The following is a 133987-nucleotide window of genomic DNA, read 5'->3' as shown; positions in this document are numbered from 1 at the left end:
CCCAAAATCCCCTATGTAGAACCAGGTAGCTTAAAACTCACAGAGATCCTTCTGGCTCAGCCTCCTGAGTACTGAGATTAAAGACATGCACCAGAGACAAGGTTTCTCTGTGTAGCCCTTGGCCATCCTGGAACTTACTCGGTAGACCAGGCTGGCCCGGAACTCAGAGATCTGCCTGCCACTGCCCTCCAAATGCTGAGATTAAAGGTGTGTGTCACCACCAACCTGCCTTGCTTTTGCTTTTTGAGACAGGGTTTCTCTACGTAGGCCTGGCTGTCTTGTGGACCAAGCTGGCCTTGAACTCACCAAGATCTACCTGCCTCTGCCTCCTGAGTCCTGGGACTAAAGGTAATGCCACACCATGCCTGGCTTATGTACAGTTTCAGTTTTTGTTTTTTGTATACATATATGCGTGCTGTGGCATACAAGTGGAGGTCAAAGGAAACCTTCAGAAGTTGATTCTCTTCCTACCATGTGGGCTCCAGGGCTCAAACTCAGGTTGTCAAGCTTGGCAGCAAGCACCTTGACCTGCTGAGCCATCTCACCCGCCCTTGAATTTATTTGGAACGTAAAAAAGTTTGTTACAAAGCCAGGCTAGGTGGTGCACCTCTGTAATTCTGCCTAGCAGAAGCAGGAGGATCAATGTGAGTTTGAGGCCAGCCATGTCTACAAAGTGAGTCCAGGACAGCCAAGGCTACACAGAGAAACCCTGTCTCGAAAAACACAAAAAAGCCAAATTGCTTCACAGTATAAACCTCACTTTCACTAACCTGATAACTTTTGGGATGCTGGGATTGAATCCAGAGCCCTGGAAATGGGAGGCATGCGTTCTACCGCTGAGCTCTATTTCCAGCATGGCCATGAACTTAGTCTCTGTGTGGACACTGCTCCAGGACAGTAGCAGTGCTGAGCTGAATTTTTGTTTGTTTGTTTGTTTGTTGTTGAGGCACTGAGGCAGAGGCAGGAGGATCTGAGTTTCTGACCAACATGGGCTGCATAGAGAGTTCCAGGGCTACCTAGTGAGGCCCTGTCACAAGAATAAGTTACTTGCTCATTTTTTGTTTTTGTTTTTAATAATTCTTGCTAGGCATGGTGGTGCACACCTTTAATCCCAGCACTTGGGAGGCAGAGGCAGGCAGATCACTATGAGTTCGAGGCCAGCCTGGTCTACAAAGTGAGTCCAGGACAGTCAAGGCTATACAGAGAGAACCTGTCTCGAAAAACAACAACAACAACAACAACAACAATAATAATTTTCATTGCTAGGTGGTGGTGGCAGCACTCAGGAGGTAGAGGCAGGTGGATCTCTGAGTTTGGGACCAGACTGGTTTATAGAGTGAGTTCCAAGACAGCCAGAGCTACACAGAGAAGCTAGCTCAAAAAAAGAAAGAAAGAAAGAAAGAAAGAAAGAAAGAAAGAAAAAAGTATCACTGTTCATCTTTTAAATTTAATATTTTTATAAATTTTATTTTAATAAGTTTTATTATGTATACAATGTCTGCCTGCATGTGTGTCTACCTGCCAGAAGAGAGCACCAGATCTCCTTACAGATGGTTGTGAGCCTCCAAGTGGTCGCTGGGAATTGAACTCAGAACCTCTTGGAGGAGCAAACAGCGCTCTTAACTGCTGAGCCACCTCTCTAGCTTGTATGTTATGTGTTAAATTTAAAAACCGAGGGGGCTGGAGAGATGGCTCAGCAGTTAACACTGGGTGCTCTTCTAGAGATCCTGAGTTCAATTCCCAGCAACCACATGGTGGCTCACAACCATCTAATGCCCTTTTCTGGTGTGCAGATACATGTAGAACACTGTATAAATGAATAAATAAATAAATAAATAAATAAATAGATCTTTTAAAAAACAAAACAAAACCCCTAAATTAATTAATTTATTAATTTATTATTATTATTATTTTTTTTTTTTTGGTTTTTTGAGACAGGGGTTCTCTGGGTAGCCTTGGCTGTCCTGGACTCGCTTTGTAGACCAGGCTGGCCTCGAACTCACAGCGATCTGCCTGCCTCTGCCTCCTGAGTGCTGGGATTAAAGGCGTGCGCCACCAACGCCCGGCTAAACCCCTAAATTTAACACACAGTAAGACCGAGTACTGCACATGAGCAGGTCTTTACAAACTTCAGCAGGGTACTTATCAAGTGCTCTCAAACCATGCTTGCGGGTGACAGGGTGGGACTCATCTAAAATGCCACCAAGCAGCCCATGCTGATCCCAGTGCACATGCTTCTGCAAGCCAGATTCCCAGGGTTTAGTTTAGTCCTGCTTTCCTTCATAGGCTTTGCCTCAACTACTTTGTAAGGGTTTTAGAAGAATAAGAACATAACTCTGTCATCTTTAATTAGAAAGAGCATGCATTCCCAGCTGAGTATGCTGGAGTCACAGTTAATTAAGGAAAACTTTCACTGTTATGAGTTATATATGGAAGAAAGGCTGGGGGGTGTAGTGATTAAACTACAATACCCTCTAACAACGACTTCTGATGTAGTAGTGAAACATGGCAGTCAAGTAATGGAAGACTGGCCAGGCAGTGGTCGTCCACACCTTTAGTCCCAGCACTTGGGAGACAGAGGCAGATGGATCTCTGAATTCAAATTGGAGGCCAGCCTGGTCTACAAAGCAAGTTCCAGGACATCCAGGACTACACAGAGAAACTCTGTGTGTGTGGGGGGGGCCCGGTTGTTGTTGTGTGGTGGTGGTTATTTTTATTTTTTAAATTACTAATTTAATATGTATGGATATTTTGCCTGCCTCTGTGTGCTATGTGGGTGCTTGGTTCCAGAGGAGGCCAGAAGGGGGCATTGGATACCCTGGACTAGAGTTACACATAGTCCTGAGCTGCCATGTGGGTGCTAGAAATTGAACCCTGGTCCTCTGGAAGAACAGTCGTATCTCCAGCCCTTTGGAAAAAATAGGGCCGGGCATGGTGGCACACACCTTTAATCCCAGCACTGGGGAGGCAGAGGTTGGTGGATCACTGTGAGTTCAAGGCCAGCCTGGTCTACAAAGTGAGTCCAGGGCAGCCAAGGCTACACAGATTAACCCTATCTCAAAAATATATATAGATAGATATTTTACATATTTTGTAATTTCTAATTTTCTTAGTCAGCAAAACCAAATATTTCAAGAGCACTCTTCTGCAGAGGGAGCCAAGTGGTCCTATAAGGCTCATGCTGGGTTGAACAGCACATGGTTATTTTCCTAGCTTTTTTTAGCTTGGCGTGGTGGTGCACACCTTTAATCCCAGCACGTGGGAGGCAGAGGCAGATGGATCACTGTGAGTTTTAGGCCAGCCTGGTCTACAAAGCAAGTTTAGGATAGCCAAGGCTACACAGAAAAACCCTGTCTTGAAAAAAAAATTTTTTTTTTAAAATTAAAAATAAAAATCCTGTTTTTTGCTGGGCGGTGGTGGCACAGCCTTGTTGGGGAGTGGTCTGATGTATTTTGATGCTAATTATTAAAAAGACATCCCACCTGGGCAGGGTAGATGAGCTAGGTGTGGCTAAGTTTCCTTGGCTAGAGACAGGAATCCGGGAAGAAGACGAGAGGAGACTAGAGGAAAGAGAAGAGAGGAAGGCCGCCATGGGTGAGGTGGAGGAGAAGCACGTGGCCAGCATGGATGGAGGATTTGGCCCAGATGTAGAACATTAGCAAGTACTGGGCATTATGGAGGGGAGGTAGCTTGATAGAAATTATTAGAAGCAGATGGCTATTTTTTTTTTTTTTTTTTTTTTTTTTTTGGTTTTTTGAGACAGGGTTTCTCCTGGACTCGCTTTGTAGACCAGGCTGGCCTAGAACTCACAGCGGTCCACCTGCCTCTGCCTCCCGAGTGCTGGGATTAAAGGCGTGCGCCACCACGCCCTGCTCAGATGGCGATTTTAAAATATAACAAGTATCTGTGTCTTGATTGATTGCTAGTCAGGCATACTGAAATAATAACAATTACTAGACCCATACAGATAATTAAAAAAACAACACAGACTTTAATCCCAGCACTCAGGAGGTGGAGGCAGAGGCAGGTGGATCGCTGTGAGTTCGAGGCCAGCCTGGTCTACAAAGTGAGCCCAGCACAGCCATAGCTATGCAGGGAAAGCCTTCCTTGCCAGACTCCCTTGCCAGACTTTGCATACTTTGTAATCTTTATATACTTTTCAGGAAAGTGTCCGGGCCCTTGCTGAGGAACTCCAGCAGCCAGGCCCAGCCACTCCAAGTTTTGCCTCTGGGCTTCCCTTACATCTTTCCCTAGGTACCCCTTTTTAGCTCTTCAGCTTCCCTAGTGCCCCCCGCTGTGGTCCCTGAAAGGGGTGCTCAGGCGGTGCTGCTGCCCTCTCTACACCTCCCCCATCACGGACACTTCAGGACAGCCCTGGGACCTGAGATCAGACACCTGGAGAAACTGAGACGCCTCGGGGAAGTGTTCAACTGGAGCTAGTCTGTGAGCTCCTGCAGTGCCATCTTTGTGGCAACAATGAATAAACTAGCCATTCTCTGAGGCAGGGAGCTTTACATGGTCTGTCCCTGCTAGCCAGGGACCAGAACTAGAAATCGGACCCCATACCGTAAGTTCATAGTTCAGGTTTTTGTTTGTTTGTTTGTTTTTGTTTTTTGAGACAGGGTTTCTCTGTATAATAGGCCTTAGCTGTCCTGGACTCTCTTTGTAGACCAGGCTGGCCTTGAACTCACAGTGATCTGCCTGCCTCCGCTTCTGCCTCCCAAGTGCTGGGATTAAAGGAGTGGGCCAGCCGGGCGGTGGTGGCGCGCGCCTTTAATCCCAGCACTCCGGAGGCAGAGGCAGGCGGATCGCTGTGAGTTCGAGGCCAGCCTGGTCTACAAAGTGACTCCAGGACAGCCAAAGCTATCACAGAGAAACCCTGTCTCGAAAAACCAAAAAAAAAAAAAAAAAAAAAAAAAAAAAAAGGAGTGGGCCACTTTGCCCGGTTAGTTCATAGTTTAGTTATGGAAAGTTGTTCTGTTTATTTTAGTTCAAGTCTGCATAAACCCCTTTAGGGCACGAGTTAATAAGCGCCTCCTCCCTACTTCTGTCAAACTAGCAGTGCCAGCCTCTTAACTCTCACAACCTCCACCCCGTCCCTCAGTGGGACCCCTCCTGATCTATGCTAATTTCTTATGAAAAGGCTGACCAAAACCTCATCAGTCCCTAAATTCCCCCCAAGCTCAGGATTTGAAATCCAACAATCCTCACTCGGGAAATCACTGCCTTAGAAAGCTTTCCCTAAAAACAAAAAACAAAACAAAAACTACATAAAGGCTGTGTTTGCCCAGCTCTCTGCTGTCTTCTCCTGGGAGCAGAGACAGCCACTCCTAGGTTTGTCCCTCCAATAAATCTCTTTTAAAGAGATGTACATGCCTTTAATCCAGGCACTTGGGCGGCAGAGGCAGGCAGATCTCTGTGGGTTCGAGGCCAGCCTGGTCTACAAAGTGAGTCCAGGACAGTCAAGGCTAACACAGAGAGACCCTGTCTCGAAAAACCAAAAAAAAAAAAAAAAGAAAAAGAAAAAGAGATTTACTGCCTGGCGTGACTCTCAGTAGAAGCAATGAAGAAGAGAAGAAAGGAGAGCTAAAGGAATGGAGAGTACGATCCTAAGCTCCTCAGCTCCTCAGCTCCTCAGGGGCGGGGGGGGTGACCTCCCCTGTGCTGAGAAGGCCTCCCCCAGAGCTGTGTGGTTCCCGGGCTCGCCTGTCTTGGGAGATCCTCCCCTTTCCTGGACACCTCCTCACCCACCCTATCAGGAAGGCCAACAACTGGGGAGCAAAGCGTACACAACACTGGTACATGTGAGATAGCACTCATCTGGACTGTAGCCAGATCTTGGGGGCCTAGAAATTAGCATCAGAATACACAGAGCACCAGACCAACCCCCCAATACAGCAAAGCTGACCCTGGTGGTGGGGTCACAAGTGAGCTGGTCCCATTCATTCCTCTGCTGTGAGGTGGCACGGCTGTGGGATAATGCCCTCTGCCCTCCCTCTTTACCACCTTTGCTAGTCAGGAGAGCTGACCCCCCCAGGGCATGAGAGCAGGAGAGCTAGCCCTGCCCTCTCACTGGCTGTAGCATCCTGGAGAGTAGAGTAGGCCCTGCATCTCAACTGGGAGGCACAGTGGAGTTGGCTTTGGAGGAACGGGGGCCAGTGAGCCAGCCTGGAGGGTAGAAAGTGAGAGAGCTGGCCTGTTATTGCCAATGGGGACACTGGGTGGTCTAGTCAGAGCAATGCTGGAGATGGTGGTGTGGATAAGGTGATGCTGACCATCCAGGCCCAGATCCATAGCATCTGCAAATGGTTGGATGTGTGAAAGACCCAGCCCTCCTGATCCAAAGCTCCAGGATCTCCAGGACACAGGGCAACAACAGGAGAAATCCCAGTGAGGATCCAATATTGATGGTGTCGGTGTTGAAGAAGCCAGAGACCTTGAATCAGCCCAATGACTCGTTGCAATGAACATTTGCAAGTAAAGACGTGCAGACACTCTGACACACTACAGCTTCCATGATGAGACAGTTTCTGTGCTTTGGATTTGTTTGTTTGTTTCATTTATGTTTATTTATTTCAGTTTTTCAAGACAGGATGTCTCTGTATAGCCTTTGTAAAGGTAGCTTTTATTCTGTTTCAGTTGTTGTCTGGGAGGCTCACTGCCTCATCTGCCAACCTAGTCCTGGAAGCTCCTAGCCTCCGTACAATCAACGTAGGGCTAGAATGTTTTCAGCCTCTGAGACTTACTGCTTAACAAACACACTCTTTCAGGACTGGTGAGATGGCTCAAAGATTAAGAGCATTGATTGCTCTTCTAGAGGTCCTGAGTTCAATTCCCAGCAGCCACATGGTGGCTCATAACCATCTATAATGTGAGCTAATGCCCTCCTCTGGCAGGCAGGCAGGCAGGCATACATGCAGGCAGAGCACTGTATGTATAATAAATAAGTCTTTAAAAACAAAACGAAACCTCTCACCCTTTCTTGTTCTTACTGAGCTGTCTGGTTCAACTCAGCTGTTCTGGCTCAAACTCCTCTCCCAGCTGACTTGTTCAATCTGGCTTTTCTCTTGGCCTCTGAATTGCTCTGTTTGGGTAGATCACTTGAAGAGCACTGGCACTGGGCCAGCTCAGGCTCTCACAGGCAGGGAGCAGAGGACCCACAGTTCCCTGGGGCTCTCTCTAGCAACTGTGCCATAAGGGTTGGAGAACTCGCTGGATGGAGCTAATGGGGGCTGACGGAGACTCAGGAACCAGTACGGCCAGCCGCAGCTCCCACTAAGATTAGCACGCAAAATGCAGTGGCTCTATATGTTTCTTGGCCGGTAGTCGGCCTGGACTGAGCAGGGCAGCCTCGGCTCACGCTCTGAGGGCCAGGCTTGGCCTTTTAAAGAAAGAGTCTGTGCCCAGAGCCTGTCTGCTTCTCTAAGAAGACAGCGTGCTACCCACTTGGGCAAGAACTTTCTGAGGGGACAACCGCTAGTCTGCCAAGGGGCGGCGGTTGGGGGTTGGGTGTCCACTGAGATACAGGTCTTGTTTAAAGTCCTGGGACGCTGGGCTGAGCCAATGCCAGCATCAAATTTGAGGTCAGAGAAGCCTCTTCCCTGCGAGCTGTTAAGACCGGATGGAACCAATGGCTGCAATATCCTAAGATGAACAGCAGAGGGAGACAGAGGCACACAGAAGAAATCCGAAGCAAACTAAAACTTCTGAACAGGCAAAAAGGGGTTGAAATTATGTTTTAATGTTCAAGAGGGGGAAAAACTGAATATAAAAAATTCATAGATAGACCTAAATACTTTGAAATTGATAATTTTAAATAAGACCCGAGGTATGGGGGGGCATGATTTTAGGACTAGGAGGAGAGGAGGGAGGAGGCTGAGATGAGGCTGTAAAGTGATTAAATAAAAAAAATGAAAAACATTTCCGACCATGCGGTGGTGGTGCCCGCCTTTAATCCCAGTACTCGGGAGGTAGGCGGATCGCCATGAGTTTGAGGCCAGCCTGTTCTACAAAGAGTCCAGGACAGCCAACGCTACACACGAGAGACCCTGTCTCGAACAACAAAAACAAAAAATTTTTACAAATCAGAATGAACAGTAGAAAGAGAAAAATGGAACATGGAGGAAAATAGAAACTAGCCTTAATAGAAATGTTACAAAATTGTGTAAATCAGAATGAACAAAATGTTAGGATGGCAAAGATACAAACACAAGGGAGGTATGAAAAATGGACATAGAAACCCTCTCTCGAAAATCCAAAAAAAGAAAAGAAAAATGGACATAGGCCTTAAAAGAAGAATGTAAAATAAATAAAAAGAAAATACTAGGAGCTGAGTGTAGTGGTGCACGCCTTTAATCCCAGCATTTGAGAGGCAGAGGCAGGCAGATCACTGTGAGTTCAAGGCCAGCCTGGTCTACAAAATGAGTCCAGGACAGCCAAGGCTACACAGAGAGAGCCTGTCTTGGGAGAAAAAAAACAATAAATAAATAGATAAATAAATAAATAAAAATATTATGGTAGAGACAAAGGATGAAAATGAAGAAAGCCAACCAAAGTTTGTTTTAAAAAAACAAAACTTGAGCCGGGTAGTGGTGGCGCACGCCTTTAATCCCAGCACTCAGGAGGCAGAGGCAGGCAGATCGCTGTGAGTTCGAGGCCAGCCTGGTCTACAAAGAGAGTCCAGGACAGTCAAGGCTACATAGAGAGACTCTGTCTTGAAAAAACAATAAATAGATAAATAAATAAATAAATAAATAAATAAATAAATATTTTAAAAGAAAGAAAGAGACCAGAGGCATAGTCTGGCTACTGAGCTAGAGTATATCCCTGACCAGTCACTTTTAATTCCTGATGTACTGACAGGAGTTGGCATTGGTGATTTCACTGGTCTCATTGGGGTCCAACCAGACCTCCCCCTTCCCCAGCAGAGGACACTAGAGGCAAGCCTTTTCTGTATTCTGAACATGCTCCTGGCTGGGGACACAGCAGTGCAAGGAAAATATCCTGGATTTTTAATTTTTCCATATGAAGTTGAGAACTGTTCTTTCAATGTCTGTAAAAAAATATTTTGGAATTTTGATGGGAATTGCATTGAATATGCAGATTGCTTTTGGTAAGATGGACATTTTTACTATGTTAATCCTACTGATCCAGGATATCGGTGGTCTTTCCATCTCCTGGTGGCTAATATCAAAAACTCAAGTGACAGGACACACTGGCAAGGAAACACTCCTCCATTGCTGGTGGGAGTGCAAACTTACACAACTACTTTATAAATCATTCTGGTTGTTTCTCAGAAAATTGAGAATAGCTCTACCTCCAGACCCAGCTATACAACTCCCGGGCATGTACCCAAAGGATGCTCCACCACACCACACCTGCTCAACTATGTTAATGGCAGCCTTATTCGTAATAGCCAGAATCTGGAAACAACCTAGATGCCCCTCAGCTGAAGAATGGATAGAGAAACTGCGGTATATTTACACTATGGAATACTACTCAGCTATTAAAACCAAGGACATCATGAAATTTGCAGGCGAATGGACGGAACTAGAAAATATTATCCTGAGTGAGGTAACCCAGACCCGGAAAGACACGCATGGTGTGCACTCACTTCTGAGTGGATCTTAGACATAAACTACAGGATAAACACACTACAATCCATAGGCCCAAAGAAGTGAGGTAACAAGGAGGACCCAAGGGTGGGTGCCTGAACCTCATTCAGAAGGGGGAGATAAACACTGGAAGTGGAGGGAGGGAGGGAACTAGGTAGAAGGGGGTGGGATCAGGTGTGGGGAGAGCAGCAGAGGGGTGGGAGTAGAAAGGGTTGGGAGAAAGAACAGAAATTGGTGGAAGGGCATCCCTGGGACAAGCCAGAGACCTGGGGTGGGGGAGGGGAGGCTCCCAGGAGTCTATGGGAGTGACCCTAACTGAGAGGTCTTGCCGCTGAGACATGGAGCCTGAAGTGGCCACTTCCCATAGCCAGGTGGGACTCCCATGGAAGGAAGGGGGTCACCAATCCACCCACAAAACCTTTGACCCGAAATTTGTCCTGTCTACCAGAAGTGTAAGAATAAAGATGGAGCAGAGATTGAGAAAATGGCCAACCCTTGACACTACTAACAGTACTCTGCAATGCTTGCAGACGGGAGCCTAGCTGACTGTCTTCTGAGAGGCTTCATCCAGCAGCTGATGGAAACTGATGCAGAGACCCACAGCCAAACAACAGGCCAAGCTCAGGGAGGTCTGTGGAAGAGTGGGAGGAAGACTTGAGGGAGCTGGAGGGGTCAAGGACCCCACAACAAGGCCGGCACAGTAAACTAACTTGGGATCATGAGGGCTCACGGAGACCTAACCACCAACCAAAGAGCATCAGCTGCACCCAGACCCCTCCCTCTGCCCATAGGTGGTACATGTGCAGCTTGGTCACCATATGGGTCTCCTAACAGTGGGAGTAGGGGCTGCTTCTGACCCTGTTGCCTGACTGCATTGCCTGGCCTCAGCGGAGAAGATGTGCTTAGTCCTGCTGTAATTTAGTGTGCCAGGGTGGGGGGATGTGTGTGTGGTGGGGAGAGTTTGAGGGTAGAGGGGGCCTATGGTCAGGATGTAAAGTGAATAAATAAATAAACAAACGGGGGGGGGGCGGATAGGGGAGGGAAACAGGACATCCAGGCATGGTGGCACATGCCTTTAATCCCAGCAGATCACTGTGAGTTCAAGGTCAGCCTGGTCTACAAAGGGAGTCCAGGACAGCCAAGGCTATACTGAGAAACTCTGTCTCGAAAAAACAAAAAAGGAACAGGACAGGGTCTCTGACATTAGTGTTTTCCCTAGAATAAGTAAAAATGAAATCAACCAAACCTAAACAGCGTCTTTCTTTTTTTTTTTCTTCTTCTTCTTTTTTTTAGACATGTCTCTTGTGCTCCATCAGTAGCCAGAACTTCCATCGGCTTTAAAACAAAACAAAACAAAACAAAACAAAACAAAAAGGCAACATTCCTGGGCAGTAGTAAAAGCAACATTCCTGGGCAGTAGTGGCACTTGCCCATTATCCCAGCAATTGGAAGACAGAGTCAGGCAGATCTTTGAGTTCGAGGCCAGCCTGGTCTAGAGTGAGTTCCAGGACATCCAGGGCAACACAGAGAGACCCTGTCTAGAAAACTTCCTGGAAATCACAGATTTACCTGCCTCTGCAGTGCTGGAATAAAGCTGTGGACCAGCCGGGCGTGGTGGCGCATTCCTTTAATCCCAGCACTCTGGAGGCAGAGGCAGGCGGATCGCTGTGAGTTCAAGGCCAGCCTGGTCTACAAAGTGAGTCCAGGACAGTCAAGGCTACACAGAGAAACCCTGTCTTGAAAAACCAAAAAAAGAAAAAAAAAAAGCTGTGGACCATCACTGCCCAACAAAATATATATTTTGTTTGTTTGGATTTTTTCTTTTGGTTTGTTTGTTTGTTTTAAGATTAATTGATTTATTATGTATACAGTGCTCTGCCTGCCTGTATACCTGCACAACAGAAGAGGGCATTAGGTCATATTATAGATAGTTGTTAGCCACCATGTGGTTGCTGGGAATTGAAATCAGGTCTTTTGCCTGGGCGGTGGTGGCACAGGCCTTTAATTCCAGCACTTGGGAGGCAGAGACAGGTAGATCTCAGTGAGTTGGAGGCCAACTTGGTTTACAAAGTGAGTCCAGGACACCCAGAGCTGTTACACAGAGAAACCCTGTCTAGAAAAACAAACAAACAAACAAACAAAACAAAACAAAACAAGAAATCCTGTCTTTTGGAAAAACAGCCAGTGCTCTTTTTTGTTTGTTTGTTTGTTTTGTTTTTGAGACAGGGTTTCTCTGTGTAGACTTGGCTGGCCTGGATTCGCTTTGTAGACCAGGCTAGCCTCGAACTCACAGCAATCCACCTGCCTCTGCCTCTAGAGTGCTCTTAAGCTCTGAGCCATCTCTCCAGCCCTAGGTTTTTGGTTTGAGTTTTTTTCCTTTCTTTCTCTTTTGGTTTTTTGAGACAGGGTTTCTCTTTGTAGCCTTGACTGCCCTCAACTTGCTTTGTAGACCAGGCTGGCCTCGAACTCAGAGATCTACGTGCCTCCAGAGTGCTGGGATTATAGGAGTGTACCACCTTGCCCAGCCCTGGTTTTTGGTTTCTTGAGACAGGGTTTCTCTGTGTAGCCTTGGCTGTCCTGGACTTGCTATGTAGATCAGGCTGGCCTCAAACTCACAGCAATCCACCTGCCTCTGCTTCTTTGAGTGCTGAATTACAGGCCTATGCCACCACCACGTCTAGCACTGGACCTTATTTTTTATTTTGTGTGTGTGTCTGTCTGTCTGCGTAAATGTGGGTTCTTCTATGCCTGCCCTTGCTCTGAATAATGACATGAAAACCTTTCTATTTATTCAGAGTTTCAAGCTCTAAGTTGGGCAGATTTTCAGCTATTCTAACCCGACAATTCTGGCCTGGCCTACTTTCCTGCCCTGTGGCCTGTTACCTGCCACCTTAGTCTCGCCCTGGCTGCTCCTTCTCATTCCGTGTCCCAATGGCAACTCTCCCTGGTCCCCCACCACCAACCAGACACTCTCACTGCTTTATCCGCGCCTGCCCAGCTATTGGCTGTTCTGCTCTTTATTTAACCAATCAGAAGGTGATGGAGAACAATGTTTACAACACACCAAGACAGGGGATGCTTCATAAGGACAAAGCTAGTCTGGACTGCAATCAGATGTCTGGGTACAGAAATCAGCATTTGTGGCTGGAGAGATAGCTCAGAGGTTGAGAGCACTTACTGCTCTTCCAGAGGTCCTGAGTTCGGTTCCCAGCAACCACATGGTGGCTCACAGCCATCTATAATGTGATCTGATGCCCTCTCCTGGCAGGCAGAGCATTGTATACATAGTAAATGAATAAATCTTTTTTTTTTTTTTCCAGAGCTGAGGACCGAACCCAGGGCCTTGCGCTTGCTAGGCAAGCGCTCTACCACTGAGCTAAATCCCCAACCCCAGTAAATGAATAAATCTTAAAAACAAAAAACAACAAAAAAAGAAATCAGCATTTGAACGCACAGCACACAAAAAACATACTCCAACCTCTGTGTGTGTGTGTGTGTGTGTGTGTGTGTGTGTGTGTTCGCGCGCGCACATGCTTGTGAGAGTAGAGGTTTAGACAAACTAAGGGACTTGGTTCTAGTCTTTTACCATGTGAATTCCAGGGATTTAACTCAGGTTTTTAGCCTTGGCAGCAAGTGCCTTTATCTTCTGAGCCATCTTTTTCATTGTTGTTTTGTTTTTTGAGACAAAAACAGAAGATGAAGACTATAGGTAGGTCACGTTATACCTCAATAGTCCAGACCTGGAGGCAATCTTTTTTTTTTTTTAGATTTTATTTATTTTATGTATATGAGTGCTCTATCTGCATGTACACCTGCACACCAGAAGAGGGCGTTAGAAGATGTAGGTGGTTGTGAGCCACCATGTGGTTGCTGGGAATTGAACTTAGGACCTCTGGAAGAGCAGACAGTGCTCTTAACCTCTGAGCCATCTCTCCAGCCCCCCTGGAGGCAATTTTATTATCCAAAAGGAACCTGTGCCAAAGGTCATCCAGCCCATTGGTCCATCAGGGTACACTTTAAATATAAGCCTCCTAGGGTAGAAAGTCACCCAAACTCCAACTTCCCCAGGAATTCCCTTGGAAACCAGCCCCTTAGTGTTCAGGATGCTAAAAAGAGGGCATTGATTCCTTAGACATTCTCTCTCTATCTCTCTTTTATTTTATTTAATTTTTTTGATTTTTTGAGACAGGGTTTCTCTGTGTAGCCTTCGCTGTCCTGGACTGGCTCTGTCGACCAGTCCAATTGTCTCTGCCTCCTGAGTGCTGGGATCACAGGCAATGCAAGTAGAGTAGAGGCTTTCTTGTCCCTGAGAGCCTGCTTGCTGCCCTGCTGAGCCCGCCCAAGAATGGAAATAAAGCCCTTTAGGTTTGTTTGTTTGTTTGTCTAAAAAAGGGTGTGGCCCTTTAATCCCAGCACTTGGGAGGCAGAGGCAGGTGGATCACTGTGAGTTCCAGGCCAGCCAACGCTAACACAGAGAAACCCTGTCTCCAAAAACCAACCAACAAACAAAAAAGCCCAGGAAAGAAAGAAAGAAACAGACCAGGGGGCTGGACAGGCGGCTCAGAGTTTAAGAGCACTTACTGACTTACTGCTCTTTCAGAAGTCCTGAGTTGAATTCCCAGTAACCACATGGTGGCTCACAAACATCTATAATGTGATCTGATGCCCTCTTCTGGCCTGCACTGTATACATAATAATAAATAAATACATCTTTTAAAAGAAAGAAAAAAGGAAAGAGACCAGAAGCATAGTCTGGCTTCCAAGCCCAGATTATATCCCTGACCGGTCAGTTTTAGTTTAGCATTCCATAAACTTTTATTAATCTGAGTTTGGTGTGCGAGTGGTCAGTGTGCAGCTTTTCCTAAATCCTAACAATACCATGTACAGGTTACTCTACAATAGTAGTTCAACAAGAAGCTTCAGAGTAACACTAGTATTTACAAACTATTAAGTGTGAACAAGGCTCTTGTAGCCTTGGCTGTCCTGGACTCAGTAGACCAGGCTGGCCTTGAACTCACACAATCCGCCTGCCTCTGTCTCCCGAGCGCTAGGATTAAAGGTGTGTGCCACCACGCCTGGCCAAGATCCCTTTATGTGTCAAGATCTCTTTGGCAATAGGATGGAAGGTGGCTCCTAATCAACAACGCTAGACAAAATTACGACTGAGCTACATGCCCAGATTTCAAAAGTTGTTTTAGGAGAGAAGATGGATGAGAGACAGGTTCTTAGTGTGTATCTGACTGTCCTGCAACTCCCACTGTCCACCAGACTGGTTTCTGCAGGGTAGGGAGAGCACCCCTTTGAAGAGTACCCTTCCCTCCCTCCTCTGCAGGGGAGGGGAGAGCACCCCTCCCCCTCCCTCTCTAGAGGAAGGAGGGGGTCACCCCAAACCTCCCTCTGAAGAGACTGGCTCCCAAATATGACACACACACACCTGTTACATGTATAACAAGGGTCAAGCACCATAACTGGCGAGAGAGCTCACCTGTTCTAACTGGACTATGCTAGCCTGGCCCACTTCCCAGCCATGTGCTCGCTCCTCCTCCCTCCTCCTCCTCTGCCTCCCTCTCCCTCCTCCCTCCTCTCTCCCTCCCTGGATCCAAAGACTAGGAATGAAAATCCTGCCTCTGGGGGCTGGAGAGATGGCTCAGCAATTAAGAGCACTGGCTGCTCTTCCAGAGGTCCTGAGTTCAATTCCCAGCAACCACATGGTGGCTCACAACCATCTATAATGTGATCTGATGCCCTCCTCTGGCCTGCAGATGTACCTGCAGGCAGAGCACTGTACATGTAATAAGTAAATATATATATATATATAAAAAAATCCTGCCTCTGTCTCTGCCCAGTCACAGACTCTTCAGCTTCTTTAGTAAACAATCAGAGATAACCATGGAGTAATTTTTACACAACATTGAGACTGGAGATTCCTCAATAGCAATGACAATCCCAGAATTTGTTAGCCTTTAGCTCACTGCCCATTCAGCAATTAACAATCGAATATACAGAGACACCTTAATACAATGTAAATGAAGGTCACCTCTACACTGGCCTTGAACTCACAGAGATTCCTCTGCCTTTGTCTCCCAAGTGCTGGGATTAAAGGTGTGTGCCACCACATCCAGCCCTTTCTTTCCTTTTAGCTATGATCATATTTATTGAAGTATTATGGAAGCGGAGCCTGCATGCCATTCTCGCCTGTGATGGTCAGGAAATACAAGGACTACTGGGAAGAACAGATTCTCTCCTACCATACGGCCGTGTCAGGAGGCACACTGTCTTCCCAACTGGCCTTGTCACACAGGCCTAAGGTTTCGTTTTTTGAGGTCTCACAGAACCCAGGCTATGTAGGAATCAAGATTTTATTTAGGAAAGCTGAGCAAGATGTTCAGCTCTCTGGACACAGCCAGACTGAGGTCTGTGTTTGAGATCAGACTCAAAGCTTGTTGTATTTAGAAAGTTCCAGGACAGAGCAGGGCATGGTGGCTCATGCCTTTAATCCCCAGCACTCAGGAGGCAGAGACAGACAGATCAATGAGTTCGAGGCCAGTCTGGTCTACAAAGGGAGTCTAGGACAGCCAAGACTGTTACATGGAGAAACCCTGTCTCCAACACCGGATTCCACCCCACCCTAAAAAAGGAAGAAAATTCCAGGACAGCCAAGGCTACATAGATACTATATCAGAAAACAAAGACAAAGATAATAATGAACTTTGTCTCAAGCATGCTAAGCCAGAATACCACTGACCTACTCCCTAGCCTCTGAGAAATAACTTCCTAATCGCATACATAGGAGACATACTCCATCCAATTTCTTTTAAAGATTACATACATTTCTGCAGGGTGTGGTGGTCCCACGCCTTTAATCCTGGCACTTTATAAGCAGAGGCTGGCAGATTTCTGTGGGTTTCATGCCAGTCTGATCTACAGAGAGAGTTCCAGGGCGGCCAGGGAAATGCAGACAAACCCTGTCTTGAAAACCAAAACCAAAACCAAAAACCCCAGAAAAAAATTATTTTATTTTATTTTTTGATTCAGGGTTTTTCTGTGTTAGTCTTGGCTGCCCTGGACTAGCTTTGTAGACCAGGCTAGCCTCGAACTCACAGAGATACACCTGCCTTTGCCTCCCGAGTCCTGTGATTAAAGGCGTGCGCCACCACGCCCAGCCAGAAAATTTTAATTACATACATACATTAATTTATTTATTGTTCATCATGAAGGCCATGACTCGCATGTTTAAGTTAGAGGACAACTAAAAGGGATCCTTTTCCCTCTTTCCTCTACCACAGGGTCTTGGGATTCGAGCTCAGACACTCCGTCTTGGCCGGCAGGTCCTTTTTTTAGTTTCTGAAACCCTGCTGGCCAGCTCAAGCAGCTGTCCGGTTTTCCTCGCGGTGGGTGGGTCTCGGCTTCGAACCGCAGCTGTCCCCGCCCACCAGGAGGAACTTTTCTGGCTCTCCCCGGTACCCGTCTACCGCGGCCCCACGTGACACAAACAGCCGGGGCACTTCCGCTTCCCCTCCGCTCTCCTCCCTCAGTGTCCCACCCCCACCCCACCCCCGTCCCCGGGTCCGCAGCCCGGTGAGTTAGCGCCGGGAGGGCGGCGTGGCGGGCGGACTCGCCCTGGGCTGACCCTTTGCCGCCTTCCTTCTCGTCACCCTCAGGTCCCCGCGGAAGCGGAGGCGGGCGCCATGGCGGAGCTGACGGCTCTGGAGAGTCTCATCGAGATGGGCTTTCCCAGGGGACGCGCGTAAGGGAGCCTCCCCCCCCCCCTAGCCCGTGGTGGGGGGCCGCGGGGCCTGCGCGACCTGACTGTCACCATGGCTGGCGGTCGCTACTCACCGTCTTTCTGCCCCCCCCAGGGAGAAGGCTCTGGCCCTCACAGGGAACCAGGGCATCGAGGCTGCGATGGACTGGTGAGCGGCCGGCGCGGGGGTCGGAGGTTTGGGGGAGGGGGGGCGCCTGGGAAGGGTGACCTCCCCCAGGCTGATCCGCCCCCCCCCCTCGCCCGCCTTCCCCGCCCAGGCTTATGGAGCACGAAGACGACCCCGATGTGGACGAACCTCTAGAGACTCCCCTCGGCCACATCCTGGGACGGGAACCCACGTCCTCGGAGCAAGTTGGCCCTGAAGGTCCTGACTGGGAGACATCTTGGGATTCTAGACATCTTGTGTGGGCCTGAGAAAACCAAAATGGGTTTTTATTCTAAGTAATACTGCGGGTTGTTGGTTTGTAGGATCTGGGTCTGCTGCTGGCGAAAGCAAACCCATTCTGACTGAAGAGGAAAGACAAGAGCAGACGAAGAGGTAACTGGCAGTTTCACTGCGTGTGTGTGTGTGTGTGTGTGTGTGGTGTGTGTGTGTGTGTGTGTGTGTGTGTGTGTGTGTGTTGTCTTTGAAGGCGGTGGCTGCACTCTTGCCCAAGCTGAAGCCCCAATCCTCCTGCCTCTGCCTCCAGGGTGCTGGGAATACAGGCCTTCACCACTCTGCCCTGCGTTGCTTTTTGAGACAGGGTCTAGCTGTGTGCCTCAGGCTGGCCTGGAACCCACTGTGTCTCCTAGGCTAAGTTCAAAGCCGCATTCATCGGAGTGCTGGCGTCACGGGCACAGGCCACCATAGCTGGCCATAGGCTCCCCCCCTAAGGGTCATGGGTCATCGTCCTCCCTCTCCAATACAAACACAAGTCATAGACCACACCAGGAAGCGTGCTCTCGTGTAGTTTAGGCTGGTCTCAAACTGCCCGTGTGGCGGCAGATTAGCCTGAATTCCAACTCTTTTTGCCTCTACCTTGCAAGTGCTGGGATTGTAGGTATCTGCACCACTATGTCTGGCCCTCATTTATTTTTATTTTTATTTTTTACTGTAAGGCCCCATGCATGCTGTATATGCTCTCCCATTGAGCATACCTGGGCCCCCTCTTCTATTTTTTATTTTTGCTGTTGTTTTTTAGTTCTTTGAGACAGGGTTTCTCTGTATCCCTGAGATCCCCGGTCACTGCCTCCTGAGTTGCTGGGATCAAAGGTATGCACCACCATGCCTGGCTCCTCTTTGTTTTTTCTCTATCTTGGTTTTGTTTTCTCCCACCTGTCTTGGCATCACACGTTCCCTTAGTTTGTTCAGACTTCTCTGTCTAAACTCACCTTCCCACTCCATGGCCAGCTTCATCTCTTCCTTTGCCAAACAGGATGTTGGAACTTGTGGCACAGAAGCAGAGGGAACGTGAAGAAAGAGAGGAGCGAGAGGCTTTGGAACGAGAGAAGCAGCGGAGGAGACAAGGACAAGAGCTGTCCGCGGCGCGGCAGAAACTCCAGGAGGATGAGATGCGCCGGGCTGCTGAGGAGCGCAGGAGGGAAAAGGCTGAAGAACTGGCTGCCAGGTCTGGGCGCTGTGCTGGTTGGTAATTGAGAACGAAGTCAAGATTGGTCCCTGTGTGACCTGTTTGCTTCCTGTCTCCATTCCAGACAAAGGGTTCGAGAAAAAATTGAAAGGGACAAAGCAGAGAGAGCTAAGAAGGTAGGTGATTGGGTAGCCTGTGGGTATAATGGAGTAAGTGGGCTTATTTTATTTTTCCAGTTTTTTGTTTTGTTTTGGCTTTTTAAAAAAATATTTTATGTATATGACTGCTCTACCGGCATGTATACCCTCATGACAGCAGAGGGCATTATAGGTGGTTGTGAGCCACCATGTGGTTGTGGGAACTGAACTCAGGACCTCTGGAAGAGCAGACAGTGCTCTTAACCGCTGAGCCATCTCTCCAGCTCCCTTTGTTTTGGTTTTTTGAGACTGGGTTTCTCTGTGTAGCCTTGGGTGTCCTGGACTTGCTTTGTAGACCAGGCTGGCCTCGAACTCCCAGCAACCCACCTGCCTCTGCCTCCTGAGTGCTGGGGTTAAAGGAGTACGACATCACTCCCGGCTCTATTTTCTTTTTCATTCTCAAGAGAAAACGTGTGCTTATGTGGTTTGTTTGTTTGAGACAAACTGTAGCTTAAGCTGGTCTCAGACTCACGGCATCCTCCTGCCTCAGCCTTCCAAGTGCTAGAAGTAAATGTTGTGAGCCACCAAACAGTGGGCATGGCTTTTGTTTTATTTCATGCTTCTTTGCCTTTGGAGCTTGAGCCTTTATACATACTAGACAAGTGTGCTACCCTGAGCTAATGTTCATTTTGTCTTCCAGTATGGTGGTAGTGTGGGTTCCCGGTCATCCCCACCAACAACAGACTCGGGTCCTGTTCCTCCTTCTCCCAGCCAGGAGCCCCCTACCAAGCGGGAGTATGACCAGTGTCGCATACAGGTAGCTTTCTGGTGGCTGTGTTGCTCCTGGAACTCGGTGTTGGCTTATAAGGTGCCCAGAGCCCTTGGCACTCAGGGCCCCTTTGCCAGATCTCTCCCTTGTTTGTACGTGATGGGAAATCCTACCTCTCTGCTCCTCGCCGGAGAGATCAGATTTCACCTGCTCGTCTTATTTAAGTCCATACTCCATTCTTACTCAGCAGTTTTGCCTTTACTTATTCATAATGTTCTCATAGATTCATTACACAGCTGTTTCATAATATGGTGCTTATCCTGAGTTAAAAAAATAATTCTGCCTTGTCTTTTCCCGGTTGTGAGGTTCTTGGGAGTCCTTTTTCATCCCCTCCTGCAGCAGAGCATAGGTGGGTGTTCCTCGGGTCCTTTAACTGTTGTGCTAGCTCACACTCTCCGAGCAGAGCTGAGCTAGCTCTGAGACAGGGTTTCACTAGGTAGCCTAGGTCGGTCTTGAACTGTGAGATACCCTGCCTCTGCCTGAGTGCTAGGACTAAAGGCATGTGCCACCACTCTGGACTTTGTTTTCTTCTTGGGACAAGGTCTTGCTATACAGCCCTACTGGCCTGGAGTTCACTATGAACATCAAGCTGACCTCTTCTGGTGATCCTTGTCCTTTTTTTTTTTTTTTTTAAATAAAATTTTTTATTTTATTTATTTATTTATTTATTTTTTGAGACATGATTTCTCTGTGTAGTCTTGGCTGTCCTACACTCACTTTGTAGACCAGGCTGGCCTCGAACTCAGTGATCCGCCTGCCTCTGCCTCCAGAGTGCTGGGGTTAAAGGCGTGTGCCACCACACCCTGCTCGACCTTGATGTTGTTCTTCCTGCTTCCAGCCCTTTAACTTTATGTGAATCAGGCTGGTCTTGAACTTTGAGAAATCTACCTGTGCCCCAAGTGCTGGGGCTGTAGGCATGAGCCAGTCCACATGTGGCCCTCGCTCAGTTTCAGTGCTCACAGTACTGCCTCTCTCTTGCTTCTAGGTTAGGCTGCCTGATGGGACTTCACTGACCCAAACGTTCCGGGCCCGGGAACAGCTGGCAGCTGTGAGGCTCTATGTAGAGCTTCACCGTGGGGAGGAGCCTGGACAGGACCAGGACCCTGTGCAGTTGCTCAGTGGCTTCCCCAGACGGGCTTTCTCAGAGGCTGACATGGAGCGGCCTCTGCAGGAACTGGGTATGTTATGTGAGACCAGGAGTCAGGACTTAACGGGATGAGGGACGGTTGGGCTAGGCAGGTAGCAGATGGGATGGAAGGGGCTTTAGTGGGCATGGCATGTGTCCAGGGATTTGAAGGCCCAAATCTAGTATCCTTACAATTCAAAATCATTCTTCCATTTTTAGGACTCGTGCCTTCTGCTGTCCTCATTGTGGCCAAGAAGTGTCCCAGCTGAGGGTCCTCCATCCCACCATCTCTGATCTCCTCATCTTTGATAAAGCACTGACATTTCCTTCCTAATAAATAGACCCTTTGAGTTCTGTATACGCCTGGCTCCTTCCTCAATTCCTGGGAAGGGCAATGTGAAGAGATGATAAAAGGCATTTGAAGTTAGAACTCTTCATCATTAGGACTGAGTCCTGCTGGGGGGAGGGCACATTACATGGCACCTTTTGTTCATGAGCATGAGGGCTTTTGTTTGTTTTGACATAGACTATGTAGACCAAGCTGACCCTCACTTCCACCTGCCTCTGCTTCCCAGAAGCTGGGATTAAAGGTGTGTACCACCATGCTGGGCCTGAGTTTAAATCCTTACTGCTAAATGCAGCTCATAGTTCAGGGGATCTGATGCCCTCTTCTGTCTTCTGGGTCACACATACTGGAGAGATTGGCTCAGTGGTTAAGAGCACTATTATTCTTGCAGAGGACCTGATGTCAATTGTCTTTATCCACATGATGGCTTATAGCCCCCCCCCCTTTTTTTTTTTGAGACAAGGTTTCCTTGTGTGACCTTGGCTGTCCTGGACTCAGTTTGCAGACCTGGCTGGCCTCAAACTCAGTGATCTGTCTGCCTCTGCCTCCCAAGTGCTGGGATTACAGGTGCACCACCACACTCAGCTGACTCATAGCCATTTATAATTCAAATTCCATATGCCAACATCTGACTTCCATGGGCACATGGTACACACAGATACATACAGGCAAAACATACAAAATAAATACATCCTTTTTAAAGAAAGCTGTATTTTAAACTGGGTGGTGGTTGCACATGCATTTAATCCCAGCACTCAGGAGACAGAGGCAGGTGGATCTCAGAGTTTCATGACAGCCAAGGAAACAGAGGGACCCCGTCCTCAAAAACAAATGTTCTGGCCTGGTGTGGTGATGTACACCTTTAATCCCAGCACTTGGGAGACAGAGGCAGGTGGATCTCTGTGAGTTGAGGCCAGCCTGGTCTACAAAGCGAGTCCAGGACAGCCAAGACTACACAGAGAAACCCTGTCTTGAAAAACAAATGTTTTGGGTACCACATACATCTTTTCCCACAACACTGGTGACTGAACACAGGGTTTAGCTGCATCCCTAGGCAACTTTTTCCTCTAGGATCTTGCTGTGTTTCTCATGCTGGCCTTGAGCTTGTGATATTTCTGCCTGCTCTGAATGTTCTTTTTGTTGTTGTTTTGACCAAGCCTTGACTTTTATTACTCAAAAGACTGCATTTTTTTTTTTTTTTTTTGCTTTCTGACTCTGCCTTCAACACTTTTTTTTTTTTTCCGAGACAAGGTCTCTCTGTGTTAGCCTTGGCTGTCCTGGACTCACTTTGTAGACCAGGCTGGCCCCGAACTCACAGTGGTCCACCTGCCTCTGCCTCCCGGCCTTCAACACTTTCACAACAATTTTCTGCTCCTCAGTAAGGAAAGCACGCTTGATCCTATCATGGGCACACAGGCACACTGTAGGTCCTGCTGGCGTGTTCCTTTGTCTTAGATAATCTCATAAGCTCTTACAGCACCGTCCCCTCGCAGTCTGCCTGGGCACACACTGCCTGCAGATTTAGGTGCTTTCCCAACCTTTTTTGTTCTGGTAAACAATCCTGTTGGAGGTTGTATTGTAGGAGAGCTTACAATGCATGGTATGTCAAATGCTAGACCATTCTGAGTGCCTCTAAACACAGTCCCTGGAAGAGTTTGGTTTGGTTTGGTTTTTTGAGACAGGGTTTCTTCTGTGTAGTCTTGGCTGTCCTGGACTTGCTATGTAGACCAGGCTGGCCTCAAACTACAGAGATCCACCTGCCTCTACTTCCCAAGTGCTGTGATTACTGGTGTGTGCCACACCAGCCTGCTGTGAATGTTCTTTTTCTTTTTGGTTTTTTGAGACAAGGTTTCTCTGGGTAGCCTTGGCTATCCTGGACTTACTTTGTAGACCAAGCTGGCCTTGAACTCACAGCGATCCTCCTGCCTCTGCCTCCCAAGTGCTGGGATTAAAGGTGTATGCCACCACGCCCGGCAGTGGTAAATGTTCTTAATGGCTGCATTGTGACCTATTCTCTGCACCCAAAAATAAGGACAAGGTCAGCAGAAATTTAACAAGATAGTTAAGGCAAAGAGAAAGACGCTCCAGAAGTCTGGCTAATAGGATCTTGAGCTAGCAGGGCACGGAGACACACAATTTTAACCCCAACTCTCAGGAAGAGGCAGGTAGAGCTCTGAGTTCTAGAACAGGTGGGGCTACAGAGAGGCTCTTTCTCAACAAAACAAAAATACCTTTAACTAGGCTTCCCAAGTGGGTACTCTGGTTCTTATACTTGCTATCAATGTCAGTTTGGACAAAGGCCTGTAATTTGCTGGTCTGATCTAAAATAACTACACCTGATCAGAACAGCCTTCTTATCTCAGTACACATAAAGCGATTTTTGACTATGGGACCTGTGACCCCAGCAGGATGCCAGCGCAGAAATATCTGTGTGCCAAGAAGATTAGGAAAGCACCTAAATCTGCCTGCGGTGTGTGCGGAGATTGTGTAAGGCGAACACACCAGCAGGGCCAAGTGTGGCTGACAGGTTCAAGTGGGCTTTCCTTATTGAGGAGCAGAAAACTGTTGTGAAAGTGTTGAAGGCACAAGCAGAGTCAGAAAGCAAAATAAATATGCAGCTTTTTAAGTAATACAAGTCAAGGTTTGGGTCCGGGCAGTGGTGGCACACACCTTTAATCCCAGCAGATCAGTGTGAGTTAGAGGCTGGCCTGGTCTACAAAGCTAGTCCAGGACAGCCAAGGCTACACAGGGAAACCCTGTCTCGAAAAACCTAAAAGTCAAGGTTTAGTCAAAACAACAAAAAAAGAATATTCAAGAGTGGGTGGGCGCAGTGGCAAATGCCTTCAATTGCAGCACTCTTGTGTAGCCCTGGCTCAGTCTGTAGACCAGACTAGCCTTGAACTCAGAAATCCACCTGCTTCTGCCTTCCGAGTGCTGGGATTAAAGGTGAACACTGCCATGCCCGGTAAAACAGTGTGTTTTATAGACACACATACATGTATGTGAGCTAGACCTGCAGCTCAGTGACAGGTGACATTTATTAGCATGCCCAAGGTGCTAGGGCTTAATCCTCAGCCAAAAGCCAAAGAAGAATTTGTGGTCTGCTTGGTCTGTTGTAGTTCAAGTCCACAGCCTTTCGTCTGCCACCAGGCCTGCTTCCATAGGTCACGCTTTCACTGACCTTTCCAAGAAATACTGTAACTGGACTCAGACTGAAAGCATAGTACTACAGTGAAAAGCTTGGGGTGAGGACCCACTGTTTTTCTCTATGCCTGTGGAGGTCAGAAGAAACAGAAGCTAGTTCTGCCCTCTCACCATGTGGGTTCCAAGGACTGGATTTAGGTCCTCCAGCTTAGCTCAAAGGGCCATTACCCAAGGCCAAGTCAACATTCCATGTCACTATATTTGGCGAGAGACTGAACTTTGCAGGGATGGTGGGAATCCTATGGCAGGATCTCAACTCTAGTCTAGGACAGCCTGACATACTTTACAGACAGGGCTGACTTTGAACATGTTTAAATTTGACTCACACTCCCTGCTGCTTTTTTTTTTTTTAAGCTGTCTTTTTACCTATTTTGAAATAGTTATAGCTATTTCTTTTGGTTTTTCAAGACAGCATCTCTCTGTGTAGCCTTGACTGTCCTGGACTTACTTTGTAGACCAGGCTGGCCCCAAACTCACAGTGATCCACTTGCCTCTGCCTCCTGAGTGCTGGGATTAAAGGCGTGCACTACCACACCTGGTCCTGTTTTGTTTTTTTGAGACAGGGTCTCTGTGTTAGCCTTGGCTAACTTAGACTCACTTTGTAGACCAGGCTGGGCTGGCCTTGATCTCAGAGATCCACCTGCCTTTGCCTTCTCAAGTGCTGGGATTAAAGGCATGTGCAACCACTGTCTGGCTGAAGGAATACATATGAACTTCCAGACTAGCCTGGGATATGAGACCCTGTCTCAGAAGTTTGGTAGTTGGGCTGGAGAGATGGCTTAGCAGTAAAGGGCACTGACTGATCTTCCAGAGGACCTGTGTTCAAACACCAGCACCGACATGGCAGCTCACACACCTGTCTGTATTCAAAGATCTGACACCCTCACATAGACATAGGCACAGGCAAAACACCAATGCACATAAAATAAATGTAAATAAAAATAAAAATAAAGGAAGGAAAAAGAAAAGCAAGCTGTGGTGGCGCACGCCTTTAATCCCAGCACTCAGGAGGCAGAGGCAGGCAGGTCTACAAAGTGAGTCCAGGACAGCCAAGACTACACAGAGAAACCCTGTCTCAAAAAACCAAAAGAAAGAAAATAGCTTGGGTAGGTGAGAAGGCTCAGTGGGTGAAAGTGCTTGGTCTGCAAGCCAGACACAAAATGGAAGTAGACAACGGTCTTCCCAAAGCTGTTATGGGGCTTCCATATACGCGGCGCGCCCACACTTGCGTTTTTCATTTACACAACACACATACTGACACACAAAAAACAGACTTTAGTAAAGTATTTTACCAGCCAGGCGGTGGTGGCCCACGCCTTTAATCCTAGCACATGGGAGGCAGAGGCAGGTGGATCTCTGTGAGTTCGAGTCCAGCCTGGTCTACACAGCGAGTTCCATGACAGCCAGAGCTGTTACACAGAGAAATCCTGTCTCGAGAAACCAAAAAAGAAAAGTGTTTCATAGCCAGCTGCAGAAGCAAACAGATCACGTGACCTGTTTTGCTTGTCGGAAAGCATACTGGATTTAGAACTCTCCAGGGGGCTTACAGCTGCCTCAGTATTCCGGCCCTACCACACCGACCCTGTCTTTCTAGCTTTAGACGCCCCGCTGCGGAATCCACTTAACAGGTGAACTGGATTTATTATTTCCTTTTGGTTCCACAATCAAGCCCCCGTGTCCGCAGCTCCCTGTGCCTCATAGAGTCGTGGTGTGTCTCCTGAATCCGGACTCCACGCCCGGCGCACGAAGAAATGCGCCTCAAAGGTCCCCGCGCCCATCCACGAGCTCCTGGTGTCACGCTGACCTGCCGCCGCCGCTAACCCTCCAGTTCTTCCTCCAGGCTACGTTCTCCTGCGTGGCTGCGGCCTCCCTCAGCGTAGCCATCATTAGTTCCTTGGTCCTGACCGATTCCTCCCTGCGCTGCGGGTCCTGTTCCAGCATCTCCTGCGGGCAAAAAGAATGTTTGCAGTCCGGGCCGGAAGACAGGGCTTCTCCCCACGCACACCCACCTCTGGGAGCCCGGTTGTTTCTACCTTCAGCATCGACTGCCTCTGTAGTTCTCCTGGGGTCACAAGAGCAAACAGAATGGAGCCTACGCCAGCCCCTATGCCCAGCACCGCAACTACTGCCAATGCTTTACGAACAGCCTCCATGGAGGACTACATTACCAACGAGACACCGTCCGCATCCTCCCGCAGCCTAGAAGGGAACCGGGAATCTCACCGCTCCCTGTGCAGGCTAGAGCGACCTGAGGGCGGGGAGGGGCCAGACCTAAAATCATAGAGAAACAGTCCGGCTAGAGAGGGCTAGTCCCTGGAAACATTTACACTCAATGGGCGTGCTGGTAAAACACTCATACACATAAAATAATGAAACTTTAAAAAAAAAATTGTTGGCACTTAGAAGTTAAGAGCATTGGCTGCTCTACCAAAGGGCCCTGGTTCAATTCCCAGCACCCACAAGACAGTTCATAACTGTCTAATTCCAGTTCCAAATAAGACCATTGTCATCAAAGAGTGCATGGCTGATAATGTATTTCACAATAACCAGTTTTTTTCCAGGAGGTGGTAGGCCACGCCTTTAGTCCCAGCACTTGAGAGGCAAAGCCAGCCCTGTCTTTGACATGAAGGCCAGCCTGGTGTACATAATGAATTCCAGGACAGCTAGGGCTAGGCAAAGAAACTCTGTCCCGGAAAAGAAATTAAAAAAAAAAAAAAGAAAAGAAAAGAAAAAGAAAAAAAAAAAAAGCATTGCCACTTTTCAGCCCTTGGAAGTTTCAGATCAATACAGGACTGTTCAACCTAGTTGTGTTGTTGTTTGTTTTTGTTTTTTTTGGTTTTTAGAGACAATCTTTCTCTGTGTAGCCTTGGCTGGGCTGGACTCACTTTGTAGACCAGGCTGGCCTTGAACTCACAGTGATCCACCTGCCTCTGCCTCCCAAGTGCTGGGATTAAAGGCGTGTGCCACCACCGCCCGGGCTTGTATTTGTTTTTGAGACAGTGTTCCTCTGTGTAGCCTTGGCTGTCCTGGACTTGCTTTATAGACCACAAAGGCCTTGAACTCACAGAGACCCAACGGCCTCTGCCTCCCAGAGTGTCAACCTAGTATTTTAAGTCACAATGTAATGTAATGGCTAACACCTGAAATCTCAATATTTTAAGGAAGGTCCATCTGAAACATTCTGAATTGGAGGCCAATCAAGGCTTCTTTGGAAGACCATGTTTTAAAACTAACAAAGCTGCATCCCAAGGAGGGGACAGAGTGCAGAGAACACCGCTTGTCACATCTTCACTCTAGAAAACAAAACAAAACGAACTAACAACACAAACTGGGTGTAGTGGTACACGCCTTTAATCCCAGAATTTGGGAGGCAGAGGCAGGCAGATCTCTGTAAACTCGAGGACACCGTGGTCTACAAAATGAATCCAGAACAGCCAAGGCTACACAGAGAAACCCTGTCTTGAAAAAACAAACAAACACCTAACAAAGCACATAGGGGTTAGGACAAACAACAGTTCAATGGATAGAGAACAGACTTTGTTTTTTTCTCTCCAGTACTGAGTATTGAAACCAGAATGTCAGGCGGGCAAGCTTGGTACAACCACATATACGCCTACTTAATCTCGTTCTTTTTTGTTTTTAGTTTGGTTGGTTTATAGGGTTTCACTTTGTAGCCCTGACTGGCCTGGATCTTGCTTTGTAGACCAGGCTAGCCTTGAAGTCTCAGAATTTTGCCTACCTGTGCTTTTTTTTTTTTAAAGATATATTTATTAAGTATACAGATGCAAAGCCAGGTGGTGGTTGCACACACCTTTAATCCCAGCACTTGGGAGGCAGAGGCAGGTGAATCTCTGTGAGTTTGAGGCCAGCCTGGTCTACAAAGTGAGTCCAGGACAGCCAGGACTATAAGAGAAACCCTGTCTCAAAAAAAAAAAAACATATAACAGCAACACACACACACACACACACACACACACAACTTTTATTCATTTAATGAGTGCTCTATCTTCAATGTACACATCAGTTCCTAGTGTAGATGGTTGTTAGCCACTATGTGGCTGCTGGGAATTGAACTCAGGACCTCTGGAAGAACAGACAGAGCCATCTCTCCAGTGCCCCCCTGCCTGTACCTCTTGAGTGCTGGATTAAAGGCATATGTTAGCATACCTGGCATCACCATCATCATAATCATTTTATTATTATTATTATTATTTTCAGCATCTTAATGTCTACACTGGCTTTGATCATGCTCTGTAGTCTAAGCAATTCTTGGTTTGCAGTCCTCCAGCCTTTAGCTCTACAGTCCCACAGACGGGTGCCAGAACCTGTGTCACTCTAGCACTGAATGACAGCTGCAGCCCAGTGGGCTTTATATTGTTATTATTATTATTATTATTTTATTTAGGGTTTTTTTTGTTTGTTTTTTGTTTTTGTTTTTTCTGAGACAGGGTTTCTCTAGCTGTCCTGGAACTCTCTCTGTAGACCAGGCTGGCCTCGACTCACAGAGATTCAACTGCCTCTGCTTCCCAAGTGCTGGGATTAAAGGCGTGCACCAGCACTGCCCTGCCAGTTTTTTGTTTTTCTTTTTGTTTTTTTGTTTTTTTTTTTTTTTGGTTTTTCGAGACAGGGTTTCTCTGTGTAGCCTTGGCCATCCTGGACTGACTTTGTAGACCAGGCTGGCCTTGAACTCACAGCAATCCGCCTGCCTCTGCCTCCCGAGTGCTGGGATTAAAGGCGTGCACCACCACGCCCGGCTCCAGTTTTTTTTTTTTTTAAGATTTATTTTTTATTATGTATACAGTGTTCCTGCATATGTACTTGCAGGACAGAAGAGGGCACCATACGGTTGCTGGAAATTGAGCTCAGGACACCATGTGATTATTGAAGTCAGGACACCATGTGATTATTGAAGTCAGGACTTCTGGAAGAACTGAGATTACAAGTGTGGGCCTAGCTTGCTTTTTGTTTTTGTTTTTTTCCTGAGACAGGGCTTCTCTGTGTAGCCCTGGCCCTCCTGGACTTGCTTTGTAGACCAGGACAGCCAAGGCTACACAGAGAAAGTATGTCTCAAAAAAAAAGGGCTGGAGGATGGCTCAGAGGTTAAGAGCACTGTCTGCTCTTCCTAGAGGTCCTGAGTTCAATTCCCAGCAGCCACATGGTGGCTCACAACCATTTATAATGAGATCGGTGCCCTCTTCTGCCTTGCAGGCAGAATACTATATACATAATAAGTAAGTAAGTAAGTAAGTAAGTAAGTAAATAAATAGCCGGGCGTGGTGGTGCATGCCTTTAATCCCAGCACTTGGGAGGCAGAGGCAGGTGGATCTCTGTGAGTTCGAGGCCAGCCTGGTTTACAAAGCCAGTCCAGGACAGCCAGGGATACACACAGAGAAACCCTGTCTCGAAAAACCAAAAAAACAAAAACAAAAAAAAACCAACCAACCAACCAAATAAATAAATAGTTAAAAAAAAAAAAAAAAAAGAGTCCAGGTGGTATACAGGTGGTGGTACACACTTTTAATCCCTGCACCACACTGGGGAGCCAGTCAGGCAGATCTCTGAGTTCAAGGCCAGCCTGGATTACAGAGTGAGTTACCAGACAGCCAGTGATACACAGTGAAACCCTGTCTTGCTGGGAGAGATGGCTCTGTGGGTAAGAGCACTGGCTGTTTACCAAGAGGCCCTGCTTTGAGTCTAATCACCCACATAGTTTCTCACAACTATCTGTAACTCCTGTCCGAAGAGACCCAGTGTCCTCTTCTGGCCCCCTTGGAAGAAGGCAAAAAGCCTATATCCATTAAAATAAATACGTTTAAAGTAACAAAAAAGATTAATGGCAAACAGCAAAAAAAAACCCCACATTAATTATTAATTAAATAACACACAAATAAACAAGCCCAGGATTGGAGAGATGGGTCAGTAGTTGAGAGAACTAGCTGCTTTTCCAGAGGACCTGGGCTCAATTCCCAGCACCCACAGGGCAGTTCTGTAACTCCACTTCTAGGACATCTGGCTCCCTCACACAGACAGACATATAGGGAAAACATCAGTGAACATTACACAAGCTTTTGGTTTTTCGAGACAGGGTTTCTTTATGTTATCATAGCCATCCTGGACTTGCTTTGTAGACCAGGCTGGCCTCGAACTCACAGCGATCTGCCTGCCTCTGACTCCCAAGTGCTGGGATTAAAGGAGAGTGCCACCACGCCCGGCAGTATGTTTTTAAAGACCCCCAAAAACCCAAACCTACTTGAGAAAACCAGTAAACAAGGAGTTAGGACATCCATCATCCCAGCTCTTTATTTATAGGGCTTTAATCCAGCTGCCCTTGTCTCTTACCTTGATTGCCATCCAGTGCCTCAGGGAGTAAACAGAATAAAGCTCCTGTCTCTCCTCTTTGGCTTCTCCCCACCCGCAGAAGGCCCATAATCTCCCAGCATGCCATCTTCCTTTCCTCAGCAGTGATTAAGGGGCCCACTCCAAAGAAGATTAAGGCACAGTCTGCGTGGGCACTGGGTAGGGATACTTGGCCTGGAATCCAAATACTCTGCACGCTTAAGAGTCACTATCATGGCCCTTGTGCCAGGGAGTAGCAAGGAGGGGCCTTGGTCTGGAGATAGCCCGGTCTCTTCATGGCATCCGGAAAGCCCCGGGTCGGCCAGTCCCCTCTCAAAAACCAGAGAAGACATTGGCAGGTGTGAAGGGCATCAGGAATGTCAGGTGAGTACCACAATTCCCTGGGGCCTGGGGCTGGCTCACTGGAACTGGGCTCAACATCCCTGTTGTACTTTGCAGGGGTCTCAGAAGCCCCGCCTGCCCTCTATTGTGGTAGAGGCCTCCGAGGGCAATCAGGAGGACCAGGAGGACCAGCCGTGGCCACATGAGGAGTTGCTGCTGCTCACTGATGGTGAGGAAGAGGAAGCAGAAGCCTTCTTCCAGGACCAAAGGGAAGAGCCAGGTGAGGGTGGTGGCTTTTTGAGAGGCCAAGGCCATCTAGATTTTTATGTTTATTTTTGGCCATCTAGATATTTTAAACCCACAGTAGGTGTCCAGGAATGTCAGAAATGGGAGGTGTGGTATGGTTCCAAGCTAAAGAACATAACAGCATGCCCAAGACGCTGTCTTCCAACCCCCGCACACCCCCCTCCCCTAAATAGTGAGAGAAGTCTAGGCAGTTGATACTATTGAGAACATTAAAGGAGTTTGGGTGTTTTGTGTGTGTGTGTGTGTGTTTTTGTCTTCCCGAAGACGACTCACTGTACAGCTCAAACTTGCCTTGAACTAAAGATCTGATTCAGGCTCCCAAATCGTGGGATTACAAACCTGTGGCACCAAGCCTGTTTTATTTGTTCGCTTGTTCTGTGCTGCTGCACTCAAATCTCCAGTCCTTTTTTATTTTATTTTATTTCAGTCAGATTCACTCTGCCACCCACGCTAGCCCTGGACTCATGGTAACCCTGCTTCAGCCTTCTGAATACTGAGATTACCGAGTGCCAGGCTCTTGCACCCTGCCTGGCTACAGGGCCATTCTGATATCCCCTCAGCCTCCCCACCCTGACAGGGTTTCTCTGATCCATTACACTCCAAGCTCCAAGGTGGCTAGGGCTACATGGAGAGACCTTGTTACAAAACAAATGAACAAGACACAGTATATAGCCGGGTGGTGGTGGCCCATGCCTTTAATCCCAGCACTCGGGAGGCAGAGGTAGTCGGGTCGTTGTGAGTTCGAGGCCACCCTGGTCTAAGTTGAGTCCAGGACACAGTATATCATTAATATCTAACCTTCATAGTCTAACTCTTCTCCCAGGCTGGGCTTGGATCCCACAGGACCCTGTATCTCCTCTAAGAACATTTAATCCTGGACTTGGCTGGGGGCAAGAACAAGATGAGGATGCCCCCTGGATTCCTGAGGATACAGAGGGTCAGGAAACTTCAAATGCCTGTCCTCTTTGGGACCCAACAGGGCCCTGCATCTATAGAAGCCGATTTGTGGAATATTCCCATTTCCCACCTCCCAGTACCTTTGGTGGTAAGTATTGTTTTAATCCCATTTTATGGGATTTCAAAGCCCTTCTGCCCACTCTAGGTCACAGGACACACAACTTGTTGTTATAGTTGGATTGAGCCTGAATAATAATTACGTATCCCCCATCCAGCACAGGCAACACAGTATCACCCTGTTTCAGACTTATAAACTAGGGCACAAATTGTGTACCCCTGGGCTCCATTCTTTGTTTTCCTGGTTTTTAGGTTTCTCTGTGTAGCCTTGGCTGTCGTCCAACTCACAGATCCACCTGCCTCCGCCTCGCATGTGCAGGTATTAAAGGCGTGTGTCACCACTGCCTGCCCTGGACTGCATTCTCAGCTACTAGCTATTTATACTGCTATGGCCAAACTCCTCTCCTTGACCAACAGAAAAGGTCTTTTAAAGGGCATGACACCGCCAGGCGGCAGAGACAGGTGAATTGCTGAGGCCAGCCTGGTCTACAGAGCTACTCTAGGACAGCCAAGGATACAGAGAAACCCTGCCTCAAAACACTAAAACCAAACCAAAAGGCCTGGTACCCACACTCACAGTCCAGCCACTGGACTTTTACTCCAAGCCGTGAAGTTGAAAGGCTCACCTGAGGCAAACCACCCTTAGCAACAGAACCCCCAAATAGCTTTGAAGGAGCCTGAGGCTGTTAGGGCTCCCAGATTCTGGGGATGTTTGTAAAAAGCAAAGACAGGAGGCAGGGTTTGGCTATGGCCTCCGGCCCCTAGGACATCCACAGGGTAGGCCTACCCTCAGTAGATAATTAGTCCTTCCTAAAGAACCAGCAGAGGGTTCGAGGCCAGCCTAGGGTACAAACGCAGCCCAGGATTTGTTATAGAGAAACCCTTTCTCTAAAGGTTTAGTGACTTCCCCACCCCGGGTCGTCATTTGACGCATCCCGTGCTAGACAGCCACCCTAAAGTTCCCACAAAATCGACCAGAAAGATCTTTAGTGAATTGTCGCCAGCACTAAGAACATGTGCTGTTAACCAGTCTGCAAATTTCGAGCCGCGGAAAAAAGCGCACACACGGATCTTACGGACCAGACTTTATTGGTTCAACAAGAGGAGGCAAAAGGAAACGTTAACCATCATTTGGGGAGCGTCATCCGCAGACCTGAAACGAAAATTAAAAACAAAAATCATTGAGTATTCCATAAAGGAGACCGCCGGACTTGGCTACCCTTCTGCATAGAGAGCGGTGTCCCGGCGATTGAGGATAGAACCCGCGAACAAGAAGCCGCAGGCACCGAAGACATGACGCCGAGAGGGCCGGAGCCCTTTCTTTCTACCTCCGTACATAACGGGGAGCGGGACCGCACGCCCGAAGCCCGCCAAGAAAAGGAGGGTCTACATGGTCAGGCCCAAACCCCAGCAGCAACCAAAATTTCACGCACAAAACAGAAGATAAGGACTCACGTGAAAGCAGCCTTTCGAAAGACCCGCAGGAGCGCGGAAATTCTTTATATAGCCCTGGAATCCGCCTCCGAGCTGCGATTGGTCCGCGGCCGCCACGGGGCGGGGCCTTTTGCGCATGGCGGAACCTGCGAGTGGAGCGGAAGTGCGGCTCCGGGAGTGAGCCTCCGAGTGCCGCTATGGCACCTCCTGGAGGAAAGATCAATCGTCCGCGGACGGTGACTGTGGCTTCTTGGCTTTTGCTTCCCCAGGCTTCCTGGCGTTTCCCTCCCCGGGGACAGGATCAGTGGTGGGGCTGGGGTTAGGGTTAGGATCCCGGCTGGGCGTGCACAACTTTACTCGATGCGCGTCTTTTCCTCCCACAGGAACTGAAGAAGAAGTTGTTCAAGCGCCGGAGGGTGCTGAGCAGGGATCGGCGACGGAAGCGCCAGGTGGTCGGGGCCGTGATAGACGAAGGGCTGATTACCAGGCACCACCTCAAGAAGCGGGCGTGAGTACGGTGCTAGCCCCTTCCGGTTGGTCGGTCATTTCTCCCCCGCGCCTTCCCATCAAGCTTCGGGGCAGCTTGTTCTTGTTCGCGCTTCTCACGTTTATGCAGGAACTAGATGACAGTTAGGTTAGAGTACCCAAACCACCAGCTTCCCACAGTACCGGTGCTCACAGGACTTTTAAGGTTTGGTTTTTACAAAGAGACTAAGGAAGTTGTTTAATCTCCCACCCTACAAATGGTTATCTACATTAACTTAGGTTTTGAAGTAAAAGTGCGTTTGTAAGTGCGTACAATTAAGTTCTTGGCGTAATGCTATTGAGATATATATTGAAATCAAGTGAGCTGTTAAGCCTGTTTTAGTTTACTGAGAATATTAGAACCCATTCAATAATTTGAATCTAGAGCCTCTAAAACGAAATAAATTGAGCATATTGCTTTCTGCCTTTAATCCCAGTGCCCAGGAGAAAGAAAAAAGTGTCTGTTGGTCAGCCTAGATTACAGAGACCTTTTCTCAAACAAACACCCCAAAAAGACATCCTTTCCTTAGCTGGGATCACTTTTGTGGCTTAGGTAGGCACAGATACACCTGGACGTCTTGTTCCTACCTGTCCCTCAGGTCCAGTGCACGTGCCAACATCACACTGTCTGGGAAGAAGCGCAGGAAACTCCTACAGCAGATCCGCCTGGCCCAGAAAGAAAAAGCAGCCATGGAAGGTAAGTCTGGGCCATAGAGGTTCCACAAAAGGAAGTCTGGGTTTTACCTGGCCTCTTTAACGCTTCTTTATTTTCCTTTCTCTTTGTTCAGTGGAAGCCCCCAAGTCAACCAGGCCTAGTGAGCCACAGCCCAAGCGACGACAAAAGAAGATAACAGCTCCCCAGGATGTAGATATGGAGGATCTTGGAGATTGAGAGCTAAACTTCCTACCTCTCCTACCTGAGGATTCTCAGCAGCAGCGAGGACTTGGAGGACTTTAGAGAAAAATATTACTATATTTCATCTTCGCAGACACCTCTTCTATAATGGCCCTCTGATCTCCCCTTGAGGTATATTTTGGAAGGACACAGAGAAAGACTGGAGAGGACCCCCCTCCCCTGCCCCTAGCAGTCAACCTCTTTTGTAATAAAGCTCTAGTGCTTTAATTAACATGCGTGACTAAGTGTGTAAGATGGGTATGGGGCCATGTAAACAGCCATAGCCTTTGCGTGTGGGTGGAGACATTTCAGAAGCTGGATACATGGTGCTTGAGCGAAGGCAAGAAGCAGCTGTGTAGCGAAGGGTGTGGCGGCACAAGCCTTCAATCCCCGCCCTCGGGAGGCTGAGGCGGGCTGATTTCTGATCAAGGCGTGCTTGGTCTACACATGTGAGTTCAGGATGGCAAGGGCTTCATAATAAGACCCTATCTCAGAAAGAAACTAGCTTTTTCGGTGGCCCCATCTTTCTAGGCAGTGACACTCCCAACTTTGTATTTCTGAAAAATACAGGTTAAAAGGACGGCAGGTGAGGAAGTAAGGACCCTGACACTATTCGTGTGTGTGTGTGTGTGTGTGTGTGTGTGTGTGTGTGTGTGTGTGTGAGTGACCTAGCATTAGAGTAAGGAAGGACTAGCTACTTTGGTTTTTTTGGGGGGGGTGTGATGATGGTGTTTCTGGGAGTCAGATCCAGAGTATCATGCATTCTTGGCAACCGCTGTGCCATGTACAGCCTGAGCCCTGTATTTCCCTATCAGCAGTGAGAAGCTAGGTCTGAGGACTTGGTTCTGTTTTTTGAAGACAAGGTCTTCCTTATATGGCCCAGGTGTGATTTGAACATGCGGTCCTTCTGCTTCCTCTCCCACGGTGGTGGGATTGTGAGTCCAGACACACCCACTCCCCTTTCCCAACTTACTCTCACCATTGCAAACATCTAAATGGGTAGAGGGAGGCTGATGGTGGAGCTCAGAGGATAAGGGTCTTGACGCCAGGCCTAGCAACCCAAGTTCCATCTCTGTGACCCTCACAGTGAAGGAGAGCTGACTGACTGCAAAGTTGTCCGTGGCCTCCGCACTTGCACTGTGTCAAGTATGTGCCCCTATACACCTGGTAAATGTAAAAAAAAAAACAAAACAAACAAATTAAAAAAAAATTAGACATGGGCTTGCAGCATTTACATTTCTTCTCAACTAAATATCAACAATAGACAACTTTATTTTATGTGTTTGAGTCTTTTGCTCACATGAGTGTGTGTATACTGTGTGCATTGTACATTCCTGGTGCCTGCAGAGGCCAGAAGAGGCTGTTGGCTATAACTTGAGTTATAGACACTTGTAAGCTGCTATGTAGGGCCTAGGAAATGGACTTGAGCTTCCTGAAAGACCACTAAGTGTATTTTTTTTTTTTTTTGGCTTTTTGAGACGGTTTCTTTGTGTAGCCTTGGCTGTTCTAGACTCGCTTTGTAGACCAGGCTGGCCTCGAACTCACATTGATCCACCTGCCTCTGCCTCCTGAGTGCTGGGATTAAAGGCGTGCGTCACCACGCCCGGCTTCACCAAGTGTTCTTAACCACTGAGCTATCTCTCCAGCCCTACAGACTTTTGGTTTGTTTGTAGCCTTGGCTGTCCTGGAATTCCCTCTGTAGACCAGGCTGGCCTGAACTCACTGATGATCTGTCGGCCTCACTGTCTCCTGAGTGCTGGGACTAAAGGTGTAGGGCACTACCAGCTTTACCCTTTGTTTTTTCACTTTAAATTTATTTATTTATTTATTTATTTTGTTTTTTCGAGACAGGGTCTCTCTGTGTAGCCTTGGCCGTCCTGGACTCACTTTGTAGACCAGGCTGGCCTTGAACTCACAGCGATCCACCTACCTCTGCCTCCCGAGTGCTGGGATTAAAGGCGTGCGCCACCACGCCCGGCTTCACTTTAAAATTTTTTAAAAATTTATTTAGTGTATGGGTGCTTTATATTCTTGTACACCTGCAGGCCAGAAGAGGGCACCAGATCTCATTATAGGTGGTTGTGAGCCACCATGCAGTTGCTGGGAATTGAACTCAGGACCTCTGGAAGAACAGACAGTTCTCTTAACCACTGAGCCGTCTCTCCAGCCCACGCTTTTTTTTTTTTTAAATTTAATGGGTATAAATATTTTGCCTGCATGGATGTATGTGCACCATGTGCCCACAGAGACCAGAATAGGGCATCAGTTCCCTGGATCTGGAATTCAGACAGTTGTAAGCTAGCCACATTGTAGGTGCTGGGAATCAAACACTGGTCCTCTGCAAGTGCTCTTGACCACTGAGCCGTCTCTCCCATCTCCAGACAACTCTTATATAAATGGAATGCAGCTCACATCCACCACGGGGCTGATACCCTCTTCTAGACTCTGAGGGCAGCTGCACTGGGTATAAACGTGCATGCTCATATACATATAATTTAAAGATAATTAAAAACAAGCTAGGCTGTGGTGGTGCATTCCTTTAATCCCAGCCCTGGGGAGGTGGAGGCCAAGCTAGTCAGATATCTAAGTTCAAGGTTAGCCTGGTCTATAGAGTTAGTCCAAGACAGCCAGGGCTACACAGGGACAAAAAAACAAAAATAATGTGGATGTGATGGCACATGCTTTTAATCCCAACACTATGGAGGTAGAGAATCTCTTGTGTGTTTGAGGCCAGCCTGGTCAACAAAGAGAATCCAGGACAGCCAGGGTTCTGTGTAACAGAGAAACCTTGTTTCAAATCCAAACCAAACCAAACCAAAAAACAAAACAAAACAAAAGATAGGCTGGAGAGGTGGCTCAGAGGTTAAGAGCAGTGGCTGCTCTTCCAAAGGTCCTGAGTTCAATTCCCAACAACTACATGGTGGCTCACAAACATCTATAATAAGATCTGGTGCCCTCTTCTGGCTGCAGGCATACTTGAAAACAGAACACTAAACATAATAAGTAAATAAAGAAATCTTAAAAAAAATAAATAAATAAAATAACAAACAAATCTTTTAAAAGGTTCAACATTTACCAGATGTTTCTTCATACAATTTTAGTTCATCAACTATAAAAACACCCTTGGACTATAAGTATATCACGATATTCTGGCAAGATACTGAGATGTCTCTTTACCTCAGACAATCAAAATAATGATCTATGTCCAGCTTGGTGAATTAATGTATTTATTGGTTTGTTTGTTTGTTTTGTTTTTGTTTTTTTGAGACAGTCTTTCTTTAATGTAGCCCTGGTTGCCCTGGATCTCACTCTGTAGACCAGGTTAAGACCAAGAGAGATCCGCCTGGGATTACAGGTGTGCATCACCTGGCCATGTGTCGTTTCTTAAAAGCTCATGAGTTACACGCTTATACTTTTGCTGTTAAAAAAAAAAATTAGGTGCCGGGCGTGGTGGCGCACGCCTTTAGTCCCAGCACTCGGGAGGCAGAGGCAGGTGGATCACTGTGAGTTCGAGGCCAGCCTGGTCTACAAAGTGAGTCCAGGACAGCCAAGGCTACACAGAGAGACCCTGTCTCGAAAAACCAAAAAAAAAAAAAAAAAAAAAAAAAAAAAAATTAGATCGCACTGCAAATAAAGTAGCTTTCATGTGCCGATGAGGCCCTTGGGGGGTTGAGGGTAGGGAAGAAGGCTGTCTGGAGAGCAAGCCTGTTACCTGCTGTGACGGATGCGATGCGGAACCAAAGTACTAGGGCTTCGTACTTGGCCGGACTGCTTTTCCTGACAGGCGGGGTCGCTGATTTCTGTCGCGTTTCCAGTCAGCGCGCATGCGTCGCCCGTGCTTCGCCGCTCCCGCCTCAGGCTCCGGGTAGGGCTCCGGGATGTCCGCGTTGTGCGACCCTCCCGGGGCCCCTGGGCCACCCGGGCCTGCCCCCGCCACCCACGGTCCCGCGCCTCTCAGGTAGTCAGTGCCCCTGGTATCCGCCCCCCTCTTCGCGCGATCCGGTGCCGATGCCCAGCCTTCTCCACAGAAAGCCGGATCCTACCTTGAGAACCCGCGTCAGGGTTCTCAGAGATTCTGGTCGCGTCCTCCCGGAACTCAGCGACCGTCTCACTAAAAACTCTGGGCTGCAGTCCCTGCCCCGCACTGCCGGCGGTTCTGCCTCTCCCGAGAGCTCAGTGTCTTCTTACGCCGGCCTTGCTTTGCCAGCAGTTGGGGACATCAGGAGTCTTGAGAACCCAGCCTCCCTGCCTCTGTTACCTTGAGGAGGCTCACACTACGTGGAGAGAATCTTGGGGACCAAGGCTCGGAGCCTCAGTATTGGTGCTAGTCTTTCCTTTGCTGCGCACGTCCCTCGTGTTGAGGTGCCTTTTTGTTTTTGAACCAGGGGGATGGCACAGAGCCTTATCAGCCCGGAGAACGCTGTTGTCTTTGACAGAGAAGACAGTAAGAGAGAAGGGCTTTTACTTCCTCAACTTTGCTCTCTGAACCTCTAAGACACAGCTTATATATCTGGGGTTGGGGAAGAACGGAAAATCTTATTCATCTGTGCCCTTGGACTACTCTCGATTCTGGGCACATTGACGGTGGTTAATTCAGTGAGCGCATGGGTAGGATAGGATAGTCTCTCTGTCTGTCTGTCTCTCTGTCTGTCCCCCTTCCACCCCAAGACAGGGCTTCTCTGTGTCGCTTTGGTTGTCCTGAAACTGAATCTGTAGACCAGGTTGACCTCCTGACCTCGGACTCAGATCTGCCTGCCTGTGCCTCCTGAGTGCTGGGATTAAAGGTGTATGCCACTACTACCTGGCATCCCTTTCACTTTTTGAGACAGGGCCTCTCTATGGAGAGGCATAGCTTTCCTGGAACTCGTTATGTAATCTAGGTTGGCCTTGAACTCAGAGATTCTGTCTGTGTTGAAGTTAAAAGCCTGTACCACCAGTTCTGGGCAAGTTCCTTTTTGTTTTTGTTTTTTCCAGACAGGGTGCCCTGGCTGTCCTGGACTCACTTTGTAGACAAGGCTAGTCTTGGACTCAGAGAGACTCCTCTGAGTGCTGGGATTAAAGGCATGGTGGCCTGGCTTCTGGCCAAATTCTTGTAGGGTATGGAAGGGAGGGAGAGCTTTTAGTAAAGGGCTTAGGATTTTTTGTCCATTGAACGATTTCAGGGTGCTTGTGCTATAGAGGGTACTAGGAAGATGTTAAAGCGGGTATAGAATCTCAGAATATAGTTAGTTAAACAAATTCTCACTGAATATTTCCCATATACTAGTACCTTAATTGAATGGAATTCTGTGGGGTTTTGTTTTTTTGTTTTTTCGAGACAGGGTTTCTCTGTGTAGCCTTGGCTGTCCTGGACTCACTTTGTAGACCAGGCTGGCCTCGAACTCACAGCGATCCACCTGCCTCTTCCTCCTGAATGCCAGGATTAAAGGTGTGCGCCCACCATGCTCAGCTCAACCTGATTTCTTAACTTTCATTTCCTTATCTGTATATTGGGATCATAGTGGTCTAGCGGCGATATTGTTATCAGGATTGAAACAATATAGGTAAAGTACTTAAAAGTGGTGCTGGGGATGTAGCTTAGTACTGAAAACAAAAAAAGAATGGATATTTGAAAGATAATATTCTACTGATATGATTGTTGTTGTTGAGAGAAAAATAGCATTTTACTAAGGTGAACCAGGAGAGAGTATGGTTCAGAACCTTCATAAATTCTTACAAGAGACGTATTACCCTATTATATATGAAAAGAAGCCAAAGCTCATGGAAGGACTGTAGCTTGCCTAACGTCTCCCAGTGTTCTGAGTCTCGTCTTTTGCTTCCTTATAGTGCTCAGGAGCTGTCCCAAGAAATCAAGGCTTTCCTGACGGGTGTAGACCCCACTCTGGGGCACCAGCTCTCAGCTCGTGAGCATGCTCGATGTGGTCTTCTCCTGCTCCGTTCTTTGCCACCTGCTCGGGCTGCTGTGCTGGACCACTTGAGAGGTGTTTTTGATGAGAGTGTCCGGGCCCACCTAGCTGCCCTAGAGGAAAGTCCTGTGGCTGGTCCACCTCACCTCCGTCCACCTCCACCCTCCCATGTCCCTGTTGGTGGACCTGGCTTAGAGGATGTGGTGCATGAAGTGCAGCAGGTGCTGTGTGAATTTATCCGGGCCAACCCAAAGGCCTGGGCACCTGTGATCAGTGCATGGTCCATTGATCTTATGGGACAACTGAGCAGCACATATTCAGGTCAGCATCAGCGTGTTCCCCATGCCACTGGCTCTCTCAATGAACTGCTGCAGCTGTGGATGGGCTGTAGGGCTACCCGTACATTAATGGACATCTATGTGCAATGCCTCTCAGCTCTCATTGGTAGCTGCCCAGATGCGTGTGTGGATGCCTTGCTGGACACATCGGTCCAGCATTCCCCGCACTTTGACTGGGTTGTAGCCCATATTGGCTCGTCTTTTCCTGGTACCATCATCTCCCGAGTCCTTTCCTGTGGCCTTAAGGACTTCTGTGTCCATAGTGGGACTGGAGCAGGAGTTGGTGCTTGTGGTGGAAACTCTTCTCAAACTCCCTCTACAGACCCTTTCCCTGGATCTCCTGCCATCCCTGGGGAGAAACGGGTACCCAAGATTGCCTCAGTCGTAGGCATCCTAGGGCATCTGGCTTCCCGACATGGAGACAGCATCCGGCGGGAACTGTTGCGTATGTTTCACGATAGCTTGGCAGGGGGTACTGGGAGCCGGAATGGGGAGCCTTCTCTTCAGGCCACAGTTCCCTTCCTCTTGCAGCTGGCCGTCATGTCACCAGCTCTGCTAGGCACAGTCTCTGGAGAACTTGTGGACTGCCTCAAGCCCCCAGCAGTGCTCAGCCAGCTGCAACAACACCTGCAGGGCTTCCCCAGAGAGGAGCTGGACAACATGCTCAACCTGGCTGTGCACTTGGTAAGCCAGGCCTCTGGGACTGGTGCCTACCGCCTGCTGCAGTTCTTAGTGGACACAGCTATGCCTGCTTCAGTCATTACTACCCAGGGCCTGGCTGTGCCAGACACTGTCAGAGAGGCCTGTGACCGGCTCATCCAGCTGCTACTGCTACATCTACAAAAACTGGTTCATCATCGGGGAGGGGCTCCTGGAGAAGGGGTGCTGGGCCCTCCCCCCCCTCCCCGTCCAGTGCCCTTTCTTGATGCATTAAGAAACCATGTTGGAGAGCTGTGTGGAGAGACATTACGGCTGGAACGGAAGCGTTTCCTCTGGCAGCACCAGCTCCTGGGCCTGCTGTCTGTCTACACTCGACCTAGCTGCGGACCTGATGCCTTGGGCCATCTACTGAGCAGAGCCCGAAGCCCTGAAGAGTTGAGTCTGGCAACACAGCTATACGCAGGGCTGGTGGTTAGTCTCTCTGGCCTCCTTCCCCTGGCCTTCCGAAGCTGCCTGGCTAGAGTGCATGCCGGGACTTTACAGCCTCCCTTCACAGCCCGGTTTCTGCGCAATTTGGCCTTGTTAGTGGGGTGGGAACAGCAGGGTGGTGAGGGCCCTTCAGCCTTGGGGGCCCGGTTTGGAGAGTCTGCCTCAGCCCACCTGTCTGATCTTGCTCCTCTCCTGCTACACCCAGAGGAGGAAGTAGCTGAAGCTGCTGCCTCCCTCTTGGCAATATGTCCCTTTCCTTCCGAAGCCCTGTCCCCTTCCCAACTTTTGGGACTAGTAAGAGCTGGGGTGCATCGATTCTTTGCTTCTCTAAGGCTGCATGGCCCTCCTGGTGTGGCCTCGGCCTCCCAGCTTCTTACCCGCCTTTCTCAGACTTCCCCAGCTGGGCTCAAGGCTGTCCTGCAGCTGCTGGTTGAGGGAGCCTTACATCGGGGCAACACAGAACTGTTTGGAGGGGAAATGGATGGGGATAATGAGACTTTCTCAGCTGTCTCAACCCCTTTGGCTTCTGCCTCTTTGTTGGACATTAATCGGAGGCATAATGCAGCTGTGCCAGGTCCTGGAGGGATCTGGTCAGTTTTCCACGCTGGAGTCATCGGCCGAGGCTTAAAGCCACCTAAACTTGTTCATTCTCGAAACCATGAGGAAGTGATCTATAACACGCAGAGCCTCCTTAGCCTCCTAGTGCACTGCTGCAGTGCATCTGGGGGCAGTGAGCGTGATGGTTGCTGGGGGGCTCCCGCTCTGAGCCCAGAGGCAGCCAAAGCAGTTGCAGTGACCTTAGTGGAGAGCGTGTGTCCTGATGCAGCTGGTGCTGAGCTGGCCTGGCCCCCAGAGGATCATGCACGAGCCACTGTGGAGCGGGATCTCCGCATTGGTCGACGCTTCCGGGAACAACCACTGCTGTTTGAGCTTTTGAAGCTGGTAGCAGCTGCTCCCCCAGCCCTGTGCTACTGCTCCGTGCTGCTGCGGGGGCTGCTTGCTGCCCTCTTGAGCCATTGGGAAGCTTCTCGACACCCTGATACAACCCACTCCCCCTGGCACCTGGAGGCATCCTGCACCCTGGTGGCTGTCATGGCTGAGGGAAGCCTCTTGCCACCCGCCCTGGGTAATATGCACGAGGTATTTAGCCACCTGGCACCTTTTGAAGTGCGTCTGTTGCTACTTAGTGTCTGGGGTTTTCTCCGAGAGCATGGGCCCTTGCCCCAGAAGTTCATCTTCCAATCTGAGCGTGGCCGCTTCATCCGGGACTTTTCCAGGGAGGGTGGAGGTGAAGGAGGACCACATCTGGCTGTGCTGCACAGTGTCCTCCACCGCAACATCGACCGCCTGGGGCTCTTCTCTGGTCGTTTTCAGGCACCTTCCCCATCCACTCTGCTTCGGCAGGGGACTTGACCTTTATTTTTAAGTCGTGGGAGGTTGAACAGTGAGAAAAGAGACTAAGGTGCTACAGAAGGGTGGAGGCTTCTAAGTCCGTACGTAATGAGCGGTGTCACTTTTTTCAAACCTCACCATTTTTTCTAAATAAAATTTGCCGAGTTGAGACAAACAGTCCAGTGTTTCTATCTGACTCGGAGAGCTGCCAAAGCGTTAGAACGCAGAGGCAGGGATGTCAAGCTACGCCCCACTCGTAATTTAGACCGCGCTCGGCCAATGGGATACACGTCCGGCCGCGCTCTGGACGGGCCAATCCGAAGGCCGGAAGGGGCGGGCGCCAGGGTACGTGGCTCAACGTGCGCAGGGGCGGGTAGGTTCGGGTCAAGGAGCAAACCGGGTACAAGATGGCGGCGGTAGCGGCAGTGGCGGCGCGTAGGAGGCGGTGAGGAGCCCGGAACCCGGGGGCGTGCCTGGACGCCCCTAGATCCCCCGAGCCCCATATTGCTTCTTTCTGTATACCTTCTCGTCACCCTACTACTCCTGGCCTCGCAGGGCTCTTTGTCCCCGTGGTGGCGGCCTCGGGCTTCAGCCTCCCAGCGGCAGATTCACGAGTCGCCGCGGCCCTTGTCTGTGGGGCTCCTGGATCTCGCCGGGTGGCTTAGAAAGGCAGAAGTTGGGTGGTCTCTTGCGCCTTGGCCTCTCCCAGCCGCCCCTTCTCCTTTGGCGGCTAGCGGTGGTCAATGCTTTCGCCTCCTTCCTGCAGTGCGCAGGGCCATCGAGGCAGGTGGGGGGCGAAATGCATCGCAGCCGGTGATAAGTCAGCCTGTTGCCACACTGCTCCTCTTTCAGGCTGGAAGCACTGCGATGGGCAGGTCGTCCTGTGTTACCGTCTTTCCTGCCCTTTGCACCAGCCCTGGCCAGTTTCATTAATGTTCCTTTGCTGCCTTGGCTGGGGCAGGATGCAGTAAGTAAGTTCACAGTCTGCATGGATAATGTTGCTCAAACACAACATGTATCGAATGGTTTGGTCTGCGCCCTGGAGTTTTTCTAGAACCTTTAAAAAGGCTTGGAAACACATCAGCGCCGCACAGCGTGGAACACCTAACGGATGTAAAGGGTTGGGAGAGACGTGTATTGTCAGCAGCAATGTGAAGAGGTGAATCATATACCGAATTCTTCTCCAATAAACAGGTGTGACGTACCCTAAAGTTCATTCTTGGCTTTTAGCGGGTGAACACCTTTTGTTCGGGGTGCTTAAGGCATCCCTGAATTCCTAGAGCCAACAAGTCAAAGCTGAAAATATCTTTCAGAAATCATATCCTAACTGACATCTCTCCAAACCCATTTCATAGACTTGAAGATTGGGTTTCAGGGGGTATTTAACTACTAAACCGCTCACTACTACTTGGAGTCGGTGGGCGCATGGTTCCTGGTGCAGCCACTCCTTAGGACTGGGGCTGGATATATGCATATGGTTAGGTTTTTCTAGTAGCATTTCTGCAGCTTGTTTTACTGGTATTGACCCCTCCTCAGCCTAGTGCGCTAGTTTGTAGTGTTTTCTCACTTTCCTAGCTAGGTTTTTTTCACTACTGGTGGCTGCTAGCCTTCCAGAATTTTCTGCTTCTAGGGAACGCTCTTTGCTACCTCATCCCCTCTAAAAAATTCTTTTGGTTATTTCTGAGGATCAAATAGGGCCTGGTGAGTGCAAGGCATTCACCTCACTCGATGGTAATTTTCTTTAACTTCCAAGTAGATCTGTAGGCTTTATGATAGGCCCTGTTTTGCTTTCATTGCTTGAGAATGATGTCTTCCGTGTTGCCTTGCCCCACCTCCTTTTTATTCATTTATTTTTTTGAAACAGGGTCTTGCCAATCTAGGCAGTCTAGGAACTTACTCTGTAGATCAGGTTTGGCCTCTGCCTCCAGGTGCTGGGATTAAAGGTGTGCACCACTGTGCCTGCCTCCCCTTCTCTCTCTCTCTCTCTCTCTCTCTCTCTCTCTCTCTCTCTCTCTGAGACAGAGTTTCTCTGCGTAGCCTTGGCTCTTTTGGACTTGCTTTGTAGACCAGGCTGGCCTCAAACTCACAGAAATCTGCCTGCCTTTGCCTCCCAGAGTGCTGGGATTACAGGCATGAGCCACCACACCTCGCTACTCCCCCTTATTTTATTTTATTTATTTTTGGTTTTTTGAGACAGGGTTTCTCTGTGTACCCTTGGCTGTCCTGGACTCACTTTGTAGACCAGGCTGGCCTCAAACTCACAGTGATCCACCTGCCTCTGCCTCCCTAGTGCTGGGATTAAAGGCATGCACCATCCCGGCCGGCCTTCCCCTCATTTTAAATGAGTTTTTTTTTGTTGTTGTTTTTACATTTATTTCCCCTGTGTGTGTAGTGTGCATATGTATGCGTGTTTACCTCTGTTTTTTTTTTCAATATTTTATTTAGTTTTTTAATCTATGTGCATTGGTGTGAAAGTGTCAGGTCTTGGAGTTACAGACAGTTGTGAACTGCCATGTGGGGTGCTGGGAATTGAACCCGGGTCCTTTGGAAGAGCAGGCATTGCTCTTAACCACTGAGCCATCTCTCTAGCCCCGCGTGTTTACCTCTGTACATGTATGGAATGAGTTGATTCTCTCCTTCCCACCATGTGGGTCCTGGATAATCAAGCGCAGGTCGTCACACTTGGCCACAGGTGCTCTTATCTACTAAGCCGTCCTGTGAGTCCCTGTACCCCCGTGGGCACTTCTGAGCGTGCTCCTGTATTGCTGACATCATAGTCACGGAAGAACTTGTTCAAAGGTTGATGCTAGAGGCTGGGGATGTAGCTGAATGTTTCCCTAGCACGAGTGAGACCCTGAGTAGTTCAGTTCTCAACACTGCGAAAACCTAATAAATAAGTCTCCTGGTCCAGGGTTGGGTAGTGTTTGTTTAATGCTCATAGCAAGTGTTTCTTTTATTTTCAACACAGAGTTTTACATAGCCCAGGCTAGCTTCAAACTTACTACGTAGCTGAGGGTTCCCGTCTTCCTATTTCTGCCTCCCATGAACTGGGCTTATAGGTCTGTTCCACCACACTTGGCAGGGCTATTTGGTTCATTCATTCCCCCTCCCCCGCTTCCTTTTCTGAGACAGGTTTCTCTGTGTAATCCCGGCAGTCCTGGAACTTGCTCTGTAGGTCAGGTTGGTCTCAAACTCAAAGATCTTCCTGCCACTGTCTTTGCCTTTGTCTGGCTATGTATTAGTAGATGCTAAATCTGAGCGTTCTTATTTAGGATTCATTTAGTGGGTGAAAATACCCTTCATACTAGCAAGTGTTATTATCATTCTTTGTGGGTTTTTTTTTTTGCCTATTTGCATTTCTGTGCCCCATGTGTATGTCTGATGCCAGAAGAGGGTGTTGGATCCTCTGAAACAAGTTATAGGTTGTGAACTGTTTGTTATGTGGGTGCAAGGAACCAAACCCAGGCCCTTTAGAAGAGCAGCCAGTGCTCTCAGCCACCAAGCTGTCTCTCTAGCCCCAAACTAATTTATTTAAATGAGGCTACTAGTCCATAGTCCATGATTTGATAGCATATTTCTTAGTCACAATTTGTGGTAAACTTGATGTGAGGCTTTTCAGTGAAGTAGGTCTGCTCTCTTTTGGTAACCACTAGTGTATTGTACTATGTAGTCTGTAGAAATATGGTCTTAGTTAGCCAGGGCTGAGGTCAAGGCCATTTCCACCCCTTAGTAGCTGTTCAAAAATCCTAGGTGATTGACCATTTTTGTTTTGTTTTGTTTTGTTTTGTTGTTTTTTTGAGACAGGGTTTCTCTGTGTAGCCTTAACTATCCTGGAGTCGCTTTGTAGACCAGTCTGGCCTGGAACTCATAGAGATCTGCCTGTCTCTGTCTCCCAAGTGCTGGGATTAAAGGTGTGCGCCACCACGCCCGGCCTGGTGATTGACCATTTTATGCCTCAATTTTCCTGTCTGGAAAAAATACCCTCAACCTAACATTGACTAAGAAAAACAGTGGAGCTGGGTGTGGTGGCATAGGCCTTTAATTCCAGTACTCGGAAGGCAGAGGCAGGTGGATCTCTGTGAGTTTGAGGCCAGCCAGGGCTACACAGAGAAACCCTGTCTTAAAAAGCCAGGAAGGAGGAGGAAGAAGAGGAGGGGTAAAAGAAAGGGGGAAAGTAAATGCATGTGAAGTAGTTTTGAGTCCTGGTTACTCATTAGTGTTAGGGGATAGTGATTTATGCATTATGCTTTTTAAAATAGGTGTTGAGATTAATCTCCTGTGCTCAGGTGATTCCTAACCCTGCCCTGGAATGGTATACTGCATGCACCATACATAGGGAGCTTAATCAGTCTTTTAGGCCAATTAAATCAGCCTCTGAAGATGATAGTAGGGTATTGATTCTTTTAAAAGTACAGTCGTTTGAAAGCTCAGGACATGATTAGGTAGGCCCGTGAGTTCATGAGGGCGCAGTATGCTTTCCAGCTGTCACTCTTTACAGAGAGGCATGGGGCTTGTTTTGAAGTTGCAGAACTGCATCCGAGGGGCTGGACGGCCAGTGCTCCAGGGAGGCTGAGGCGGCTGTGCCCGGCAGCGCAGCTCCACGTGCTGCCTCATCCCTGGAAGGCGCAGGCTGCTTTGTTGTTCTGAAGTGCACACAGGGTGCCGCCCTTACCTCTGGGATTGGTTGTCCCTGCTCCTTCCCTCTGAGAGGCTGATGTAACTGCAGTCAACACTCAGCCCCTGAAGGCCGTGCATGCCTTGTCCACTGTCTCTGCCTTCTGAAGGGACAGTGAACGAACCATCCCTTCAGGACTAACTTTGCTTTTTCTTTTTTGTTGGCTTTTCGAGACAGGGTTTTTCTTGTAGTCCTGGATGTCCTAGACTCGATTTGTAGACCAGGCTGGCCTTGAACTCACAGAGATCCACATGCCACTGCCTCCCGAGTATTGTAATTAAAGGCTTTTTTTTCTTTTAAAAACTTTTCTTTGGGAGCGGAAGAGATGGCTCAGTGGTTGATAGCATTGCCTGCTCTTCCAGAAGTCCTGAGATCAATTCCCAGCAACTACCTGGTGCCTCACAACCATATATAACGTGATCTGATGCCCTCTGCTGACATGGAGATGTACATACAGATAGAGCACTCATATACATAAAGTAAATAAATAAACCTTAATACATTTTTTTTCTTTGAGACAGGATCTCATTGTGTAGTCCTGGCTGTCCTGGAACTAGCTCTGTAATCCAGACTGGCCTCAGACTCAGAGATCCACCTACCTCTGCCTCCTGAGCTCTGGGATTCAAGGCGTGCGCCACCATGTTCGACTCAGCGCTGACTTTATCCTTGTTCTATTCTGCTTTTCTTCCTATTTAATGGAATTGCTTTTCATAAGCTGCCTTTTACAGTTATGTCAAGAAGGTGAGGCCTTTGCTGACCAAAGTGTTTATGTTCTCTCCTTGTCTTTTTCTACAGGTCTTGGTTAAGCTTGGTCCCGGCATGCTTAGGTGTCTGTTTGGGGATTGCCCTTGCTGTGGACAGAAGCAACTTTAAGACCTGTGATGAGAGTTCCTTTTGCAAGTATGTTTCTGGGGAGGTGTGTGGGGTAGTGCAAGAAGGACAGTGGTGAGCAGAGGGACGGAAGGATATTGAGATGTCCTCTAACCTTACTTCCCAACTGTTGGATTCGGCAGACGACAGCGAAGCATTCGGCCAGGCCTCTCTCCTTACCGTGCCTTGCTGGACACCCTGCAGCTTGGTCCTGATGCTCTCACAGTCCATCTGGTCCATGAAGTCACCAAGGTCAGGCAAGACAAGAAAGAGTGGTAGGAATGGGGAAATGGGTGGTAATTTGTAACCAACATCTTGTATCAGGCTGATCTTGAGACTTTTTTTATGTATGTATGAGTAGTTGGCCATCATGTATATGTGTGTGCAGTGCCCGTGCATGCCAGAAGAGTGTGCTGGATCTACTGGCATGTGGGCACTGGGAATCAGAACCCAGGTCCTTTGGAAGAGCACCTAGTGCTCTTTTTTTTTTTTTAAAAAATATTTATTTATTTATTGTGTATGAATGCTTTATCTTCAGAAGAGGGCATCAGATCACATAGATGGTTGTGAGCCAATATGTGGTTGCTGGGAATTGAACTCAGGACCCCTGGAAGAGCAGGCAGCATTCTTTTTTTGGGGGGGGGGGGTTTGAGACAGGGTTTCTCTGTGTAGCCTTGGCTGACCTGGACTCGCTTTGTAGACCAGGCTGGCCTCGAACTCACATCGATCCACCTGCCTCTGCCTCCCGAGTGCTGGGATTAAAGGCGTGCGCCACCACGCCCGGCTCGCAGGCAGCACTCTTAACCACTGAGCCATCTCTCCAGCCCCACAGCCAGTGCTCTTTTAATGTTTGAACTATCTCTTTACCCTGAGACCTTTACTTTTAAAGAAATCTGTTAAAGGTTCTTGGCTTCGTAAACTTCTTTTGTTTGCAATTAAAAAAAAAATTATTTTTTGCAAGATTTTTTTTTTTGGAGACAGGGTTTCTCTGTGTAACAGCCTTGGCTGTCCTAGACTCTTTGTAGACCAGGCTGACCTTGAACTCACAAAGATCTGCCTGCTTCTGCCTCCTGAGTGCTGGGATTAAAGGTGTTTGACACCCTGGTGCAAGAAATTTTTATGAGAGAGAGGGGGGGGGGGAGGGAGGGAGGGAGGGAGGGAGGAGAGAGAGAGAAGGAGGAGGAGGAGGAGGAGGGATATATTAGTTGTGTGTATACACACAAATCAAACATTTAAGTAGACCATAAATTGATTTTACAATAGTTCTGTGATACACATATAATTTTACTGTGGTTTCCCCCATCCCCTACCTCCACCCCCACCCCCGACAGGGTTTCTCTGTGTAGCCTTGGCTGTTCTGGACTCCCTTTGTAGGCTGACCTCGAATTCAGAAATCTATCTCTCTCTGTGGTGCCTCCACCACTGTCATATTTTTGTTAATGCAGAAAACTCTGCGTATAGTTAAAAACACCACAGTTAATAACACAGTAGTCTCAAGTCTGAGCTTCAGGGAGGTCTCGTTGGCTTCAGGTGCTGTGGTGTTTGTGAAGCACAGAGTGTATATTGTGTGTTGAGAACCCAGTCTTCAGTCAAGTTGAGGGCTACAAAATGAGCAGAGATTGGAAAACCTTAGGTTGGTTGTGAGTCTGACTTGAGACTAGGTCATACTGGCTTTGTAGCCAAGAGCAACCTTGAATTTCTGATCTTCCTGTTTTCGTTGCCTGAGTTTTGGACTTACAAGCGTGTGCACCACAGCAGGTCTTATGTTGTGCTAATCTTGAACTAGGCAAGTACTCTACCACCTGCGCTGCATTCCCACTCGACATGTTTAACTCTGAATTAATTTTTTCCATTACATATTGAGAAACCACTTTGTCAGTTTTTTTTCATGACTCCCACAGTGTCATCTGGGTTGCAACCCATATGTGTAAGAAACTGGAGTTGAGTGTGGTGGAGCATGTCTGTAATCTCCACACTTGGAGACAGAGAGGCAGCAGGGTCAGGAGTGTAAGGACAACACCAGGCAGTTGCATAGTAAGTTCAAAACCAGCATGCAGTACATGAGAACCCATTTCAAAAAGCTAGCAGGCATGGTGGCGCACAGCTGCAGTCCCCAGAGGTGTGACTTCCAGGCCAGCTTGGGCTACATGGTGAGATCTTTTCCTAAAAGCAAATGAAGAGAGCCGGGCGTGGTGGCTCACGCCTTTAATCCCAGCACTCGGGAGACAGAGGCAGGCGGATCACTGTGAGTTCGAGGCCAGCCTGGTCTACAAAGCGAGTCCAGGACAGCCAAGGCTACACAGAGAAACCCTGTCTCAAACCCCCCCCCCCCAAAAAAAAGCAAATGAAGGGAGCTGGGGATAGAACTGAGCAATTTAGAGAACCTCTTGCTGTGTGTGTGTGTGTGTGTGTGTGTGTGTGTGTGTGTATCATTGTAATTTATTTACCTTTATCTTAACATGTATTGGTGTTTTGCCTGCATGTATATTTATGTGAGGGTGTCAGATCTTGGAGTTACAGACAGTTGTGAACTGCAGAGGGTGCTGGGATTTGAATCTAGGTCATCTGGAAGAAAAGTCAGTGCCCTTAACCACTGACCCACCTCTCCAGCCCTGGTCCCTCCCAATACCCCAGAGGTTTTATTTGTGTAGGCCTGGCTGTCCTGAAATGCACTCTGTAAACCAGGCTGGCCAACAATTCAGAGGTAACGCCTGCCTCTGCCTCCTAAGTGCTGAAATTAAAGGCATGCATTACTGTACCTGGCTCTCACCTCTTGGTCTTTTTTTTTTTTTTTTTTTTCCAAGACAGGGTTTCTCTGTGTAGTCTTGGCTATCCTAGACTCGCTTTGTAGTCCAGGCTGGCCTCGAACTCACAGCGATCTGCCTGCGTCTGTATTAAAGGTGTGGGCCACCATGCCCGGCCTTACCTCTTGTTCTTTTATTTCTTTTTCTTTAAAGATTTATTTATTTATTATTATGTACACAGTGCTCTGCTTGCCTATATACCTGCAGACCTAAAGAGGGCACTAGATCTCACTATAGATGGTTGTGAACCACCATGTGGTTGTTGGGAATTGAACTCAGAACCTTGTGAAGAGCAGCCAGTGCTCTTAACCTCTGAGCCATCTCTCCAGCCCCTCACCTCTTGTTCTTAAAAGGACCCTGATTTGGTTCCCAGCACCCACATGGTGGCTCACAAAATATCCACAACTCTCATTCGAAGGACCATGGCCTTTAGACATCTGTGGGCTCTAAGCACACACGATGCACATATATACATGTAGGCAAAACACTCAGATGTAGGAAGTGAATAGAGTAAAAAATATATACATATATACTTATTGGTTTTGAATCAAAATACTAGGCAAAGGGCTGTGAATAAACATCTCCGAGAGAAAGGGTTCAGAGGGACTTGTATGGTGTGGTCTGTTTTGTTTCTCCATTATCAGGTTTCTGTTTCTGCAGGTGTTGCTTGTGCTGGAGCTCCAGGGCCTTCAGAGGAACATGACTCGGGTCAGGATTGATGAGCTAGAGCCCCGGCGGCCTCGGTACCGGGTGCCAGATGTCTTAGTGGCTGATCCCCCGACAGCCCGGTAAATTTTTACTGATTGCCCTTTCTCCTTTCTAATGAGTCTTTGTGGTACCTTACTTTCTAGTGCTGGAGAAATAGTTGACTGACTAGTGTCTCGTCTTCCAGTCTTTCCAGCTTCTTTTTCTGCCTCTGTTTTATTTCCTTTCACTTACATATTGTGGGTATTTTTTCCCAGGTTGTAACCTTTTAATTTACTAAGTGTCATTAAAGGAAAAACAGCAGCAATTTGGGATTAAGGATGCAACTCAGTTATAGAGCCCTTTGCTAGGCCTGTGCTGTAGTGGGCTGGGGAGCTTTTAGCTCTGCAGTAAAACACTTGCTTACCGTGTACAAGGCTCGAGTTTCAGTCTCCACCAGCACACACGCACACACACTTTGTCTTTACAGTCCTGCTAGTTTCCTAGGGAAGTTGAAGGAATGATTTCCTTTGTACCTTATGCACAGTTTGTGCACTTGCTAACTTTACTGTAATTCGTTTGTCTTCTCTAATGGGTTGGTGGCATTGCACTATTAGCCACAGCCCGTATTTATTTAGTTTTCCTTAGTGTTTGCCTGAATACTTTTTCTGCTCTGGAGCCAAGACACCATGCAGTATTCAGATGTGTATGGTGTCTAGATAATTCTGGACTGACACAGTTTGTCACAGTTTGAATTTCTTGATGACCCTAAAGGTATCTTTTGGGTCTAAAATATAGATTTTTAGTTAACATTGTCAGATTAAAATATCTGTCAGTTTTCTACCTTGCGATGTTAGTACATACCGCTTTGTTTAAACAGTGTCTCTTGGGCTGGGGATATGGCTCAGTGGTGGAACACTTGTGCAGCATGCGTGAGGTCTGGGTTCAGTCAGCAACCATCTCATCTAGATATGGATGGTGCTTGGCATCTAACACCTCACCTACTTGAGAGGCTGAGGTAGGAGAATCTCTTTACCCCAGATATTAGAAGGCAGCCTAGGATATAAAGTGAAACCACCCTTTTTTTGGGGGGGGGGGGTTGGCTTTTGAAGATAGGGTTTCTCTGTGTAGCCCTGGCTATCCTGGAACTCTCTTTGTAGACCAGGCTGGCCTTGAACTCAACAAAGATCCACCTGCCTCTGCCTTCCAAGTGCTGGGATTAAAGGAGTCTGCCATCATGCCCTACTGAAACCCTTTTTTATAAATTGAACAAAGACATAAACATCAACCAAGGAGAAAAAGAAAATTTTTGTTTACCTCTCAGAAAAGTGTTTCTTTTTTCTTTCTTCCTTTTTAAAAAAAAAAAAAAAAAAGATTTATTTATTTTTTTATACAGCATTCTGCTCACATGTGTGCCTTCACGCCAGAGGAGGGCACTAGATCACCTTATTGATCGTTGTGAGCCACCATGTGGTTGGGAATTGAACTCAGGACCTTTGGAAGAACAGGCTGAACTAACCTCTGAGCCATCTCTCCAGCTCCTGAAAAGTTTTTTTTTTTTTTTTAAATTTTTTTAGGCAAGGTCTAACTATGAAGCTGTCTGTCACTGTGTAAACCAGGCCGCTTCAAACTCTGAGATCTGCCTGACTCTGGATTAAAGGTGTACACTACTACACCTGACAAAGAATGCATATGCTTGTATGGAAATGCCATAATGACATTTCTACAGTTAATGCATGCTAATATTTTATTTATTTATTTTTTGCCTTTTCCTATTTACATTTCGTTTTGTTGTTTTTTCAGACAGGGTTTCTCTGTGTAGATTTGGCTGTCCTAGCCCTGTTTTATAGACCAGGCTGGCCTTGAACTCCAAATAGCGATCTGCCTTCCTCTACCTCCCTGAGTGCTGGGCTTACAGGTGTGGGTCACCTCGCCATGCAGCTAAGATATTTTTCTTCTGTTTTATTTATTTATTTATCTATTTTTAAAAAAGATTTATTTATTTTTAAAAGATTTACTTATTTATTATGTATACAGTGTTCTACCTGCATGTATGTCTGCACGACAGAAGAGGGCACCAGATCTCATTATTTGTGGTTGTGATCCACCACGTGGTTGCTGGGAATTGAACTCAGGACCTTTGGAAGAACAGCCAGTCCTCTTAATCTCTGAGCCATCTTCTCCAGCCCCATTTTTTTTTTCCCTGTTTTAAATCCTGTTCCTTGACCCTAGTGGCCTATTGTGGAGGTGTGTGTACTTCTAATAGGTCCCTAAAAATTTGTTTTCTTATCTATTTACTTATTTATTGATTGTGTTCCTGTGTGTCTGTAGTGTGGCAGTGTTTCTCAACCTTCCTAATGCTGCAACCCTTTTATACAGTTCCTCATGTTGTGGTGGCCTCCAACCAAAAAATTGTTTTTGTTGCATCTTCATAACTGTAATTTTGCTACTGTTGTGAATTGTAATGTAAGTATCTGTGTTTTCTAATGGTCTAAGGAGACCCCTATAAAGGGGTCACAGATTGAGAACTACTGGCACATGGGTGTGTGTGGGTGTGGCTGCCCTGGGAGGCAGGAGGCTCCCTGGTGGTGCAGCTAGAGGAGTTGTGAGCTGCCTGAAATGGGTTCAAGCCCTCTGCAAAGCAGTGTGCGCTAACTGATGAGCCATCCCTCCAGCTCTACTTGTGTGTGCATGTGAGAGTGTGTGCGCGTGTGTGTGTGCGCGCACACACGTACATGTGCATGTGATGACTAGAGTACAGCCCGAGGTGGTGTTTCTTAGGATGTGTCCCCTTTTAAAAATTTTTTTACTTTTTATATTTTTTTTTGTGATAAGGTCTCTCACTAGCTTGGGATTTAGTAAGTAGCTCAGGCTGGCTGGGTAACCTGCCTTTCTGGCTGTGAGAGTACAAGCATGCCCCACCATCTCCAGCATTTTGTTTTGATTTTTGTTTTTCGAGACAGAGTTTCTCTGTGTAGCCTTGGCTGTCCTGAACTCGCTTTGTAAAGCAGGCTGGTCTCAAACTCACAGTGGATCCGCCTGCCTCTGCCTCCCAAGTGCTGGCATTAAAGGCGTGTGCCACCACTGCCCAGCCACCACTATCCAGCATTTTTATGTAGCTTCTCAGGATTGAAGTCAGGTCCTTTTGCAAGAATTTTGCTTGTCTCGTTAGCCTTTTTTTTTTTTTTTTTTTTTTTAAAGACAGGGTTTCTCTGTGTAGCCTTGGCTGTCCTAGACTCGCTTTGTAGACCAGCCTGGCCTCGAACTCACAGCGATCCGCCTGCCTCTGCCTCCCGAGTGCTGGGAGTTTGAGGCCAGTCTGCTTTACAAAGCAAGTTCAGGACAGCCAAGGCTACATAGAGAGACCGTCTCTGTCTCGAAAAGCCAAGAAAACAAAAGTGAAATTTTATTATGTGTATTTATTTTTCTGTGTATATGTGTATATATGTGTGGATGTACGTACACCACAGCGTGCATGTAGAGGTCAGAGGACAACTTGGGGGATCAGTTCTTTTCCTTCCACAGTGTAGGTCTTTGGAACTCTGTTCAGATCATTAGGTTTCGCAGTGTGCATCCTTACCTGCTGGGCCATCTTGCCAATCTGCCAAAACGTTTAAACAGAAAAAGGCTTTAGTGAGTTTGTTTCTCTGTGAACTGTTAACTGTAGCAGGTCTCTTGGCCTTTGCCTAGCCATGCATCCATTTTCATCTCTTTTCCAGGCTTTCAATCTCTGGCCGTGATGACAACAGTGTGGAGCTAACAGTGGCTGAGGGCCCATACAAAGTCATTTTGACAGCACGGCCATTCCGCCTTGATCTGCTAGAGGACCGCAGCCTCCTGCTCAGTGTCAATGCCCGAGGACTTATGGCTTTTGAGCACCAGAGGGCCCCCAGGGTCCCGTGAGTACAGGGTGGGGACATAAGGGAACTTACCTTGCTGCTGCCTAGAAAGGCTTGGAAAGAGGCTGGGTGCAGGGTATCTGGATAGGGGCAGGAGGGTGGGAGACACTGACTGTCAGAGGTCAATTAAAAAAAAAAAAAAAGAAGCCAGATCTGGGTTGCAGATTTCTCTCTCTTGTACAGGTCAGGAGGCAGTTGCATTTGTCCCTGAGCTGCACACGGGGCACCTCCTCTGGGAGGTCTGCCTAGATCCGCTCTTGCTTTCCCTTCCCCCATCATCACACCCCCTAGTTTATTTTCTTCCTATTGATTTATTCATTTATTTATTTTTGGTTTCTTTTTCCCCCCATCTCTGGAAGTTTGTCTACTGAAACTCACTTTTATGTTTCTGTTTTTGTGTTGGTTTTGTGCCTCCTTCCCCTCCCTCCTCATCTCCTCCTGCCCCAGTTTCTCGGATAAAGTTAGTCTCACGCTCGGTAGCATGTGGGATAAGATCAAGAACCTTTTCTCTAGGTAAATCCATGGCCTCTGGTACTGTATCTGTTCCTCTTCCCGCGCCCACCCCTCACTCTGGCCCTCCAGGGAGGTTTCCGCAGACCCTCCCATTCCTTCCCCTCAGCATCTGTCCTTCCCCACTCTTGGTGTTTGGGTCCTTGTTTGCTGTTCCCAGGCTGGGAGCCCTTTGCGAGGAAGATGAGTGCTGGAAGCCCTTAAGGAATATAATAGGAAGCTTACTGCTTTGCTAAGATGTGGATGGACGCTTCATTTCGTTGGGGTTCCTGGCTCTCACTTGAAGTACATTTTAGACCCTGGAGAGAACTGTTTGCCAGCCACGTTTGAGAAGCATTCTTTGGCAAAATCTTTTGAAGTCCCAGAGTGTCTCTGTAGAGGCTTTTTATGGTCTGACCAACTTGTCCTTGTAAAGCCTGATCAGGAAAGGTCAAGTTTTTCTCTATCAAGGCAGTAGAGCCAGGACTGGCACTTAGAACCCAGGCCACTGGACCACCCTGCTTGTCACTTCTAGATACCAACAGAGGCTACTGATGGAGGCCTGTGTATAGAAAGCACTTCCTGCTGGCATTTACTCATTTTCCTCTGCCAGTTTTTTCCCCGTCCTTGCTCATTGGGGTCCCTTCCTAAGCTTTAACATTCAGTCCCTTCCTTCAGTGCTTTCATTCCTTTGGACCCTTGGCTCTCTATTCCCTCACCCCTCCTTCCATTAGCCCCTCGTCCCTGCCCCCTCTGGATTGGAGCAGACAGCTCTCCTACCTTCCAGGCAAGAATCAAAAGACCCAGCTGAAGGCAATGGAGCCCAGCCCGAGGCGACGCCTGGGGATGATGACAAGGCAAGCTGAAGTGGTGGGAGGTTGGAGCCGGGTATAGGGCTGACTGAGAGGGTGGGGAAAGATTCACAAGAAAATTGAGCCTAGTCCTATTCTAAAGGATGAGATTTGGAACATGAGAAAAGACAATTTGGTGTATGATTGGGTATCAATTCACTTTTCTTACAGCCAGAGGAGATCCAGGAGAAGGCTGAGAAAGATGAGCCAGGAACGTGGGAAGAGACATTCAAAACTCATTCTGACAGCAAGCCTTATGGTGAGGGGCTGGGGAAGCCCTGGGCAGGCGGGGCACAGGGACGTCTTGCAAGGACGAAGCTCTGAAAATCATCCTTTGCTTTTCTTTCAGGCCCCACATCTATAGGTTTGGACTTCTCTCTGCCAGGGATGGAACATGTGTACGGGATCCCTGAGCATGCAGACAGCCTGAGGCTGAAGGTCACCGAGTGAGTCTAATAGTGACGCCAGGATGGGGTTGGGAATGGAGGCAGCCAGAGCTTGGAATTTGCTCATACAGTTGCATATCTAGATGCGCACGATTCCTTTGCTGTATCGGATTTACCTTTTTAAAAAATAATTAATTCAGATTACATCCTGACTGTTAATCCCCTCACTTGTATCTTCCCCTTCCCCCCTCCCTCTTTCACCCTGTTCCCCTCCCCTAGACCTGTGACCTCCTCCCCCACCATAGATCGCAGCCTATCAATTGTCATCCTGGTAGCCTGCTTCCCCTTCCTCTGAGTGTCATCAGGCCTCCCCTCCAAGGGAAAGTGGTCAAATAGAGGACACCAGAGTTCGTGTTGGAGGCAGTCCCTGTTCTCTACACAACGGTGGAGAATGTGCTGTCCATTGGCTAGATGTGAATAGGGTGTCTAGGTTTTCTGCATGCGTTGTCCTTGGTTGGTACAGCAGTTTGTGCAGGCCTCCTGGGTCCAGATCCGCCTGTCTTGATGGTCTTCTTGAAGGGTTGGGTTACCTTTATTTTTTCCTGTTGTGTCCCCCCCCCCCCCCACACACACAGGGTTTCTCTGTGTACCCTTGGCTGTTCTGGACTCATTCTGTAGACCAGACTGGCTTCTAACTCACAGAGGGTCTGCCTCTACTTCCCGAGTGCTGGGATTAAAGGTGTCTGCGCCACCATGCCTGACACTGGGTTACCTTTCTTGATTATAAAAAATTATTTTTAATTATAAATTTTTAAGGAGGAAACCTTTTCTTCTCTCTTAGCTATGTGTGTGGGGTAGCATTTGCATACGCCACAACCTGGCCAGTCATTAGCCCGAGTTTGTGTGTGTCTGTCACAGGGGTGGGGAGCCGTACCGCCTGTACAACTTGGATGTGTTCCAGTATGAGCTGAACACCCCCATGGCTCTCTATGGGTCTGTGCCTGTGCTCCTGGCACACAGCCCTCATCGAGACTTGGGCATCTTCTGGCTTAATGCTGCTGAGACATGGGTTGATATATCCTCCAACACTGCTGGGAAGGTGAGAGCATGGCATGGGGAGAGATGTGATGACAGTCTGTCGGGTCTGAAGACGGGTGCTGGGATGTGAGTGTGAGAACACTAGTGGCACAGCCTATTTGGGAGGCAGTCTTCAGTCGTTGCCTCTCTGGCCTGAGAAGATTCACTTGTTATTTGTCCATTCTGTACCAGTACTGTGGGTGCAGGGTTTATGTTGCTTACTGAGATTGAAAAGGTCCCTAATCTCTGGGCCTGGAGAGATGGCTCAGTCAGTGGTTAAGAACACTGGCTGCTCTTTCAGAGGTCCTGAGTTCAATTCCCAGCAACTACATGGTGGCTCACAACCATCTCTAATGGGATCTGGTGCCCTCTTCTGTCTAGTGCCCTCTTCTGTCATGCAGGCATTCATGCAAATAGAACATTCATATACATAAAATACATAAGTAAATAATTTGAGAGGGAGGGAGGGAGAGGTGGGATGGGGAGAGGGAGGGAGGGGAGGGTCCCCAGTCTCAGAGAAGAAGAGTATCAATGGGTTACAAGGCAAGAGGACTTCAGGAGTGGTAAAAGGCAATACCAAGGCAATCTGTGATGTGTGGGCCATGAAAACCTCATTGAGAAGATGACAATTTACTCTTTTTTCTTCTTTTTTAGACTTATTTATTTATTATTTACACAGTATTCTGCCTACATGTGTGCCTGCACAGCAGAAGAGGGCACCAGATCTCATTATAGATGGTTGTGAGCCATCATGTGGTTACTGGGAACTTAACTCAGGACCTTTGGAAGAAAAGACAGTGCTCTTAACCTCTGAGCCATTTCTCCAGCCTGACAATTTACTCTTAAACCACAGTAAGGTGTTGGGAGCCAGCTGTGTGAGCTCTCAGGAGAAAGGTGTTGCTTTTTTCTCAAGTTGGTAATGAAATGCTGACTTCCCTCTGTATCTTTCACAGACCTTGTTTGGAAAGATGTTGGATTACTTGCAGGGATCTGGGGAGACTCCGCAGACAGACGTCCGTTGGATGTCAGAGAGTGGCATTATTGATGTTTTCTTGATGCTTGGCCCTTCAGTTTTAGATGTCTTCCGGCAGTATGCTAGTCTCACAGGTAGGTGATGGTCTCACTTCTGCCAGCCGACAATCCCCTTTTCCTGTTCTTGAGAAGATAGGTTTGTGCATTTTCAGAAATCCTCTGCCCAATTGTTTTTCTACCCTACTCCCTTTTAGTATCCCTCTGCTTCATAATCAGGGTTAATCCGGTCCTCCACTGTAACTGTTCTTTTCTAACCTCTTTGTTGTGTGTGCACGTGCATGCCTTGTGTATATGTGAGTCTCCTTGGAGGCCAGAAGAGGCACCTGGAGCTGAAATTACAGGTGCTTGTGAGCTGCTTGATGTTAGTGCTATAAACCCAAACTTGGGTCCTCTAGAAGAGCAAGTGATCTTAACCCCTGAGCCATTTCTTCAGTCCCTGTGACTCTATCCTTTGATGAACCTGCAGGGACCCAGGCATTACCCCCACTCTTCTCCCTCGGCTACCACCAGAGTCGCTGGAACTACCGGGATGAGGCTGATGTTTTGGAAGTGGATCAGGGTTTTGATGATCACAACATGCCCTGTGATGTCATATGGTTGGACATTGAACATGCTGATGGCAAGCGGTACTTCACTTGGGACCCCACCCGCTTTCCTCAGCCCCTCAATATGCTTGAACACTTGGCTTCCAAGAAGCGGAAGGTAACGGGGGTCCTGCAGCTGTGTTTGGTCTTCTCAGAGTGAGGTTGAGGAGGCACAGTATCCTGATCAGTTCTGCTCTTGTTCTTTGCCCCAGCTGGTGGCCATTGTGGACCCCCACATCAAGGTAGACTCTGGATACCGAGTTCACGAAGAGCTGCGAAACCATGGGCTGTATGTTAAAACTCGAGATGGCTCAGATTACGAGGGATGGTGCTGGCCAGGTAGGCAGGTCCAGAAGTGATGGGGGACGATTGGGGGGCCAAGGAGGTAGAAATAGTTTGTTATGTTTTGCTCTTGCCTCTTTTGGGATTGACAGTTGCTGTTTTTCTGTCTCAGGCTCAGCTAGTTACCCTGACTTCACTAATCCAAAGATGAGGGCCTGGTGGGCTAGCATGTTCAGCTTTGACAGTTACGAGGTATGAAGGACCTGTCCCTATGCCTTCGGTCTTTTCTGCCTTCTTGAATAAGCCTTATCTGTTCAATACCATTGGTTTTGTTGGACGTTTAACATTTCATGGGAACTTGGAGATCTTGGAGAATCCTGAAAAATACATGGTTCTGGGTTTCTAGAAGCTTTCTTTCTGACTGCATTCATCTTCTTCCTCTTCTCTTTCCTATACATACTTGGTGCCTGTGTTCTCAGGGTTCAGCCCCTAACCTTTTTGTCTGGAATGACATGAACGAGCCATCTGTGTTCAATGGACCGGAGGTCACCATGCTGAAGGATGTTGTGCATAAAGATGGCTGGGAGCACCGGGACGTCCATAACATCTACGGCTTATATGTGGTAAGGGACCAAGAGAGGAAGGGTGGTGGACAGAGGGAGAACAGTGCTTAAACCTGAAGAATAGTTTTCAGCAGATGACAGATGGTGTTTGCTCTTTACTCTTTCTCTTGTCTTTCTTCCTAGCACATGGCAACTGCTGAAGGGCTAATACAGCGCTCTGGTGGCATAGAACGTCCTTTTGTCCTGAGTAGGGCTTTCTTCTCAGGCTCCCAGCGCTTTGGTAAGACTTCGAGAATAGAACTCTGGCAGCTGTGCATGAGACCAAGTGCCTGATCCCAGCACTTAAGGATGCTGAGTCAGAAAGGCTTTAGTTGTAGGTCTGTCTGGGTAGTCTAGGTTACTCTGATCTAGTCAGTATGACTGTCTCAAGGTGGGGAAAAGCAAAAAACAGCTTCAGCAAAAAAGTATGAAGGCCAGATCTGAAGAGCCATGGTGTCTCTAGAGAGTTGCACACTGCGGCATTCTCTGGCTGTGTGTTTTGAGGGGTAAAGGGAGTTCTGTCAGCACTGGAGGAGGAGCACTGCCTGCATTACACAAGGCCGTGGCTCACTTCCTAACCCTGTACACTGTCAAGTAAATGTGGCAGTCAGACAAGACGTGTGTAAAGGCGGAGCTGCTTTCTCTGTGTTGAGCTCCCTCCCTCCCTCTTGACTTCCTCAGGAGCTGTGTGGACAGGGGACAACACTGCAGAATGGGATCATTTGAAGATCTCCATCCCTATGTGTCTCAGCTTGGCACTGGTGGGACTTTCCTTCTGCGGTGGTAAGAGGGGGTAAAATCTGGGGTTTTGATTAGGATGAAGTCATAGGGCCTGGGCATGGGAAAAGGACAGAATATTTCAGTGGATGGGTGCCAGTGCCTCTTCTTTGCCCTTTCATAACCTGCTCTTTCTCCTCTCAAAGCCGACGTGGGTGGCTTCTTCAAGAACCCAGAGCCAGAGCTGCTCGTGCGATGGTACCAAATGGGTGCCTACCAGCCATTCTTTCGGTCTCATGCCCACTTGGACACTGGGCGGCGAGAACCGTGGCTGTTAGCATCTCAATACCAAGATATAATCCGAGATGCCATGTTCCAGCGATACTCTTTGCTGCCCTTCTGGTATACCCTCTTCTATCAAGCTCATCAGGAAGGTTTTCCCGTCATGAGGTAAGTTAGTCAGTGGGGTGTATGTTTAATCAGACTAGGTGGCTGGGAGAATTTTTTTCCCTTTTTCAAGATAGGGTTTCTCTGTGTAGCCTTGGCTGTCCTGGACTCCCTTTGTAGGCCAGGCTAGCCTCGAACTCACAGAGATCCACCTGCTTCTGCCTCCTGAATACTAGGATTAAAGGCGTGCGCCACCACACCCAGCCTGTGGCTGGGAGATACTGAGGTCTGGTTTGCATCTCTGGGCCTCTTTCTTTACCATTCCAGGACCTTGTTTGTAAGATCTGATTTTAATATGAATGTGGAAGGGGCATCTGAGGATGTACTTCGGTTAGGTATTTGCCTAATATGTACAAGGCCATGGGTTCAGTCAGTGCCAGTGCCACCAGAAAAGAAACAGACTAATGAAATGGCTCAATGGCTAAAAGCACTTGCCAGCAAGTGTAGGGAACTAAGTTCAATCCCTAGAACATGATGGAAGGAGAGAATTGACTCCTACAAGTTGCAAGTTGTTTTCTGACCACCAAGTGCGTAGCATGTGACCATCCGTCCCCTAAAAACAATAATTAAAAAATAAAAACAAAAAAGCCTGGTCTCGTGATATATGTCTATAATCCTGAATTTAGGAGGCTGGGGTAGGAGGAATTAAAGTTCAAGAGAGCTTGTACTATATATAGCAAGGTCCTGTTTTAAAAAGAGTCAGCAGGGCTGGAGAGATGGCTCAGTGGTTAAGAGCACTGCCTGCTCTTCCAAAGGACCCGGGTTCAAGTCCCAGCACCCACATGGCAGCTCACAACTGTCTCTAACTCCAAGATCTGACACCCTCACACTAACACACATAAATTAAAATTAAATAAGAATATTAAAAAAAATAAAATAAAAAGAGTCAGGGCAAACTAATGGGAGGAAGTGAACAGTGGTAGTGAGCCTCTGAGGAAAGCTCCCAGCCGTGGTAAGTCATTTGAGAGAACTAAGTAAAAGGGGGTAGCAATGAGTGGGGCAGACACTTGTGATCCCCAGCAAGAGCAGACCACGCAAAAGAGACTGCAAGTGCCAGAATTCTGAAGTAAAACAAGCCATAATACAGTCAGTGGGCCTTGGGGGGAGGGAACTGGTGGGAGAGATCGGTGTTACAAATAGAGAAGATACTTCTCTGAGCCTGCAGGGCTTTGCCGGCTACATGTCATATGCTTGAGAAGGCCACGGAGAGGTAGGAGATCAGTAGTGGAGGAGTGGAGTTAGAGATGAGGTAGGTGATCTGCCTGCCTCTGCCCCCCCCCCCCCCCGCCCCCAAGTGCTGGGACTAAAGGTGTGCGCCACCATGCCTGGCACCAGTGCAATTCTTATTGCTAGCTTGTAGAGGAGTGTTTTTTATCTCTGTCTGAGAAGATAAATGTTTTCTTGTCCCATCTTGCTTCCTTCGTAGGCCTCTCTGGGTACATTATCCTCAGGATGTGACTACCTTCAGTATGGAGGATCAGTTCCTGCTTGGTGAGAAATGGGAGGACAGGTGGTAGGTTGGGCTTGGCCTTAAGAAGAACTTGTGGGATGTGTGTGTGTGGGGTTGGAGTTGGATGTTTGAGTAACTGTGGCTGGACTTGTAACAGGCAGGTGCTTTACTGCTCTCTAGACTGGCAGCTAATGCCCTCAGTCCCAGCTTGATTCTGGTACATTTTAGGGGATTCGCTCCTTATTCACCCTGTATCAGATGCTGGGGCCCACGGTGTGCAGGTCTATCTGCCTGGCCAAGGAGAGGTGAGTTGCAGAATGTTGTAGGCAAAGAAGCAAAAAGTAGAATCACTATGCACTGAGTGATCAGCATCTTCCTGTCATCCACAGGTGTGGTATGACATTCAAAGCTATCAGAAGCATCATGGTCCCCAGACCCTGTACCTGCCAGTAACCCTGAGCAGCGTGAGTATGCCTGTCCAGCTGCTATCTCGGCTTGCTTGTACATCTCCAGAAGGAGAGGAAATGTATAATTTTGGGGGTCCAGAGGGCAGGAGCAAAAGATATTGACAGGCCTAAAGAAGTAGTGCTTCACTGCAGCACTTCTGCCGTAGATCCCTGTGTTCCAGCGTGGTGGGACAATTGTGCCTCGGTGGATGCGTGTGCGGCGGTCTTCAGACTGTATGAAGGATGATCCTATTACTCTGTTTGTTGCTCTCAGCCCCCAGGTGAGTCTCCAGTGGGTGAGCTACCTCAGCCACCTGTCTGTGTTCTGGGACTCCGTCCCTGGGATGTGAGTGAAGGGTCAGCTCAAGTTGTCACCTCTCTCTCTGCTCAGGGTACAGCCCAAGGAGAGCTCTTCCTAGATGATGGCCACACCTTTAACTACCAGACTCGCCATGAGTTCCTGCTGCGCCGGTTTTCGTTCTCTGGCAACACACTTGTCTCTAGGTAATGGGGTACCCTTTGCATGGATCTGGGCTTCAGGGGTGCTTTTGTCATCTTCTGACTTCACTTTGGGTAATCTTCCTGACAATTTCTTCAATGGCATTTGCTTTTGTTGCCTCCAGTTCAGCAGACCCCAAAGGCCACTTTGAGACACCTGTCTGGATTGAGCGAGTGGTCATAATGGGGGCTGGAAAGCCAGCAGCTGTGGTGCTCCAGACTAAAGGTTGGTGATAGGTCTGGCCCTATCTGGCCCTATAACCTGAGGAAAGAGACAGGGCTGGAACCTTGCTGTGGGGAAGAAGCCTATTGCTGACTGGTGCTTGTCCTCCTTCCACAGGATCCCCTGAAAGTCGCCTATCCTTCCAACATGACCCTGAGACCTCTGTGTTGATATTGCGTAAACCTGGTGTCAACGTAGCGTCTGACTGGAGCATTCATCTGCGATAACCCAAGGGACTTGTTCTGAGTTGGGAGGAAGGGTGTGGTGGTATTGACTTACCTTTTCTTTTGCCTTGGAGTTTGACCCTGCCTAGATTTCACCATTCTGATTCCAAGACCCAGATTCTGCCAACATCTGGGCAGGATGATAGGGCTGGCCTAGGGCTCTGAATTCTTGTGACCTAGTCTTTCCTTCTGTGTGTTACCAAGCCCTTCTCCCTCATTCCCAGTGTCCTGTTGCTGTAACTGGAGCACACTCGTTTGTGAAGACCCAAGGGTTCTTGTCTTTCTTTTTCCCTTCCTTAGGGTCCCTGACTTTCCCTCAGACCATATCTATTCTTGCCTCTTGTGTGTTGATGCCATTTCTTGGAAGAAGATGAGGAGAGTGAACTTTATGGTTCCTTTTCTTCTTCCCTGGTCTCTCCTTTCCAAAGTGCCCACCCTTTCCCTCCTTCTCTGTGGCTCCCCTCTTCTGTTCCACTGATACACTGGGACCACCCCTTACCTGACGAGGGACGAACGGGTCAAGATGGAAGTTGCTGGAGAATACTCTTCCTTCTTATCTCAACCTTTTCTTCCCTGTTTCTTTCCAGAGCTGCTGCGTTTCTCCAATCCTTTGAGGGAGAAGCTTCCACACAATTAAGAGGGGGATGGTCATTAAACTTCTTTTGGCCCCTCTCGTCCCCTTGGGACACTCAAGATAGAGAAATGAGTTGTGGTTTCACTGAATCACGGTCACCTGTATTTATTGCTGGGAAGAAGGCTGAGGGTGGGGAGATGATCATGTGTACCCAGGGATGGCTTTCAGGCCCTGGGAAGGGGGTTGAGGGAGGACTGAGGAACCAGGAGAAATATTTGTGGGAATTTTTTTTACTTCCTCTGGGTTCCCAACTGTGACAGGTTTTGATAAAAAGGAGAAACAATAAAAAGATAAACCATAGATAACAATTGGATGCCTGAATTATAGTTGTAAACTGAACAAAATGGCTCCACTAGGTAGTGGCGTGCCATTTTAATCTGTATAAACTGCTTTAATCCAGCAAAATGAGTAAATATTAGGCTTCCTTAGCTTGGTGAATGCCAGTACTTTCATAAAAGAACCCAGCATGGTGTCTTAGGAGGTAAATCAGTCAGAAAATTTCTTTGCCTCACAAGTACAAGGACCTGAGTTTGAGCCACAGACCCATATTAAAAATAAAACAAAAAACAAAACAGTGTGATGGCAGACATTTGCAATCCTAGTGCTGGGGAGGTGGAGATAGTTGGATGCTTAGGGCTCTGGCCTACCTGGTAAGTTCTAGACTACTGATCATGCCTGAAGAGCATCCATGGTTAGCCTCTGACCTGTACACATCTCACATCCACAGCAGTTGTCATATTGAATAAGTAGTGATCAGAGCTCATGAGGTCTCTTGGAGATACAGGCTCAATTGTTTACATCAAAAGGCTATAAGCTGGGTAGGGTGGCATACGCCTCTAATCCCAGCACTCTGGGAAGCAGAGGCAGGTGAGTTTCTGTGAGTTTGAGGCCAGCATGGTATATAAAGTCCAGGACAACCAGGGCTCTGTTACACAAAGAAACCCTGTCTCAAAAAACACAACAAGCTGGCCAGTGGCACATGCTTTTAATCCCAGCACTTGGGAGGCAGAGGTAGGTGGATCGCTGTGAGTTCAAGGACAGCCTGGTCTACAAAGCATGTCCAGGATAGCCAAGGCTACACAGGGAAATAAAAACAACAAAAAGCTGTATTTGTAGCTAATAGTACCTTTTAATTTTAGTTTTTGTCTGGACTGGAGCTCCAGAGCTCTTTTTGCCTCTGCCTCCTTCAGAACTGGGATCAAAGGTGCCACCATGCCCAGGTCAAGACAGGTTGGTTTGGTTTGGTTTTTAAGATTATATAAATCGTGTAGTGGTGGTGCACGCCTTTAATCCCAGCACTTGGTAGGTAGAAGCAGGCGGATCTCCGTGAGTTCCAGACCAGCCAGAGCTGTTACACAGAAAAAACCCTGTCTTGGGGGTGGGGCTGGGAGGTTATGTATATACAATGCTCTGCCTGCGTGCCAGAAGAGGGCATTAGATCACATTATAGATGCTTGTGAGCCACCACCGTGGTTGCAAACTCAGGACCTCTGGAAGGGCAGACAGTTCTTATAACAGCTGAGCCACCTCTCCAGGCCCCCAAGACAGGTAGGTTTTGATGTGTAGCCTACTGGTTTTGAGCACCTGGCCCTTTAGCCCACAGCCCCCCAGGTGCCAGAATTACAAATGACATTGTAGATTTCAGTGTCTTTAAAAATTGGTTTGCATTGCTGGAGATTGAACCTAGTCATGCACAAGATGGGAAAATGCTCTAACAGTATTTTAAAAATCATTCCATTGTTACATTGAACTTGTTAGCAAGGAACTTCTACTCATTTGTTCTGGAGAGTGGTAGAAAGATTGCCTGAGTCAGGAGTTCAAGGCAATCCTAGACAACAGACCCTTTCAGATGCTGGGGGAAGGGGCGGGGTGGAGAAAGGAAGGAAAACAAAACAAAACAAAACCTTTCTAGGCAGGGTGGTAGTTCAAGGCCATCCTCCTGAGACTACTAAGCAAGTTGGAAGCTATTTTGGGCTACATGTCTCAAAATTCAGTTGTAGAGATGATTAGAGAAAGACCAACTAGTGGATACTAGGTTAAAGGAAAGAAAATATTTTGCATAGCAGCATGACAATTCTTAAATGCTTTTTTAAAAAGCTAAATGACAGGATTTTGAATTTTTTTTATCATGATGCCACATTGAGAAATTGTTTTCTGATATGGACATCAATTTTGTGTGTGTGTTTTAATTGAATATATGTTGAAGCCAGTGTAACAAATTAGTTTGTATAATGGGACAGGATTCCAGGTAGCCTAGTCTGACCCTGAACTTTCAACCTTGATATGTAATGGAGTTACCTCCACTTTCCGTGGTGCACTGGGATGGCAGACATACACCACTACCCCCAGTTTATGTTGGTGATGGAAACCAGTGCATATGCTGGGCCATGGTACGTGCCGTTAGTCCCAGCACTCGGGAGGTAGGAAGATATCAGGAGTTCAGGACAGCAAGGGCTGTTAGAGAAACCTGTCTGGAAAAACAAAACAAGAAAGAAAAACCAGTGCATACTAAACAAATACTCTACTGAGGTACTTCCCTGACTAAGTATGTAAATTGTTAAGTATTAGTGGGTAAAGTCACCGTTGTTTTAGTAACAGTTTATAGACTTGGTACCTTCACCTCTATAGTCACTGAAAAGAGGTGATCCTGAAGATCTTGGAGTGGAAGATCTTGGAGTGGAATATCTAGAAGAAACATTAAAAAAAAAAAATGCCCTATGCTAATAACAATTTTGGCCAACCTAAAATGGAAGGGCTGGTGAGATGGCTCAACAGGTAGAGCACCAAGCCTGAGGTGCCAAGCCAGATCCTCACAGTCCTCTGCCCACCACGAACACACATGTTCTAACAGATAAATGTCAAATAGGGATGATTCCATCTGAACAATCTAGGTTGAAACCCTTCGATGTCTTAATGACCCTTTCACAGTGATCACGTAAGACCATCAGAAAACATTTATGTACAACTCATAACAGTAGCAAAATTGCAGTTATGAGGTAGCAATGAAAATAGTTTGATGGTTGGGAGGGGTCGCCAAAAAGTGAACTGTATGAAAGGGTCTCAGCATTAGGAAGGTTGAGACTCACTGGAACAGACCCAGCAAACTGGACTGGCACCTGGCAGGCCCTACCGAGAGTCCATTCATTGGTTGGATAAGTATTGAACAACTGAGCGGCCAGCGCTGAGAGCTGAGGCTGAAGGATGGATGGGTAAATCTAGAAAACAGGGGCAGGAGAGGGACTTGTGCCCAATTCCGACCTTCAAGGTGGAGCTAGAGCTAGGTGCGGGTGCACCTACTCTCAGTCTGACTAGATGCCACGACTGCTAGACACGGCGGATATAGCGTCACCATTCTGGTTGGCCTACCAGGAGGAGGGAACGGAAACTGCATAGGGGAAGGGCACCACTGGCCGGAAGTGGTCCCAGGTGGCGCTCGGAGACCCGGGTTCCCAGGCACTACCTAGGGAGCGGAGGAAAGCAGCTCGGGGCGGGGCGGCCGGGGCGGGGCCGGCGGGAGGGCCGAGGGTTGGGCCGACCTGTCCCTGCCGGTCCCGGTGGACCCCGCCTGCCCCGGCGGTGCGGCCATGAAGCTGAAGCTGAAGAACGTGTTTCTTGCCTACTTCCTGGTGTCGATCGCCGGCCTCCTCTACGCGCTGGTGCAGCTCGGTGAGCGGGGCGGGGCGGGGTGTGGAGGGCCATCCCAGACGCAGGTGATGAAACCCGCACACGGCTGCTTTTCCCTCTCGCTCGGGCCTCGGGAGCCCTCGATGGCCCCATGTCTAGAACTCTCGGCAGTCTGTGACTCTGCGCGGGTGCCAGCCAGGCCGTGAATGACCCCGCCACCGCCGTGCGTCCTATTTCCCACCCGTCCCCTTGCTCTGCCTCCTACTTACTGACACGTTTTTGAGAACACCCCCCACCCCCCACCCCGTACATTGTCCCCTCCAGTTCTTGACCTGCAATGTTTTTCCCTCCAAGGCTTATCTATTTCTCATCCTTCTGGTTTTAGATCAGATGTCACCTCAGGTGTTCCCTGACCTCCTTAGCTTAAGTAACCCTTCTTAGTCTCAGTCCTTTTTAATTATTTATTTCCTAAATGGCCCATATCGCAATTTGAAATGATTTTATTGATGTCAGCTTCTTCCACTAAAGTCAAAGCTCCTTGAGAGTGGGGACTATTCCCCCTTGCTTTATTCAATAAATGTTTATCTAGTAATGGAATCATCGAATTTACTGACAAGTCAGTGGTCACACGGCCATGGAGCAAATTGAATCCAGCTTTTTATACAGGAACTTGGTAAATGCCTTTCGGGTAGTGCCATTACGTGAGCCTCAAGCAATACAGGCTTTTTCCATTATTTATGAATGTGGAAGGTAAAATGAGGATCAGAAGGTAGAAAGGATAGAAAGGCTGACAGCAGGGCTGAGTTTGTAGCACAGTGGTAGAGCACCAGCAAGTGTGAGGCCCTTGGTTGGAGTCTCAGCAAAGGAAAAAAGAGTGACAGACAGAATTGATTAAAAATGAAGGGTTGAGAGCTGGGCAGTGGTGGCGCACGCCTTTCGTCCTAGCACTTGGAAGGCAGAGGCAGGTGATCTCATGAGTTTGAGGCCAGCCTGGTCTACAGAGCAAGCTCCAGGACAGCTAGGGCTATAGATAGAAAAACTGTATCTCAAAACAAAACAACACCCAGCTGGGTGGTGGTGGCGCACGCCGGTAATCCCAGCACTTGGGAGGCAGAGGCAGGTGGATCGCTGTGAGTTTGAGACCAGCTTGGTCTACAGAGTCCAGGACAGTCAAGGATACACAGAGAAACCCTATCTTGAAAAAAAAAAAACAAAAAATAAGATAAATAAACAAAACACAACAACAACAAAAGAGGAGTTGAATATGGCCCACCATTTGGAAAACAGGCCAATGGGTTATGGGTCTGAGGCCAGCTTGGGCCATAAAGCGACAACAATAAATTACCAATTAATTATAACATATGCAAACATAACAACAACAACAACAACAACAACAAAAAGACAACAATAAAAGAAAGATGAAGAGTACCTGCTGATTGAAAGAATGAGTTCCCCACCACCGTGCTAAACAACAAGTTAGAAGGGAAGTTTGTTTTGGCTGGCACTTAGGAAGCATTGACCCTGCATTGCTGAACTACAGGTCTTGTGGTTCTCTGTGGCAACTCCCTTTCCCTTTTGGTGCTCCCCGATACCAGGACAGCCTTGTGACTGCCTCCCTCCACTTCGAGCAGCATCGGAGCAGCTTCGGCAGAAGGACCTGAGGATTTCCCAGTTGCAAGCAGATCTCCGACGCCCACCACCTGCCCCAGCCCAGCCCCCTGACCCAGAGGCCCTGCCTACTATCTATGTTATTACCCCGACTTATGCCAGGTATGGTTCTGGGATGCTCAAGAGGTCTACACTGACCAAGAAGATGAGTTAGTTAATGATGAATTTGGGGAGGCATTGAACGAGGGGGTAATCCTTTAAACTAGAATTTGCCAAATGTTATGATAAATGATCTCTATCTTTATGTGTGGGAAAATGTTTTTTTTTTTCCCTATAAAAATAGACAAAGGAATATTAGGACGTAGATTACTGAGTTACTGCTAAACTTTGTAAGACAGGACAATAAAGTGTGAAAGAAGGTTTGAGTTTGTCAATGAGTTAACTCTTCTTAGGAATCTCTTGGTTAGAAAGTTCTAGTGCTGGGGGCTGGAGAAATGGCTCAGTGGTTAAGGGCACAGCCTGCTCTTCCAGAGGTCCTGAGTTCAATTCCCAGCAACCACATGATGGCTCACAACCATCTATATGTTATCTGATGCCCACTTCTGCAGATAAAGCACTCATATACAATAAATAAATCTTAAAAAAAAAAAGTTCTAGTGCTTTGATTAGATACAGATACTTAGCTGATAACTGTAATCCCAGTACTTAGGATACTGAGGGCTACTGACTTGTACCCATCCTGGACTACAGAGTAAGGTTTTCTCAAAACAAACAAACAAAAAATTACCCAACAACAAAACCAACTAACCAAAAATTCCTGATTAAAATGAAAAAAAAAAAAAAAAAAAAACAGAGCTGGAGCTGGGCAGTGGTGGTGCCCACCTTTAATCCCAGTACTTGGGAGGGAGAGGCAGGCGGATTTCTGTGAGTTCGAGGCCAGCCTGGTCTACGAGTTGAGTCCAAGACAGCTAGGGCTACACAGAGACATCCTGCCTTGGAAAAAACAAAAGCAAACCAAAAACCAGAGCTGGGCTCAGTGGAGTGGCACACACCTGTAATCCCGGCACTCTGGGAGGTAGAGGTATGCGAATCTCTGTGAGTTGGAGGCTAGCCTGGTCTACAGAGTCCAGGATGGCCAGGGCTATCACAGAGAAACCCTGTCTCAAAAACAAAAACAGTAAAATAAATAAAAAACAGGGCTAAGCAGGGTTGGTGGAAAAATACTTACTTAGCATTCACTAACAGTGAACCCCTAGCAGAGGGTTGGAGGACGTAGAAAGGGGCAGGTAGCGTGCTAGCTTTTAGAAACGTTTTTGTACAAGCTTCTGCTACTTTTCTTTTTTTTTTTTAACCAGGGTCTATGCTAGATGCTTGACCTTTTTCTTTCTTTCTTTCTTTTTCTTCTTCTTCTTCTTCTTCTTCTTCTTCTTCTTCTTTTTTTTTTTTTAAGTTCAGATCTTGTCTTAACACTGAGAAAACCAACTTGGAAATGTAGTTTGGGACCTGAAGCCAAAAGTCCTGTAAACATGCCTTCCACATGCCTTTCCGGACGCAGATGACTGGCCATCTAGTCAGCTGTAGATACCCTCACTCTCACACACTCAGACACACCACCAAACCAATGTAAATGGTAAGGAAACCCAGAAGAGGCAAACTGCATACTCCCAGTGATTTCTTTCAAACAATTTTGGGCTGTGTTACATCTCAAAATTAACCAAATAGTGGGGCATCGGTCCCATGCACCTTTTCTTTTTTTGTTGGTGTTGTTTTTCGAGGCAAAATTTCTCTGTGTTGGTCTTGGCTCTCCTGGTCTCTCTTTGTAGATCAGGCTGACCTTGAACTCACAATGATCCGTCTGCCTCTGCCTCCCAAGTGCTGGGATTAAAGGTGTGCGCCACCACGCCCGGCTTGGTCATGTGCACCTTTAATCCTCGCCCTTGGGAATCAGAGGCTGAAGGATCCCTTTGAGAGTCCTAGGCCAGCCTGGTCTAGGCAGTGAGTTCCAGGCGGGACAGGGCTTCACAGGGAGATCTTGTCTCTAAAAACAAAACAAAACAAAACAAACAAAAAACCTAATTAGGGCTTGGACAGATGGCTCAGAGGTTAAGGCTGTTCTTCTAAAAGTCCTGAGTTCAATCCTCACCAACCACATGGCAGCTCATAACCATCTATAATGAGATCTGGTGCCTCCTGGCCTGCAGGCAGAACACTGTATAAGTAATAAATAAATAATCTTAAAAACCTAAACCTAATTAGTTGAGCCATGCAGGGCAAGGTGGCACAGTCCTGTAATCTTAGCACTCAGGGAGGCAGAGACAGGTGGATTTCTATGAGCTCGAGGCCAGCCTGGTCTACAAAATGAGTCCAGAACAGTGAAGGCTACACAGAGAAACCCTGTCTCAAAAACAAAACAAAAAACAAAAAGGTTAAAAAAAAACCTATTTAAAGTAAATTAGAATTTGTTACTTTGTTTACTTATTTACTTTAAAATTTATGTGTATATGCCTTTGCCTGGGTGATTTATGTACACTGAAAGTGTGCACATGTCAGCAAAGACCAGAAGAGGGCAGTGAGTGCCCTGGAACTGGAGTTAGAGATGGTTGTGAGATGGAACAGATATTGGGAATCAAACACTGGTTCTCTGCAAAACCATCAAATTCTCTTAACCATTTTATTTTCTTTATTTCTTTTTTAAATTTAGAAGTAAAGCCTCACACTGGCTGGCAGCTATACTAGAAAGTATAGACCAGCTTACCATCTGGTCTACACTCCCAGAGATCTGCCAGCTTCTGCCTCTTGAATGCTGGGACTAAAGGTGTGCACCACCATGACCAGCTTACCTTGCTTTTCTAAAATACATCTTTGTCTGGGAGGCCTAGCTGGGTGGCATGTGCAAGGCCTTGGCTTAAATCCCTAACACGAAGACAAATAATATTTTGGCTAGGCGTGATGACGTACTTGTAGTCTCAACGCTCAAGCCCAGCCCTGAAGATTGTTGCGCTTGAGGCTGGTCTAGGGTATAGTATAAGACTGTCTCAAAATACTAATAAAACTGTTACAAAGTATTCATCTAATTTATTTTTATTTTCATTACTTTGTTACTTGGGGTTGAACTGCATACTGGCTAGGCAAACATGTTACCATTGAGCTATATATTATTCATCCTATTTATTTATTTTGGTTTTTTGAGACAAGATTTATCTGTGTAGCCCTCTGGCCATTCTGGGACTCTGTAGACCAGGCTGGCCTCAAACTCAGAGATCCGCCTGCCTTTGCTTCCCTAGTGCTGGGGTTAAGGGCCTGTGCTACCACCTGGGCTATTTATTTACTTCTTTGACACAGAGTCTCTCTCTCTCTCTCTCTCTCTCTCTCTCTCTCTCTCTCTCTCTCTCTCTTTCTTTGTCTCTGAATTTACTGGGTCTGGCCTCGAACTCACAGAGCTCTCTCTGCCTCTGTCTCCCAAAGGCTGGGATTAAAAGTGTGCACTGCTATACCCATCTTCCTCACCCAGTTTTATTCCTGAGTAAACTTGAGGCTCAGATTAAACCATTTCCCAAAGTATTTCACTTGATAAACGATAAAACTGAATATGCAGAGTGTGGTATCCCAGCACTAGGAGGCAGAGACAGGAAGACAGGAATTTAAGACTGTCCTCACCAGCATTACAGGATGAGGCCAGTCTAACTACATGAGACCTTGGGTCAAAAAACAGAACAAGCTGGGCGTGGTGGTGCACACCTTTAATCCCAGCACTTGGGAGGCAGAAGCAGGGAGATCTCTGTGAGTTCGAGGCCAGCCTGGCCTACAAAGTGAGTATAGGACAGCCAGGACTGTTGCACAGAGAAACCCTGTCTCGGGAAAAACAAAAAACAAAAAACAAAAAACAGAACAAATTACAAAATGAGGGTTGGGCGTGGTGGTGCACGCCTTTAATCCCAGCACTAGGGAGGCCGAGGCAGGTGGATCACTATGAGTTCGAGGCCAGCCTGGTCTACAGAAGTGAGTCTAGGACAGCCAAGGCTACACAGAGAAACCCTATCTCGAAAAACAACAACAACAACAAAAAAAAAAAAAAAAAGAAAAAGAAAGAAAGAAATTACAAAATGATGTAAACCCAGCTCCATCTGATCCCAAGTCATGTGTCCTGTAGTCTTGCCCCAGCCTGAAGTGGATGATGGCTGTGGACGGGAAAGGTAGGGCAGGTGGCCATCTGCATGAACTTGACACCCAAGGAAGAGGGAGGCAACTTGGCAGCCTCCTGATACTTGCTTGAATACCTGAAGTTCTGGGTTCCATCTTAAGTAACACACGTGCACACACACACACACACACACACACACACACACACAGAGACAGAGACAGACAGACAGAGACACAGAGAGAGAGAGAGACAGAGTCAGACAGACAGACAGACAAACAGAGACAGATGGACAGAGTCAGAATTGCACAGATGCTAGCAGTGGCCAGGAGCTGCTGTTGTCCTAAGTATAGTGGGCCAAGGTTCCCTGGCCCCTTCTTTTCTGCATTTCTCCCCCTGCAGGCTGGTTCAGAAGGCAGAGCTGGTTCGGCTGTCCCAGACCCTGAGCTTGGTGCCCCGTCTACACTGGGTGCTGGTGGAGGATGCTGAGAGCCCTTCCCCGCTGGTCTCGGGGCTGCTGGCTGCCTCTGGTCTCCTCTTCACACATCTGGCTGTCCTCACTCCCAAGGCTCAGCGGCTTAGGGAAGGCGAGCCAGGCTGGGTCCGGCCCCGAGGAGTAGAGCAGCGCAACAAGGCCCTGGACTGGCTCCGAGGCAAAGGGGGTGCTGTTGGGGGGGAAAAGGACCCGCCACCACCAGGGACCCAAGGAGTCGTGTACTTTGCTGATGATGACAACACTTATAGCCGGGAGCTCTTTAAGGAGGTGAGCCCTGGGATAAAGATGGAGGCCAGGGGGTACCAGTTTTCTTCTTTATCCTGCTTACCAGTGTTGATGTGGGCTGCTGGGTGAAGATGGTGATCAGTAAGGGAGGGATGCCAGTAAACGAAAGCAGTTCTTTTTCCTGGGCCACCTCTCTCTGTTTCTTTTCTCATCTCCATTAGATGCGTTGGACTCGTGGTGTCTCAGTGTGGCCTGTGGGGCTGGTGGGCGGCCTGCGCTTTGAGGGTCCTCAGGTACAGGATGGCCGGGTTGTGGGTTTCCACACAGCATGGGAACCCAACAGGCCCTTTCCCCTGGACATGGCGGGGTTTGCTGTTGCCCTGCCCTTGCTGTTGGCTAAGCCCAGTGCCCAGTTTGATGCTACTGCACCCCGGGGCCACCTGGAGAGTAGTCTGCTGAGTCATCTCGTGGATCCCAAGGACCTGGAGCCACGGGCTGCCAACTGTACTCAGGTAAGAGGTTGGAGAAACCTGTGTCGGGATGAGCAGCTGATGGGAGAAGCGGGAGAAACTGTCCAGACCTCTGACCAACTTTGCTTTTCCTCTGTTGAAAAGGCTACTGAGAGTTCAGGGTAGGGCTCTGGCCACTCCATCTTACAGACTTCTGTGAACCCATGTGAATGTCAGAGGCACAAGGAACAAAGCCCCATTTTAGAGGCAGTAAAGTTCCCCCACACCACATCTCGCACATTGTGCGCCCATTCTGAATGCGGAAGGGGTTGGGCTGGGGGCGGGACCCATCCTGGACCATGCCCCCCAGGGCCCTGCTGACGGCTGGTTCTGACCCGAGGCTTCCTTTACAGGTACTGGTATGGCACACAAGGACGGAGAAACCTAAGATGAAGCAGGAGGAGCAGCTAGGGCGGCAGGGCCAGGGCTCAGACCCAGCCATTGAGGTGTGACGGCTGTCTCACCCTCACTTCTACCTTATTTTAGGCACATACCTTGCAGGACTGGGCTCCAGGCCAGCCCAGGATGTGTGTGTGGGTTGTTTTTTTTTTTTTTTTTAAAGATGACCCCTCAGAAGCAGAGGTAGCCCCTCCAACCACAGGGTGTGGCCCAGCTGCTTCCTCCCTTCCCCCAGCCTGCCATGTGGCACTGCCCACAGACTGGGGACAAGCAGCTGTTGTATTGAGCCAGGTCAGCCCCATCTGGGGTGGAGCAAGATAGATGGACTCAGGAGGGAGGGTGGCTGAGGGAACTGGGTAACTTATTGGGGACACGCATGCACTGGGGGGCTAGAGGAGCTGGGCTGGACCCTCCCCACCTGAGCATGCGGATCTCCTTCCTACCTCTAGAATAAAGAATCTCAGCTTGGAAGGGCTTTGTGTCTCTCTTCACTTGGCTAGCCTCTTAGCTACTCTCTGATCCCCAGGGATCCGGCATCTCCCTGTTCCTACACAAGCCACGTTCTTCCTCTGCGCAGACGTCAGTCCCTCAGGCCCCATCCCCTTGACAAGAGAGCGAGCAGTGGCTTCCATTTAAAAACTTTATTGTAGAATCTGTATACTAGAAAGATTGTATACTGTATACTCCAGTCCTTTGGGTGCCACTTTCCTGTCACCCTCATGTATTCTCAGTCATGGTGGTTCTGGCCGCAAAGGCTGGGCTCCAGTACCCCTGGACCTCTCATCCTGGTCCAGCTCTGACTGCTCTAACGCTTGTAATCCCAGGGCCCCTCCTTCCCTGAGCCTGAGTAAATAAAGAATGATAAGTTCCCACATTTGTCCCCAACCCCCCACCCCCACCCCCCTGGCAGGTTACTAGGCCTCAGGTAGAACCTCCTTGGGAGGTTCCTCTTCTGGTGGGGCCTCCTCAGGTGCTGGCTTATGGGCAAGCCCTCCCTGCAGCCATGCAGTTTTCAGTATGTCCTTCAGCCCACCAGGAAAAAGATAGCCCTGGGTTTCTCCTTCCCCGTCAATGACTCCTCCAAGGCCCTCCAGCGCCGTCTGCAAATACCGCAAACCAAGGAGCACAAAAGCCTGTGGGGGAAGCAAGTGGAGAGAGAGATGGTCAGTGGGTTTGTGGCCGCAGGGCTGGAGGTGGAAGGAGGCAGGGGTCTTGGCTGACTGACCTGCAGCAATAAGGTGACAGCCAGCACGCTTCCCAGTGTGCCCGACAGACCCTGCAGGTGCCCCAGCAGCACCTCATGGCACCCTTGGGCCCAGAGGTTTAGGTTGGGCTGTCGAGGATCGAAGAGTGGATGGGCATAGGGGTCCGAGAGTTGGCTTTGCAGGCAGGGCCGCGGCGAGTGGGGGTTGCAACAGGAGAAGGGGACTCCGTCAATCAGGTATAAACCTTCCACGTTGCTCTGGATCCGACTGCAATGGCATAGGCAAGACAGTTAGGTGGATGCAGACAGAGGCCTGGAGGAGCATCTGAGAGCAAGGGCAGCTGAAAAAAAAATGATCGTGAAACATTTACTCAGAGCTTTACTATCCAAGCATGCATAATTGTTTATCTCCACAGCTCTGTAAGATAGGAGCCTATCTGAAAGACAAAGACAGGCACATTCATCTCCATTTTAGAGGTGAGGAATGGGCCCAGAGTGGTTTGGCAACATGCTCTGGGCAGCACAGCTGATGAGTAGAGTTGTAATCCACTCTCAGCCCTATTTACTGCATGTCTGGGTGAGAATTTCAAGGCAAAGGAGGGATTCTATGGAGGAGAAGGAAAAGAGAAGCAAACCAATCACTCACTCAACCACATCCTGGTCACTGGGGTCCAGGTAACGGTTGCTGACCCACTGAACACCAAACCAATCCTTGTAGCCGTGGCGCCCGCAGCAGTGGTACCTCAACTGTAACTCATCCATCAGTCGTTTGGCCTGACAGTGTCCAGGCACCTCTGTGTCCTTGTAGTGAGCCAAGGCAGCCTCCAAGCCTTCCTCCAGTCCCTGGTGCAGATTAATAGGCAAAACCAGGGCTAGCCCCAAGGCAAGGGTCAGTAGCCCCCCGCCTGCAGCAGTGCCAGCTGCCAGCAGTGGACTCAGGACCCCTCTCCAGGGAGGGTATTGAGCTGCATCCAGACTCGCCCGGCTGGCTCCTGCGCCTCCTAGCCCTGTGCCCAGAGCCACGGCTCCCGCTGCTAGTGCAGTCTGAGGCAGGGCAGGGAATGAACAAGAGGGAGCCAGGAAGGTGCCAAGGTGCCACAGCTGTACCAGGAGGTGCCCGCTACAGAGGAGGGTGAGGCCACCGGCCAGTGCCAGCAGCCAGGAGAGGAGCCAGATCCCTTGCGCCAAACGGATACGGGGTTGGAGGGGCAGCACCACGGGCAGCACCGGCGCCATCTCCCATCTCTGCCGGAGGGAGTGAGGAGCCGTCGGGGCTTGGGGTTGGCCGGGACAGGCAGGATGCTGAGTCAGCCCAGCCTGGCTTCAGCAGGGCTAATGCCATCCTGACCCCAATACCTTGGACATCCTCCCACTCCAGCCTTAATAACCCTCTGCCAGCCCCAATTCAGGATGCTTAGCCTTGCCCTTTAGGAAAGGCCCCGCCCCCAGGCAGAAGGCCCACTTCTTGACCCCGCCCTGCCCTTTCGCGGAAGTGAGAGTTTGGTACGCCCAGCTCCCGGCTTAGAGACCCAGACCTCAGGCCCCGTGTCCCCTCCCAGGTCCTCTGGGAGCCTGAGGGCCGGAAGCCAGGCTAGAGCCTGGCGAGGTGAAGGGTCAGCCGTGTGTCCCGCCCTCCCGATCAGAGCCTCGGGTCTCGGACAGGGAAGGGTTACCTGGCGTCCCGCCCCCCCCCTCTGGCCCGCCCCACTCCCGCGCTTGCTGGCTACTCCGGGTCCCGCGCCTGTTTGTGCTGCGGCGCTGGGGCTCGGGACGGCCCCATCATCGCACCCCGGGGAGCCCACCCCGGGAGAATAGCAGGCCGGGTTCCTTAGCGCCCCCTGCACGCCCTGTCCCCCCACGCCCGACAGCGCCCCCGGAGGGTGGCACGGCACCCGCCGCGCGCGCCCAGGGTGCTTCCTTCCCCTCTCCCCAGCCATGGCCCCCGCGGCTTAGACGCCTCCGCCACCACAGCTCGGAGCATCGCGGGGGCCGGATGGACGGGGCTGCGGGGCCCGGTGAGTACGGGGCGGGGCGGGCGGCATGGCCCGGATTCCCTGAGCGCCAGCCCGACGGGCACTGCCAGTGCTGGACGGCTGTTTAGTGGCGTGTTCTCCAGCTCTGCGCCCCAGGGACTCTGAGCACCCTCCTCAGTTCTTCAGGTTGTCAAATTCTAGTTCCTAGTAACCCCGTACTGTCACGTTGGACTTCCTTAGTGTCATTCTACTCCTTGGTTCTCTGTGCCCCTCTAAGTTTGCCTGAATTCTGGGTCACTCTGGGTCTTTTCCCCGGGAATTCCGGGTCTTTTTTATTTCAGACTCCCACAGTTACCTTGGGATGGTCACTGTAACAACTCTCCGCTGATATTCTAAACACTCACCAGATCGTGTTCCTTACACCCTGGCCCCTCAGCCTGACTTCACTGTCCAGTCCACTTTCCTGTGTCTCTAGCTTGACAGCGTTTGCATTTGGTAGAGACTCGCGCTTACTGGTAGGGCTGTGGATCCTCACCAGTCATGCTTTCCCCCCTCTCCACGTACCTCTGCAGTATTCCAGATCTACCCCAGGCACTTCATGGTACTCTGCCTCTGTGGAGGCTGAGACAGCAGCAGGAAGGGAGTTTTGCCAGGCTCACTGCCTGCCGCGCTAGGAGGAGGCCCTTGATCCCCTCCCCATGCCCATCCATCTCCGCCCTCTGGATGAGCCTCCAAAGCTGTGGACTGCTTGAAAGGGTAGGAGGACGGCACCACCTCCATCCTGCAGACAGTGGTGCTTTTCTGAGTGCTCTTGCCGCTTCCCCAGGTGAGGGCCCTGCTCACGAGACCCTGCAAAGCCTGAGCCAGCGGCTTCGGGTGCAGGAAGAAGAAATGGAACTGGTAAAGGCAGCCCTGGCAGAAGCCCTTCGCCGGCTCCGGCTGCATGGCCCCACCACAACCCTGCAGGGCTCTGGCACACCAGCTCCCACAAGGGACAGGTACACACGTCAACACATTCCTTCTTCCTTCTTGGGAACTTGGGGGCATCAGGTTAATTTGCTGTCTCCCCAGCAGCATTACAGTTCCCCCAGGACTGCCACCTACGTGCAGCCCTTCCTTGGTGAGTCGAGGCACCCAGACTGAGGGAGAACTGGAGATAGAATCATCCTCTGGACCCCCTGGCCTGAGCAATGGACCTCCAGCTCTTCAGGGGGCCAGTGAAGAGCCTAGTGGGACTCAGTCTGAAGGAGGGTGCAGCAGCAGCAGTGGGGCAGGCTCTCCTGGACCCCCAGGAATCCTCAGGCCTGTGCAGCCCCTCCAGCGTTCTGACACGTAGGTGTCCTATGGTGGTAGCTGGGATGGGGGGGCGGTGTGGGGTAAGTCTAGGAAGCAGGACTGTCAGGCTTGATTTTTCTTTCTGTCCCACCAGGCCAAGAAGAAATTCCTCCTCCTCATCCCCCTCAGAGCGGCCCAGGCAGAAACTCTCCAGGAAGGCAGCTTCCTCAGCCAACCTGCTCTTGCGGTCAGGGAGCACAGAGAGGTGGGTAAGCCTTCCCTTCCTCCCTCAACTTGCTGTACCCCAGGCTCAGCTTCTTGATTTTCTCCATTCCTGCGTGGGGTGGGTGACCTCATTACCCAATAGGAAGAAAGAAACAAAGCATTCCTTGGGACTCGTGCGGTGTTCTGGGCCCTGTGCTAAAACTCTCCTCTCTGTAACATCTTTGGTGAATGGGTGGCCTCTCATGCAGGCACAGAGAGGGAGTCAGTTGCCTGAGGTCACAGAGTCAAGCTCTGAACCCGCTAGTTCCACTGACCTTTTTCATATTGTAACATAACCTTTAAAATTCTAGGAGCTAAAAAGCTCCATGCCTTTTTTTTTTTTTTTTTTGGCATTGTTGTTGTTGTTGGTTTTTTGAGACAGGGTTTCTCTGTGTAGCCCTGGCTGTCCTGGACTCACTTTGTAGACCAGGCTGGCCTCAAACTCACAGAGATCTGCCTGCCTCTGCCTCCCGAGTTCTGGGATTACAGGCGTGTGCCACCATGCCCGGCTGCTCCCATGACTTTTTGTTTAGTTGAGACAGGGTCTCACACTGTAGCCTGGGCTGGCCTAAAAGGCATGGTAGGCCTCCTTTCTTGGCCTCTGGGGTGCTGGGTAGACACCTGGCAGCTCTTGTGACCTCCTGCAGATGGCTGTCTTCAGAGCCTCAGCTGACACCCACTCTCTACAAAGTCCTGCTCTGTCTGCTCCTGTAACATAAGGGACACTAGTACCAGGAAGTGGACCTGAAGTTCCATTCTAGCTTTGTCCTTTCTTGGCTTCTCTCATCAACTGATGGTCACCTGTCATTATCCTTTTGGGAGATTTTGCCCACCTCCAAGACTCCTGAAAGGCAGGCCTGGTCTATATTCTGGTTTTACTTTGGCCCCATTTTTTTTTTTTTTTTTACAAATATGGAAATAAAGAGGTTGATAGAGGCCTAGAAGAAAGGGCACAGGCTGAATTTTTTTTTTGTGTGTGTGTGTTTTGTTTTGTTTTTTTGAGACAGGGTTTTCTTGTGTAGCCTTGGCTGTCCTAGACTCGCTTTGTAGACCAGGCTGGCCTCGAACTCACAGTGATATGCCTGCCTATGCTTCCTGAGTGCTGGGATTAAAGGTGAGAGCCACCATGCCTGGCCAGGCTGTCTGTTTTACAATCCTGTTCTCTCATCTTTATATTACCTTTTCTTTTTTCTCTCCTTTTCTTCCTCCATTTCTTTTCTTCTTTGGAACTGAAAGTCCCCATCTCTCTAGAGCCCTGATGCTCTGACAGTGACTCCACAGTGACTCCCAGGTTGACTGGGAGAAATCTCCTTTCAGTATCTTAATCTCACTCCTCTCAGGTCTTGAAATTGATCCTAGTGTTTATGCTTTACCTCTTTCCAGTAGCCGTGGGAGCAAAGACCCCCTGTCTAGCCCTGGGGGTCCTGGATCTCGGAGGAGCAACTATAACCTAGGTATGTACAGAGAGAGCTGAAGGGGGGCACTCGGATGATGGAACTGGGGTTGGACCCTAAAATACTTTGGGGGACCTGTTAGGTATGCTGGGTATGCTGCTCTGGCCTTCTGGAAGGGAGGCTTACTTCTCTGCTTTTCTCTGTAGAAGGCATTTCAGTGAAGATGTTCCTTCGTGGCCGCCCCATCACCATGTACATCCCGTCTGGCATCCGAAGTCTTGAGGAGCTGCCCAGCGGTCCACCCCCAGAGACCCTGAGCCTTGACTGGGTGTATCCTATTCCCTCTAGTTCCATGGGAACCCCCCCTTCCCACTATGGCCCCCCCCCTGCTTCTTTACAGTTTCTTTTTGTGTCTGTGGGGACAAGGAATCCTCTACAGCATCCCATACCACCCCGCTGCAGATGGGAATGCCAAGTAAAAACTTTGCCATTTCATGCTTAACCTTTTCTCTTCCTGTCCTTGGTCTGGCCCTTTCCTTGACCATGGTCCCCAACACAGTTATGGGTACAGGGGTCGTGACTCTCGCTCAAATCTATTTGTGTTGCGCTCTGGGGAGGTGGTCTACTTTATTGCCTGCGTAGTAGTGCTGTACCGGCCTGGGGGAGGCCCAGGGGGTCCTGGAGGTGGCGGCCAAAGACACTACCGTGGTCACACAGACTGCGTCCGATGGTGAGGGTCTTGGGGTCTGGGGCTGATGGGCTTGATAGGGAGAGAGGGTCTGGCTGGGGGTGGAAAGGCAGGAAAGACAGTTGCTTTGCTGCTTCTTTTTTCTTTGTGGGTTTTTTTTTGTTTTGTTTTTTGTTTTTTGTTTTTCGAGACAGGGTTTCTCTGGGTAGCCTTGGCTGTCCTGGACTCATTTTGTAGACCAGGCTGGCCTCAAACTCACAGAGATCTGTCTGCCTCTGCCTCCCTGAGTGCTGGGATTACAGGCCTATGCCGTGGCACCCAGCTGCCTTGCTGCTTCTTAAACCAGGAGAAGGTGTCTTGGGTGGTCTTGAGAGAGACCCCTTCCCTAGAGTTCTCCTCCCCTTACTTAGCCTTGCTGTTCACCCTGATGGTGTTCGTGTAGCCTCAGGACAGACAGCTGGAGTGGACAAGGATGGAAAGGTAAGGGCAAGAAGGTAGGCTGAGGCGACAGACCAGCTTTCCTTCACAGTTCTGAGCCCTTCCCTTCTCCCAGCCCCTGCAGCCCGTGGTTCACATCTGGGACTCGGAGACACTCCTAAAACTGCAGGAGATTGGACTGGGTGCTTTCGAGCGTGGTGTGGGAGCCTTGGCCTTTTCAGCAGTGGTGAGCTGGGCACAAAGCTTCTAGATCTCTGTTTACTTGCTTGTTTGTTGAGGCAGGGTCTCGTGTACCTTAGGCTGTCCTCTAACTCAATGTGTAGCTGAGGGTATCTTTGAACTCTTGATTCTCCTGCCTCTCCCCACCAAGTGTTATGGGCATGTGCCACTATGTCTAGCTAGACCCTTCTTTTTGCTCAGGACATTACTCTTTCCTTTTACTAGGAAGCCTTGGGGAAGGCCTGGTGTTCTGGGCTCACACACCCAGTCCTCCTGAGAAAGAGCTACCTGTCAACTTCTTTTGCCCTCCTAACCTGTAATAGAAGCTCTGTCTAATGACAAGACTGTCCAGACCTCGAGAGCTCACAGTGCTGTGTCCCCATCCTCAGGATCAGGGCGCTTTTCTTTGTGTGGTGGATGATTCCAACGAGCACATGCTGTCAGTGTGGGACTGCAGCAGGGGAGTGAAGCTGGCTGAGATCAAGGTGAGGAGCCCAGCTGGCTTGATAGGTTCTGAGTCTGGGGTAAGGCAAGAGTGTTCCGATGCAGACGGACCCACACTTACATAGACAGACACTTCCTTTCTGGCGAGGGCAAAGCTGAGTTCTCTCAGCTTTTGTGAGAGAGTTCTTCTCATCTGTGCAGTGAGAACTATAGAACTACGGAAGTTCTAATGGAGAATCTAGTTTTTAGAGGATCAGGGCCCCCCCCCCCAAGATAGGATTTCTCTGTGTAGCCTTGTTTGTCCTGGATTCGCTTTGTAGAGCAGGCTGGCCTGGAACTCACAGTGATCTGCCTGCTTCTGCCTCCCAAGTGCTGGGATTAAAGGCGTGCACCACCACCGCCCGGTGAGGATCAGGTTTATTTATTTATTTATTTATTTACTTATTTATTTATTATTCTCTTTGCAGTGTTGAGGGTCAAACCAGGGCCTTGAGTATGCCAGGCCAGCCTTCTATTACTGCCCTACACCTCCAGCCTTCAACCAGAGTCTTGAAGAAAGAATTATCTTGGGGCCTCAGGGCTTCTGTAGCCCAGCTTTCTAGAAGCAGATTGAGTTGAAGAGTAGACTTTGGTGGCACAAATTTGTCGATCCCAGCTACTCTGGGGGCTGAGCAGATGGAAAGAGGGCTGAGGACAGAGCCCAATGGAGTGTTAACCTGGCACACACAACGCCCTGAACTCCATCTTAGTACTGCAGTAAAAATAAATGTGAAAGGCTGGGCAGTGGTGGTGCATGACTTTAATCCCAGCACTCGGGAGGCAGAGGCAGTCAGAGTTTGAGGCCAGCCTGGTCTACAGAGCAAGTTCCAGAAGAGCCAGGGCTGTTACACAGAGAAACCCTGTCTCGAAAAACAAAACAAAACTGACGAGTCAAGAGCTAGGTGTAGTGGTTCATGACTGTAATTCTGGTACTGGAAAAGCTGCAGCAGTTTTACTGAGAGTTCTAGACCCAGTACTTGAGGCAGATGCAGGTAGATTTCTGAGTTCGAGGCCAGCCTGGTCTACAAAGGGAGTTCCAGGACACCCAGGGGTACACAGAGAAACCTGTCTCAAAACAACAACAAAAACCAAAGAAAAGAAACAAGAAAAGAAGCATCAAAACTCAGGACTTAGGGTGGCTGAATCAAGTGTCTTCCTTTCTGCAGAGTACAAATGACTCAGTGCTGGCTGTTGGCTTCAGTCCTCGTGACAGCAGCTGTATTGTCACCAGTGGAAAATCTCATGTCCACTTTTGGAACTGGAGTGGTGGGACAGGGGTCCCTGGGAATGGGATCCTCGCCCGGAAACAGGGTGTTTTTGGGGTGAGGTGTGGATGGGTGAGGCGGTGGGGCTGAGTACTGTAGATTCTGATGCGCCCTAGTACCCCCAACTGGCCTGTAACGTCTGGTTTTTGCCTTTCACTCTGACCTGTGTTCTCTGCCCCCTCCAGAAATACAAGAAACCCAAGTTTATCCCCTGCTTTGTGTTCCTCCCTGATGGGAACATTCTCACTGGAGACTCCGAGGGGAATATTCTCACCTGGGGTCGGAGTGTCTCGGATTCTAAGACCCCAGGCAGGGGTGGGGCCAAAGGTATGTGATTGGGGCTAGCTGTTAGGATGTCTGTATCTTAGAAATTCTGTGGGAACAGAGCAGAGGGTTTCCTACATTTTTACCCTGAGAACTGATGAACTCCCTATGGGGGCTGGTCTAGAAAAGGTGGGGAACCATATGGTAAAGGAGAGAAGGCTTAAGGTTTGGGTTTGTTAGCTCTTGGGTTCAAAGTTCGGCTGGCTACTATTTCTATGAGCTGAGTTGGCAGTCACGGGGCTTGGAAAGTGTTCTGTGGGTGCTCAGTAGCTGAAGTTATTCTGTGCAGTCATGCTCTAAGCTGCCCCTTTCCCTATTTCCCCAAACTATAAGGGCATGACTTACCCAGGGCTTTACCAACAGAGACCTACACAATCGTGGCCCAGGCCCACGCTCATGAGGGCTCCATCTTTGCCCTGTGTCTCCGACGAGATGGGACAGTGCTGAGTGGTGGTGGGCGGGACCGCCGGCTGGTACAGTGGGGGCCTGGGCTGGTGGCCCTCCAGGAGGCTGAGGTGAGAGGTGGGCCTGGGGTCAAGGACGGGACGGGGAAGAGGAATGGTCAGGGGGCTTTTGACATTCTGTTATTACTTGTAGATTCCAGAACACTTTGGAGCTGTGAGGGCCATTGCTGAAGGGCTTGGCTCGGAGCTGCTGGTGGGAACCACGAAGAATGCATTACTGAGGGGAGATCTGGCTCAGGGCTTCTCCCCTGTTATCCAGGTTGGGGGCCAAAAGTCAGGGAAGGTGGGAAGGGAGTTTGGGGAAGAGCAAGGGTGACAAACTATGTCTGCTGCAGGGCCACACCGATGAGCTCTGGGGACTGTGTACACATCCCTCCCAGAACCGCTTCCTCACCTGTGGCCATGACCGACAGCTCTGCCTGTGGGATGGGGAAGGCCATGCACTGGCCTGGAGCATGGACCTAAAGGTAGAGTCAGCTGCCCTCGGTCCACCATGCTACACCTGCTCTGACTCCCTAACATGGCCTTTCCTTCTGCGTCTGGGACAACCAGTTGTTACAGGCTATTTAAGTATGGATTCTGCACAGACTGGTCAAAGTAATGCCTTGTGCTACCTGGGCTTTGCTGCTGCCTCCTGCCTCTTCTTGCTTCAGCAGCTACGTAGTTAATCTGTAGCACAGAGAGGCATTTCAGCATCTATCCCTTACTGAGCTCTATCCCAGGTCTCCTCTAGCCCCTTCTTCTCTGGTTGCCTTGCGAGGAGCCTTTGAAGTTACTAAGATGACAAAGTGTCCATCCAGCTTCCCTTCCAAGAAAGCCATCTTTTATTAACCCTTCCTCTTAATTAACACTTACATACATACTCAGTTTTGGTGGTGACCCAGGCAGGCCTTTTCCTGCCCCACTTCCCTGGCCCTTGTCCTCTATAGTGTTTCCCCTTACACTTTGATGTAGCGTCTACTCTCCTCCCCTTATCCTCCTGTCCCTGAAGCCTCTCTCCTCAAGCCACAGGCCCCTTAGGGATGCATTTTCTTTCTTTCTTTCTTTCTTTCTTTCTTTCTTTCTTTCAAATGGCTTTTCCAGCCAGGTTTTCTCTGTGTAGCCTTGGCTGTCTGGGACTCGCTTTGTAAACCGGGCTGGCCTTGAACTCACAGCCATCTGTCTGCTTCTGCTTCCCGAGTGCTGGGATTAAAGGTGTGCACCATCGTGCCCGGCTCAGGAATGTATTTTCTTGAATTTACCTTCTCTCTTCCCTAGGAGACGGGTCTATGTGCTGACTTCCACCCAAGTGGGGCAGTTGTGGTTGTAGGACTGAACACGGGGAGGTGAGAGAATATACCAGATCTCCCGTGAAGAGAAGCAGGGAGGTCTGAGAAGGGCTCTTGGTAACAGGGGAAGGGACAAGAGGTGACCAAGGCTAACTTAAGTGTTGAACCACACCCTTTCATGTTCAGATGCTTCTCTGTAGCCCAGGCATCCTCTCCCCTGCCCTGCTGCCACCAAGCTTTCCCCAGCTATGTTCGAGTGTGGGAGTAAACGGGGTAGCAGCCCGGGATGGGGAAGCAGTGGGATGAGGAGGTGTGGGTGTGGGTGGGCAAACAGGGAAGTGACAGGCTTTCTGACTCCACAGGGTTTTTGTGGTAGGCCTGGTTTGTAGTTTCTGACTCCTTTTCCAGGAGGCATCAGAAGCCCCTCAGCTTTTATCTGCCCTCAGCCTCTTCCCATTCCCTCGCCTAAGACTGCAGGGGTGGCCTCTCTCCAGATATCACAGCTTTTCTGAGGTTCTCTGTCTCGTCATGCATCCTGACTCTCTGCCCCCTGGGCGTGGGCTCACATCCTGCCCTCTCCCTTTCAGGTGGTTGGTTTTGGACACGGAGACCAGAGAGATTGTGTCTGATGTCACTGATGGCAATGAACAGCTCTCAGTTGTCCGGTACAGCCCAGGTGGGAGCCATCCCCACCCTGGACTCGGATCCTGCTCTGGCTCTTCTTTGTCTGAATAACTCTCTTTGTAGATGGGTTGTACCTGGCTATTGGTTCCCATGACAACATGATCTACATCTATAGCGTTTCCAGTTGTGGCACTAAGTCCAGCCGCTTTGGCAGATGTATGGTAAGGATGCTGGGGTGGGAGGTGGGATTTGTTACCCGTGGGCACGGAAACAGGGCTTTGATGCATTAAGGGCTAGTCTGGGGATTGGAAATGGTAGCTAGCTTGTCAAATTCTTGATTCTTGTTCCACAGGGGCACTCCAGTTTTATCACTCACCTCGACTGGTCCAAGGATGGGAATTTCATTATGTCCAATTCTGGGGACTATGAGATTCTTTACTGTGAGTGGCAGGGAGATGGGATCGTTTAAACCTGTTTTTTTGTTTTCTTTTGTTTCATCAGGTTGGTCTAGACTTCTCTATGTGGCCAGTGCTCTCCTGTTATCTGTCATCCTCCTAATTACCTCTTCCTAAGAGATTATAGATGTGGTGCTGATGAGGCTTCTGGTCAGGAGGGAGGGTAGTATTAGGGGAGCAGCGAGCAGAGGGGCAGATATGGAGGCAGAATGAAGTTGGAATTGCACACATAGGAGAGATCCTGTGACTAGGTAAAGCAAATTACAGCTTAGCACTATGTCTTTTTCCTACAAGAACTTGCAGGAGTTGAAAAATGGGCCAGGCTTGGTGGCCTTTTATCCCTGAACTTGGGAGGCAGAGGTAGTTCAGTGGATCTCTAGGAATTCAAGGCCAGCCTAGTCTACACAGTGAGTTCCAAGCCAGCCAAGGCGACATAGCAAGTCCATGTCTCAAAAAACACAGAGAAACCCTGTCTCGAAAAACAAATAAACAAAAGGGTATTAGCCATTGGGCAATCAGTGGTGCACGCCTTTAATCCCAGTACTGGGGAGGCAGAGGCAGACAGATTTCTGTTAGTTCCAGGGTTAGGTTCCAGGCTCTGAGGCCAGCCAGTTCTACAAAATGATCCCAGGACAGCCAAGGCTATACAGAGAAACCATGTCTTGAAAAACCAAAAAACCAAAGCAAAGGAAAAAATGATGCACTAAGAAAAGATTGTTTTGGGATAGTTCCCCAGGCCAAGTGTCGAGGGGCTGATTTAGGAAGGAGAGGATGAAGAGACTGTTAGAACTTTATCCGGAGGCTGAGGCAGAAGAGTTGGGAGTTCCAGGAATGTCTAGGTGAGGCACATAAACTCTTTCTCCCTCTCCTTCTCTCTCTCTCTCTGAGACTGGATTCCCTCTGTGTTGCCCTAGCTGTTCTCAAACTCACTTTGTAGACCAGGGTGGCCCCAAACTCAAGAGTCTGTCTGGCTCTCTAATACTGGGATTTAAGCCTTGCTTAGACTATCTCAAAGCCAGACCAAATCACACCTCCTCTCGAGAACTCAGGAAGCACATAGTGGGGTTCATAATGCACAGCTACAGCTGTGATCAGGTCACACTCCCAACTGAGGAAGGAATGAGAGCTGAGCAGGCTGGGGCAATTTCTACCTAGGGGACGTGGCTGGAGGCTGCAAACTCCTAAGGAACCGCTATGAGAGCAGAGACCGAGAGTGGGCTACCTACACCTGTGTGCTGGGCTTCCATGTCTATGGTGAGCCGGGAGCCGGGACCGGTTAGGAGGGCTGGGGGAACAAGGTGGAACCCATTCTGGCCTCAGAATGCTGAGTGTGTGTGTCATCGCGGGGTGGAGGTCATCGCACCAAACAAATCCAAGCAAGAGGCCCTTTTGGTCTTTGGGACTGGAGCGCAGTGGCAAGCTGGAAACCCAAAACACTGCAGCTCTAGGTTGTGGGTAGCAGCAGCACGGCTGAGGCCACTTTGTTGTGTTAGGTGTGTGGCCTGATGGCTCTGATGGGACAGACATCAACTCCCTTTGCCGCTCCCACAATGAACGTGTGGTGGCTGTAGCAGACGACTTCTGCAAAGTACACCTCTTTCAGTACCCGTGCGCTCGAGCCAAGGTGAGGCCTCACTCAGGGGACCATTGGGCCCAGCTGGGTAGACCTGGGACCCCGGCCATTGCTGCAACTGTACTTTTTTTTCTGATCCAGGCGCCAAGTCGTATGTACTCAGGCCACGGCAGTCACGTGACTAGCGTCCGGTTCACACACGACGACTCATACCTTGTTTCGTTAGGTGGCAAGGACGCCAGCATCTTTCAGTGGCGAGTGCTGGGGGCAGGGAGCTCTGGACCCACCCCTGCCACGCCGTCTAGAACTCCCTCGCTGTCCCCTGCCTCCTCCCTGGACGTGTGATCTATGCTGGATGGTCTTGTGCCTCTGGTACTGTGGCATTGCCCGGCCCTGGCCAAAACTTCTAGGACCAAGGACAGTCCTTTCCTGGGCTGGCTTTTTCTTTTACTTCATACATTCCCAATCGCGCATTTTTCCTGGAGGGGCGAAACCCCCCTCTCCCCATTGCACACACCATAACGACTCGCTGGCTGAGCCGGGCAACCCCGGCTCCGACTCCTTCTGCCTGGTGAGGGGCAATAAAAAGAAAAAAAAAGTCACCGGCTGGTGGTTTTGTGTGGCGGGTGCCTCAGCAGGGACCCAGTGGGGATAGGACGAAAGAAAAAAGTGCAGGGCGGGAAGAGAGACAAAAAAAAGAGCTCAGATCAAATATGCAAATTACAGGCAAAGCGGCTTGCAAATAACCTCAAGAAGCGCGCGCGCGCGCCTTTCGAGGCCACTATCGGAGCTGCGGGGCCCCATAGCGGAAAGAGTTAAATCCGGCTCCCTACCGCCCTCGGGGGCGGGGTGGAGCTTCAACGGAAAAAACCGAGCGCGGGGCCGCGGCTGTGCGAAAGGAGCCGAGTTTGTTCCGGAAGTGGCCGATCTCTGGGGTCTTGCTCTCCGACCTGAGCCGAGCGCTGGGCCTTGTTCTCCGGATCGGCCGAAGGTGTTCCGGAAGGAGGCGAACCCGGACGCGGGCAGGGCAAACCTTCCCGGCGGTTGGCACCTACGACGTCTGCTCGGACTTGGTGAGGACCCGAGGAGCCGGAACCTGACTCCGGTCAGGCAGGAACCGAGCTCGCTTCCGGAAGAAGCCGAGCAGACCGGCGCCGGCCTCGGTGTCCCGGCGTGAGGCTATAGCAGCGTCGTCGTCGCGCGGGCAGTGATGAACCGCGACGGCTGAGCGAGCAGAGGTGCCGGCTGAGCGGGCCCCATCGACACTTCCGCGAAGCGTCAGCCCCGCGCTGGGGGCTTCGTCTGGAGACGAGCTTTGCCCCCGCGAGCCTTCCGGACCTCTTTGTGTGGCCGGAGGCGGCGGCGGGAACGGCCATGGCGGCTAACATGTACCGGGTGGGAGGTGAGTACCCTGGGCGGCCACATCTGGGGTCGTACGGGCCGTAACGCCGACCGGAACCGGAACCGAGAACTACGGTTCCGTAGCGGCGACGCTACCGGGCGCAGTCTCTTGCAGAGGCTTTCCTGCAGCTGCGAAGGGTGTTCAGAGACCAGCGACTGGACCCCCCTCTCCACCCCCCTAACCCCCTCCCCCCGGGCTGGAAGTGGGCTTGGCTTGGAAGGGGCCCGAGTGACCGCCGGACCAGCTGCGGGAGAGCCAGTCACGCAGGGCTTTTCTTTTCTTTGGCGGCTTGTGCGTTGGTAAAGATTGGGGCCTGAGGTGGAGCGAACAATTTACTTAATTCTCCCATATAGGAGTGCAACTTCAGTGAATAGTTGTGTAGACTCTAGAGAAATTCTTGTTCTAACCTCTTAAATCTCATTTTTTGAGTCAAGATCTGAGTTTAGAACTAGGTGTTGGAAGGATAGGGTGTAAAAACCTCTTTTGCCTTTTCTTTCGAGACACGGTTTCTCTGTGTAGCTCTGGCTGTTTTGGAATTAACAAAGATCCTCTTGCCTCTGCCTCATGCGTCTGGGGCTAAAGGCGCCTGCCACCACCACCTGGCGAAGTATTACCACAATACTTTTTTTTTTTTTTTGGCTTTGTTTTTCGTGACAGGGTTTCTCTGTGTCGCTTTAGCTGTCCTGGAACTGGATCTATAGGACCAGGCTGGGCTCGGAACTCAGAGGACTGCCTGTCTCTGCCTCCCCCGAGCTGTGTGGTTAAAGGCATGTGCCACCACTGGCTGCCTAACGACTAATAACTTTTTTGGTTTGTTTTTTTGAGATATGGTTTTTCTGTGTAGCCCTGGCTATCCTGGAACTCTCTTTGTAGACCAGGCTAGCCTCGAACTCATAGCGATGCCTCTGCCTCTCTAGTGCTGGGATTAAAGGTGTGCCCTTGGCCTTATTTTAAGTCGCTTCACTTTCACATCTCTGTGTCATCTCTACCTAGAATTTTGTCTGTCTGTTTTTGATCCACACAGACCAGCTTTCTTTTCCCGGTGCTCTGGTCTTCTCCTCTGATCCCCTCTGTTCTTCCCCACCCCCTTCTCCAGATTACGTCTATTTTGAGAACTCCTCCAGCAATCCTTACCTGGTTAGACGGATTGAGGAGCTCAATAAGGTGAGTGGAGCTGTGGAATTCCCCCTCCCCCCCCCCCCAAATATGCAGAGTCTTGCTGGGCAGACGGATGTCTGTGAGTTCAAGGCCAGCCTGGTCTACAAAGCGAGTCCAGGACAGCCAGGACTACAAGAGAAACTCTGTCTTGAAAAACCAAAAAACAAAACGGGGTCTCTCTCTGTTATGTAGGTTTGGCCACCTGGAACTTGATATCTAGACCAGGCTGACCTTTTAAACTCATGGAGACCCACCTCATTAGTTTTGAAATTATCTTTGAATATTAAGTCTTCACTGCTAAGTTTCTCACCTCTTCTACTTAGGCCTGTAAGGAGATGTTGCTGCTGTTAGACTCTGTTCGCTTCCACTTTCAAATGATCAATTTTCATTGCCATGGTTTTCTCTTCCTTTAGACTGCAAATGGAAATGTGGAAGCAAAGGTTGTGTGTCTTTTCCGGCGAAGGGATATTTCTAGTAGCCTCAACAGCCTGGCTGACAGTAATGCTAGTAAGTGTCCTTATTCTCTAACTCTCTCCCCTCCTCAGGATCTGAGGGCTAGGCATGTTCCTGCAGGTGTTTCCCCTGGTCACATGCCCAAGGCGGGCTATGAGTTTGGGGGTGGGAAGTGCCTGGTCTGTGGAGGGAGGCCTGCTGTTACATGTTGGGGCTGGAAGCAGGGTGGGGAGGCCATGATAAGGAAAGCCAGAGTGTGGCTTCTGTGTGTGAGAGGAGAGATACTTAGATAGGCAGTGAAAAGAGCTTCAGAGAAGCGAGGCACTCGGTGACATTTTGGGTACTTTGGACAATGGTTAGTGAGCGATGGTCAGGGCTTAGAGGAGGATACTGTTTTGAGAAGCCTGCATAATAGGGAGGAGGCTTATGCTGTAGTGCGGAGGCGATGCCAAAACGTTGATGGAGACATAAGAAGCTAGGTGACTCCCCTCCCCCCACTCCAATCCAATTAGCATCTGTCTTACTTCTTTTTGCTTTGTCTGTATTTTCTTTACATTCTTTCTCTTGTAATTTTTTTCATTTAGTTTTTTTTTTTTTTAACTACTTTCCCCTTTTTTCCTAAAGTCTTTTTCTTTCCCCCTTTCAGGCTGTAGTCTTGAAAGGGTTAATGTGCTGGGCAGACCAAGTTTCCTGGCCCTTTGGGGTTTCCAGTCCCATCTGGAAGGGGCTGATCTTGGCCTTGTCCAATCAAAAGGGGTGTGGGTGTGGTCCTTCTTGCCCTAGCCCTGGGTTTCCTAGAGCACACTGGGAAGAGGTGGAGCCTACTACACAGAGAGAAAGCAGACCTGCACAGACTCACTGCTATCTTGTTCCCAATTAATTCTTCAGGAGAGCAATGCACCAATGAACGTGTGCCTAAGTTTTCTATCCACGCCCACTTTGCTTGGCACTTAGCCAGGTTAACTATTTCCACCAAGATTTCAGTGCAAGCTGCTGCCTATTGGGGAGGAAGGCGTTGGCACTGGCTTCAGAAGTGCACTTGAAAGCCCCGCAAACTATTATTAGCCAAGTAGAAAGAGAAGGAGCTTTAGGTTGTATGTGATGTTCCAGACACAACACAGAGTCCTGAAGTATGAAGAGGAGCTGGCAAGTGAACCCTGTGCTGCTCTTCTAGGACCTCAGGCTGGCTGTGCGAGAAGGCGCTAAATGTTACACACTGTATTATGGCTATATTGTGCTTTGTGAGCGGCGTCAGTATTAGCAGCTAGGTTTGGGGTGCGTGTCGGTGGCATCCTTGTACTCAGAGTTGCCTCTTTGATGGCATTAAAGAGAGAACTGAATGTCCACAGGGAGGTGTGAGGCCAAGAAGCAAAGCCGGTAGGGTAAGAGTGAGATACCTGAGGGAGGTTAGGCGCCAGAGCGAAGGTAGCATGTGTCCTTTACCTTGACTAGCTAGGCATCCTGTGGTACCTTCCTTGTGAATTTGTTTCTGACTTGGTTCTTCGTCCTTCATATCCTAGGGGAGTTTGAGGAGGAATCAAAGCAGCCAGGCGTCTCGGAGCAGCAGAGACATCAGCTGAAGCACCGAGAGCTTTTTCTTTCTCGGCAGTTTGAGTCATTACCAGCCACCCACATAAGGTACGGGTGGTCAGGGTTGCTGGCCCCTGTGCCCTCAATTGGGTGGAGAGAAGGGGGTGCTGTATTGGAGATGGTAGGTAAGAAGGGGTGCGCAGCTCATCCAGGACTTTTGGCCCTGTCTCTTTTAGGGGGAAGTGCAGTGTGACTCTCCTGAATGAGACAGATATCTTGAACCAGTATCTGGAAAAGGAGGTGAGGAGGTGTTGTGAGGGGGGGGGCATGCTGCCCTCTACAGGTTAGGAGCAGTGAAGCGGTAAAGGGTAGATAAGCCTCACAGCTGAGCGGCTGGATACACCTCACTGCCCACTAACCTCTTCTCTCCCCCACTCTAGGACTGCTTTTTTTACTCACTGGTGTTTGATCCTGTGCAGAAGACACTTCTGGCTGATCAGGGGGAGATCAGAGTTGGTTGCAAATTCCAAGCTGAGATCCCAGATCGTTTGGCAGAGGGTAAGCAACAGAACAGAAGCTCTAGAACATGAAAGTTTCTGTGAACGGCGTGACCTGGGGTATCAGTGCACAATCTGATAGGTTTTCTGTTGTGACCCTGACAGAATGGGACCTGAAAGAGACGAATAGGCACAGTGGGGAAGGGGAATCTGAGGTTTGATGTGGCGGATAGGATCCAAGCAGAGAAGATGAGGAAGAGCTGCTGTGGGTGACTAAGAAACCAGCTGTTCCCCTTTCTCTCTCTCTCTGCTGATGCTGTTGCTTGGTTCCTCAGGAGAATCGGATAATCGAAACCAACAGAAAATGGAGTTGAAAGTCTGGGACCCAGACAACCCTCTCACAGACCGGCAGATCGATCAGTTTCTCGTGGTGGCCCGGTGAGGGTGGGTGGGTCAGGAAGGTGGCCCGGGGAGGGTGGGTGGGTCAGGAAGGTGGCCCGGTGAGGGTGGGTGGGTCAGGAAGGTGGCCCGGGGAGGGTGGGTGGGTCAGGAAGGTGGCCCGGGGAGGGTGGGTGGGTCAGGAAGGTGGCCCGGGGAGGGTGGACTAGAGTTTTGAGTCCTGTCCATTTTGAAAAATGGCCTGGATCCTTTTTCTTTTTTCTCCCGAGTTCCTGTGCCTGCCTGAACTATTTTCTTTCCTTCTTGACTTGGCAATCTCTCCTTAGAGCTGTGGGAACCTTTGCAAGAGCCCTAGACTGCAGCAGCTCAATTCGGCAGCCAAGCTTGCACATGAGTGCAGCTGCTGCGTCCCGAGACATCACCCTGGTAAGCACAAGGGGATGGGTAGTTGGGCACGCTGAGGCAGGGCAGGAGGGACTCTTGGAGAGGGTAGGGGTGCTTAAGGAGCACTTAGTCCTCAGCTTTTGTTCTCTCTCTCTCTTTTTTTTTTTTTTTGGTAGTTCCATGCCATGGACACATTGCAAAAGAATAGCTATGACTTGGCCAAGGCCATGTCAACCTTGGTACCACAGGGGGGCCCGGTGCTCTGTCGGGATGAGATGGAGGAATGGTCGGCTTCGGAAGCCATGCTGTTCGAAGAGGCTCTAGAGAAGTATGGGAAGGACTTCAATGATATCCGCCAGGACTTTGTAAGTGATGAGGGCTAGAAGAGGAGGAGAGAGCAGTGAGTCAGGGAGCCAGGACCCAGGGCGAGATGCCAGCTCATCCTCTCCTCGCTGTTTCTCTTAGCTGCCCTGGAAGTCACTTGCAAGCATAGTCCAGTTCTATTACATGTGGAAGACGACAGATCGGTATATTCAGCAGGTATGGGTAGGGCTGGGAGGCTGGACCAGGGGCCACCTGCTTCCCCCTCTGCTTTTGCTTTGTTTGATTTCATCTGTACTGAGATGCCCTGAATTTCTTTCTCTTTCTTCTTACAGAAAAGATTGAAAGCTGCTGAAGCAGACAGCAAACTGAAACAGGTCTACATCCCCACTTAGTAAGTATGGCAGGATGGGAGACTGTTTTCTCTTGCCCCCCAGTTTATGTCTTCCTTAGGGATTGCAGGTGAGCAGGATGCAGAAGCAAATTAGTAGAAGCTGTAGCTCAGTGATAAGAATGGGGTTAGTATACACAAGGCTGTGGGCTCAGTCTTCAGCACTTGAGAGAGAGTGAGAAGTAGAAGGGGGTGGTAGGAAAGAGAGAGACAGACGGAGATGAGTTCTTTTCTTTGAGACAGGGCTTCTCTGTGTAGCCTTGGCTGTCCTGGACTCACTTTGTAGACCAGGCTGACCTTTAACTCAGAGATCCACCTGCCTCTGCCTCCTTGAGTGCTGGGATTACAGGTGTGCACCATTGTGCCCAGCATGAATTGTTTTCTTAACTAGCTTCTGGGTTCTCTTCTTGTTTTCTTCATTAGTACTAAGCCAAACCCGAACCAGATCATTTCTGTGGGTTCAAAACCTGGCATGAATGGGGCTGGATTCCAGAAAGGCCTGACTTGTGAGAGCTGCCACAGTGAGTTGCAAGGAGGACCAGGGTTGCTGGGGATGGATGGGTGGCCTATTCTGTGGTCTAGGACTTTGAGGAGCTCAGGTGGCATATTTCCTGCCGGCAAATCTCTTCTCTCTCTTATGTTTCTGCAGCCACACAGTCTGCCCAGTGGTATGCCTGGGGCCCACCTAACATGCAGTGCCGACTCTGTGCTTCCTGCTGGATTTACTGGAAGAAGTATGGAGGACTGAAGACCCCAACCCAGCTTGAAGGGGCTGCTCGGGGCACCACAGTAAGAGTCACTTGTGGGAGCTTGGCATGGTGACCGAGGCGAGTGGGCCGCTGAGTTTGAGGCCAGTCTGGTATTTATAGCAAGCTCCAGTTCAGCCAGGGCTACAGTGAGACGTTGCCTCAAGAAACAGAAAAGACAGGTAGGGACTGGGGAGAGTAGTGGTCGTATAGATGTGAGCTTTAGGCAAAGGTCAGAAAACCTACTTCTTCCATGGAGACAGTCTGATGAGCAGGGGCACTTGCTAAGTGTTGGGAAGGCTGGAAGGTTGGGTGAGGTGTCAGGGAAGAGGCCAGGTAGAAACAGTTTGCTGTGTGCAGGGAGTGGAGGAAAGAACTGCAGTGTGGATTTGCTATTTCTCTTTTTCGTGTGTCATTTCTCCAGGAGCCACATTCAAGAGGTCATTTATCCAGACCTGAAGCTCAAAGTCTTTCCCCCTATACGACCAGTGCTAACCGAGCCAAGTTGTTGGCTAAGAACAGGCAAACTTTCTTGCTCCAAACCACAAAGCTGACTCGTCTTGCCAGACGGATGTGCAGAGACCTGTTACAGCCAAGGAGGGCTGCCCGAAGACCCTATGCACCTATCAACGCCAACGCCATCAAGGCCGAGTGTAAGAACCACAGTGAACACTAGTGATGAGTTCAGAGTTGCTCTGGCCAGAGACCACTGCTTGCATGGGTGTTCCATGACAGCAGGGATAAGGCCACAGAGGCTGCTGAGTAGATAAGATAGAACTCTTGACCCTACAGGGAGGCCGAATAGTGAGGTTCCTTCAGAAACTGATCTGCCGTGTCTGCTGGTACATGCCTGGAGTGTAGGTACTCAGAGGCCGAGACAGGATATAACTACCTCATTCCTATGAGACTAGGCTATGTAGTGAGCTCCGGGCTGTCTGCTTTACACAGTGGGACCTTATCTGAGAAAGCACGGCTAGGCATTGTGATGCATGCCCATAACCCAAGCGCTGAGGATGACACACCAAGTTGTAGGCCAGCTAGGGCTACACAGCAAGACCATCCAAAAAGCCAAAACAAAACCACAGAATATCCACGGTTCTTCTTTCTCCAGGCTCTATCCGACTTCCTAAGGCTGCCAAGACGCCACTGAAAATTCACCCTCTGGTGCGGCTGCCCTTGGCAACTATCGTCAAAGATCTGGGTATGGGATGGGGAACTACTTTGCAGGGTGGACAGAAGGTGGAGGCTGCAAGCTGTTTTATTATCCAAGGACGCCCCTCCCCCCAAGCTCCCTCTTTGCTCTTTCTCTTTTGGTTTTTCGAGACAGGGTTTCTCTGTGTAGCCTTGGCTATCTTGGACTCACATTGTAGACCAGGCTGGCCTCGAACTCAGAGATCTGCCTGCCTCCGCCTCCCGAGTGCTGGGATTGCAGGCGTGTGGTACCTGCCTGGCTCCAAGCTTTTCTTTCACACCGAGTCCACACACAAATTACAAGTGTATGTGTGTGTGTGTGTGTGTGTGTGTGTGTGTGTGTGTGTGTGTTGGTGCTGTAGATCAAAAACCAGAACCTCATGTTTTCTGGGCAAATGGTTTACCATTGAGCTCCATCTCTGCCACAGTAATGGTTTTGTGTAAGTATTTTGTGATCTGAAAACGTACTCAAGGTGTCATTTTTGAAATATGGGTAAGTAGTTTAGTAGGCCTTTTCCTTCATTACCACTCTTGAGGCCGCTAAGGTAAACTGCTGGAATAGGGTATATGGGGAGGAAAGAATGGTAAAGAAGCTACATAGACAAGACAAAGTATCAAAGGTTTTTGTTTTATCTCCCCTGCCCCCCACTTGTAGTGGCCCAGGCACCTCTGAAGCCAAAAACACCTCGGGGCACCAAGACACCAATCAACAGAAACCAGCTGACCCAGAATCGAGGCCTGGGGGGCATTATGGTGAAACGTTCCTACGAGACTGTGAGTTGACAGGGCAGGTTGGGAAAGCTGAGGTGGGCTGTTTCTGATAGGATCCTAAGGGAGGCAGATCCTTCATTATGTTGTCCAATCCTTTTCCAGATGGCAGGGGCAGGGGTCCCCTTCTCTGCCAATGGAAGGCCTCTGGCCTCAGGGATCCGTTCAAGCTCACAGCCAGCAGCCAAGCGTCAGAAACTAAACCCTGCTGATGCTCCCAATCCAGTAGTATTTGTGGCCACAAAAGACACCAGGTAGGGAGAAATCCTCCATGGGAGGGGCTGAGAGGCTGACAGTCCCCTTTGGGGGCATTGGAAGTAGGAGCATCTGAGAAAGATAGGTGCAGAAAGAATCTGGGTACCAGAAGGCAGAACTGCAGAGTGCGTTGTGGAGCCTTGTCTGCGTGTGACATGGCTCATCAAGCCTTCTTGTTTCTGTCTTGCTTCTTTTGGCCAGGGCTTTAAGGAAAGCTCTGACTCACCTGGAAATGCGCCGAGCTGCTCGAAGACCCAACTTACCCCTGAAGGTGAAGCCAGCGCTGATCGCAGTTCGACCCCCAGTTTCTCTGCCCGCGTCCTCACATCCTGCCAGCACCAATGAGCCCATTGTTCTGGAGGACTGAGCATCTTAGGGGAAGGGAGGCGGGGTCAGAAGTGGAGGGGTGGGTGCCCAGGGCACACAGATCTCCACTCCCTTTGGTATCAGAGGGAGCAAGGAGTGAGGGAGGGTTGAAGCTGGTGTGTGTCCTTGGGGGGGTTGAACACCTTCTGCTGTTACTGCCAGTGACTCCCCCTTTTGGGCTTCTTCATGCCTGTAATGGAGAACGTCCATAGGAACTGGCCTATGTGTGTACCTTCCCTATTTGGGGGCTGGGACCCACACTTGGTTTGGACAGTTTGGAGGGAGGGTTTTTTAATTTTTTAAAAATTTTACATCCCTTTGTGAAAGGGATGGAGGAGGGGAAGAGAAACATATCAGGTGTTGGTACCTGGCAGGAGAAAGGGGAACACACTGCCATGTCTCTAACTTTTTTTCTTTATTTTCTAAATGGGGGTTTCTCTTACTGTCCGGTGTCCGGACTTTCCTAATTGGAGTTTGAGGGCCCTAAGCTGGCGTCAACCCCAGCCCATGTTTGCTCTTTCTTCCCTCCCCTGCCCCCTCTGTCTTTTATATGCCAATTCTCAGAAATAAAGATCTTTTGTCCAAGTTTTTTAACCTCAGATTCTGTAATTGGTTCTTATAGTGACAAATAAAAAGCTGTTTTCTTCAGCTCCTCCGAGCTCAGCTGTTGTCTGCCTCTGGTGTGTGTGTGTTGGGGGATGTCTTTGAGAGGGAAAAATAGAAGACAAAGGACAATGAGAGAGGCACAGATGGTGCTTGTTCTAGGAACAGCTTTATGAGACATGCAGCCGGACTGTGCGGCAGTCTGTGCCAGCCAGCCTTCCTGTGGGACTCGAGCTTCTCCGTTGGGGCTGGAATGCAAGTAGTATCTTGGTATCTCTATCATTAGAGAGACAGAAGCTCTAATGGCTCCGAGTCTCCACAGAAAGGTGTGGGGATGTCTTCCTGTTGCCACTTTACTCCCCTTTTCTTTTGGTGCTGAGGAATCCCAGGGCCTGCTAGGCACGTGGGCTACTATTGAGCTACCTACAATCTTAGCCCTTCCCTTAGTGTCATTCAGGCATTCTAAGAAATGCTAGCACCCAGGGTAAGATGCACAGCTAAGGGCTGGGTGGTGTTGGCACACACCTTTAACTCCAGCATGGGGAGGCAGACACAGGCAGATTGCTGAGTTCTAAGGTCAGCCTGGTCTACAAAGGGAGTTTTTAGGAATAGCCAGGGTTACACTGAGAAGCCCTGTCTTGAAAAACAAAAGAGGTGCATTCCACCTTAGTGGTTGTGAGTGTGGTACGGCAGAACTTTACAATTCAAGCTCAGTGGTATTTGTATACACACTGCCACCTCAGGATTTGCACAAGCAGCCTTAGCAACTGCCCCTGCTGTTGCTAAGTGTGCAGTAGTATTGCTCTCTACTTTTTTGGTTCTGTTTGCTCTTTAGTTAGGTTTGGCATAAGGATCAGCTGCCCCAGTAGGATCCAATAGGAGGAACACCTTAGGCCAGTTGACAAGAAGTTCAACCAATTCTGCTCCTTAAGCACTTTAGAGATAGAAGGGCCTCATGGGTGCCTTAGCCAAGGTCACAGTCCGGTTTTCTGCCTGCTGGTCTACTCTGCTGCTGATAATCAGAGCAGAAGCTGCTGAGCCCACCTGATTACCCTTTTATTTCATTTTAGTCCCTGTGCTCAGCTCTCATTCTCTCCCTGTTCTGAACCTACAAGACTGATTCTTGTGCCTGATTGGGGATCTGCAGCACTTCCCAGCGCTCCTTGAATGAAAGTGTCACTGTAGTCTCTTCATTGTACTGCCTTGAAATGGGCTACAACTGCGGAAGACACCGGTTGAATGGGGTCGTAGCCATATGGCGTTGGCCTCATTGAGTCCAGGTGATAGGCTTGCGAGTGTCGGGGACAGACCGAGCTGTTCAACACCTGTTTTGCAGAAGCATCCGGCCGCAGAGAAAGGAACTGACTCGAGGATGTGGGAGTCCCTGGGCTCCACAAGGCAAGGGATTGGAAACACCCACCCTCTGGTTTTCGCAGGGTAAAATAAGAGATTGAGGGGGCAGTTGTGTGGCGAAATGAAGGTACAGATTGCCCGCCACCACTTGGCAAAGGTTCTCTGCTGTCAAGAAGCAAGCCGGGCTTTGTGGCTGCTCAATGAATATTCACGACTCCTCTGGCCAATCAACGCTGAAGTGGAATGGAGCACGCCAACTAGTTAACCGTAGGCCAATAAGCATCGTCGACGGGCGGCTTAGAACCGGAACTCTCAACCCAAGGGTCGCGGTTTTTGGAGGAATATGCTAGCGTCGGATACAACGTCACTTCCTTCAGCATTGACGGAAGTGGCTTCCCGGCACACGAGATATTTAGCTGTGAGTTCCGGTGGTAGCGGAATAACTTGTAGGCGGTCCGTACCGCACAGTCGCTATGGCGGCGGTGGATTCGGATGTTGTGTCGCTGCAGCGTGGCCGCTTTCGCTGCTGCCTCTGCGACGTTACTACAGCCAACCGTAAGCAGTGGCTAGTGGGGAGGTGGGGGTTTGTAGGCTTTTAACTTTAGGTGCTAGTGAAAATTAGGGTTATTTAGGTTTTATACATCCACACATCCACACACATTTCTGGCGCAAGGGTTATCCGCCTGTTTTCACTCAGCGCGTCCCGGGGCGCTGGAGAGTGGGCAAAGTCTCACCTGTCCTTCCTGTTATGCAAAATTTCATACTGAAAGTTTCATTATTCCCTTTAAAATCATCATCTACCGGGCATCCCTTCTCTGTGCCTGTACTCTACTGGTTTTTGGGGGTAGGAAGGGAATTCTGGAACTCATTGTCTGGTCTGAGGCAGTTTCAGTACACCGTGGATTTGTTTACAGAGCTGAGGCCTCACAGAGAAGGCAGTAATTCAGTCGGAGACTCCCCAATGGAGGCTCTCTCCAGAGGCAGGAGAAGGTGCCAGGGAGGAAAGGGATTTGGAAAGGTAGACTAGGTCAGGCTGTGACAGTGAGGGGCTCAGTGACACCTCAGATCCTACTTTTGATGTCTGGAATTGTGATCTCCTTTAAAGAGAGTCTTCTGGTGTGTTTTCTTTGTGAATGACACCGACGCCCCACCCCTATCCCCCAGCAAACTTCCTTAGGCAAGCCAGCAACTCAGAAGCCTTCCTTGTTACTCCCATGGCACCAAGCAGCTGAGTGATAATAAAACAATACTGATAGCTAATTTCCCGCACTTAGCACATACCAGAAGGCTGGCGTTGTATGTGAGTGATACCTGTGTGGTAGGCACTATCATTTCCACCACATTCTCTGAGAAAATGATGCATGTGGAGTACCTACTGTTTATTCCCCAGAATTACTCTGGGCCCTAAATGATTTAGTTCTACATATGGTCCTGGGCAAGTTACTTGTTAATTCCTTTACAGTGTGCAGATGTTGCTCTACTTAATGCTTATGGATGGCACCTGCATTTCAGCCATTTCTCCCAAAAATCACTTAGAGAATGCACTATGTAGAAAAAGGAAAAGAATATCAAGTGTAGAGATCCTTTGTTTTTGAAGGAACAGAGGATTTCCATATGTAGAGAGCAGAGCACTGGGCCAGGTACACTAAGGGCTACCTTATAAGCTTGTGTTTTCCACTTGCCGTTCCAGGACCCAGCCTAGATGCCCACCTGAAAGGCCGGAAGCACCGGGATCTGGTACAACTACGAGCTACCAGAAAGGCCCAGGGACTTCGAAGTGTGTTTGTCAGTGGCTTTCCCAGGGATGTGGGTTCTGCTCAGCTTTCTGAGTATTTCCAGACATTTGGCCCTGTGGCCAATATTGTCATGGACAAGGACAAGGTAGAGTGTTGAATGACTCTGGGGCTCATGTGTCAGATGGGTTTGCTTCACATGAGAAGAAAAAAGCCAGCAGCCTGCTTTGGCAGCTTCCTAATGTGGCTTAGACATTTCAGAGCTCGGAGTGGCTCAGCTTTGTGAGCCCCGGACACCTTCTCCACTCCTTGGATTTCCATTCACCAGAGTTTATTATGGGAGACTTGTTTACCAAACAGTGTTTTTTGTTTTCTTCTGACAAGGTCTCTCTGTGTATCCTTGGCTGTCCTGGACTCACTTTGTAGACCAGGCTGGCCTCGAACTCACAGACATTCGCCTGCCTCTGCCTCCCCAGTGCTGGGGTTAAAGGCGTGTGCCATGGATTCTTATTGTTAAAAGAGTCAGCTAAAAAGTTATACTTTGGTTTTTGTTATTTTTGAGACTAAATCTTACCTCTTTCAGGCTGGCCTTAAACTTGCTATGTAGCTGAGGCTGGCCTTGAACTCCTGATCTTCTTGACCACTCCTCCCCTTTTAAAAACATTTTGTTTCTTTGGGGGGGAGGCGGTTGAGACGAGGTTTCTCTGGATTGCTTTGGCTGCCCTGGACTCCCTTTGTAGACCAAAGTGGCCTTGAACTCACAGCGATCCCCCTGCCTCTGCTTTCTGAGTGCTGGGATTAAAGGTGTGCACCACCACGCCCAGCTAGGTCTTGTTTTTGTTTTAAATTGTTTATACGTGTTTGTGTGGATTTGTACACACGTGCAGTTGACACTAAAAGAGGGCATCAGATCCTCTGTAGCTGGAGGCATAGGTGGTTGTGAGCTAGCTGGCATGGGTATTGGGAACCAAATTCCTAACTGCTAAGGCATCTTTATAACCCTTAAGATTTTTGTTTTGTTTTAAGGCATCTTTATAACCCTTAAGATTTTTGTTTTGTTTTCTTGAGACACGGTCTCTCTGTGTAGCCTTGGCTGTCCTGGACTCACTTTGTAGACCAGGCTGGCCTCAAACTCACAGCAATCCGCCTGCCTCTGCCCTCCAAGTGCTGGGATTAAAGGCGTGTGCCAGCAAACACACACAGCCCCTTTAAATTTTTTCTAAATTTCATTTTAATTTTTTCCTTTTTAAAAGATTTATTGTGTATACAGTGCTCTGCCTGGCTTATGTGTATGGGTTTTGCCTGCATGTTTGTGGGTAGCTGGTACCCTTGGAGGCCAGGAGAGGGCACTGTATCCCCTGGAGCTGGAGTAACTGGTGAGTGTGACCTGCCATGGAGGTGCTGGGACCTTTGGGAGAGCAATGCGTGGTTTTACCCTCTGAGCCATCATCACTCCAGCCCTTAATTACATTGGTTTAGTGTGTCTAAGTGGCAAGGGAGCAGGGGACATGCACGCACAGATACAGAAGGCAGAGAACAACGCTCAGTAGTTAGTTGTTTGCTTCCACCATGCTGGACCCAGGGGCTCTAACTCAGATCCTTAGGTGGCATTTGCCTTTTACCACTTGAGCCTTCTCACCAGGCCCTGCTTCTGCCTCCTGAGTGTAGAATTGCTAGCACGAACCACTAACCATGGCTGGGTCGGTCTTATTTTAACCTGTGACATCAAGTCACTGTGAAGCATAGGAAACAATAGATGAGATTTTAATTGGCAGCTTGGGAAAACAATGCATGGGGTAAGGGTGAAGATTACTCATCTAACTAAGTATGTTTCCTCTTCCAAAAACAAGCAAATATTCCCAGTATACGGGCTGGCTCTCATGTCAAATGATCTCATCTACTGTTAAAGCGTATGCTTAGATTCCTGATTGCCAAACCATCACCTTTGCTCTTGTGTGGCTTTCCAGGGGGTGTTTGCCATAGTGGAGATGGGAGACATCAGTGCTCGGGATGCTGTCTTATCCCAGCCCAAGCACAGGCTGGGGGGACATGCTCTGCGTGTCCGGCCAAGGGAGCAGAAGGAGTTCCAGAGCCCAGCCTCCAAGTCTCCCAAAAGAGTGGACTCGCATAGTCACCAGCTGGTCCAAGCCCTGGCTGAGGCCCCCGATGTGGAGGCGCAGATGGGAAAGCTTGTGGAGCTGAGGGAGTTGTCTGAGGCTGAGCGGCAGCTTCGCAACCTTGTTGTGGCCCTGATGCAGGAGGTCTTCACAGAGTTCTTCCCTGGTGAGTCCCCTGCTCTCAGTCTGAGCTCTCCCTCACACCTGTTGCTCTCCCTGCCCCCATGTTTGATTCCCTCAGCTGTAGGTGTTTCATTTGCTTTTCTTCCATCTTTGTACCCTTGTATACTCTTGGAGACCTCCCTGTCTTTTTACCTCTTTATTATATGTGTACACAAGTGACATACATGCTTATGGAGGTCAGAGGGTAACTTTGACGAGTTGGTTTTCTGCTTCCACCACATGGGTGCTGGGCATGGAACGCAGACTGTCAGACTTGGTGGCAAATGCCTGGGCCATCTTGCCAGCTCCCTAATGTCTTTTGACCTTTATTCTTTGGAACCTAGGTTGTGTGATCCATCCTTTCGGCTCTTCTATAAACAGCTTTGATGTTCATGGCTGTGACCTTGACCTCTTCTTGGACCTGGGTGATATGGAAGAGACCCAGGTGAGTGAGCGGAGGAGCATGCGGTCATGTGACATTGGGCAAATGCTTTACCTAAACTCTCATGTTTTAGTTTTATATTTATAAAATGGGCATATTAGTCCTTATGCAGAGGCCTTCCTGTGACTGTAGAGATGTAAATATGGCTGTGCATTAGATTGAATGAGCGTGCAAATGAATGAGCTGGCATGGATGGAAACCAGTTGTGACAGGACGAAAACACATTTCAGAATTCTATGTGATTGGGTTTTATTGTTTTTGTTTGTTTTGATTGTTTTTCCGAGACAGGATTTTCCTGTGTATCCCTGGCTGTCCTAGAACTCAGTCTGTAGACCAGGCTAGCCTTGAATTCAGAGATCTGCCTGTCTCTACCTCCTGAGTGCTGGGATTAAAGGCATTCAACACCATGTTTGCCCTTGTATGTGATCTTATTTTGGTAAAATATATAAACAGATAGGCAGTAAGGTAATCTGGGGATTATCTTTTTACTTATCTGTATAGAGAGGTGGTTGAGATTGTGTAGCCACCCTGGTCTTTGTGCTCTGCAGACATGCTAGGGTTGTAGGCTAAGCCACTATGCCCGGTCTTTGCTTGTGTTTTATAATATGAAAATTACAGATTTCTGCAACAGGAAAGTTTTTTGGTTTTGTTTCTTTTTTCTTATGCACAGTTCCTTTTTAGAGCAATTCTGGGTTCTTAGGAAAGTTGAGTAGAGCTAGAATTCCTATAGCTCTCCTTCCTCCAGAGAGGGGCTGTTCTTTGTTATGCTGGGGTTGAGCCCCTGCCCTTTGCACATGCACATTTTTCCTTTAGATTTCTTTTATGTCTTGTCTACACATAGGTGTGTGCACCACATGTGTGCTTGATGCTTCTGGAGGTCCTAAGAGGGAATCAGGCCCTTGAGTTGTAGGTGGTTGGTAGCCATCATCTGGGTGCTGGGAACGGAAGCTGGCTGCTCTACGAGAACAGCAGTGCAGCCACTGGGCTGCCTTATTTTTGAGACAGAGTTTTAACTATGCAGTCTTGACTGTCCTGGTACTTACTATGTAGCTCAGGCTGGCCTGAAACTGATAATCCTCCTGCCTCACGCTACCAAGTGCTGGGATTATAGGCATATGGCACCACTTCCAGCTAGCATTGGTGGTTAGAAATGTGTTCTACCACACTGGGACTACAGTCCTATGCTTTTTTCTACGATTAATTTTTTAAAATTTCATGTATGTGTACTATATTTACATTGTTTCCCCCTCCTTCCAACCGCCCGTTTGCCCCCTCAAATTCATAGCCTATTTTTCTTTAATTTTGTAACTGGATAATTATATAAATACAACCTGCTGAGTCCATTTGGGCAGCTGTACTGTTGACATTTCATGGGTGTGGGCTTTAGTATGTCCATTGGTGCTGTCCTTGTTCAGCTCACATTTGGGCAGTCATGTTGGTGAGATTTATGGTGTGTTGGAATTACTAGGAGACACAATCTCACAGCAGCCTTCCTGATCCTTTGGCTCTAATCTTTCCATTCCTCCTTTCACAATGTCCCTTGAGGCTTAAGTCAGTGTTTTGTAGATGTATCCACTGGGACTGGGCTCCACACCTCTGCATTTTGATTGGCTGTGTTTTTCTATAGTGATCTCTGTCTGTTGCAAAGAGAGATTTTCTTTTTTTAAAAAATATTTTATTTAATTTTAATCTATGTGCATTGGATGTCAAGGTGTCCGATCTTGGAGTTACAGACAGTTGTGAGCTGCCATGTGGATGCTGGGAATTGAACCCGGGTCCTTTGGAAGAGCAGGCAGTGCTCTTAACCACTGAGCCATCTCTCCAGCCCCAACAAAGAGAGATTTTCTTGATGTGGGGTGAAGACCACACTTATCTGTAGGTATTAGGACAAATGTTTAGATAGTTGTTAGCAATTATACTGGTTTAATAAAGTAGTGGTTGTAGGTTCTCCTTCAAGATTCATGACTTTAGGGCTGGAGAGATGGTTCAGAGGTTAAGAGTACTGGCTGCTCTTGCAAAGGTCCTGAATTCAATTCCCAGCAACTACATGATGGCTCATAACCATCTATAATGAGATCTGGTGCCCTCTCCTGGCATGCAAGTGTTACGTGCAGGCAGAACACTGTATACATAATAAATAAATCTTTTTAAAAAAATCTTAAAAAAAAAAAAGATTCATGACTTAACTAGCATCAAGTAGTTAATAGGTTTCCATTCCCAGGCATGGTTACCCTCTGGTTGAATAGGTTTTAATTTAATTAGAAAGCTGCTAGTTACTATTACTAATCAAATATGTGTGCCACTACTGCACCCTTAGGGTCATCCTTCCATGCTGGTTGTTGATGTGCTTATAGGTGTCATAGCTGGGTAGAGGTGTTTGCTGCCTTCCTCTTTTGGAAGCTTGCATGGCACCCTCTGGTACCATGAAGGCTAGTCCTCAGGGAGGAGGCATTCAGGTCGGCCCCAGCTCAGGGGTCTTGGGCCCTGTGTCTGCAGTGTATGCTGCCATCTATAATAGGCTCTCATCTTCTCCCTCTGGGGCTGGAAGGGGGGCAGCCAAAGGCAATAGCAACAGGCTGTGTTTTGGTACTTTCTGGAAAGCCCTGCTTATCGGGCTAATTTAAAGCATAACTCTAAATACCAGCTCTTGGGAGGCTGAGACAGGAGGATTGTGAAAAGTCAAAGGCCACGGAGCTGGAAAGAAGCCTCAGTGATGGAGAGGACAAGGACTGCAGCCCAACACAAACATGGCAGCTCACAACTGTCTAATCCAGTTCCAGGAATCTGATGCCCTTGCTTGCCCTTCATAGGCACTGCCTGCATATGGTGCAGACATATGTACAGGTAGAAACCCAACACATGAAGCAAAATAAAAAGAAGAAAAGTTTAAGGTAGCCTGAACTGTACAGTAAGACACCTTGTCTTGTCTGAAACAGGGTTTCCCTACATAGCCTTCGTTGTCCTGGAACTTACTATGTGGACCAGGCTGGCCTCCCACTCAGAGCTCTGCCTGCTTCCTGAGTGCGGGGATCCGAGGCGCGTAGCATCACAGCCTGGCGTCAAAGCACTGTTGAGAATGAGTTATATAAAGCTGCAGAGTAAATCCTGGACACAGAGGTGGGGGCGAGGGCACTCACTCCCTCTCATCTCTGTCTACAGCCAGCTCTGCAGGCCCCAAAGGTCCCAGAGGCTCCATCCTTGGACTCCGCCCTTGCTGCTTCTCTGGATCCTCCAGCGCCGGCCTGCACCCCAACTTCTCTAGACTCACTGTCTCCAACGTCCGCCCAAGATTCTGAGGCCCTGGACTTTGAAACCACTTCTTCTCTGGCACCACAGACGCCAGACTCTGCTTTGGGCTCTGACACTGTGGTTTCTCCCCAGTCCCTGCCTCCAGTTTCACCACTGCAGGAGGATGGGGGAGAGGGGAAACTGGGGAAGGCGCTAGAAGCCTCAGAGGGTGTGAAGGAGGAAGCGGCGGAAGTGCTGGAGCTGGTGGGGTCCATTCTCCGGGGCTGTGTCCCTGGAGTGTACCGAGTCCAGCCTGTGCCCTCTGCCCGGCGCCCCGTGGTGAAGTTCTGCCATCGGCCTTCAGGTCTTCATGGAGACATCTCCCTGAGTAACCGGTTGGTACTGAGGAAGGTTGGCTCTAGTTGTGGGGTGCATGAGGAACGAGTACTGAGGTAGAGGGCCTTGTTCCTGCTGAATTGAGTTTCCGCCTTTTTTCCAGCTATGTCACCTCCTATCTGGCTTCTTTTTCAGTGTTTGTTTTTCTTTGGAATATTTCGTTTGTGTGAGTCAGGGTCTTGCTCCAGTGTCCACACTGGCTTCAAGTCCCTTGTTCTCCTGCCTTCCCCTCCTGAGTCCTGGGATTACAGGCCTGTGCACTCCACCTGATTCTACAGTACTGCTTTTGTTGTCTGTTGTGCTTTTTGAGACAGTCTTACTGTGTAGACCTGGTTAACCTACCTCTGCCTCCTTGGTTGTGCTTAAAGGCATAGCAAAGAGTTCTGTATCTATATAAATGTGGGGTCTCTTAGGTTAAAAGTAATCCGGTTTCTTCCCCTGCTGCTTTCTCCCCTACTCCATGCTTTCTTTGTATAGTAAGCTCTGTGCAACCAAGTGCCTTCTCTTGAACCCTATAAAAGGAGGCCCCAAATAATAACTGGGCCCTGAGTATTCTCATTTACATGGTCTCTATATTTCTTTCTGATCTATACTATGACTTTGCATTGAATAAAGTCTGGCTACTTTGCTTCTCCCCCAAAAGGCTCTGAACAGTATTGTTTCAAAAGCATTTAAAAAAAATTATTTACTTTTATTTTATGTACATTGTTTTTGTTTTTGTTTTTTTGTCTGCATGTATGTCTATGTGAGAGTGTCAGATCTTGGAGTTACAGACAGTTGTGAGCTGCCATGTGAAGCTGGGATTTGAACCTAGGTCTTCTAGAAGAACAGTCAGTGCCCTTAACTGCTGAGCCGTCTCTCCAGCCCTCAAACACATTTTAAATTACGTGATTCCATGTGCCTCTCATCTTGAGTGTAGTTAGAAAACAGCTTATGGGAGTCAGTTTTCTCCTTGTAACACGTGAGTCCTAGGGATTGAACTGAGGCCATCGGTCTTGGTGGCCGACTCTTACCTGCTAAGCCACCTCATTGGTCCTGTGTCTTTTGAAACCGTGTCTCCATATTCCCTATTCAACCTCTTGAGTGCTGGGATTACGGGCATGTGCCACCACACCTGGCTGTTGAGCAGTCCTATATAAACAGCATGTTTTATGAATGGTGTGACTGTACAGGATGACATGTGGGGCATAGCGTTGCCTAGGGTTCCGTTGGTGTATGCTCTCCCATGCCATCCCCAGGGTCCCACACACGGCTTCCCCAGGGCCGGGCAGCTGTCCCACCGTGGAGCCCCATCCCCAGGGTCAGACAGCTGTCCCACCGTGGAGCCCCATCCCCAGGGCCGGGCAGCTGTCCCACCGTGGAGCCACATGCCCAGATCTACTCAGCATTCTTTTGCATATTCTCTCATAAGACCTGGGTTTCAGCGTAACTTTGGGAAGAACTCGATCTTATTCTAGCTGGTTCTAAGTGTGTAATGAAAGATGGTGGGATACTAGATTTCTAATACCTTTGTTTCTCCATGCCCTAGGCTGGCCTTGTATAACTCCCGTTTCCTGAATCTCTGCTCTGAGATGGATGGTCGAGTGCGGCCGCTCGTGTACACTGTCCGTTGCTGGGCTCAGCATAATGGGCTATCAGGTGAGAAGGAGGGCAGGCCTGGCCCGATTTGGTGTCAGGTAAAGACAGAGATTTAGGAAGAAAAAACAGAGGTGGGAACAGGAACTTGTAATACTTGTAAATACTTCTCCTAACTAGAATTATTGGTTATTATCTAGGGGGCGGCCCCCTTCTCAATAACTACGCCTTGACATTGCTAGTGATCTACTTCCTTCAGACCAGAGACCCTCCGGTGCTTCCTACTGTGGCCCAGCTCACCCAGAGATCAGGTACGGCCTCTGCTGTCACTGCCCAGCTTCATCTCAGCACGTCACCCTGCAGGTGCCCTGGAGTGAGATCTCAACTGCCACTCATTTTTCTACCCATTCCTCCCCGGTCTTCCTGCTTCCAGGCTGACCCTGTCTTCTTATTGTCACAGGTGAAGGGGAGCAGGTCGAGGTTGACGGCTGGGACTGTAGTTTCCCCAAGGATGCCTCAAGGCTGGAGCCTAGCACCAACGCAGAGCCGCTCGGTGAGTCTGGGAGTCTAGTGGAGAGCTGACAGTGACATGAAGCTCCTAACAGGGAAGGTGGATCATACTTGTGTGTAAGGCGTGGTCTTCACAGTAGCTCATGGCTGCTGTTTTGTGGATGGGAAAAACCCATATCCTGGGCAGGTAAGTATGGACTGTTTTCCCCAGTTATATTGCTCTCGAAAGCAAGCAGAAGCAACTGGGGCAGGACCTGGCTGAGGAGTTGGGTTTCTCAGGACACTTCTGAAGCACTATGAAGGGAAAAAAAAAATCCTACTGAAGTAGCTGCAGGGATGACCCAGTTATGGCTTCTGGATGACCCCCTTTTTCTAACCTGCTTCCTTCAGGTTCCCTGCTGGCCCAGTTCTTTTCCTGTGTTTCTTGCTGGGATCTTCCTGGCTCCCTGCTGTCCCTGCGGGAAGGTCAAGCATTGCTGGTGGCAGGGGGCCTGCCTTCTGATCTCTGGGAGGGGCTGCGCCTTGGCCCCATGAATCTCCAGGACCCCTTTGACCTGAGTCACAATGTTGCAGCCAATGTGACCAGCCGGGTGGCTAAACGTCTTCAGAGCTGTTGTAGAGCAGCAGCCAGTTACTGCCGAAGTCTCCAGTACCAGCAACGTTCCTCCCGGGGCCGGGACTGGGGGCTGCTCCCACTTTTGCAGCCCAGCTCCCCTAGCTCCTTGCTGTCTGCCAAGCTCATCCCCTTACCTGCTGCCCCCTTTCCTCAGATCATTATGGCTCTGGAGTGTGTGTTAAGGGAAGCACTTGGATGCCATATAGAACAGGGAAACAAGAGACCACGGTCAGAAGGTGCCAGAACCAAAGACTCTCCCCTGAGAGGGACAAACAAAAGACGGAAAGTAGACGGGCAAGAAAAGAGCTGTGAAGAAGGGGAAGAGGAGCCACAGAGATGCGCAGAGGAGCACAGTGAACACAGGGGGGAGGACATGGTAATGGAGTTGCAAGAGACACCTCAGGACTGGGCCTTGTCTAACTCTGGGCCACCAGGGGGGCTGCCCCTGATGACTGCAAAATGTCTAGACAAGCCATCTGAGCAGAAGCCTGTGGAACCTGAAGAGGCTGGAGAAGGGTCTCAGGGCGAGACAGGGAAGGCGGCATTGCATCCATTATCAGTGAGCTGGCGCTGTGCCTTGTGGCACCGCGTGTGGCAGGGGAGGCGGCGTGCCCGGAGACAATTACAGCAACAAACCACAGAAGAAGGCAGAGGGCCTTCCACCGCGGGAGCAGAGTGGCTGGCAATGGAGGCTCGCGTAACCCAGCAACTGAAAGGCCCAGACCCTGAGCAACAGAGGCTCCAGGGGGAACCCCTCCTCACCTTTGTGGCTTCGGTCTCCCAGGCTGAGCAGACACTCACTGTGGCACCACTCCAGGATTCCCAAGGCCTGTTCCCTGGGCTTCATCACTTTCTACAGGGTTTTTTCCCTCAAGCACTTAAAAACCTCCTCAAGTGAGGAGCCAAACTTCAGAACAATAAAGCTGCTAGTTTATTCAATATCGACACTGGACAACTTTGATTTACACCTGGCAACGCCTTTTCTCTCTTCCCTGTGCAGCCTGACCACCCTAAACAGTTCTGTTAGGCCCTCTTTAGAGGTCTCCTTCCCACTTGCCACGCTCACAGGGATTGCCGAGAACAAGGCTGGCCTACACGTTGCCTGCTGCCCCACCTCATGGGAACCACCACACGTTTAGGCTTAGGGTTTGTTTTTTCTATCCTTTAACAAGAAAGAGTTCAAATTGTCCTTCAATTGGGGACGAGGTTTTCAAATTTGGACATGTGTAAACTATTGTATGAGAACCGGGCTGCTTACCTGGTGCTCGGGTGCACCCCAGCCTGAGAGGTGCAGGTGACATGGCTACTTGGTCTGTTCCCTCCTTTGTTGTGGAAGTTAATAGCACGGTAGTTTAATCGGCGCAGACCTAACTTTCAAATGTTTCGGCCATGGGCCCCAGCTGGACAGACATCCCTTTATAGGAAAACCCGAACTGGAACAAAAGGCATTTGCCACCCGTTCTTGCAGCAGCTCCTAGGCTGAGCTGCAAGCCGCCGAGGAGCGGTGCTTCCGTCAGGTTCTCACACTTCGCCCTCCCGCCGCGAGCGAGCGCCGGCTTCTTATAAGGCTTCCGATCGGTCGGCCCCGCGGGCGGGGCATGCCTGGCCAGAGCCGCACTACGCAGGCGCCCCGCTCTTTGCGCCCCAGGCAGCGGGCCCCACCCCTTGCTTTTTCCAGCTCAGCGCGGCTGGAGACGGAACTGTCGTGCGTTGCCTTTTATGCCGTCTCGCTTTCCGGCCGCTGTTTCCACACGGCTTTCCCCTCCCCCCTCCCCTTCCCTCCCTGGCGGCTTACTTTGCGGCAGCACCGACAGCCCCACCCCCTTTCTCTGCGGAATCACCATGGCGGCTGGGGTAAGTTTGCCGGCTCCGGTGATCCGGGTCACCCTATCCACCGCCATCCTTATCCTGAGTCGGGCTAGTCAGCGCCGGGGGAGTGTCAGACCCAAGCGGAGAGCCGATCTGGGGTCCACGGGCCGTACCATCGCAGGGCAGGGCTCCCAGGGGCCCGGAGGGGAACTGAGGCTGGGGCTCGGAGGCCAGAGGTGGAATGCTCTGGGGATGAGGAGAGAAAGGGGACGCTGGGTCTCCACTGGCCGGAGCTTTAGAAAGTGTTTTGGCCTCACTGCCATTTTGAGATGTGCCATCTGGGCAGGTTGGTGTAACTTTTGCGACCGTTGTTTGTGTGGGTCAGCAACGGGACAGTGGGAAGGAGAGGGTCTTTGTGGGCAGGGGCGACTGGCAGAGTTAGGAGAGTTGTCTTTGCGGGAGGTGTGGGAGCCGGAGGAATCAAGGAGCAGTGAAGTGGGCCCGCGGTGACCCCGCTGGTGAGCTTTCAGCGGGGAGCCGCCTGGGAACTCACTGAAGGACAGCACCAGAGGAGTGTCGGTGCGCGGCGGGCAGAGAAGGGCTTTTTTTAGGATGAGCAGGCATGGCGTTAGAATGCAGCGGGCCCAGGCTGAGGGGGAACTTTGAAAGCTCGTCGGTCTCTGTGTGTGCTTTTGGAGCGGGACTAGCCTGCCGGTAGTCAGACACCAGATCACCATGAATGAATGAAACAAGGGCTCCGGGAGGGGTTGTGTGTGTGTGTGTGTGTGTGTGTGTGTGTGTGTGTGTGTGTGTGTGTGTGTGTGTGTGTGTGTCTGTGTGTCTGTGTCTGGGCAGATGGGAGTCTGATGGGACCAGAAGTTTTGAAGGGAAGAATGCTTGTAGAGATGTCCTTAAGGGAGGTCACATCTGTCGGCAAGCTTTATTTAGCCGCTGGTGTGTAGTTCTGCTCTTGGTGTGTCGGGGGACTCTGGTTACACAGGGCATACTCAGTTTGCTTCACCAGAAAGAGTGAAGCTGATCCCAGCACTGTGGAAGTGCGCGTGGGGAGTGGCTTTGAGGATCCTTGTGCTGACGTCCGTCCTCCACTCCTCTCTCTCCTAGACCCTGTACACATACCCTGAAAACTGGAGGGCCTTCAAGGCCCTCATCGCTGCTCAGTACAGCGGGGCTCAGGTCCGCGTGCTCTCCGCACCACCCCACTTCCACTTTGGCCAAACCAACCGAACCCCCGAATTTCTCCGAAAATTTCCTGCTGGCAAGGTGAGTACGAAAGCAGAGACACCCCCGCCCCAAAGAGCCTTAGCATTCCATTGTATAGTCTTTAACATGGAAGAGATTTTTATGGGGCCAGGGATGTAGCCCATGAAAAGCCCCGAATTTGACTGCCCAAGGCCCTAAAAGGAAAAAGAATCCTTTTGAAAGCTTCTGGTAATCCCAATACTCTGGAGACTGAGGCAGGAGGATTGTGCAAGGTCTGCCAGCCTATACAGTTTAGTGAGACCCGCCTCTAAAAAGGAAACATTGGAGGTGTGTGTGGTTACTAAGGGATGCTCCTCACAGCTGCTCAGTGACTGTTAAGGAGATGTATTTTGAGGTGTTGCAAACACATACATCAAGCATATCTTGAGTTGGGTTCTTATCCCAGAGCACTTGGGTATAGCTGAATATCCAAAGCTAAGTACGGAGGAGAGCAAATGCTCTATGTGGGTTGTGCCTAATGCTTTGGGCCACAGAGTTGTAGATGTAGGGCTGTCTGATGATGACAGCTATATTTTTATTTATTTATTTATTTATTAGACTCAAAGAGTGCTGGAATCAAGGTATGGGGCAACACATTTCAGCCATGTTTGAATTCTTTTTTTTTTTTTTTTTTTGGTTTTTCGAGACAGGGTTTCTCTGTGTAGCCTTGGCTGTCCTGGACTCACTTTGTAGACCAGGCTGGCCTCGAACTCACAGCGATCCACCAGCCTCTGCCTCCCGAGTGCTGGGATTAAAGGCGTGCGCCACCACGCCCGGCTCCATGTTTGAATTCTTAGTCCAGACACTGAATTGATAGCACAAGGTTGACCAAATATTTTTCATTCCAGGTTTCAGATAATGTCATGAGTTTGCATAGCAAGGAGTGTTCCTAACGTACTCTTACTTAGAACAGTTCAACCATGAGAATTTGCTGGTGGGAGATCCCTGTGTATTTTTCACTTCTGTGTTTTCGTTACTTTGTCCCCAGGTTCCAGCCTTTGAGGGTGATGACGGATTCTGTGTGTTTGAGAGCAATGCCATTGCCTATTACGGTAATTTGTGGGGAATGCAGGATTGAGAGGGTCTGGAGGTGAGGCTATACAAGTGGCTGCAGCGGACAAGGTGGAATCATAGAGACCTGGCTTGGTTTTTGGCATGATCTCAGGGTTCAAAGCTCTGTGTTCTGCCTTTGCAGTAAGCAACGAGGAGCTGCGGGGAAGTACGCCAGAGGCAGCCGCTCAGGTGGTGCAGTGGGTGAGCTTTGCTGACAGTGACATCGTTCCTCCAGCCAGCACCTGGGTGTTCCCCACCTTGGGCATCATGCACCACAACAAACAGGTACATTTGGGCACTGGGGGGGGGGAAGCTGGGGGCACAGTTGGGGTCAGCTCCTGCATTTTGAGAAAAGGAAGTAAAACAGAGGAAAAGATGGCCAGGATTGTGTGGGCAGTGCAGAGACTAATGAGTGATTACCATCACTATAGTGGAAATAAAGGCATGTTGACCATGAAGAAATATAAGTTGAATGTTTTATTTCTGATAAATTTTAAATGATCCACATGGGGCAGGTGGCGTGTGCTTGTAATGCCAGCGCTGGGTGGTGGTGGGGAGGCAGAGGCAGGCAGATCTCTTGAGTTCGAGGCCAGCCTGGTCTACAAAGTGCCTCAAGGACAGCCAAGGCTACACAGAGACCCTGTCTTGAGAGAATCCCCCCAAATTTTTTTCCAAGTGTTCCTGGAGTCTAATGATAGAGGATGGGGGTTGAGCCAACACTGATTAAATGGCTTCTTTAATTCTGTTAGTTGTTGTTGTTATTGGGGAATTCGAGAATAAATTTGAGTATTCAAAACAACAGGCCACTGAAAATGCAAAAGAGGAGGTGAAGCGACTCCTGGGCCTGCTGGACGCGCACTTGAGGACAAGGACTTTCCTGGTGGGCGAGCGAGTGACGCTGGCTGACATCACAGTTGTCTGCACCCTGCTGTGGCTCTACAAACAGGTAAGGTTTGTAAAGAACCCATTTGATGGGGTAGACCAATACTGGGGTACCCCAGACTGCGTAGGACCGGTCAGTGGCTGTAGGAATCCCAGGATTATTGACTACTGTGATGGTTTTTATCTTAGGTGATGTTGGCTTAGTGTCTGTTTGGCTGAAACTAAGTTTCTTGGGAATCACGTATTTAATTTAAAGATGGGTAAAGACTCGGTATGGTGGCTTACGTTTGTAATCCCAGCAGTTGAGGTTCTGAGACAGGAGGATCATTCTGATATGAGGCCACCCTACGCTACGTGGTGATATCAAAAATAAAAAGCAAAAATTAAAGCTATATAAGAGGCAAGGATGAAAACTGCAGCATCAAGGGCTTTTGGAGGAAGATTCAAGTCCCTGTCTTTGCTTCGTTATTTACAGTTACAGTGCTATGAGTCTTTGGTTTTTCGAGACAGGGTTTCTCTTGTTACCTTGGACTCATTCTGTAGACCAGGCTGGCCTCAAACTCATAAAGATCCACCTGCCTCTACCTCCTGAGTGCTGGGATCAGAGGTGTGCGTCACCACTCCTGGCTAGGTTACTATTTTTTAAAAGCATTTTTAAAGTTTCAATTTATGTGTATTTGCATGTATATACACATGTACATCCCAAGGAGCGTGAATTACAGATGTTTATGAGCTGTCATGTGGGTGCTGGGAATCAAACCTAGTACGCACCTCTCCAGGGACTACCACCACCATCCCTGCATTAATGTAATTTTTTTCCCCCAAGTGTTGTGTTACTAGTTTTTTAGGCATTAGCTCTGGACCCATTCTGTTGCATAACTAGTCCAACGAGGAAAAAAGGAAAAATGCTCCTACTGTGTGCCAGACCATATTCTTTTGTTTGTTTGTTTGTTTGTTTGTTTTGTTTTTCGAGACAGGGTTTCTCTGTGTATCCTTGGCCAGACCATATTCTTCACAGGGTTTCATGTACTGTAATGTTTGCATGCCCACAGCTAGTAGGTGCTTAAGGATAATGTAAGTTATGGAGCCACTCCCTCCGGTTTTGGCAAAAATGACAGGAGCTGGAGAGATGGGTTAACAGCTAAAATGCTAGCTGCTCTTCCAGAGGACTCTAGTAGATTCCTAGTACCCACATAGTTACAACTTCAACTGTAACAGCAGTTCCGGGAGGTCTCGTGCCCTCTCCTGGTTTCTGTGAGCACTAGGAACGTGTGGTGCACAGACACATGTGTAGGCAATACCTGTATAGATAAAAATCAAAAGCAAGAAGTTTTTTAGAGTAGTGTGGGGCTCGGCACTTAAGAGCACTTGTTTTTGCAGAGTATTCATGTTCAATTCCACATACACAAATGGCGGCTTATTTAGAACGCTCTAGCTCTGCTCAAGGGGTAGCCAGTGCCCCCTGACCTCGGTGGGCAAAACGCTCAAATACATAAAAATAAACTACATCATAAAGACTTTTAAAGAACAATAGTGAGTTTTTCTTTTTAAGATTTAATATATATACACATACATATATATGCACCTGCACGACAAAGATCGTGAGTTTTTCAGTGAAGGGGCATTGAGGGCTGTTGGGTTTGTGCTGGGCGCATGTGCTGTGGGTTGGTTGTCTCATCAGTGTAAGTCACAGTTGCAGTGCGGAGTTAGAATGGAGCCTATGAACACAGGGGCCTGGTGCGCTCTAGCTCCCGTTCCCAGCGTCACACACCAAGCGTCTTCTGGGGGCGTCATCTTATTTGGCAAAATAAGTCTAGTAGTCAGTCCATTCCAGCTCACTGGGGCTCTGGCTTTGTACTCTTAGGCGCTGCCACCGCCTTTCTGTGAATGTAACTTCTCTTTCTGAGACAGGGTCTTTTATTATTTTGTGGGTTCTTACCCCCATCACTAAATAGGAGAGAAAGAAGGATGGGGGGTTGGGATAGAGGTCTTTGAATCTAATTTCCCCCCATGAATGACCAACAACCATTTACCCTGCCCCTCCGGACTCAAGCGTTTATATATCCTCTGAAAAATTCCCAGAATTCCAAAGATCACACAATCACAGAAACTTCCTGCAGCTGGCAAAACAGTCCAAAGCAGCCCTATATACCTGCATCTGGGATTAAAACAATAACATATTCTTATAGTATTTGTTTTTTAAAAAAAACAAAAATTCAGAATTCAGAAATACACAGAGAACAGGGTTTCTCTGTGTAGCCTTGGCTGTCCTAGAACTCTGTAGACCAGGCTGGCCTTGAACTCAAAGAGATCTGCCTGCCTCTGCCTCCTGAATGCTGGGATTAAAGGCATTGCCACCATGCTTATCATAACTTATCAAATTGAAAAGTTGAAAATTTAGCTCTCTTTTCTCCTCCCCCTCCCTTTCCATCTCTCCCCATGCTCATTTAATAAACTTCTCCATATCTTAAAAAAAAAAAAGTTGAAAAGTTAGTTGGCATGAAAATTTAAAAATCAACAATAGACATGAAATGCTCATGTAAAAGAGCAAAATATTAAAGACGTAGAGTAATAGTATCTGAAGGAATGGGAGCAGCCATCCTTTTAGACTGAACTGTAAAGATGGTAGCGAAAGAAGCAGCTGTAGTTGCAGGGCTCAGACAGGAGGGTCATGATGTGGAGCCCACTCGGGTTATGCAATAAAACTTTGACCAAAAAATAGGAACAGGAGACTGGAGAGATATTTCAGCGGTTAAGTAATTAAAGGCACCGGCTGCTCTTCCAGAGGGCCAGGGCTTAATTCCCAGCAACTGCATAATGGTGCACAATCTCGTGTACCTCCAGTTCCAGGGGATCTTCCTCTGTCTCCTGGCCTCAGGGACATTACACGTGTGTGGTGCACAGGTGTATGTAGGCAAAACACTCATACACATACATAAAGAATTAATCTAAGAGATGGAGCCATGATTTCAGGTTTTGGTGTTGGGGAATGGAGAGGAAAGTGGACCCAGGGGTGAGGGTCTTGTGCTCTGTTCACGGCCTTGCCTTTGTTGGTTGTGCTTCTGTCCGCTGCGGCAGGTCTTGGAGCCTTCCTTTCGCCAGGCTTTTCCCAACACCAATCGCTGGTTCCTGACCTGCATTAACCAGCCCCAGTTCCGGGCAGTCTTGGGGGAGGTGAAGCTCTGTGAGAAGATGGCCCAGTTCGATGGTGAGTGACGGGGCTGCGCCTGCGGTCGGGGGCCTGGGCGCCTGCGGTCGGGGGCCTGGGCGCCTGCGGTCGGGGGCCTGGGCGCCTGCGGTCGGGGGCCTGGGCGCCTGCGGTCGGGGGCCTGGGCGCCTCGGCTTGCCGTGCAGGATCCAACAGTAACTGACATTTACATGGAAGTGCAGTGCTGGGTGGTCATGCGGTCTTGTCCTGGGGCTTGTGGGGCTGTCCTTGCCATCACTTTCTCCCTGCTTGCTGCCTGGTTTGAAGGAGAAACGTAAAGCTGTATATTTCCTTCCCTCCCTCCTTCATTAGCTAAGAAGTTTGCGGAGAGCCAACCTAAAAAGGACACCCCAAGGAAAGAAAAGGGTTCCCGAGAAGAGAAGCAGAAGCCCCAGGCTGAGCGGAAAGAGGAAAAAAAGGCAGCTGCCCCAGCTCCTGAGGAGGAGATGGACGAGTGTGAGCAGGCACTGGCTGCTGAGCCCAAGGCCAAGGACCCTTTTGCTCACCTGCCCAAGAGGTAAGCGTGTTAGAAGGTGTTCTTTACCTTTGTTCCTGCTCACACATCTAGGTCTGCAGTTTCAGGTTGTTACATAAACACTGGTGGGTGTAAGTGTAGTCTAGGCTGGCTTGTGAGGCTTGAGGCAGAAAGATGCCCTTGAATTTCTGACTGATTGTCTTGCCTTCACTTGGGATTACAGGCATGTACTTATATAGACGTCTTTTGGTTTTGGTTTGCTTTTGGTTTTTTGAGACAGTGTTTCTCTGCAGCCCTGGCTGTTCTGGAACTTGTTGGCATGAACTCAGAGATCCACATGCCTTTACCTCTTGAGTGCTGGGATTGAAGGTGTTTGGCAACATCACCTGGTTCTCCGCCCCCCTCCCCCTCTTTAAAGATTTATTTATTTATTTATTATGTATACAATGCCCTGCCTGCATGTACACCTGCAGACCAGAAGAGGACATCAGACCACATTATAGATGGTTATGAGCCACCATGGAGTTGCTGGGAATTGAACTCAGAACCTCTGGAAGAGCAGTTAGTGCTCTTAACCTCTGAGCCATCTCTTCAGCCATCCCCTTTGTTTTTTTAAGACATGGTATCACTTTGTAGCTGTGGCTTACCTGGAACTCTGCATAGACCAAGCTGCTTTGATTTCCTGTTATCTGTCTCTTGAGTCCTGGAATGCACCATCACGCCAGAAAGAAGTCCCTTTTATTGGTGGTGTGTGACTTTGTGCCCCTGAGTGCATGCGTAGAGGCTAGGAGTCATCCGAGATGTCTTCCTATATGGCTCCCTGCCTTTTTCTTTTTCTTCTTCTGAAATCTCTGATTGAACCTAGAGCTTATGGTTTCTGCTAGACTGGTTGCTAGCCTCCACGATCCACTTGCCTCTAGCCCTGGGGATTACAAGTGCTAGCCACTGTGGTCAGCCTTTGTGTGAGTGCTAGGGATCGGAATTCAGTTCCTGCTGCTTGTCCAGCGAGCACTTTACCCACTGGGCCATGCCCTTAGCCTCTTGGAGTTCTAACAGATGGGAAGGCAGAGTTTAGAGTGGAATGAGAAGGAGGTCTCACGATGGTTCAAAGGCAATCTCATAGCCCGCCTCCTCCCGCCTCCCAGGTGTGATGCATGTCACCGTGCCTGACTTAATTTTGTTTGTTTTGAAGCAGGGTCTTTCTGTGCAGGCCAGGCTGCCTTGACCTTGTAGGGCCTCCTGCCCTTGTTCTCAAGTACCAGCACTGCAGGGGTGTCCCCAGAGTCTAGCGTCTCTTCTTTTTCGGCCATATTCTCTGCCTTTCCCCAGATTTTCTTTGCAGTAGACTGGTCTTTTGAGGCCTCGTACTCATTTTCTCCTTGCTGAGACCACTGTGGAGGAGCAGTTAAAGAGAAAGCTTCAGATGTAGCTTAGCTGCTTTCCCTTTTCTTTTCGGGATATGGAGAAACCCTGAGGAGACAGGGTATCTCTGTGTAGCCCAGGCTGTCCTGGATGGAACTGGCTCTGTAGACCAGGCTGGTCTTGACCACAGAGGTCCTTCTGGGTGTGGGCTGCCACCGCTCGGATGTAGCTGCTATTGAAGTTGTGTGTGTGTGTCTGTGGCTAAGGTTTGGAAGGTGCTGGGGTCAGATCAGAACTCAGGTTCACTTGAGTACTCTGCAGCCCTGCTCTTGAAAGAGTACATTGAGTTTTGAACTTCAGTGATTAATCTTGAGCCTTGCACCAGGATTGATTTTGCACTAACAAGAATTTGTTGTGTAGAGCTGGGCGGTGGTGGCACAGGCATTTAATGCCAGCACTTGGGGAGGCAGAGGCAGGTAGATCTGTGAGTTTGAGGCCAGCCTGGTCTACAAAGCAAGTCCAGGGGCAGCCAGGGCTACACAGAGAAACTCTGTCGCGAAAAAACTAAAGAAGTACAGTGCATGAATGTGCCAGATGTGGTTTCTTTGTATAGTCTTGACTGTTCTGGACTCACTTTGTAGACCAGGCTGGCCTCAAACTCACAGATCTGCCTGCCTCTGCCTCCCACGTGTTGGGATTACATGTGTGTGCTACTGGACCCAGCTAGACTTTTTTTTTTTTTTTAAAGATGCTTACGTGTTTAATACATGCAGTGCTCTGCCTGCATGTATGCTTGCATGCCATAAGAGGGCACCAGATTTCATTATAGGTGGTTGTGAGCCACTAGGTGGTTACTGGGAATTGAACTCAGGACCTTTGGAAGGGCAGCCAGTGCTCTTAACCTTTGAGCCATCTCTCCATCTTCCCAGCTAGACTTTTTAATGCCATAAAATTGAAGCCAGCAACTTAACTATCATTTGTATAACATTTCATTCTGGTCATGTTTATTGTTTCTCGGTTTTATATACATGTTTTTCAGGGTTTTGGGAACTTAACTTGGGACCTCACCTGTGCTATACAATCTCTCTACACTGCTGGCCCTAGTTTTTTGAGGCAGGATCTTGTACTCCCTGTGCTGAGATTACAGATGCAGACCACACCTGGTCTGCATTATTGGGGGAGGGGGTAATGGATTGTGAAACAATCCCTAGTCCTGCCTTTTGGCTGGAAGGAGGAGGGTTTGAAATTTTCAGGCTCTTCAGATGAGTTGTCTAGTGGAATTTGGAGACCAGTCTGGGACCTGTGGTTTAAGGGCAGATTTCTGCCTTTGCTACAGTGTAACCTTGGACCAGCCTCCTCATTTAACCTCATTTGTGAACTGTGTAACCTAGGCTTAGTAAGGATGAAATGAAACAATGTGACACTTAACCGGAGCTCTGCCCTTGGAGGTGCTGTGTGTCTGATGCTGACCTTGGGCTCCTGCTCCTCCTGCTTCTGTCCCCATCCCCCCACCCCCACCAAGCATTGAGAGTCTGGCACAACCATTAGTCCCAATTTACAGCAGTATTTATGCTAATTCACTTTAAGTGTGATATATTATGTCACACTCGTGTACTACAAGATAATATAGCTGCTTCTTTTCAGGTAGGATTCCAGGCAAGTTTTGAACTCAAGTTATTTGTTACTCAGTCTCTGAAATGCTAGGATTATGGTATGCACTACCATACCTAGCATACCATACCTAGCATGTCTCAGTATTGTTAAAAACAGCCAGACAGGCTGGAGAGATGGCTCAGAGGTTAAGAGCACTGGTTGCTCTTCCAAAGGTCCTGAGTTCAATTCCCAGCAACCACATGATGGCTCATAACAATCTATAGTGAGATCTGGTGCTGTCTTCTGGCCTGTAGGTGTTACCTGGAGGCAGAACACTGTATAAATAAATAAATAAATCTTTAAAAAACAAAAACCAGCCAGGCCTGGTGGCGCCACCTTTAGTCCCAGCACTAGGGATATAGAAGCAGGCAGTCTCTGAATTTGAGGCCAACCTGGTCTACAGAGTGAGTCCAGGGCAGCCAGGGTCGTCACACAGAGACTGTCTCATAAACAAAAAAAAGTTATGTCTCATAAACAATGTTATGAACAAAACTTTAATAACTCAAGGCGGCATCTGTGGATACACAAAGGGAAAGGACATGAAGTATGTTATCCCACTTACTGAAATTGTAGAGTTTCTTCAGTCAATGTTCATTTTTAAAGGCTTCTATAGATTGCTTTTTATTTTATGTGTATGAGTGTTTTGCTTGTGTGTTGGTATGTGTGCCATGTGTATGCCTAATGCCTGAGGAGGTTAGAAGAGGATGTCAGATCCCCTGGGACTGGAGTTACAGATGGTTGAGAACCATTTATTATTTGGGGTGGGGGCAGTGACCTGAGCCATGAGGCTGGCTTCCTTGGCTTCTGGGCATCTGACCCCGAGTGTCAAACTACTTTGAAGATAATCTGGACCTACGAGCTTTTCAGCATGCAAACTTGTTGCCAGACAAAGAGGGACTAGAGCAGCTGAGGGTAAAGGTTTGAGGTAGCTGTCCTTTGCTTGCATTCTGTTTCTAGCATATAACCTAAGGCCTGTGTGGGGGAGGGAGACTAGAGCCTGACTTGGGGCTCCTGGTAAATGTCCCAAGAGGGGCTAGAGAGGGAAAAACAGACTACCTTGCTTTTAGCCACCACCTGGGGGCAGCAGCCAGCTGTGTCCTTGCTGGGCTCATGCAGATGCTCTGGGTCTGGCTTTCTCAGGCTCAGAAATGTCTTAGCTCTTGTCCAGGCCCCTCGTTCTCCTCACTCATAGGCTGCTAGTATCTGTCATTACATTACAGGGACCACTTCCTTCAAGCCAGTAAATGCGAAGTGAAAACTTCATTGGCCCAAAGATGCTTTGCAGTTTCAGTAAGACTTTCTCCTTATGGGCTTCCTGTGTTTTTTCTTCTCTTTAGTACCTTTGTGTTGGATGAGTTTAAGCGTAAGTACTCCAATGAGGACACCCTCTCTGTGGCCCTGCCATATTTTTGGGAGCACTTTGATAAGGATGGATGGTCCCTGTGGTATGCCGAGTACCGCTTCCCTGAAGAGCTCACCCAGACCTTCATGAGTTGCAACCTCATCACTGGTGAGAAGAGGAGGAGTGGGTCTGGGAGGAAGAAGGTCAAGGTCATGGGTTACATGATTCCAGAGACCTCATAGACTCCCTTTTTCCCTCCAGGAATGTTCCAGCGATTGGACAAACTGAGGAAGAATGCCTTTGCTAGTGTCATCCTCTTTGGAACCAACAACAGCAGCTCTATTTCTGGTGTTTGGGTCTTCCGGGGCCAAGAACTTGCCTTTCCGGTGAGGAGGGTGCTGGGGGGAGTGGAGTAGGCAAGAATGTAGGAAACTGGGGGTCTTGGGCATGGGCCAGTAGGTGTGAGGGAAAGTTCTGGGTTGTACATAGGGAGTATGTTCACATCAGTGTGAGTCCTGGCATCTGGTGTCATAGGTCTGAGTTGGAAGTTGGAGAGAGATGAATCAGAGGCCCAGCGTCTAACCATATGCCTCTATTGGTTTCTTTCTCCCTTTTAAAAATCCCCAGCTGAGTCCAGATTGGCAGGTGGACTATGAGTCGTATACATGGCGGAAACTGGACCCTGGTAGCGAGGAGGCCCAGACCTTGGTTCGAGAGTACTTCGCCTGGGAGGGGGCCTTCCAGCACGTGGGCAAAGCCTTCAACCAAGGCAAGATCTTCAAGTGAACATGTCTTGCCATCGCCTAGCTGCCTGCACCCACCCTTCGAGGGAGATGGGGGTCATTAAAGGAAACTGAACATTGCACTCTCTGCTGTCCTGCCTCCTTTGTGAATGGTGGATTCTTCAAAGCTCTTGTCTATGCCTGAGGCATCACTGTGACAGGGCAAAAGTTTTCAGAAGAGCAGAAGTAGAGGCCTGGCCTTGGTTTTGCCTTTACTGCCCTGCTTCCCACAGTGACGCTCTAGTAGCTGGGGACGATGAGAAGCGGACTGGGAGGTGACATGGGCCTTAGTTACTACCACGTTCTTAAGGAGTTGTATCCCAGACCTTAACCACTGAAGAGAGCTGTCTGCTGACAATGCTCATAGTATGTATGCAGAGTGGTTCCTGTCATAGCTGTGTCCTCTGTGTCTATAGGGGCCAGGTTCCTCGCATCACCTCGTATCCTGTGGTCCTCTAGTTGGTGCAGTGTTTTCATAGGACCTACATCTCTCCCGTGCAGTTAAATGTGCTACAGAAAATTGTTGGTTTGTAGTTGAAGGAATAATGGTGAGAAAATTCCGCTCATTGTGGTGCAGATGGCTTTGTTGGGTGTGGGGTGCGTGAGCACTGCGGTGCTCACACCCAGGGTCATCAGTATGCCAGCCCCCAGCTCCCAGTGCTTTCTCTGGCTGGTGGAGCTGTTGGATGGGGAAGGCTCATTTCCTCACATAGGCTTCATGGGTAGGTGGGTGAGTGGGTGACACTGTCCACGCATTGCAGCTTAAATGCTGCTAACATGCTAGAAGACTAGTCACCTGGGGTAGATAACTGGCATTTTGGTCCTTACCTGGCTGTGGGTCAGCTCTGGTCATATCCTTTGTTTTTGTTTTGTTTCTTTCTTTTTTTCCTTTTGGTTTGTTTTTTTCGAGATGGTCTCTCTGTGTAGCCTTGGCTGTCTTGAACTCGCTTTGTAGACCAGGCTGGCCTTGAACTCACAGCAATCCACCTGCCTCTGCCTCCTGAGTGCTAGGTTTAAAGGCATGCGCCACCACGCCTGACTCATATCCTTTGTTTTAAAAGTATGTTGTATGCACACACTGCATGATTGTGCGGGTACCCCTGGAGGCCAGAAGAGGGCAGAGCTGGCCCAGTGTAGGTGCTAGAATCTAAGGTCATCTGGAAGAGCAAGTTCTCTCCGCTGAGCCATCTTTTAGCCTCAGGCTTGTTTATGAAACAGTTCTTGGCCATATAGTCCATGCTTGCTTCAAACTTAAGGCCCTGCGTGAGCTTCCCAAGTGTTGTGGTTACAGGTGTGGGTACTTGGTATCCCCTCTTTCAAACAAGGAACATTTGAAGTGGAGGCTGGCAGCTGAATCCAGTGGGTATCACCTTGAAGCCTGGAATACCAAGTTGTGACTGCTACTAATACTTTGCTGAGACCAATAGTTACTAGTAACCCCCTACTTTGAACTTTTAACCGTTTCAGAATTTTGGGTTTTCGCTTTTTTTTTCCCCCAGACAGTCTCACTGTACCCTAGGCTAGACTTCCCAAGAGCTGTAAGTTAGAGATTTACCACCGTACCTAGGTGTTTCCCCAAGTTTTAACAGCTCACATTAGATACGAGAAACTAGGATGAGTCTATATGTGGGGTGCTTGCCTAGTCCACATGACGTGCAGTGATCATTTACTGCACAGCCTGGATGTGGTGGCACATGGCTAATCGTGGCAACCAGCAGGCAGAGGCTTGAGTGCTGTGAGTTTGAGGCCATCCTGAGTGTTGCCAGAACTGTCAGTGCCAATTGGTAAAACTCTAAAACCCAAAGAAATGCAGAAGAAAAACTGAAGTAGAGGCTACTTGGCCTACTTGAGAAACTATGTCAAAAAGCAAACGGATTAGAAACCAGTATGGACAGACAGTTGACTTCCTTTGTCCTCTGGTGCAGGATTTTTGTGTTTCTGTTTTCTTATCCCATCCCTTAGTCCAGGCATAGGGCAAGGGTCTTGGAAGGGAGGAGAGTGACCTTGCTGGGGCTAGGACTATTCCATATGTGTATCCTTGGACCTGCAGTGTGGTTTTCTTTTTTCTTTCTTTCTTTTCTTTTCTTTTTTTTTTTTTTAAAGAGTGGGTGGTTAGTGAGAGCTGTAGTTTGCAATCTATGGAGCCCAGGATGGGTTGGTTCTTGCTCCAGTGCTGCTCCCAGGCAGCTCATCTTGAGTTAGATCCAAACTTGTTTCCCTGTACAGCTTGGTCTCACAGTACTAGATGGTGCTGTGGGGTGTGTCCGTATCTTTGTTGCTGGGGCCTCACTGAACCTGTCAGGCTCCTAAATTCTGTTTCCCACCCCACCCCCTCCACTTGTGCAATCTTCACTGCTTGTCCCCTTCATTTTTTCCAATAGCTGAAGATTGAGGCCAAAAGGCCACCTTGTGTGCCACTTAGTGGGCAGGCCTCAGCCTAGGAGAGAGGCCTTACTGTGAAAGAGTTAAGAGCTCTTTTCAGGTGAGCCAGAGTTTGGGTAGCAGTCTGCCCGCAGATCTGGTCTGGAGGTGGGCAGGGACCCTCACCTTCAGCTCCCTTTCCTGAGCCTGCAGGAAGGGTGACTCAGCAACACATCCTGCTTGGTGCTTCTAACCCTGCTTGGTGGTTTGGTAGGGTGAAGGGTGGCCAGGTTGTTAGATAAAGGGCCAGTATGCATAGGCTCGAGATAGGAGAAGGAGGTATGGAAGGCCGCTGGGAAGGGCCCCTAGGAAAGAGTTAACACAGTTTGTAGTTGCGGGTGGGTGGGTGGGTGGGTGCCGAAAGGGGAAGCACATCTGGAGTGAGTTCTGTCCCGCCCTGCCCTGGAGAGGCCTGAGTCACCACACTGTCAGCCCAGCCTTCCCCCATCTCAGCTTGGGCTGGAGGCATCTTAGGAGAGCATAGTTCTCTGCCATCAGCCATGAATGCAAGAGCGAGCCTGTGAATGTCCCTGTGTGCCAGAGGCTCTGTGCCACCAGCCACTGTCTAGAGGTGGCTGCGCTATGCACAACAAGCAGGCAGAGTTAGGGGGTCAAGGGCTGAAGGGGAGGGGGGTGTTTGGGAATGGGTCAAGCTGAGAACACAAGCAGGGTGAAGGAAGGAAGCCGTTGTATCCACGTCATGGGTAGAATCTCAGCTCGGAAGGAGGTTGAAAGAAACTGAAGAGGCCAGGGCCTAGCTTTGCAGTCACCTCATAGTCTGTGCAGAGCCTTGGTTTAGTTTGTAGATAAAGCTGGTAGATACTGGTCACAAGCAGCTATATACTGTAGTTTTGTTGGCAACTCTGAAAATTCTTTAATTCTTTAAAGTTCTTCCAAGATAGACCTACGTTGTTGTCACTTTTTTTTTCTTGTGTCAGATGGACAGCTGCTGCATGCCCCAAATGTGCCACTTCCTCCTTTGAAAGATGCACAGGGCGTGGAGGGGAAGGGGAGGGGGCTCTAGAGTATTGAAGAGGAATGAAGTGTTTTGAGGGCCCCACCCAGGCATTTCTAAAAATGTTTCCTTGACAACCAGCACTTCTCAGAACTCAGGATACTTACCAAGAACTCCATACTTACCATGCTGGGTAGCCATAGCTTGCCCAGACTCTCACAGTGGGAAAGCAATGGTATATTGTAACATCCTCCATTTGTTCTGGTCCTCTGTGTTTTGAGTGTAGTTAAGAGTACCCACTCTGCTCCCATCCCCTAATGCTGTACAGCTGAAATATTGATGCCCCTGAAGGTTAGAGAAGCTACCACCTGCTCCTGCCTGTGTGCACTAATCAGGCTGGCATGGCTCCCAGAAAGGATGCTGTCTCTCACCCCAGTGAAGTTCTGGGAGGTCCTGTGCTCAGGCACCTAGGGGGTGGGGGAGAGACCCTTCTCCTGGGGATGGCTGCAAAGTATCACAGTTTGCTTTAATCAGAAGAGGAAGAATACCTTGGGTATGTAGTATTGGTTCATCTTGGATATGTGTTTCTGGGTCCCCTCCCCTTTTCCAAGGCTCCCTTTTGTTTCCCTGATTTCTTCAGGGAACCTGTTGACAATAGTTTGGTTTGTTTGTTTTGCTTTGAAAGCGGGTCTTCAGTATCCCAGCCTAGCCTTGAACTCATGATATAGCAGAGTACGACCCTGTACTTCTATTGTCCCTTCACCATCTTAGTGCTAGGGTTACAGGTGTATGATCCTGTACCTGGCTTATAGAATGCTGGAGGGTGAGCCCAGAACTTTGTGCATGCTAAGAAAGCACCAACTGAGCTACGTCTCCATCCCTGACACTGCACAGATCAGGAGCTGGTGGTCAGACCGTGGGACTATTTTCTGATAGGATCTCCCATGGAATGTGCCTCTATTTCCAGCTGTCCCATCCCTTTGCAGCAGCAGCAGCTGTCATGTGAAGGCCTCTAGCTGGCTCAGCCCTTTTACAATTATCTGGCTGGTTCTGCCCGGATTGGGGGTGGACAGCAAGGACGGGCAGAGCTAATGGTAGTTGGGCATGGCAGGGCATGAGGGCACTAGTGGAGTCTTAGGAGGACTGGCTTTGAGGGCTGAGGAAAGGGCTTGCCTGGGTCAAGCAAGCTGGGCAGGAAAGGGAGGCGGAAAGGCTCCCATCCTAGGAAGGGGGGGGGGTGGTGGTGGCTGAGATGGGGCACAATTTTGTAGATGTAAGGGAGAGTGTTATAGCAGGACCCTAGTTAATCACCAGGGAGATCCTCATTTCCTCTGACTCACAGGCTGCAGAGCTGCAGTGTACTTCCCAGCCAGACCTTCAACATGTGGGACTTGAGTCACCCAGTTGCTCAGGGCGTTGGCTGCCTTCTAGTGGCAGTGCCTCCCCCGCCTGGCCCTTACCCCACCACTTCCATTCATTTCTACTGTTAGGGGTTCCTGAACACACCCCCGTTGCCCCACTCGTCAAATAGTAACTCTCACAGAATGTATCTCACTCAGGGACTGTCAGGAACATCATCTCAAGTCATCCCCTACTTCACATGGGAGTGAACCGGAGCCCAGGGAGAAGTGACCTATCACGCACACTTCCAAGGCTCAGTTCTTGCAGCCACATACTGAGTCACCTTTGCTCCAAAGTAGGAGAATGCTTCCCCTCAGAAGTTGGTGGTAGTCACAGTGGACACAGAAGGTTCTAGCAGCTAAGAAACCTAGAAGTGAAGCAAGTCCCAGGGCAGGGTCAGTCCTGGGGCGGCTAGAGGGCATAAGGTAGAGCAGAGGCAAGCCTGTGAGTGACAGGAGCCTCAGCTATGTGGTGACTCAGGCTCTGGGCAGCCTAGGCCCTTCCTTCTTGTCCTGATCTCCTTAAGCTGGGCTTGGGGAAGTGTGAACAGAAGAGGGAGGGAAACCCAGGCTGGCATTCCTCTCCCCCCCCCCCCCCTAAGGAAAGAAGAGGAAGTTGGAAAGCTGATTCCAACGAAGAGTCAAGGCTGGTGTTCCCCAATCTCTCTGCCCCTCCCTGTCCCTTTGGGGAGGGAAAGCAGGCTGGGGCTATTCTATTCTTTCCAGCTCCCTCCCTCTGCGCCTATTTACAACACTGCAGTCTATGCACATCTCTTCCT

At 49.1% G+C, this 133987-nt stretch overlaps 11 protein-coding genes and 1 long non-coding RNA gene across 19 annotated transcripts; 9 read left to right on the top strand and 3 right to left on the bottom strand.

The window, feature by feature from the left end:
* The first annotated feature begins 17065 nt into the window (after positions 1–17065).
* UBXN1 (UBX domain protein 1) lies at positions 17066–21397 on the top strand. The gene is made up of 10 exons (XM_084764471.1): positions 17066–17192; positions 17276–17361; positions 17474–17527; positions 17637–17743; positions 17848–17917; positions 18795–18986; positions 19072–19123; positions 19785–19901; positions 20899–21091; positions 21259–21397. Exons 2-10 carry the CDS (start codon positions 17303–17305, stop codon positions 21306–21308), a joined length of 894 nt encoding a protein of 297 aa, XP_084620597.1. The 5' UTR covers positions 17066–17192; positions 17276–17302; the 3' UTR covers positions 21309–21397.
* A 4466-nt stretch (positions 21398–25863) lies between these two features.
* Positions 25864–26850, bottom strand: UQCC3 (ubiquinol-cytochrome c reductase complex assembly factor 3). The gene is made up of 2 exons (XM_084773085.1): positions 26623–26850; positions 25864–26533 (listed from the first exon to the last, which is right to left on the bottom strand). The coding sequence occupies exons 1-2, from the start codon at positions 26740–26742 to the stop codon at positions 26384–26386; spliced, it is 270 nt and encodes an 89-aa protein (XP_084629211.1). The 5' UTR covers positions 26743–26850; the 3' UTR covers positions 25864–26383.
* A 4272-nt stretch (positions 26851–31122) lies between these two features.
* LBHD1 (LBH domain containing 1) lies at positions 31123–35673 on the top strand. The gene is made up of 6 exons (XM_084773088.1): positions 31123–31309; positions 31385–31547; positions 32397–32618; positions 34405–34529; positions 35146–35243; positions 35335–35673. Exons 1-6 carry the CDS (start codon positions 31160–31162, stop codon positions 35360–35362), a joined length of 786 nt encoding a protein of 261 aa, XP_084629214.1. The 5' UTR covers positions 31123–31159; the 3' UTR covers positions 35363–35673.
* On the bottom strand, positions 33658–34236 carry LOC311592552. The gene is made up of 2 exons (XR_014777441.1): positions 34043–34236; positions 33658–33740 (listed from the first exon to the last, which is right to left on the bottom strand). It is a non-coding gene; the product is annotated as an uncharacterized lncRNA (long non-coding RNA).
* Positions 35674–39262: 3589 nt separating the features above from the next.
* INTS5 (integrator complex subunit 5) lies at positions 39263–44401 on the top strand. The gene is made up of 2 exons (XM_084773083.1): positions 39263–39399; positions 41268–44401. The coding sequence occupies exons 1-2, from the start codon at positions 39320–39322 to the stop codon at positions 44245–44247; spliced, it is 3060 nt and encodes a 1019-aa protein (XP_084629209.1). The 5' UTR covers positions 39263–39319; the 3' UTR covers positions 44248–44401.
* Positions 44402–44548: 147 nt separating this feature from the next.
* Positions 44549–67408, top strand: GANAB (glucosidase II alpha subunit). 2 transcript variants are annotated; one of them, XM_084773086.1, is made up of 25 exons: positions 44549–44671; positions 49697–49801; positions 49915–50023; positions 53236–53363; positions 56979–57158; positions 57606–57671; positions 58435–58504; positions 58670–58757; positions 58848–58944; positions 59803–59983; positions 60915–61068; positions 61460–61695; positions 61790–61916; positions 62032–62111; positions 62339–62482; positions 62606–62702; positions 63143–63244; positions 63385–63628; positions 65052–65116; positions 65304–65380; positions 65465–65539; positions 65689–65802; positions 65913–66025; positions 66145–66245; positions 66360–67408. In XM_084773086.1, the coding sequence occupies exons 1-25, from the start codon at positions 44634–44636 to the stop codon at positions 66467–66469; spliced, it is 2901 nt and encodes a 966-aa protein (XP_084629212.1). In that variant the 5' UTR covers positions 44549–44633; the 3' UTR covers positions 66470–67408. The 2 variants fall into 2 exon arrangements, with proteins under 2 accessions (XP_084629212.1, XP_084629213.1); XM_084773087.1 differs by lacking the exon at positions 57606–57671.
* Positions 67409–70496: 3088 nt separating this feature from the next.
* On the top strand, positions 70497–78570 carry B3GAT3 (beta-1,3-glucuronyltransferase 3). Its single transcript, XM_084764456.1, has 5 exons — positions 70497–70766; positions 72320–72494; positions 76873–77233; positions 77413–77703; positions 78054–78570. Exons 1-5 carry the CDS (start codon positions 70685–70687, stop codon positions 78150–78152), a joined length of 1008 nt encoding a protein of 335 aa, XP_084620582.1. The 5' UTR covers positions 70497–70684; the 3' UTR covers positions 78153–78570.
* Positions 78571–78725: 155 nt separating this feature from the next.
* On the bottom strand, positions 78726–80720 carry ROM1 (retinal outer segment membrane protein 1). The gene is made up of 3 exons (XM_084758208.1): positions 79950–80720; positions 79325–79571; positions 78726–79232 (listed from the first exon to the last, which is right to left on the bottom strand). Exons 1-3 carry the CDS (start codon positions 80537–80539, stop codon positions 79014–79016), a joined length of 1056 nt encoding a protein of 351 aa, XP_084614334.1. The 5' UTR covers positions 80540–80720; the 3' UTR covers positions 78726–79013.
* A 275-nt stretch (positions 80721–80995) lies between these two features.
* Positions 80996–92612, top strand: EML3 (EMAP like 3). 7 transcript variants are annotated; one of them, XM_084758144.1, is made up of 22 exons: positions 80996–81318; positions 82103–82274; positions 82348–82608; positions 82706–82816; positions 84202–84269; positions 84416–84539; positions 84769–84939; positions 85308–85377; positions 85451–85561; positions 85944–86039; positions 87204–87359; positions 87488–87629; positions 87960–88141; positions 88224–88349; positions 88426–88557; positions 89348–89415; positions 89946–90034; positions 90106–90203; positions 90335–90422; positions 91593–91691; positions 91931–92061; positions 92152–92612. In XM_084758144.1, exons 1-22 carry the CDS (start codon positions 81297–81299, stop codon positions 92353–92355), a joined length of 2721 nt encoding a protein of 906 aa, XP_084614270.1. In that variant the 5' UTR covers positions 80996–81296; the 3' UTR covers positions 92356–92612. The 7 variants fall into 7 exon arrangements, with proteins under 7 accessions (XP_084614270.1, XP_084614268.1, XP_084614269.1 ...); XM_084758142.1 differs by having other exon boundaries at positions 80997–81318; positions 84199–84269; XM_084758143.1 differs by having other exon boundaries at positions 81004–81318; positions 82351–82608; positions 84199–84269.
* A 141-nt stretch (positions 92613–92753) lies between these two features.
* Positions 92754–102534, top strand: MTA2 (metastasis associated 1 family member 2). Its single transcript, XM_084758199.1, has 18 exons — positions 92754–93412; positions 94509–94576; positions 94984–95077; positions 96544–96661; positions 96790–96853; positions 96994–97111; positions 97386–97488; positions 97776–97875; positions 98010–98198; positions 98299–98373; positions 98490–98548; positions 98969–99066; positions 99195–99334; positions 99716–99944; positions 100403–100492; positions 101138–101256; positions 101356–101504; positions 101707–102534. The coding sequence occupies exons 1-18, from the start codon at positions 93385–93387 to the stop codon at positions 101870–101872; spliced, it is 2007 nt and encodes a 668-aa protein (XP_084614325.1). The 5' UTR covers positions 92754–93384; the 3' UTR covers positions 101873–102534.
* A 1666-nt stretch (positions 102535–104200) lies between these two features.
* TUT1 (terminal uridylyl transferase 1, U6 snRNA-specific) lies at positions 104201–115545 on the top strand. The gene is made up of 9 exons (XM_084773080.1): positions 104201–104382; positions 105518–105708; positions 107528–107843; positions 108184–108284; positions 111441–111904; positions 113434–113543; positions 113681–113791; positions 113941–114033; positions 114381–115545. Exons 1-9 carry the CDS (start codon positions 104301–104303, stop codon positions 115502–115504), a joined length of 2592 nt encoding a protein of 863 aa, XP_084629206.1. The 5' UTR covers positions 104201–104300; the 3' UTR covers positions 115505–115545.
* Positions 115546–116093: 548 nt separating this feature from the next.
* EEF1G (eukaryotic translation elongation factor 1 gamma) lies at positions 116094–128515 on the top strand. Its single transcript, XM_084773081.1, is given in 11 exon segments — positions 116094–116353; positions 116355–116460; positions 117538–117696; positions 118664–118727; positions 118871–119013; positions 119531–119674; positions 122689–122818; positions 123131–123335; positions 127646–127818; positions 127912–128036; positions 128278–128515. Coding segments are annotated over 11 exon segments (1557 nt in total). The 5' UTR covers positions 116094–116204; the 3' UTR covers positions 128437–128515.
* The last annotated feature ends 5472 nt before the right edge of the window (positions 128516–133987 follow it).

This window comes from Acomys minous (genome assembly GCF_964271855.1).
Source record: "Acomys minous genome assembly, chromosome: 2".
NCBI classification, from domain to species: domain Eukaryota; kingdom Metazoa; phylum Chordata; class Mammalia; order Rodentia; family Muridae; genus Acomys; species Acomys minous.
The sequence above is the reverse complement of the archived record's forward strand: the minus strand, read 5'-3'. Positions and strand labels throughout refer to the sequence as shown.

Bases quoted from the DNA above. Each gene is read 5' to 3' on its own strand.
- UBXN1 (XM_084764471.1), top strand. From the start codon at position 17,303: ATGGCGGAGCTGACGGCTCTGGAGAGTCTCATCGAGATGGGCTTTCCC. The intron at 17,362-17,473 runs GTAAGGGAGCCT...TGCCCCCCCCAG, and splicing joins GGCTTTCCCAGGGGACGCGC to GGAGAAGGCTCTGGCCCTCA. The intron at 21,092-21,258 runs GTATGTTATGTG...TTCCATTTTTAG, and splicing joins GCGGCCTCTGCAGGAACTGG to GACTCGTGCCTTCTGCTGTC.
- UQCC3 (XM_084773085.1), bottom strand. From the start codon at position 26,742: ATGGAGGCTGTTCGTAAAGCATTGGCAGTAGTTGCGGTGCTGGGCATA. The intron at 26,534-26,622 runs GTAGAAACAACC...TTTTGCCCGCAG, and splicing joins AGAGGCAGTCGATGCTGAAG to GAGATGCTGGAACAGGACCC.
- LBHD1 (XM_084773088.1), top strand. From the start codon at position 31,160: ATGGCCCTTGTGCCAGGGAGTAGCAAGGAGGGGCCTTGGTCTGGAGAT. The intron at 31,548-32,396 runs GTGAGGGTGGTG...CTCTTCTCCCAG, and splicing joins GGACCAAAGGGAAGAGCCAG to GCTGGGCTTGGATCCCACAG. The intron at 34,530-35,145 runs GTGAGTACGGTG...CCTGTCCCTCAG, and splicing joins CACCACCTCAAGAAGCGGGC to GTCCAGTGCACGTGCCAACA.
- INTS5 (XM_084773083.1), top strand. From the start codon at position 39,320: ATGTCCGCGTTGTGCGACCCTCCCGGGGCCCCTGGGCCACCCGGGCCT. The intron at 39,400-41,267 runs GTAGTCAGTGCC...GCTTCCTTATAG, and splicing joins CACGGTCCCGCGCCTCTCAG to TGCTCAGGAGCTGTCCCAAG.
- GANAB (XM_084773086.1), top strand. From the start codon at position 44,634: ATGGCGGCGGTAGCGGCAGTGGCGGCGCGTAGGAGGCG. The intron at 50,024-53,235 runs GTCAGGCAAGAC...CTGTTTCTGCAG, and splicing joins TGGTCCATGAAGTCACCAAG to GTGTTGCTTGTGCTGGAGCT. The intron at 61,069-61,459 runs GTAGGTGATGGT...ATGAACCTGCAG, and splicing joins GCAGTATGCTAGTCTCACAG to GGACCCAGGCATTACCCCCA.
- B3GAT3 (XM_084764456.1), top strand. From the start codon at position 70,685: ATGAAGCTGAAGCTGAAGAACGTGTTTCTTGCCTACTTCCTGGTGTCG. The intron at 77,234-77,412 runs GTGAGCCCTGGG...CATCTCCATTAG, and splicing joins GCCGGGAGCTCTTTAAGGAG to ATGCGTTGGACTCGTGGTGT. The intron at 77,704-78,053 runs GTAAGAGGTTGG...CTTCCTTTACAG, and splicing joins GGGCTGCCAACTGTACTCAG to GTACTGGTATGGCACACAAG.
- ROM1 (XM_084758208.1), bottom strand. From the start codon at position 80,539: ATGGCGCCGGTGCTGCCCGTGGTGCTGCCCCTCCAACCCCGTATCCGT. The intron at 79,572-79,949 runs GTGAGTGATTGG...ATGCCATTGCAG, and splicing joins AGTGACCAGGATGTGGTTGA to TCGGATCCAGAGCAACGTGG. The intron at 79,233-79,324 runs GTCAGTCAGCCA...CTTCCCCCACAG, and splicing joins CTGTCACCTTATTGCTGCAG to GCTTTTGTGCTCCTTGGTTT.
- EML3 (XM_084758142.1), top strand. From the start codon at position 81,297: ATGGACGGGGCTGCGGGGCCCG. The intron at 84,940-85,307 runs GTGAGGGTCTTG...CCCCTTACTTAG, and splicing joins CACACAGACTGCGTCCGATG to CCTTGCTGTTCACCCTGATG. The intron at 85,562-85,943 runs GTGAGCTGGGCA...CCCCATCCTCAG, and splicing joins CCTTGGCCTTTTCAGCAGTG to GATCAGGGCGCTTTTCTTTG.
- MTA2 (XM_084758199.1), top strand. From the start codon at position 93,385: ATGGCGGCTAACATGTACCGGGTGGGAG. The intron at 99,945-100,402 runs GTAAGAACCACA...TTCTTTCTCCAG, and splicing joins CAACGCCATCAAGGCCGAGT to GCTCTATCCGACTTCCTAAG. The intron at 101,257-101,355 runs GTGAGTTGACAG...ATCCTTTTCCAG, and splicing joins TGAAACGTTCCTACGAGACT to ATGGCAGGGGCAGGGGTCCC.
- TUT1 (XM_084773080.1), top strand. From the start codon at position 104,301: ATGGCGGCGGTGGATTCGGATGTTGTGTCGCTGCAGCGTGGCCGCTTT. The intron at 111,905-113,433 runs GTTGGTACTGAG...TCCATGCCCTAG, and splicing joins GACATCTCCCTGAGTAACCG to GCTGGCCTTGTATAACTCCC. The intron at 114,034-114,380 runs GTGAGTCTGGGA...TGCTTCCTTCAG, and splicing joins CACCAACGCAGAGCCGCTCG to GTTCCCTGCTGGCCCAGTTC.